General features: G+C 36.6%; 1 long non-coding RNA gene across 2 annotated transcripts; it reads left to right on the top strand.

Moving 5' to 3' along the window:
- Nucleotides 1–28,738: 28,738 nt before the first annotated feature.
- LOC148052176 (uncharacterized) lies at nt 28,739–130,289 on the top strand. 2 transcript variants are annotated; one of them, XR_015698971.1, is made up of 6 exons: nt 28,739–28,897; nt 36,293–36,470; nt 125,230–125,359; nt 126,691–126,753; nt 128,105–128,219; nt 129,314–130,289. It is a non-coding gene; the product is annotated as an uncharacterized LOC148052176 (long non-coding RNA). The 2 variants fall into 2 exon arrangements; XR_015698972.1 differs by lacking the exon at nt 126,691–126,753.
- The last annotated feature ends 13,890 nt before the right edge of the window (nt 130,290–144,179 follow it).

Below are 144,179 nucleotides of genomic sequence, written 5' to 3'. Positions count from 1 at the left end.
ACAACTCTTCTGTATTAGTTCTGTAAAAAATTAATGTGAAAAGTGAAGGTAGAATTAATAAAATTAGAGGGTACTATCCCTCACAACTTGGATAGAGAACAGAGAGAGTTTCAGCCTTCAGGAGTGCTTATATTTTTTCACTTCTTTATTTAAAAACAGTAAACTTGGGACAGTAACAGGGCTTTCATCTACTCAAATTTCTTCCTCTTATGTCCCCAGAAATTTCCCTGAAACACAAAATGGCGCTCTCTTCCACAGCTATCCTGAGGGCATATTTGGAGGTGGCTATGCTGCCTGACTGGGAGACAGTGATAGCTGGCTCAGAAATAAGATGTTATAGCCTTCCAGCCAAGAAAAGTTGCCACAGCAATGATGATGCTGTGAATAGAATTTATGGGCTATTGTGTATTTATCCACTGTCATTGCTAAGCAGTGTAAGCAAGCTAGCAAAACTCCCATCAGCCATAGCATCTGTTAAGCTTTAAAGCACAACTTCGAAATTAGACCCTGTGTTTGCAAATCCAATGCCATGCAAAAAGTGCCATCTGGTCTAGATCTATTTGAGAGTAAATCAGTTTATTTTGTGAAACTGAGGAGAGACAGACCCAAAATAACAACAAGGCATTTGCACTGAGAATTTACAGTAGTTGACATAGACACAAGAATCAACCATTTCCGTGCAACAGGATAGTGCAAAACAATGCACTTGATCACACCATGAGTCCAGAATACTCTCAGTAAGAGGGAAGAAGAGGAATCCCTGTTGGGCTTTTTTAAAGTTTTAACAAGGTATAAGAATGTTTGAAAAGGAGGTGGATTTCTATAGGGCATAATAAAATGAGGCATGGGTCCTAAAGTATCCTAAAAACACATGATTAAACTATGTACCAGAACAAACAAAGACAGAATATTGCTGGAAATAAATGGGCTCATTTTACCTTCTGTAACACCTGCAAGCTGGATCAATTGCCTTGTGGTGGGAAAATAATTGTCAGGCAGCACATAAGTAATCTCTGATCCAAAAGCACCTAGCAGTATCAAAAAGATGTCACAGTTGGTCAGTGATTAGTTCATGGTGATAGGAACAGCTTCTGGAATATTGAACGGGTAACCTTTATTTGACACTTTTTGAGGGACTTCAGATATATGCCAAGAGCCTGAAAAATAATAATTATTCTAAACTGCAGTTATGAAGGAAGGTCAGAAATTTCAACTGCTGGTCAACTATTTTTCTGGATTCTGCATGTTCAAGTGAGAAACCCTGGAGATAGTATTCAAAGATACAGACCCAAGGACTAACATTAAAGGAGTGAAGAAACAATATACAAGTTATTAGTCACAAAATATTTCAAACTTACAGAGTTTTTAACTGATAGTAGAGCAATGCCTTAGGAGGCAGCCTAGAAACCGCACTGATACAAAGTTGGCATTTTTCAAGCAAAGCCCTGAGAGATACTGAATGCAGCTGTGCTGAAAGGAGAAGTTGTGCCTGGCCATGCTCTTTGGAATGGGACAACTCGAGCCATTCTGAGGGCATGGTGGCTGTGCAGCCTCATCCAAAGTTAACAGGATGCATCTTGAAGAAGCTTCTGCTGAGTAAATCCAACTGACCACGCTGCATTTTTTGAGGCCTTTGCATTGTGATGAGAGGAAAATCACATGCTAATGGAGGCCATGTTCAACTTTCATCTTCCAGAGAGAAAGCAGAATCTACCAACTAGTCACTTCTGGATATCTGAGTAGTCATTCCAGGCACTCAATTCTATGTTTCAGGCAAACAGACAAAACCCCTGCTAACAGCATGTGGTGAGGTGGGCACTAAATTAATTCATACTTCAACAAGTAGCACAATCTGAGATCTGTGAGAAATGAGGATTTCTTTAAAGCAGGCCAGGCAGTAACCTCAGCAGAAATCATCAGGTAGATGCATGCCCCACAGCTGGGAGCAGAGCATCCTGGAATGAAACCAGGACTGTATTTACAAGTCAGATACAAGCACCCAAGAAACAGGCATTAATCAGAGGAATTTGTGTACAGTGGTTGAGAATGGGAAAAAACTCTTTTTCCTCAGCAGCTCTCCCCTTAATATCAGGAACTTTTAAGTCATGCTAAATTGTTTCTCACAAATCGGAAGTGTGATGTGGAAATGAGGGGCTCATTTTTCATTTTAGGTTGCCACATTCCTGAGTTTCCACGTTCAAACAATGAGACACTGCGCTACTGCGTGGTTTCTCCAGTATGTTGATAAAGTAAATGGGAAGGTGGTCTTATCAGCATAGAGAATCTAGCAACTGATGGAAAAGGCAAAAATAACATGAGGGGATCCAGAGCTTGAAATGTTTATCCACTGTCAAATATACAGTCAGTAAACCAAATGACAGATTAGTGGAGAAAGAAACTGTTGAGGAGGAGCAAGGAGATGAAAATCAGATGACTGAGAACCTGGAGTTTTTTTCTGAGGTGGTTCTTTTGATTTTAGTAATTTTATCTTTTTGTATTTGTGAAGCACCGCCTGTGTTTATTCATGTTAAAATACACGCTGTTGCAAGACAGGCATTCTTTATTTTTTATGAACATCGTATGCTATGGAAGAAGCCTCTGAGCAGCAGCATCAGAGACAAAGGTAGGGCCATGGCACAGTATATGTCAATACTGCATAGCAGGATCAGGAAGCCAGTGGATTCCTGGAGAATTCCCAGGCAAATATAATTTGTGCTCATACCTTGCAAGTCTGATGCTGATGACTAGTGAGCTCTTGCCACAGAGCAGAGTCCTGCTACTTACCTATAGTATAACATACATATGTTTAAATGTAACAAAGTTAACAATTTTAAAAATGTTAACACCAAAGGAATTTCTTTGAAGTGGGAATTGAAGTGGCACCCATTTTAGACTTCAAAAAGTTACTAATAAAAAGTTTATTTCTAGTACTCTGCAAGATTTATGGAGATTCTTATCTTCAGACTTGTGCGTAGTTTTATTCTAGCTTAAGGTTGTGAAGGATTTGGATCTTACTTTTTAATACAATGGGTCTTGCTTATGGCAGTTTTATAAAATTTAAATAAGATATCAATTGTGCTGTGTTAAAAATTATAATTTGGTGCATTATAAATGAAAATTTAAAGTTGCAGTGGTAATTTTTTTTTCAAATTATTTTTATAAGGCTCAGACCTAACATAATTTTAAATCAAGCAATTTAAAATCACTGATTCAAATCACTTCCCTACTGTTCTGGCTCTTTCAGGAGAAATAGGATTAAAGAGTAGGTTTTTTTATGAGAGAAATGTTTGAAAATGTTTATATGTGACTGCTTGGGGAGGAACTCATGCTTTATAGCATTAAAGAAAGAGAAAAAAAATCTTGCAGCAGCGTTGTAGCAAAGCTTTTAAAGACAGAACAGTCAGGGCATGTAAAACTGCAGTTACTATAGTAACAGGATCTTAGTCCTTTATAAATGAATGTGGAGAATTTGGGGATGTACAATCTGACATAGCAGCACTGTGAAACTAGTCGTATTCATTGCTCTTACCATAAACTTGTGTTACGGTAGAATGAAAAAAGCCCCATCTGCAGTGGAGCATGTAGAGGGGGTAAAAAGGATTATACTAGGGATTAAGCATGTGAGAATGTGGACATTGTTTTAGAGAGTGGATAACACAAACGGTCAATGCCTTGGTGTGATTTCCTCAAACAAGACTCCTAAATTAATTGATGGAATCAACAGACTCATAGGTAGGTTTCTTAGGAGATCCTGTATAGAAAGGACTCAGATACTCAAGTAATACCTAGAAAGCAAATTACAGAGACATGAAAAACACTCCTATTCTGACACTTGCACTTAGATGTATTTTAGATCCTCATTTGTCACCACTAGGTCCATTTTAAAACAAAGGATGTGTCCTTCTCTTCTGAACCATTTGTAGCCTAGGTTAGGTGAACAGGGGTTTGTTTTGTTTTGTTTTTTGAAAGAGTAGCATTTGTTATATTACTCATATTTTCTCCTGGGGGCATAAGGAGAATAAAATTGGAGGGATTTTTATGGGTTGTCAGGTGTTCTGTTTAGAAGATGTGTTTAATAAGTGTTAGAGAATAACAGTCAGTAATATGTAAACTACATAATGAAGTTAGAAGCCTGAAGCTATGATTTTATAATAAAATCTTTATGATAAATGGTTGTTAGTTACTAAGTCTGTTATAACTGGAGTCTGCTATAACCTTCTAAAGCAGGTTTGAGAACAGAAATCTGTTCTGCCCCAGATTTTCTTATGCTGCATGAGCTTGAATTTACAACGGTTCCTCTGCGTAAAAGGGAGAAAATAGTAACCCTAAAACACAAGGTGCTAAGAAAATAAGTGTATTATAGCATCTGAAGCACTTCAATAACATGCTCCCATAACATGCTTACAGTAGTTTAGATGAGCTTAGGGATACCCTAAAATAAACGTAGTTCAAGTTTTTTATGCCTTGGAAAAGTTTCCTGTTAATGGCAACATTTCCTGTTAATGGAAACATGGCTGTACATACCATAATGGCACAGCACCATGTAATCTTATGGAAGGGGGGAGAGAAAATGAAATCACTTTCCTATTCAGTGAGTTCTGTCAAGGCAGGAAGAGAGAGGAAGGAGGAGAAAAATAATACTTTTTGTTTTCTTCACATGCTCTCCATTCTTTCAAGTTACCAAGTTCTTGGGTTTAACAGGAATCTGCTGTAAAGGAGGATGAAAGATGTTCACATCAGGAAAGGCATGAATCTGTAGTTTTAAAGGGCATTATCTATTTTACAGTCAATCTGTTGAACTTAATAAAAAGGGTTTCATTCAGTGGATTTTTATTTAGAGTTTTACCCAATTAACAAGCAGTAGCATTTCAGAAAGTTATAACTTCTCCTGCTCATTTTTCTTTCTATCATAGTACTTGAAAGCACAGGGGGAGTCCCTCATTCAGATTGGCTGCTGGGAATCTTCATAAAGAGTCATTCAGGAGATGAATATTAATTACAAGCTTAAAAACAACAGCAATATTGCAGTGATATGTCTCAGATGCAGACATGAGCTGAGCTATTGTGATGACTTGCCATAGGTGAATAATTAAAGGCACACGTTAAAGGGACAAGCTAATTAAACTGTAATGTACATTATTTTGGACATCTGAGCAGTGAAGTATGGTGTATAGAGCCCATTAGCCTTCCTTTCTCAACGTCTGTTCCTGGTCTTTCTCTAGTATAGCATGCAGCCTGTCATTAGTGTTCAAGTGCTCGTTGCGAACTGTGAAATTTTGAGTGAAGTTATAAATTTGCTCGAGTAGATGGAACATTTTAGTTATGCATTTACTAGAAGAAGTTTGAAGATTCACAAATCTTTGCCATATAGTTAATATGAAAAAAGAAGGTGAAAAAGAAAAAAAGAAGAAAAAAATTCCCTTGCTACCCATTTAGATAAGATCGAGGAAGGTTTAAAGTAGTAATAAAAAACATTATGAGCTGTTGTATTCTGACAACATCGTCACTTAAACTTCAGTATGACTGGAATGAAAAGCTTAAGATAATAATGATTCTATCTGTCACCATAAAGTAGGAATGTGTTGACAATTTTATAGAATTCAGGTTGGCCACCTATCAGCTAATGAATGCAATGGGTATTTTAAACCAGCATTAAATTTATAGACATTAGTCAATTGAAGCTACTGGTACTTGCTCATTAAAAATAATGTACAGACTGTGGCCTCTAAGTATTCTGGGATGGATCTTTCCAATTCTTCCTGTTCAAACTGTTTCACTTTGTATAAAGAGAGCACATGGACAATAATTATGACTTTGCCGAGTGGCTCCATTTTCAGTTATCTGGAAATCTCAGCTTTATTATCAAAAGGAAGATACATAAAGGTGTTATAGGTCTGAGGCATGGAAGATCCAAGTAAGTATTTTTAAAATAAAATAAAATATAAGTTAAAACTCAGAATTAAAACAAACAATATTTCTGAAGGGCTTGAGGAGGATTCAGGCAATATAGTGTCTGATCCAAGAGGCAATATCTTCTGTCTTATCTTTCTGAATGCTCTAGAAATTAATCTATATCTCATGGATTTATTAAGGTTTCAAATAATAATGAATACCAGAAGTCTAAGGACTGCAACATTTAGTCATCCTGACAAAAATATAATAATGTCTCATAAGAAATATTAGAAAGCAAAGACAGGTGATGTACTAACACATATGTAAAATCACTACTAGCTGAAGTACTGTTAAAGATGACAGCATCTATAGACCAGTTCATAATGAATATATGATCACATCACAGCTGTCAAAAGTCTTTCTGGGAATCATTTATTCATTAAAAAATTGAATTTCTGTGCAGTACAAACTGTTTGACCCAACGTCAAGGAACAAATTTAGGCAAAGGAAAGTAATACATCTTGAAAATATTGAAACAGCATTACTCAAAATGTTTTGATTTTTTCTGAGAGCTGGTTGTCCAAGAGTCTTACTACAATTCCTAGAACTACAGTAGAGATACTTGTGTTCCTTCTACTCACGCACCTTCTCAGCATCTGAGAAATAAGGATTCAGCTCTGCTGTCTCCCAAATTCAGAAGAGGGACAGGAACTTAGGTATATTGCAAGTCAAGTGATATGGGGTATTTGAAGATGGTTTTCTCTTAATCTTTCCTATTTAAGGTGTTCCACTTTGCAAAAATAATGAATTATTCATTGGACAAGAAAAACAGAGAAAGTAAGAACTCTGAACTGAAGCATCAATTATTCATACAACTTTAGATCCCATGACTTTGAGTGGAGAGGTGAATAGTAGTCAAAAGTTTTTGACAAAAATCTTCTCAAGGATTATCTTTTTCATGTCTTTGTCCTAATTGCATATATTATATGTGAAAATTATCTCATTATTTGTATGTAAAAGGTGAGATCATATAGTAAAAATATACTTTGTATTGTCACTTTCTTCACTCTCTACATATGTGCTTTTTACTCTCTTTTATTCTTAATAATATTGAATCTTTCTATGCTGTCTTCTCTTGTTTCCCAGATTTCTGTAGATCATTCAGTAACTGCTTTTTTCTCCATTTATGAGCATTCCAAATTTAGCTGTATGGTTGATTTAAAACAAAGCTTTGAATCTGAACTAAATCAAGCCTTACGAAAAGTTTCTTTAAGAGAAAAGAAGAGTGAAAATCATACACAGCTGAGCATTTGATTTAGGTATTCTTTCTCACAGGCTTACTGTAGTTTCACAGCCTGCCAGAGCCCCACAGAATATATTAGCCAGGATATTATACAATATAGTCATTCTTTCCAGTAAGTCTCATTGTATAAATTTACCATTCCCTTATGCTGTGACTTAGTTATCAACCAAAACGTGGTATACATGGGAGTTTCAAATGCCTAATGGCTTTGTGATGCAATAATTTGAACATGTACCAACTTTTTGAATATGTTTTTTTATACTGGTAAAATACTATATGGCTTACAAAGTATTAATAATGTATATAAATATGTATTTGTAGTAGCACCACATCTGCAAACTGTTAATACATATTTTATGGTGCATTCACAGGACATTATGAATGATAAATAGGTGACAATAGATGCCTTCATAAAATATTTATCCTGCACTCTGCTTTTAGTTATGTTATAAGCTGCTCAAGAGCCATCAACAGAAAGTGAATAGAGTTATCAAGGTTGCAGTAAGCTATTTATAATGAAATATGCAAGCTTAAAATTAAGTACTGCAAATGATGACAAAAAGTTGACAAGCTACAATTATACAATAAACTGTAGTATGATACAGACTAGCCCCCTGAGGTGTTCCATCTTTCTTTGAAACGTGGCATATGGAGCACTTGTATCAAATTTTCAGCCTTTGGAGTACAGCAAAATGAAATTGTATCCATCATGAATCCCCTAATGAGTCTTTGAAGAAACGTATGTAATAAATTTGAAAACATAATTTCAGAAAATCAAGAACTATTTCTGTTGTTAAATGGCTGATTGATGTCCTACATGTCATTGTGATACTGACAAAACAATTCAAAATACAGAATTTTTCAAATATTAATGTATTCTCTTTATCCAAGAGCAAAGAATAAGTTTTAGGTATCAATTTTCTAACTCTATATAACCTAATTTTTTCTGCTTCTCCAAACAAGCAATACAAATTACAGTATAATTTGCTATTCTTAAATCTGTCCTCCAGTTTTCCTTACTCCAAAGTGATAGGCTTTAAAGGAATTTCAGATATAAATATTAGAACAGCAGTGTTAAGATGAAAAGAAATGGTAATATTAGTTCATATTTAATTAGGAGACAAAATTCGCTCTTATTATGCATATATATATATGTATATATAAAAAAGCCTTTTCTGAACAATGACTATTCAAATATTCCTTGATAGATAAGACTGTAGTCTAGAAAAAGTCTACCTAGACTTTAGAGGGACTTTTATGTGCAGCTATTAGACTAAAAATAGCCTTTGTTTACATCACAGTTAAAGAACAATACTTACAAAAGAATCTTACCTTGCGAGAATATTTCCTACTTTACTGCTCTGGGTTCTGTACTGTAGATTCTGTGGTCTCCTGGGAACCTGAAAGTTATTTCTAAAGGAAGAAAAAAATGAGTTTCTGTGTATGATAAGTGATGGCTTGATAACATCAGAAACTGTATTTTTGCTTAAAAATTCTAGAATGGTCACTGTAGTGGAAACTTACCTATGCTGTCCCGCTAATGAGCTATAAACTGGAGTAGGAAGGACCACTACTAAGAAAAACAGGTTGTCCACTTTTCTATGTCCATTTAACTTTTGACATGTCTACAGAAACTTCCTTTACGCCTGCAAAATAATTCAGAAATCATCAGCTGAGTCTGAGGTGTATATTCTTGTCCTGAAGAAATATTAGAAGTGTCTGAAAGACCATTTAAAAATATTCAAAAGAGGTAAGTATCCTAAATCTCTCTGAAATCTGGAGTGATCTGGGCATCTAATTTTCTTGGACTCATAAAACTTTAGTGTCACTTCACATACTGTATCTTAGATGAGTTTTTCTTATTTCCTGCTGTTGCAGAGATAGAGTCAGTGTTCCAGCACTGTTAGGATTCCCCTGTTTTTTAATCTGTATTGTTCTGTAAGGCTGGATCACTACAGATTCCTAAAATATTTACCATCTTTTCTTCTTTCTACAGATACAGTGGGAAACTGGTAAGGTTTGTAGAAGAGCTGGGCAGCCCAGATCTTCTACAACAGTCAAATCAGGAAGTCCTTGAGCTGAAAATTGTTGGAGGTTGGAGACTACTTATGTATCACATATACTTCTCCCATTCTTTTATATTCTGTATATTTTTCTTATAAGGAATCACAGAATCATAGAATCATTTACATTGGAAAAGACCTTTAAGATCATCAAGTCCAACCCTTAACCTAGCACTGCCAAGGCCACCACTAAACCATGTCCCTAAGCACCTCATCTACCTGTCTTTTAAATACCTCCAGGGATGGGGACTCAACCACTTCCCTGGGCAGCCTGTTCCAGTGCCTGACTAACCTTTCAGGGAAGAATTTTCTCCTAATATCCAATCTAAAGCTCCCCTGGCACAACTTGAGGCCACTTCCTCTTGTCCTATCGCTTGTTACTAGGGAGAAGAGACCGACCCCCACCTCGCTACAACCTCCTTTCAGGTAGTTGTAGAGAGTGATAAGGTCTCCCCTCAGCCTCCTCTTCTCCAGGCTAAACAACCCCAGTTCCCTCAGCCACTCCTCATCAGACTTGTGCTCTAGACCCTTCACCGGCTTCATTGCCCTCCTCTGGACACGCTCCAGCCCCTCAATGTCCTTGCAGTAACGGGCCCAAAAACTGAACACAGTATTCAAGGTGTGGCCTCACCAGTGCCGAGTACAGGGGGACAATCACTTCCCTGGTCCTGCTGGCCACACTGTTCCTGATACAAGCCAGGATGCCATTGGCCCTCTTGGCCACCTTGGCACACTGCTGGCTCATATTCAGCCAGCTGTCAAACAGCACCCCCAAGTCCTTTTCTGCCAGGCAGCTCTCCAGCCACTCCTCCCCAAGCCTGGAGCATTGCATGGGGTTGTTGTGACCCAAGTGCAGGGCCCGGCACTGAGCCTTGTTGAATCTCATACAATTGGCCTTGGCCCATCGATCTCCACCAGGAGATGGTGTTTGACATTAATTGGACCTTTGTTTTGGCCTTGCAGGATTATTCTTGTCTTCCTCTCTTATGTTGTCCTTGCATCTACAAATATAAGTAATTTTTAAAAAGAACATTTCTTCCTGGCTGTTTAATCCACCATCCTTATATCTCACACTGTAACACTACAGTGTTACCTAAAGTACTAAAAGAAGGAATTCACCGTGACTTTCAAATTTTCATTCTCCTGTAATGATTTAATGTTTCTGATTCAGTAGCAACGTATTTTTCCATCTAAAATTATGCAGCTGGCAAAAACTAGAATAACAATAAAATGTTAAGGATCTGGATCAGGATCTGAATTTATATCAGTTGATGTAAACCGTTGCAGCTCCATAGTCTTCAACTGACATGCATCAACAGTCCTGACAGAGAGATTCTGTTTGCTTAATGAGATGTACAACTTCACAGGAGGAAAGTCTCTTCTTCACTGAATGCCATGTTTGTTTCTAGCTTGTTGAAATGTTCATGAACTATATTCAATTAGAATTACTTAGTCTTAAAATGTACTCCTGTTGGTAACCGCCTGACATAGAAAAGGCGTCATAGAATTGCTTCCAGGTACTGTATTTCGAGGAGTATTTTAATACTCACATTCATTAGTAAAGAAAGATTTTCTTTATTACATATATTTTAAAGTGTCTTGATTTGTAGTAAACGTAGGTGAGTAGTCTGCCAGACTTGAAAGGTAAATAGTGAGCTAAATTCATATCATATTAAACTCACACAGACAGGCCCTTAGCTGGTGCAACAAAATCATATCAATTTTCAGATGGTTTTTATTGCTTATTTGTTCCAAAATGACCTTCAATAAGCACTGCTTTCTTCCCGTCTCCTCAAACAGAAAGAGGTCAGTAAAAACATGGCTGTCAAATATCTGTCAGAACAGATTTATTGTACTGCTTAAACCTGTTGAAGTAGATTTTTTTCTCCTTCTCTCCTATAATCTGACCCAGGGGTTAAACTCTCAAGTATATTATTTTATTTATTTTTTCTTTCTTCTTGACAACCTACATGAAACAAAACAGGTGTGAGTCAAATCTCTGGGGCATGGAGTGTTTGAATGAGTATGAAGCTTCTTAATGCTGGCAAAACTGGCTTTAAAATACTACCTGGCCCCATGTATTTTCATCAGTTGACTAAAAAAAATAAATCCCATATTATCTTGTAATTCAATTCTGGTATGAAACTGATGCTTCACACAGGAACCACTGAAGTCACAACACATGCCTTGAGCTGAATTTGCCATCCAGCCCAAGTGGGGTAAACTTTGGGAGGTTTTCCTGCCCTTCCCCCCCCTCCTCCCTCAAGGAGACCTGGTGCAGAATCAAGTCTGCCAGGTTAGCACTGGGAAATCTAAGATCCCTACACTTGTGTATAATTTTTTTCCTCTATAAAACTAGGATAACATAGTGAAAGGTAAAATCGCATTGCAACAACATGGTTGTGTTTACCAGTAACTGAGATCTGCCATTATTCCTTGTTAAGCTATTATAAAAATCAACAAGTTCTTATAAAATGCCAGTCTTTCTGAGATGTAAATTTAATTCCATCATCCCTTGTTCCAAGAATACATTGCATGTAGTAGCTGCTAAAGACTGTCACTTCGCAGAAACTCTTGTAAAACAGTTACTTAATTTCAGGGGGAAGGATAACATATGGTAAACACAAAAGAGGTCATTAGCGCAGCTACATGGATATTGCCTCAACTGCCGCATTGCTGACAATATGCAGAAGTTGTTTTACAACATGCTAAGCCCAGACAAAGTATTCGATAATGTGATGTTGAGAAGACTCATAATGGCAGGCAGCAAAAGAAGTCTAAGTTTATATTTGCACCTTTAATATTCCTTAGAATGATTCTGAAATGCAAGGGCTAGATGGTGAGCTACTGTCAATGAGAACAGCTTGATTTTCTTCACTGGTTTACTGCTCTTTATTACCAGCTAGTAACAATCTGGCTCATTCTATTTTCTCTGAGACCAATGTTATTTTTGCTAATGGAAGTGTTCCCAGTAAGTATGAAAAGGATAATAATGTCAGATGGTCAAATACTGGCTACCATATGATTGGATTTCTGTGAACATGATCACCTTTTCCAACAAAAAATTTTGGAAGAAGGGAAATCTGCCCGTTTGTCCAGGATGACGAGTGCCTGAAATATATCTGGAAATTTAACAGACAGATGACAGTGCACTCTGCACTGCACATGCAACACATCCAGTGTGCTGTAGTGTGCATTTTGAAAGTAAGGTAGCTTATAAAACATAGTTACAGAACATAAAAGAAAAGGGGAAAACAGCAACATAGATAGGAAAGCAAATACTGACCTTCTAAGATAACAAGGATTAGGTAGGATGCTTCATCCAGCCCCCAGAATAGGCAGAGGCTACAAGCAGAATGGGATGCTTCAGCATTGTGTTTAGGTGGGCCGGTGAGCACTTACAAGAATAATAAGCTATAGCTGTTTCAGTGCTTTTAAAATAGGCTTTGTATTTTTAAGAAATTAATCTTTTTGTGTTTCAGAGGAGCTGTTTTATATCACATGAAATCACAATTAATCTATTACAGGGCCTACCCTCTGTTGGACTTGCTGAACCAGGCTTTACATACACTAGCTATCCTGGTATGAGGTGCAGTCTAGCTGCAGGAGCTCTGCAAAGGCTAATTTATCCTACTGAGAAGCAACAGGGTTAATTAGCTCATGCATTTCTCACCGCTGAAGCAGTTACACTATTTCTGTTATCTGAACTACTTCTGTTGCTGTCCTCCTGGGTCTGTGTATGCTTCCCTGTGGTATACAGTTTAGGCATGTTGCAGGGTTGCACTTTGTAGGCAACGAATTCACCAGTGAGTGACTAACCAAATTTTCACACCAGAAGGAGGAGGTCTTGAGATCTGACATGGGGATGCACTGCAGGACCTTGTGAAAAGACAGCAATGCAATTGGCCTGGTAACTGTGACAGCCCCTCTACTAGAGGGCTCTCTTACCCCCGGGACTGCATTTTCTTTAGCTCTACGCACATGCACTGCAGTTTGCTCTCCCACCCCTCTGTCACCGGCCCTATTTCCTCATTCCTGCTCTAGCCATGTCGTGCTGGTGTTGCCTAGTAGAACAGTTAATCCTGCTTCCTATCTAAAAACTTCAGAATCACTGAACCTAATGGTATCCACTGAAGATGTAAACATCAATTGGACTTAAAATTAAATTTGTTAGTCCCATTAGTACTGTAACTCAAATATTCTTTGGCCACATTATGCATACCTACATACCTAGTATTAAATAACTTCTTAAAAATACTAACTATCCTTATAGAAGGTGCAATTAGAACAAGGATCATTAACGTGGATTTTATAGTAATTTGGTTTACTGCTTTACTCACCTTACAAAACTTAATGTAGCAGCTTAGTCTGTTTGCCTGTAGTTGTATTCTGTACATTACGAAAGATGCAAAGGAAATATTTCAAACCAACCAAACTTTCCAATTACCATCTTCCACCATAACAAAATGTGATAAATAGATGTAGAAAACACATTCACTTACATAAAGAAAATGGGTAGTACAAGAGAGCTTAAGATGTAAACTGATAATATAGCATCTGAAGACTGCTTTACTGCCTTCTGTTGTGAACTGCTTGTTTGCAAAGCCATTAATGCAATGTTCACTTGTCGATTATTCCCAGGACTTCTTTGGTACAGCATGTACGCTGACAACACCTTTTTTTAATTTTTTTTTTAAAGTTTTTCTTCTTGGGCTAAAACATTAATTAAAATAATCCTGTTTGTAGGGATTGGTGTTCACATGTTGAAGCACAAAATTAGTTTTATATAAACTATGTAGTATATTTGATACTGTTGTCAGAACAGCATTTTATGGAGTGTCCTTCATGAAGTAACTTGGCACACTATGCAGCACATGAAAATGTAGTGGATATTTTTATAGTACATAGGACTGAAGTAAGAAAGGAGGCAGATTGTAAGATAGATGGAGCTGCACAAGTAAAAGAATTGCTATGAACTGTGGCAAAAGAGGGTCAAGGGACAAATGAGGTCACATTTAGAGCAGAATTAACGGGCAAGAGAGTAGATGGATCTGAGATCTGACTTATGGTGAAAAGTATAACCAGGTGGATAAATTGAAAAATTTTGCAGTGTCCCATATGTCAGCAACATCCTTTTGCAAATATAAGAGCCATTCTGAGGCTTAAGAAACTCAGGTTAAATCCTGTGCTAGGCTAAATAGTGCAGTTCCATTGATTGCAACGGGACTATTCCAATTTAACCAGCTGATGAATCTGACTTCCAGTTTTTCCTGGTAAAGGGGATCACAGACCCTTTTATTCTACTGAAAGCACCAGCAACTAGTCTTCCTCTCTTTCTTTCTCTCTCTGTTTCTCTCTCTCTCACATACAGAAACAATGATAGAGAAGACTGTTCTGCTGAACATTTTTCTGTCATCTAATTTACTCTTAAAGATGAATTGTGGGAGACAATTGTCAGAAATCTGAAGTGTGAGAAAAAAAACCCTAGGTAGCTTCTAGCTGAGTAATGCCTGTGGCTCTTGGAAGAATTTCTATCTAGAAACAAGGATAAAGTCAGACGAGGGTCAGTCTAGTCCAGCACCTTGTGGCTGTGATGGTGGCCTATCAACCTATGCAGGAGTACAGGGTAGACTAGGGGCCTAGGCAAATATATAGCAGTATGTCCTCTGAATAGTCTTCTAGCTTTAAGTGATTTCTGAGTCAGACATGTCCAGAAACAGAGATCTTTGTTTTTAATGGGACTCATGGAATTTCTTTAGTGATTTTGCTCAATGTTTCTTTCAACCCATGTAGTCTTCTAGCATCTGCCGAATTCTTTGGAAAATAATTTGTAACCTAACTACTATATAACTTAAATACAGGTTATATGAAGAAATATCTCAACATTCTACATTGTGCAAAGAAGTTTGCTCTGATCCTAGCCCTGCAATGTTATTTGATTTCTTCCCCTCTCTCCCTTCCCTCTTTGTATTGGAAGAACCACTGAACAATCAATCTCTATTCATTGTCTGCTTTCCACTCACAATATTATAGACCTCTCTCTATTCAGCCTTCAGTTGTCTCTTTTTCAAACAGAAAAATGCTAACCTACTCAGTTGCTCCCTTTACAAAAGGTGTTCCACACATTTGATCATTCCTGTAGCCTTTCCCTGTACCTTTTCCATCTCCACAGTATGCTTTTTGAGAGGAAGCAGACCCCGATTTACGCAGTGGCATAACAACATTGTCTGTTCTAGTCTTTATTACTTTTCAATCATTTCTAACACTAAGTTTGCTTTCTAAACACTACTGAGCACCGAGCTGATGTTTTCACAGAGATATTTATTATAATGTGAAAATGTCATTCCTACATGACTGTCAGTTGAAAGACCATCATTGCATAATAATATTGGGATAGTTTTTCTCCTGGGTGCATGATCTTCACTTACTTGCATTGAATTTTATCCATGGCTTCCTCACTAAGCAACTTACTGCCCAGGGTCCTCCACAATTCTTCAGAAGCATTGGCTTGACATCCATCCTTAACGCAGTTTAACAAAATCACTGTAATAGGTGCATGCACCATCCATTTGGGACAAAAAAATCGTTTAACAGTAGCTCCGTTTATAGAAACAAATGCTACCTGCTGACTGCTCATTCTGTGGGGATTCTTTTTATTTGACTGAAAAACATGAATTTAAAATGAAATGAATGCTTACCTGGACACTATGATGCAGAAGCATGACATCCACTCCAAAGATGGTAAAGGAAATGTACAGTTTCTCTATGGACCATGACCTCTTCCCTAGTGATTCTCTAGTACAGTAGCTAGAGCAAGAGATGAGGAATTACAAAATCTGAATTTGAAGTCTGTTTTCCTTTGTTGTCCAAAGTTTGGATAAATAGTTCTCTCGTCCTCTGCTTTCCTCCTGTTTGTGGACATATAGTCATTTATCTATGGATTAGTCTGAGGTCTTTAGAAAAGCAAGCCTTTTTTTTTTTTAATTTATTTTACTACCTAAATAATGAAATAATGCATTTTTCTTATTCCGTAAATAACAGAGAGATGCTGCTGGAGGAGAAAGGCAGGTTAAATTGTTGTTTAAGATATAAGTTTTTGTTTAAGAGGTGTATTCTCAACATCATTAAGACATGAAATGATGGAATAAGCAAAATGCATGATCAGGTTCAATAACTAGATCCCTCACAAATAATACTAAGGTACCTGTAGAATAGTCTTCCTGACTAAAACTTTGAATTTTCATCCCAAGGTAAATTACAAATTGCAGTTAAAATTCTGAATTTATTTGACACCAAATTAAAAATTAAATTTGGATTTTTTTTTTAAAGGAAGACATTTATTTTGGACCTCATTAACTGTCCTGTTGCAGCATCACTGGAAATACTGACTTTTCTTTGGTGATTTTGATAGTGTCACTTCACTTTTTAGCCTGGTTTCCTAAGGAAATATGTTAATCACCAGCCTGTAAATTATTTTTGAACTTATTGGTGGCTTTAAGCCATATTTTGAAATGGATCAGTAATGTTAAATTCCCACTAATTTTGTGAAATAGCCTGCCAAATGACCTTTTTAAAGGAAAGTATGAAGTTTGAACTCATTGTATGTTACACACCACAGAATCCACGTTAAAGAAAAATTTAGGAGTGCCCAAATCTTGGAAAGAGCTTACTGTATGTTATTTTTTAATCTTAATTTTATTCCCTGTATTAATTATACAATATTTTCTTAAGAAACAGAGAATCCAGTATAATCTGTGAATTTTTCTCTCATGTTAGGATACCATATTGGTTAATGAGAGATATCTTCACAATGCTTTCCTTAGTTACAGTTTCCCATGAAGCATAAATGCTCTGAAAAATCCTTCTGTTAGTTCCAGTGCTCATGAAACTGCCTGTTTCATTGCATTTTGCAATACAAAATAGAGAAAAGATGGAATGATTAAGTCATAATGAAGCATCTCTTTGAAGTGTTTTTGTAGTTAGTCATGACAATTTCAAATAAACTGCTACTTTGTTGAAAGACATTGCAATAAAATGTCTCTTCACCAGAAAATTTTCCAACCACATTCTGCAGTAACTTTGGCAATACTGGCCTTCTCTGCCCAAACAGTGCAATCCTCAGAAAGTGCAAATACTTCCCTTGAGTGTCATCAGCGTCTGGGTTAAATATGGAGTATAGAGATAGGAAACATAAATTCCTTTTTGGCTCAGGAAGAAGGAAGACTGCACAAAATTGGAGACATAGCGGATATTGTTATTAAATACCTCTGAAACCAATTTCCCTTGGAAGCATAAAAGATTTCTATTTGATACATGTTCCAATGCAATGGCTCAGGCACTATGCTGGCTATGAGAAAAGAGGAGGAGTAAGCACGGAACCACGGAAGTCTTACAGAGAAGACAGAAGATACCATTTTGATTTTCTCATGCAGGTTTTAGTAGTTACAATGCACAGAGACTGAGACACATCAAGGTAATGTAACTAGCCGAATGACACAGGTAGAATTAGTGATCAAGTTATCTAGATCTTCAGGTATCTGGAGTATTAAAATTTTGTCTTAGATTTTATAACCAATGGTGTAACTTTCTACTGTATTTTCATATACTGTGTTGCCCATGTGTGTTGAGTTTTCTGCCTTTACTTTTTTAGTAGCTAAAAATGAGACGAGTTCAGTCTGAGCAATTTGAATGAGGTCACATGATAATTTGGTCCCAGCTTTGGGATACACAATTGATATCAAACGTCAGTGATGGGAAAATATCTTACAGATTTAAAAATCAAAACTAAACAAAACAAGCTTTAGTAAAAGTTATATAATTTCTGTTCTTTTCTAGCTCTTTTTGCTTTGTTTACCACCCAGTCCCTAAAAGCTTACAGTCCTGTTCGTTATGAAAAGGCTATGCTAATCCTCCCTAGTCACCTCTCACCATGGACAAGGCTGGGCTGCAGTATGAATGATAGAAATATTCAGCTTGCCTCAGCAGGCTTTTATTTGGCTTTCAAACTAATCAAAACTGGCATTTTATTGCCCCTACTGATTATGCCTCTGTTAAAAGCAATGCCCCCATGTCTTGTGTCTTTCACATGTTTACACCTGTCCCAACTCCTGCACCAGCACCCAGGAGGAGTGTGGCTGTCCCAGTTACTGGAACGATCAAAAGGCAGTGATGACCTGCATAGTTAAATGAATTCATTATTTCAGAACCACATATACCTGTAAATGTGTTGCAGTTTGTGACAGATGGAAAACACACATGAAAAAGAAAGAGATTAGAGAACGTGATAGAGATAAATCCCATTAAAAACAGCTTAGAGCATTTAAAAAATGAGAACCATTTACAGCAAGGTACGTTTCTAACCTCCAGCCCCCATGGGGATCTCATCGTCAACTCGGCTGCCCTTAAAAGGACTCTGACAGCTTAAGTGCATTACTGTGAAGGTGAAAGATAGCTAAGAAAATATTAGAGCATTTAGATACCATTATCAAAGATTTTCACTAAACAATATAGGCTGTCTAATTTGGATGAATAAACATTTTTTTCCATATAGGAACAGATGCCTTTCAAGGCTTTGGCAACAAAATACAACCACCACAAACAGCTCTTCTGTCTTCTCATTTCCCTTTAGTTAAGTTTAAGGTAAGAACTCCTTTCAGGAGCTCTACAGCTGGCAAAACCTGACTGAAAAAACACACCCTAAGAAACTCAGAGTTATGGTGAAGCTGAAAAGGACTTATATTTTCTGAAATCATGGATGTTCACAGGAAGGACATCTAAAGGACTTTAACTAAAACTTAGAGAGTTTTCAGTTTCCTACATCCCTTTTTTTTGACTAGAGAACCAACGATGCACACCACAGGAGTACTGATCATATCATTTCCTTTAAACAAACACTTACCGATGATTAAATATGATGCATTGACACACTTTCTTTATTTCTTCAAGAACTACAGATATTTTCACGTAGTATAGGACTGTTCTGCACTTGGAAGTCTGCAGATTCTGTGTAGATTAACATTTGAATGATTACCTGGATGCACTTGGGTGTGCTTCTTAAAGGTTCTGAACCTGGGGAGATGAGCCTGAGAAAGACCAAGAAAATGGTCATTGTTAGTACATTATTTTGAAATCAGGAGTTGTGGATTATAATAGGCTTTCTTTGTGTACGATTGTGCATAGTTAAAGAAAACATAAGTTGACATAAACAGGTGCGGTAAATACACTCTTCATGTACTATCTGGGTACAGGTGATTATGCACCCTGACAGGTTGGATGGACTATGTCGTTTCTAATTTTTGTGGGTGTTTTGTAAATGCTGTGATTTTGATTACCTGCCTATGCCTTTCTATAATCCAAGCTGAAGTGAATCATAGAAACAGTTGATGGTGGTTTAAAGTCGTAGCCTGAGTCAGAAATCTTTCTTTTTCTTTTCTAACTCATATGAGAGTTTCCTTTGCACAGACTCACTGGTCCCTTCATTCCTTGTGTCTTCTGAATTCAGTGTGCAGCAATATTCTTTCAGTTGTCTCATGGCTAGAAGATGTACGTTCTGCCTGTGTACCTGGCACGTTCATTGTTAATAGTATGGTTAACATGGATTACTGTCTTAGAATATCATACAGGCTATTTTTAAAATACATGTCAGAATTTAAAGAATTTAAAGTTCTGACCGACAACTTTGAATTATTGTTCAGTTAATTTTGAAAGAGAAGAGCTCCATCAGTTCTAATAGAACTTACATTTCTTTTGTTTCCTGATATTGTTATTACAGAGTTGCAGACCTGAATTCCTGTTTATTGCTGGATTAAGAAGTTGGCAGGCTATTAACTGTTGGATCAGAACAAGAACTAGCACCATGCTCACAAGGTGTCTCACCCCTGACCTGGAAGAATACCGCTGGGGTGAAATAATCCATCTACTCATTCAGGTTTTGGAACTTCTTTTGAAACAGCAGAAAAAGCTGCTAATTAGCACTAACAGCGATGGCGCTTTTTTTGTCCTGGAATCCTCTCCTAATGAGATTTCCTTTCAACTTGCTACAGTGCAGTGCCTGCATTAAAGTGTTCAGTGTACGCAGCAGCTTTGAACCTTAATTTTGAAAAAAATCTTCATTGAAGTGGCAGCCCCCGCTCCCAACTGCAAAAATTGAAATGTTGAAAACTAAGTGAAATATTAATGGGATTTAATGCAAATTAATTGAAACAGAGATGAAGAGCTTCAAAACCCACTTATTTGGGTGACTGTCTTACTGGTTTATTGGAGGGAGGCAGGGTTGCCCTATTCCTTTTAAAAGAAAATCTCTGGGACTTCTCTTTCATGTTTCACATATGTGCTGTTTCCTGTAATATCAATTATATAGTGGGTGCACTTGCAGAACATTTATTATCATTTGTCTTTAAAGGAAAATATCCCATAAAGCAACTTGCTGAATTTTAATTTGACGACCAATATGCTGCAGTGCAAATCCAACAGTTAAAGCTGGGGTAGAAGGAAAGAGGCAGAAAACCACAGAGTGCAGCAGGTTTGCATAAAGTCTTGCAGGACTGCACAGCATTGCGGCACAACGACTTGCTGCGTGGAAAGGACTGTGTGGCATCTGGTTATGCTGCTCTCTTGATACAGTCGATGATGCTGTGAATGAGGAAACCATGGAGGTTTTGTTTTGTCATTCAGGTTCTCTGAGGTTTGCATATTTAGAGCTTTTGACTACCTAATGGAGTTGGAAATGAAAGGAGGGCTGGAGTTTGCTAAAAACTATATGAATGTGGGAAGGTTGATATGATACTTTCCTTCTACCTTTTCCTAGTTTTTGAGGCTTAGGAGCAGACCATGTCGTATGTCAGTTTTCTTCAGCGTTAAACAAAGATTTTGTCTCATAGTACTGACATAAAAAAGCAAACCTCAGCCATGTAGTTCTTTTAATGGAATAAAATCCTTTACATGCTTACACTGATATGTTCAAGACCTAAAAGACGAGTGCTCTTATCCAACTGTTGTAATCTTCATCAGTGATAAAATAATCATAACAATGTATCATTATATTGAAGTTAGGGTTATTAACTGATGGTAGAACAGAATCTGAACTAGTGATCAGAACAAGAACGTCTTTAAAAGTTAAATTGAAAATATGCATGGATTTTAATAAATATATAAATATATGTTCAAGGACAGACAGAAAGAAAAAATGCCTCCTTTTTCAACAAGTATCCAAAACCATTGTGTAAATTGATATATGTCATTATGGAACAAGCACAGTGTTAGAATTATGAACAAATTAAGAAAACTTTTGATTAATTCTTACTTTAAGAAATGTTTTTATGGTTTTGGTGAAATCTCCACGTTTGGCCCTTTAAATCTCCTTTTCAATTGTTTAAACTACAGTTCAACCATGAAAAAAGGCACAAAAGGGCATGAATTATTGACACAGAAAGATGTGGATCACTGAGTCTCATGGATTTCCATACCTTATGTCAGCAAGTTGCTCTTGAAAATTGTTTTTTTCCCAACTGCCAACACTTCAAGCTCAGCTGAGACCCTACCAGTCATACTGGCTTCTTTCCGTTGCATACATGCTCACCACAAACAAATATTCTGCAGGCTAAAGTATGTTCTCAGATACACTTGCACAACTTTACTGCTCTCAGATTATGCCTGTAGTGACACCTGTGCAATTCCATTAGCTCTTCAGTGCTACAGGTCATTGTCACCAGGAGCAGCTTCTGAAGCTAATGGGATTTCTCTGCTGCACTGTAGAATGAAAGTTGCACAGCAACATTGTCATAGCTGGTAATTATGCATTAGCTGATAGGAACTCATTTCAGTTGTCGGAGTTTAGTTATTTTTGTGGTACTCATAGTTGAAGGAAAATATTGTTTATAAATGGCCAGATTCTGAAACACTCATTCAAACTAGGCAGTATCTTGCTTACCTTAGTGAGGTAAGGTACTGCATAATGTGAATAAGGTTTTAGAATGTGGCCCGAAGTGGATGAAAGTGATACAGAAGTCAAACACAGTGCACGTGTAATCTCACATGTATTCATTTTCAACTTCACTTTTTCCAACAGACTACATTTAAAAGAATGTAAGCACAAACTTAATTTAAGCACATAAAGTTGAGGTCCTGTTAAAGTAATTTATCTGTGTTGCTTTAGCATATGTCTTTGGGGCACTTCCAACACTGGAAAGTAAGAGATGATTAATAGAATGGTTTATTTTGTGGCAGGCATGAACATAGTTAAAGAACAACAGTGTGTTATTTGTTTTCATAACAAAGGAAACAAAAGTATCACAAGGAACAACATAGCTTCAGATTTAATACATGCAGGCTTTCTGTTTCAGCAGCCCAAGCCGGAGTGAACAGAATCATGAGAATTCTCTTCTATGCTGGTAAGGGACCCTCATAGATGCTGCTGTCAGGTTGCCCCTAAAACAATGAACCTGCTTTGGACCCTGGGTTCCATACATACCTTTCCTTCACCCTAGTAACTTTCTGCTTCCCCAGCCAGTGCTGCTGACCGTCATGCCTTCAGGCTGTCCAGTAACAGGCCTTTCTTGTTATGGGGGGATAAGTAGGAATTACGGGAGCTATATTCCCAAATAGCAATTTCTCTGAAAGTCAGGGTGAGGAGAGGATGCTTACTGCTGAGAAAATCAGGCCTTAACTGTAAAAGCTGAGTGATGAAAAGAAGGTCTGAAGCTTATTCAAGCACTGCTTCCATTATGCTATGGCTGTATTTTCTGGATGAGCTTGTGGTAGTGATGAGTAGGCAATTTAGCATTCACTGGCAGAGCCCCGAAGGCTTTGACCTTCTTCAACGCCCTGAATCTGACATGCATGCATCAGGCAATCATTTAAAAAGCCAGGAGACTAATGCAATTTCTAAAATAAAGCAAATCTCTTAAAGGAGAGAAACTGGAGCCATCACAGCTAGATATACATTGAATTGAAATGACGCTCCATGAAATCAGACAAAGAACTTTTGGGAAGTGAGTGACAGTGATGGGAATCCCTGGTTGCTGGGATGAGCAAGCTTAACTACACTAGTCAGTTAAATTGCTTTATGATTAAACAATTGCATGGGGAGCCACTCTTTTAATTAAATTATAGATCTTAGGAAATGTAGACACCATGAGATGTTTCAGTATACATGTACTCTATCTGAAAAATTGAGTTATACATTAGGTGATCTGGCTAGAAATTATGCTTCAGAAACATATGTATGTATCCTACATGCAGTAGTAAATCGAGCAGCTATCCCTTTATTAACTCCTTTACTGATCAAAAGTACACTTTGTGAAGTAAAAACAAGCTCAGACAGCAAGTGGAAAAAACTGTGAATAGAAAGATTCATTTGTACCCTGACAATTTTGGACTGAATAATCCTAGCCTGGGCTCCAGAATAGCTTTGTCTTCACAGCTTTCTAATGTGGTAGTATTTGATATGCTTTGCAGAAAGTCTTCTGGCAGAAGAAAACTTGTATCAGGGAAAATGTCACTAGTGTCTGCAATAGTTTCAGTAGTAATATAAAACATGAATGAAATCTATGCTAGAAAACACAGTATGTAAAACATAAACCAGAAGACTTTCTCACCTGATTGACAGATTGTCCCAAACTGAGGAAATAATCCTTCGAGCCCTGGACTCAGGCTCTGCAATTCTTTGCCTTTGCTGTCAGCCTTTTGGATAAATCACATCTCTTCGCTGTGCCTCTCTTTTTGCCCTGAAAAATAATTACACTGATTTATCAATGCGAAATGCCTTAAAACTATAGTTATTTTAGCCAACAGTGTTTTCATTCATTCATTGTAGTGGGATTTCGTTCAGATTCTTTGCCAGAAGGAACAAAATATTAGCATCAGAGTTAAACCAGAGTCAAAAAGAAACCAGTTCAACAAATACAGGCAGAATATTGCTGCAGGATAACCTTCTGGTACTTCCTATGTTATGTGATATATCTTATTTTCCAGCTGAGAGGGTCTTATCCAAAACCATGGAAGTATAGATAATTCTTTTCTTTTTTTCCACTGAGCACTGGATCCAAAGTCACAAGAAATAAGATGAATAGAAGGTTTCTGTTAGTGATGACTACCAGGGACTGATAGTGGGAAAAACAGACAACTCTATGGACCTTGTGTGACAATGCAAAGACAGAGGCCAACAATTTATTCATGGACACTGTTTCTTTGCATATAGTATTCTTTATAACATGCAGCCCTGAGGCTGTCTATTATACACAGATGATATCTTTTCCATTATACTTTCATTTAATAAACTTTATATGTACACACTGGCAATGGAGGGGAATTCCTTTAGGGATTCTAACCTCCTCTTCATTACCGACAGTTTTTTCCTAGGCTAGGGTCACTCCACTGGTCTGGTTCACAGCACAGTTATAGTTATTGGAAAGTGAACTGCAAAGCAGAAGTAGAAACAGAGAAGAGTTCAAAACTCTTAAAGGGCTGAGAAATGAGTATCAATGTATACCTTTGGAGGAAGGACTGACTTTGCACCTGTTTGCAACTTAAGTGGATAATTATATTTGTGTAAACTAGGTAGAAAATGGCTGTCAAAGGCTGTCAGTCCAGCTTACCACCTTTCATGCCAACCAATTAAAGAGCAAAGTAAGAGAAAGTAAAATCCAAAAGTATTAGTAGAACATTCTGAAAAAAGGAGGAAACAATTTCACCAAATAAATTAATGAAACTGTATTACAAAACTAAACAAATTGATAGTTAAGGCAATTTCATCATATTCTTTATCAACTTGTGTGCCGATTTTAAACTGAGTTAAGAAGAAAACTGAACCCCTTCAGCTCTCAATACTATCAAAATCTTGGAAAGATACAGAAAACTTCCCTGCTGTCCCCCATCATTGAGTTGTAGCATTGCTGGGAATACAGCTGAAACCTTAAACCTCCAAGGAGAAACACCTGGAATATAAATGAAGCAGTTTTCTTTGAGACTGTGTGGCCTTAGCCACATCAATAAAAATAAATAACATTTTAGTGCTTTCATATATATTATTTCTAGTTATATATATTCAGTTATATATATATATATATATATATATATATATAAATAACCTTTGCTCCTCCAGTTTTCATCGTTTGCCCTCTACTCACTGCTGCGACCTAGGGGTAACAGTTAAGATTTGTCTTTTTTTTTTTTCTTTAATGTAGAAAATAATGGCATTCATGTATGGCTGCCTGGAATGCTATTCTATAATCCTGCTTCTTTAAACAGGTATCTTTCTCTATCCCATTTTATCTGAAATAGTTTAGAACAGCTTATGGACAGCTGATTCACAAAATCAGGGAGAATTAAGTGTCTTAGCAAGCTTTAATCTTTGGAAAATATCCTCTAAAGTGCATTTGTTTGCTGATTTGCTCATTTTTGCCAGCTTCACATGTTGTTCTTGTTATCCTTGGACTGTGCCCAGCTGCCAGTCAGGTACAAGAAAGGCTTTCTCCTTGTCTGCAGATTGGCTTTGGCAACTAATACTGTCCCAACGTTTCCCCTGTGTTCTGAAGGCATGGCTAGTAAAAAGGAGAGATGTAAACGTGATCACAATGAACTTACTTTTTAAAGTCCTACGATTTATGGGAAAAAATATGGTGGCCTTGCTTTCCAGCCACCAACAAGAAAGAAAGAGAATAAGCACAATGTTCTGCTAGTGTAAGTGAGCATATAGCAAGAAACAGAGCTCATTATTTATGCTCATACAGATCATGTACATAATGTGTGATCTAACTCTACAAGCACATGTGAACACACCCCACACATCTTCATCCATAATTTTTTTTCTTGTTCAAAAAATCAAGGATTATGGCTGACATGACATCTTTAAGGGCATTATTAACTTTTTTTTGGTATCTTTTTGATTGCTGTATTGCTTTGATAGTACATCTAAGGAAAAAAATATTTTCACTGTTTGTTTTTTAATTCAAGAAGTTGAAGGGAGGAACTGAAAACTTCTGGGTTTACTCCTGGGTTTTTCAGTACTTTGAAGATACCGGATTCTCCTTTACAATACTATCAAGGTTAAAAAAAAGTTTGGAAAACATTATGATTCTCATGAATACCATGTAGGTACTCCAATGTACTGCTGCAGGAATTTCCGAAGTGGAATTAGAGGACAATCTTTAAGTTCTGCATTTAAACAGAAAGAGGTAAACTATTTAAAAAGAACTGAACAAGTTTTGAACTGAGTGATCAAAAGAGGAAAATGCACATGGCACTAACGCTGGGTCTGACACTGCTCATGCAGTGTTCATATTCATTCATCATTTTTTTCAATTGCTCTCAAAAACCCGAGGAAAGAAAAAGAAGCTCTCTGAATAATTTAAAGCAGTTCTCTCTTTTCAGTCATCAGTCCTTTTGTTCTTGTGTGTATCTATAACCTCATACCAGTCATTTTAATTTATCTGTGGTTGTGATATAACCATCTCAATGTCTAAAGCAGTGGGAGAGCAAAATGGAAAAGAAGTATTTATAACATTTTAAGGAAAAAGAAAAAAGAAGGCAAAAATCCTCTGATCTGACTAAAGATTTACAAAGAAGTGAGTGAAGCAAAGACTTCCTTTGCAAGAGCTCCATTAGTTTGCTGGTCATTACTAACTAAAGGGGGCACCTAAAGAAGAAGAAAAAGTGAATAGCTTTTTATTTAAGACTACCGTGTTTGTAAGGTTGGTTTTTTTCCCCTGCTTTGATTTATATCAGACTTCTAAAATGCCCCATTTCTGGAGACTCACCCAATATGATTAGCATCATCATTTGTATTACAATAGTACCTCAGAAGTCAGAAGTGAAATCAGCAGCCTTTTGTACTCGACATTGTATGAACAGTCCTTGCCTTAAAGAGCTTACCAACTCAAAAAGAAAATCCTAAAGACAGGAGAAAGGAAGTATTAGTCTTCTGTAATAGGAACAGTGAAAGAAAGACTAATTTAAAATGCCCAGGAAAAAAAACCTAAATGCATGGAGAAATTGAACCCCCCTCTGAGACCCAACTCTGCTTTGACCAGAAGATTCTTGTTTCTCTGAGGTCCTTTATCACCCAATTTACAACTTGCAGTAATTTCAAAAGAAACATTCTTCATTTTAGAACCAGACTGGCCTCCATCCCATAGTGATCACTTTTGTAAATTCACAACAAAAAATGTGGTGTCAAGAAAGTGAGAGATTATAGGCAGTATTAGGAGAAGAAATCATATTTTGCGACAGGTAGTCTAATAACCAAAGAAAGGCTGTGTGCACGTCTCGTGGATTCTAATTCTGAGCATAAATATAGTAAGTGCAAGTAAATCTTTTGCAGAAAATACTCTGTCCACATGGTTTGTTTCCTTAATTCCATATAAGTTATATACAGCAGTACTTCTCAGGTTCACAAAGAGCAACTGAGGCACAAAGCATCCTGCCTTTCATTTCAGCCTCTACTCCAGAAGCCAGGTACTGTGAGGAGATACGCAGAAATCTTCATGCATTGAAGTTGGGCGTACGTTGAATTATGCCAGAAAATAAAAGAAGTGACAAAAGAGTAAAAGAAAATGATCGTGAATTTAGTCAAGTTAAGCTGAGACTTCTGAACAGGCATGAAGACAATGGAAGTGGTAATAAGAAAGAAAAGAAGCTTTAATAAAAACAGAAGATTACGTCTAGGAGGCTGCTTAGGCTTCTTCCACAGGACAGTCAGGAAGTTGCATGACCTATATCTGCATTGCTTGCAAAGGATCTTGAATTTTATTTTTTGGTATCATGAAGGTATTTTTAACATTGTTTACACATCTTCGATTTTACATACTGCAGCTTCAGGTATTGGCAGGGCCAGGAGACATATTCTGCTTTTTGTAGGGTAATTATTCATGTTGAATATTACTCTTGGACAAATTGAGTGCTTATGTCTGGAGAAACAGGATCAAAGAAAGGAATGAAGGGGCCAGTTCTGCATATATATATATCTCTATATATCTTGATAGACTAACTTATTCTTTTAAGCAAATGAAAGAGGATCTATTTTACTTTTTTTGGAAGCTTACTAATGAACTAAAGAACAGATGTATCTGGGAGACAGTCATCAACCCCCTGAGTAGCAATGATTTGAAACAGTTTGTCATATGTACTTGATCCTGATTAAAATAAGACAAATTAACAAGTTTCACCTCTCTTGATGGAGAACAGATAACTGTCATTCAGTGGTTCTTCCATCATGGACTAATTCTTTCCTTTTTTTTTTTACTCTCAAATAGATAATTTCAAAATTTATTAATATTCAGCACTAGGATAAATGCAAACCCCTGCTCTGGCACTTTAATGCTCCTTCTCGGCTTCTGGAAGCCCTCAGCCCTGAGGGCACTAATGGGCCTTGATTGCCCCTAGCGGCCCCACCTGCCCCCCCACCTGCTGCCCAAGGGTGCAGCTCCATTTAAGCTCAGGTGTGAGGGTTCCTTGCTCTTACCATACTGTGCTACGCATCTGCCTGTTCTCAGTCCTGCTCCCTGGTGTTTATTGCTTGGATCAGCCTTGGTCCTGACTTGTTACCCTGCCTTTGCCTGAAGACTGCAGGGCCACGGCCGGAGCCTGCTGCTGTTGGGGACCTGCTGTACTGGCCTGGCTGGGGCTCCCTGGGCTGCACCCACCGGTGAGTTCCCCCCTGCCCTGGGGCAGCTTCCGGCCACCTGCCCTGATGGACATGGCCCTGTGGCCCAGAGTGTTTCACTGAGTAATACAGCACTTCTATTTGTTTTCTAAGAAAACCTACTCCCTTGCTTCAGCTAAAATAGAAATGAAAAACTTCAGGGTTATATATTTCTAAAATGTCTGTATAGGAAGAAAGGGAGACTCTTACATGATTTGTTGATGAGGTAACAATACAAAATGCATTCCTAGTTGACAGCTGGAGCCCACATAGGGTCATTATTTTTTAAGAGTGGACTGTTTTGTTAAGAATGGGATAAGGAGGTGTTGCAGTGAGAGGTAGAAGGGATGAGCCAGCTCAACAGTGACGGAGGTATGTCCTTAGGGAAGCGTGAGACTAACCTAAACCTTCAGCTGAAATGTGTAGTTCACAGAGTTGGGCTCTGCTTATCTATCAGACTCAAATATTTGTGGCAGGATTTGTTTGGCTGTTCAGTATTCAATTACTGGATGTTATGAAATGGGAAACTCTTTTTAAACATTTATACTATTAATTAATTGCAGCAGGGAGGCATAAATGTTTCTTTCTCACTCAGCCACCCACAAGATGGCTGATGGTCCATGTGGAGCCTGAAAGAGACTGAATAGGAAGAGACTTATTTAAGTATTTTTTTGTGAGGAATATGAAATTACATGTTTGCTAGAAACAAAAGATTATTCTCTATACATCCTCCCTAATAGTAGTAGAACCTAAGCAGAAAAAAATGTGACTTGCTAATGTTTAGTAGGAAAACTACTAGTTCTTGACCTATGCCAAGCTAGCCTAAGTTTCAGACCATTACAGAAACTATTTTGTATTAGAAAATATAGGTAGCCAACTAGATTAGTTAGGTTAAAGTAAGTGAGTGTTTCAACTGTGGTAATATGAACTGACTAAGTGAACATCATGAAAACAAGGTTGCTGTTATTTTATTCCCTAAGTAGTCTTATCTAAGGTATCTTATTTTTAGATACTGTCACAGAAGTCTCTTAGTGGATGAGAAAAGGAAATTTCTGGAGTTCAGAAGATGAGAGAACAGTCTGTAAAATGCTTAATATTTTTAAGTGTTAAATGTAGTAGGTCTGATGGCTGCCTAGCTCTGCAAAAGGCTAATTATTTCATGTGCTGATTTTGAATGACTTTTAAAAAAGACTCTTCTCAAGGAAAACTATGGAGAAACCTACTGTGCAATCATAGATGTGAGAATATCCCTGGACTTTCCAAAGCATTTCTTCACAAGCATGTGCTACTGAAAACAGAAAAAAAATCAGGACTCAATAGCTTATCTTATAACTAGTTTTTATGATTCATTGACATTTCTAGGTTTCTCACCATCATCTAAACATGGTGTCAGTAAGCATAGAATCCCTCTTGGGCTGTCTTGGTACCCTAGGGCCAATATTTCTAATATCACTCTAATTTTCCTCTAAGGTCAGTAAAAATGCTTACTGATCCTTACAATTCCATTCATGTAGAGGAGAGCTTCTTTGCAAGTGACAGATTCTCAGGGAATCCTCTGGCATTCTCTCAACTTCTGGAGAAAAAAAAAAACAAACCAAAAAAAAACCCACAGTGTTGTGATGCTTTCAATGAAAAGCATTGTAGGATTTTTTTTTAATGGAAAAAAGGTTGCTCCCACAAAGATTAATCTTCAGTATCTACCTCTTAGGGTTGTGTGTGTGCTAAAAATATTTGAAATAATTGATAAAGATGTGGTTGATAAGCTTAACCTGAAACCACCATTGTGAAGTAACATTAACGAAATTTAATAGCTGAGGGGCACAAAAGCTATTTCTTTGTTGAAGTATGATAATTCTGAGTTAGCTTTTCACTGTGAATGTGATTTTGTTAAATGCAAATCCCTGTACTTTCAGAAAAGTGTAAGCTGTTGTGTCTTTGCCACAGCATAAAAGCATCCCTAGGGCTACATACTGTAGAATAGCTTAAAGGCAGTGAATCCACAAGCTACATGACTTCCTCTTAACTTGTTCATGTGATAACATTGCAGAAGGTTTGTCTCCCTGGCCACAAAAGGAGGAAGATCACCTTTTCTTTGCTTTGTCTTTTTGAGGCTGAAAATGCTTAATGCCCTTTAAGGAGAGGGGAAAAAAAGTATCTGTTTATTTATTTTAATGCTAAAGAGTTGCTTTTTCATAACAGCAAAGTTTAAGTTGTCACTACTACAGTTAATCTCTTACTCCATCTGTGTATAATCACTTGGTATTTGGGACAACATTTACCAACTTTTCAGAATGAATCACACTTAAGCAACAACAAATCTCTTGCAAAGATAAGTTAGTGTCTGCCACTTGCCACAGCCTCAGGAATCACCAGCATTCTGTGGACCACAATGTGGTAACCATCAGTTTAGGTGTTGTTTCAGGAAAATATTTCCATGTGTGCTTTGTTCAATTCTATTCAGGAAATCATGTAAGCAATTTATTCATGACTTGTATTTTATCACAAAATCTGAATCTCTGTAGTGTTTAAAAATGGGACCAACCCTCCCCCATCCCTCTCCCCAAAATTATCTAATTGAATTTTCTTTGTATGTGCATGTATACTTTCGTATTTAAAGGTATCTCTGCTGTGAATGTTTGTGCCATTAGACTTTTCATAAATGCAAAATCTGTATCTCTGGTTAGATCACTTGGGGTCCCAGAGGTGACACAGGTGTAGCAGCCTCCACTGCCTCTATTGAAAACACATGGAGGACAGTAGCTCTTCTACTTGATGAGTCAAGCATGGCCAGCATAGCTCCGAGGAGACAGAAGCAGCAGTGAAGTTTGTTTTAAAAAGCAAACTAAGTAGCTGTGAACCTAGTGTGTTGGTCTGAGTCCTCCAGGTTCCCCATTTTGCCTTGCAACTTTTTTTTCCTACCCTCTTCAGTTCAGGTTTTCATTTCTAGATCAATTAAACAACTTCAGTTTTAGTTTTATTCATAAATCAGTAGCACAATGACTGCTAGTCTTCATCCTTCTTTGAAAGGACTAAGACAAAGAAATAATAAGTTTTCATACATTTAAAGTTTTTTGTAGTGACATATGAAGTGAACAAATGTCTTAGGTTTCTATATGTAGAAAAAAATTAGGACTAATATATAAGCTACCTTGTGTTTTTGTTATCAATTACTCGGGCATTTGGTGGTTTAATTGCAACTACCATCTTATTTCTGAGTAACTATAAAAAGCTTTTGTTCGCCTTGTAGCCTTCTCTAATCCCAGGATGATATTTTTTTTTTTTAGCTTACATAGAAATCAAATTTTAAGATATAGTTCCTCTTGGGTGGCATTTGTAATGCAGTCTGATCTCCCTTCTATCCTTCTATGCGCATGTCAATGCATATTTTATGGAGTCTTGTCTTAAAACTAGAGTCATTGCTACTGTGAAGTGGATAGCACACTCTTTTTAGCTATGGATAATTAAAGATATTCCCAAAAATTCCTTTTTTCTGCACTAGTAATTGAGGTTTTTAAATTATTTGTGTGATAGTTATAATATAAAGCCCTGATATTATTAAACCTACACACTAAGATGTTAAACAAAAAGTAGCAACTTCCATAAGAAACCTGATCTTCAGCCAGGAATGTCATTAATAGTACAAAGCAGAATTGCTGTTTACTCATGGATAGATGCATCTCTTTAACAAACTTATTGGAAAACTTAACTCTTCAGTAGCATCCAGGACTTGAATTGATTTTGAAGACATTTTTTTCTAAGGACTTTGTATTGCTTTGTAAGGTTTTGTAGTGCTGGGAAGAAATATGAGAGATGTAAAACCCATAAATCACACTTTTAGATTGAATTATGTCTGAGATTTTTTGAGTGGAAAAAGCAAATGAAAAAAGAATATGTTTTTTCTTCCATATTTCTTTCTTTCTGTAATCTAACAGCTCACATTAGCCAGGTCTCTTTGTTACAAATGCACATTTAAGAAACCCATCTGTGACAGGATGCTAGTCAGGCAATGGGAGTGCAAGGCAAATAGCTGAAATATAATGCTGGACTTGAGGAGGGCACACTTGTGTCTTATTTGGGGATCTTCTTGTCAGGATCTCATGGTGAACAGGACTGAAGGTCTTTAGGGGGTCCAGGAGAGCTGGGTAATCTTCAAGGACAGCCTCCTCCAAGCACAGGAATGGTCTATTGCAATGTGCAGAAGGTTGATCAAGTGTGGCAGGAAGGCAGCATGGGTGAACAGGGCACTCCTGACTCAGCTCAAATATGAAAAGGAAGCGCACGGGAGGAGGAAGCAGTGACAGGCTACCTGGGAGGAATATGGAGACATTGGCTGAGTGTACAGAGATGGAGTTGCAAAAGCCAAAGCTTACCTTGAGCTGAAACTAGCAAGGGATGTGAAGATCCACAAGAAAGGCTTCTTTTACATATGTTGGCAGCCAAGAAAAATTTGGGACCCTCAGCTTATTGGTGCAGGACACCTAGAGACAGGAGTCATTCACAGAGTGGCAGATTGAATAAAAAACTCTCTCAGCTTCAGTAAAAAAAAAAAATTCAGTTTTATTGTTTTCAAAATTTAATTTCATTCATTGTCAAACTGGAAAAGGAGTATTTAATTTCAAATTGTCCCAGCCCATCAGGATTTTTTAACTGACTCAAAACATTCATTCAAGTCTATTCAAGATTACACTATTGTTCTCTTGGTTGGCTTACTGCACTTGTTGCCCGCTTATTTGAACTCTTCACTGCCTCCTATAAATTGGTGACAGTGTTTTAGTGGAATTAATTCCACCTGTGAATCAGCTGGGTCACAAGCAATACTGTCCAGTGAGTCATACTAAAATTCTAAAGATACTATTGCTTCTTTTTTTTCTCAAGTCATGTTTAAGCCTGCATGCATTGAAACTGTGAATATACCTGCATAGATTCAAGTGCCCATTGCCATTAATGGTATTTCAATGTCAGCAATGGCTCCTACTAAAAATGAATTTTCCCTTTTTTTTTCCCTGCCTCTTTCCAGAAACCACAAAGTTCTGGAAAAGTGCTATTCCTCAAGAAGCTGTTGCACTGGTAAATTTATGATGATACCACCCAGTAGTGTAGCATTTTCAGTCACTTTGTTGAACTGAAAACTGACAGCTTATTAGCATCTTATCAGCAAGTATCAACTTTGAGTTGTGATGTCCTCTTGATTAACAAATACCTAATATACAAAGAAGGTTCCTTCAGCTTTCTCTTTAGGGAATCTCACAGAAGAATAAGGACTTTTGCCTTCTGTTTTCAGTGAAGTCAGGTTTTATTACATTCCTTTAGGTCGTGCAAGGAACTGCTGTGTCAAATGTTTTAAGATGGCACTGTGGAAATTAATTCAGTAGGATGACCTGAGTAAAAATTATAGTTTTCAATAGCTGCTTTCAATACTGAATAAAGAAGTAAATTAATCCTCTATGCTCTCATTTGGTAGCATAAAGTAAGGTGCATGGATTAAACTAGACTTGGGTGAGCTGCTTTGTTTAATTTGTGCCCTAGAAAAAGGCAGCTCTTTTGTTTTGATGAGCCAAGCTTTGAGGGACTGCAAACAGCAGTGGAGCTTCACCTCAGCAATGCAGCCTTGTTCTAGCAGAGTTGGTGCTCCTTATGGACTTTAGTGGAAGGGGTTTTTCCAGGTGATCTCTACCTGATATAAGTGAGGCAAAAGGACTGCATCAGGTGTGCTCTGCAGCATACAATTTTCAGTGTTCAATACTTCCTAGATGCAGCACAAGGTTGAAGATTTAGTGTGCTGCTCACTGTCCCAAAAGCATGGATGTTACAAAGCTGGACCATAGCTTGGTGCAAGTGGCCAGATCCTATGTATCCAGTTTAACACCTTTGTCTATTTGTGTAACACTGCAGAGTTGGATAAAGCCAGTGGCAAGCTTTACCTGATACAGCAGTTTCTCCGCCTTCCTACTGTAATTTAGAGCAGGCTTCAGGGAATTTTTTTGATTATGCAAAGTGTCTTTATGGTGTTTAGCTGTCTAGGCTGGAGGGGATTAAATTATGGCATAGGCTCACTTTCCTACTTGCTCAACAGGTGTAGTATGGATAGACTCATGGCTGGGATTCTGATCCTGAAATAACTTTATTATCAAGTTAGTGTGAAATTCAAAGTTAGTCTCAAATATGTATTTATAGGGCATAAAGTTAGGGAATAAAGTGATAATTTTGCATAGTGACTTCTTCAAAATAGTCTCTAAAGTAGTTAGAATGGGAGATATGCTAAATGAGTCTCATGGTTTTGCATAAGGTAGGGATAAGATCTCTTTTATCACTTTTTACCAAATTTTTTAAAGATGCATAGATTATAATTTAAATGTGTTAGTAGAAAACCTGTAAGTTGCTCTACTGTAAAAAGGTGAAATTGTATGGTTTGGTTTAAAAAAATGCTTCAACTTACCAAACAAGTTGTTGTCAAATAAAAGCACTATGGAGTTGTAGGTAGAAGCTTAGTATATGGCAAATAGTAAGGCAAAAAAAAAAAGTCCTCTTGAATTCCATCCACTTATCACTCCTCACAGCTGTTGCTGTAATTTCCTATAGTCAAGTGACATTTGAAAAATATTCTTTGTCTTCAAGACTTCTAACAAATTACGAAATTTAAGTACTGCAGAAAGAGGTATTTTCTGAGCCCTGGATCAGCAACTCCATGTCCCAGTGAGATAGTGCCAGTCTGGAATGTTTAAAAGCTGCTTAGAGAGGTATATTGAGGCAAAGACTATATGTAGCTTGCTGGGAGACTTCCTGTCTGTTCCAGTACATCTCGCGACCCCTTTGTGGGTCCACACACCTTCAAACATGAACTTCTTGCACATTTTTGGATCTTTGCTTATGAGTTCCCAGCAGTCTATGCAGGAATCAACAGTTTGACTGTAAATTAAGTATGTTGAGTCTCCTACTTCACTGCTACAGTCTTCCAATGGGACAGTATTGAGTTGAGAGGGGAGAGTAGGAAGGACTAGCTGGACATCTCCTAGAACTAGAGATGAGAGCAATATAGTCAGCCTTTCTGAGCATGACTGCAGTCTTACAACTTTCTCATTTTGTATGGTACAGAACAGTCACATGGCATGGTACAGTCAACAGATGATTGCAGATTGATTGCCAGAACTGAAGAAAATATGAATATTTAATAACTCTTTTGAGCTCTAGACAGAAATCCTGCAGCGATACTGGAGGAGCCTAAATAGAGAATTTTATCCCTGTTACCAATGTTCACAAATACTAGAAGAGATACTTGTCTTTACTGGATGCTGCTCTCTAACTCAGAACCTTCTTTTGAAGCCTGAAATGAAAAGACTTTTACATTTATTATTAAATATTTAGGTTTTGAAAAGAATACTTTTTATATTTTTTTCCAAGGGAGCTGGATGGATATCTGATAACTGCTAAAATTGAAGGTACAAAATGCAGAGATGTCTGGTCTGTCTGGAAGGCTTCAAAAGGTATGCAATTTCGCGTGAACTTCTTAATTTTCCTGATCCACGAGACAATATCACTCTGAAGAATGTCAGTGTGTGAAAACTGCTAGAGCTGCGAGGTAAGAACATTTCAAAATGTGTTGTCTTTTTATGAAATATATTTGAAGAATGCAGTTAGTGAAATAGTGCTATGTAGCTGATAAGAGATACACATGCTGGAAAGCTGTTACGTTGTCTAAATTTTGGAAGAGGAAGAGGAGCATGCACTCTAAGAAGTGGTGGTCACAATTCAGATTTGAATCAACAAACATTTGATGAATGATGAAATTTAAGTTTTTACTATCAGGATATTTTTCAAAGTCCTAATGGTGATAGGAGTGAGTACAGGAACAAACTTTGTAATATACATGTATATTTTTTTCACTTTTTATGATCTACTCATAATCACTGTATCTGAAGATGCTCAGACCCAGAAATATTGTCATCTTTTGAGATGTTCCCTCTCTGACTTCAGCCTGTTTGAATGTGAATTTGTATATCTAAGGGGTCCAACTCCAACTGAACCTTTAGGCCTTTCTCCATATAATGAAAAAAATCACAGCTCTCAAGTCCATGGAGCTTTCTTGCGAGTCCTTAACTTCACAAAGCAAATTTGTTTGCTTCCTCAGTCTTCTCACTTGAATTGGTCTTCCTGGACTGCTTTTTTTCCTCTTCCTATACTGTGTCTGTTCTCACTTGTTTCCAAATTGTCCCAGCTGCTTTCTACAAGGAAATAAACACTTTATATCATCCCCAGGAAATTAATTAAAAACACTCAAAAAGGATCTTCCATGGCTGATTTATATTATTGTAGCTATATTGATTTTTAATTGTACCATTAAGATAGACATGTATGAATTTTGTACTGCCTCATATAATCTGGGAATTACAAAACAAACCACATAAGTTGGCCATGCATTTGGCTGTTTTACATTCAGTGTTCTGTTGTGAAATTCTCTGCAAATCCTTTCAAATTTAGCATCCCTTTGCCATGTGTCTGTCTTGCCATTAGAGGAATTTTTAAAGAGTAAGGATGGGGGAAGCACTAGCAAAAGTAATCTTGATTAAGCAACTGTTTCTTAGTATAATAAACAATCAAAAGGTTCATCTTAGAAATGGAATAGTGCATGAAAGCCTGATTGGTAAGCTATTCAGTAGTAGTTAATGATTTAATAAAAAAAAAATTCCCATCACTTTGTGGTTTTGATAGAATATTAAAAACAATGCTAAATAATACAGGATGGCAAGCAGAAATCATAGAATCCTTTAGGCTGGAAAAGACCCTTAAGATCATAGAGTCCAACCCTTAACCTAGCACTGCCAAGGCCACCACTAAAACATGTCCCTAAGCACCACAGCTACCCTTCTTTTAAATACCTCCAGGGATGGAGACTCAACCACTTCCCTGGGCAGCCTGTTCCAATGCCTGACCACCCTTTCGGTGAAGAAGTTTCTCCTAATATCCAAGCTAAACCTTCCCTGGCACAACTTGAGGCCGTTTCCTCTTGTCCCATTGCTTGCTACTAGGGAGAAGAGACTGATCCCCACCTCGCTACAACCTCCTTTCAGGTAGCTGGAGAGAATGAGGTTTCCCCTCAGCCTCCTCTTCTCCAGAGTAAACAACCCCAGTTCCCTCAGCCGCTCCTCCTAAGACTTTTATGCTCTAGACCCTTCACCAGCTTTGTTACCCTTCTCTGGACACACTCCAGCACCTCAATGTACTTCTCGGAGTGAGGGGCCCAAAACTGAACACAGGATTTGAGGTGTGGCCTCACCAGTGCCGAGTACAGGGGCACGATCACTTCCCTGGTCCTGCTGGCCACGCTATTCCTGATACAAGCCAGGATGCTATTGGCCTTCTTGGCCACCTGGGCATGCTGCCAGCTTGTATTCAGCCAGCTGTTGACCACCAAGCCCAGGTCCTTTTCTGCCAGGCAGCTCTCCAGCCACTCCTCCCCAAGCCTGTAGTGTTGCATGGGGTTGTTGTGACCCAAGTGCAGGACCTAGCACTGAGCCTTCCTGAATCTCATACAGTTGGCCTCAGCCCATCGATCCAGCCTGTCCAGGTCCCTCTGTAGGGCCTTCCTACCTTCCAGCAGATCAACACTCCCACCCAACATGGTGTCATCTGCAAACTTACTGAGGGCACATTCAGTAAATACAAAGTAATGTATTCTTGTCATGAAACATACCATACAATATGCCACCCAATGATTTTTTCAAAGTTTGTTCTTTGAATATAGTAGACAAGAAACAATAAAGGACAGAAATTTTCAAGTAGCATAAAACTGTTTACGTTTTGAACCACTTAGTGATATGCTGTTATTGTACATCCTTAGTGCTTTCATAACACTGCTATTACATGTTAATGGAAGGAACATTCCCGGTATATTGACTTAAAATATATTTTCTTTATGATGTGTTCAGTGACACCAGATGATAACTTTTTTCCACTCTTGCTTAGCACATTTTGCTAAGTGATGGAAAAAACTAAAGCTGCTGTTGTTACTGCTTTCTGCATTAACAACAGAAACACATGCCCTTAGTGGAGAGTCTTCGGTTCTCTTAGGTTGTCTCTACTGTTCGTCTAATTTTTTTATTGACACTGAATATCTGTCACTCCAGCCTTTTCCTGAGGTTAGCTTCTTTTGTGGTATGGTGGGTTCTACACCTGCTGTCAATCTCTTCAGCAGGTGTTTTGCTAATGTAATTGGCTTTTAGTTTATTTAGTTTCTGGATTACATATATGTAGATGCATCTTATATCTTCACTACATACATTTTATACACTGGAGAAAGCTATGGGTCTTCAAAATGTTGCATTCTTTGTTACTAGGTAGATGCTAGCACAAAATTGCACTCTTAGTGCTACCAATTTCTTTGCTAATTATTGTTAAGAGAAGCTAGGAAGATACAAAGCTTTGGGAATTTATTATTCTTGCTTTCATTTTATTTTAATGCTGTTTGTTTGACCCACGTTATTTGGCTGGTTCAGAATGCATTTGTCATTGCATTTCTTGGAGATTCACTGGTTACTATGGTACTCTGAGGTTAATTGAGTAATCATTACTTGCCTGTATTGTCTGGTAAAAATGAATTAAAATTGATTGGAATCCAAATGAAACACACATTCTGTTTTTATCATGTGAAAGGGTGCAGTGCGGTTCTGCTAATATAGGCATCTATCAAGCGGCCATCTGGTTAGCTTATAACATTCAGCATACAGCAGTATTTCTTTTCACTGTGAAAAATAAGTCACATGTTGGAACTAACTACAATTTGTTTGAACCTCTGATCTATAGAGCTAACTTAGATATATGGCTGTTTGATCTCCATTCAAAGTCACTTAGTCCTAATTTTCCTGACCATCAGTTTTTACAAGATCTCTGAAGATTTTAGATTTTACTAGGAACAATGCAAAATCTTAATCACTGTAAAGCAGGCGGTAACATTTTTATTTTATTTTGTCCAACTTTGCTTTGGTAATGCCATTTGGTTTTCCTTTTATGATTATTTTGGGTATGTTAATTGCACTGAAAAAACCACAGTAAGAAAATAGTGAAACTTCATCAGAACAAGAAAATATTTATCATAGGAGGCTTATAGTAGTATTCTGTGAGAATATAACTACAATCTGTAAAATTATGGAGGTCTGGGCTGCTAAATGTTATCACTTCTGAACACAATCAGAAGTAATCTTTTAATTGGAATGGAACAAATAATTAGGCCATTGATCTAGCTTTGAATGAGAATTAATGCAAGTCAGCCTGGATACTTGCATAATACCAGTTCTTAGGGTAATTCTAACAAATGTGAAAATCCTTGTAATATGGAGATAGAAAAGAGGTGGAGTGTACCATCTGTCAATCACAGCCATGAAAGTAGATGCTTGGACACATAAGCCTATACACAGAAGCTTGTTGTTAGCTGCTTCTGCTCTATTTCCCCTGCCAGTTTTAATAGATGAAATTTCAAGACGGTTGGTCATATTTATATATTCTTATAGCCACTAATGTGTCTATTGTAGCTGATTAACTAGCCAACAGCCTTCTATCCATCATTGTTGCTAGCTAGAGTAATACTATTTTTGCAACTTTATATATGGCAAGAATGGAGAGAAACTGGTTTCTTCCACAAAAAGGGAGTATTCCGTATCACAAGAAGGCATTTAAGCTAGAAGACACTTTTATCTTCTAACATGCTATATTTATTGCAATACATATTAAATTATTGTGTCACCATTTCCTGGTCTTTTGTATAAACATATCTAAATAATACATGTACCTACACATATATGCAAATATAGTGCAAATATATTATTCCATGTATATAAACGTATTACTGTTTTTTTCCTTTCACTTTTAATAATGAAGAGTTACCATTTTGCTTTTAAACCACTGGACCACTGGATTAGATGGATGTCTGATGGGTGTTCAGGCTAACCTAAATTCAAGGATATTCCATTAAATAAGTTATTTTTTTTTTTCTGTTTAAAAATATTACTTATGGGAAAAATGTAAACTATAAATAGCTCTTGATTAACCAGGTGTGGTTGTATGAGAAATCATAAAAAGGTATGGAATGGCTGCTTTAACTTGGAATGATGGAAATGATACAAATTGTACTGTAGTGTGCAAGTTGATGATTTAGAGCTGGAAGACAGCTTGATTTACTCTTGCCTGTGGGCTAGGAATAGCAGTAAGCTTACTTTGACTATAAATGGAAAAAGTATGACATAAAAGTCACGCAGTAAAACATTTTGCTTGTATCCATTGGAACTTGTTTAGCTGCAGAACTCCGTCAGTTTCTTTGAATATATCTTTCCATGTATATGCCATCTCTGCCTGTGTTCTGTGCCACTACATTTCATCTGCACAGTTCTCTCATTTATCTTTTTCTTGTTCCCCTTCCTAAATCAGAGCTCTCAATCTATCCTGACAGAGTGTGCATGTACGAATTACAAGAAATGACCCACACTAGACAAGCTTATCACAGCTCTTTCTTACTGAGTCATGAGGAAGGTTCTTATTTTGATTCACCTGCTAGACCTTCTGTCTATGCATTGATTTATTTGTAGCAGGGAAAGTTAAGTTATCCAAAATGAAGTATCTGATCCTTAGATTTTAGTAAGGGAAAGGAGGAATGGATTTTCCCATTTTCTAGCTATAAGTTGGTATAAGAGCTCTCAAATACTTATCACAATTTTATGCTGTAGCAAACCTTGAGCAATTGTGTTATGTAAAACAACTTGTAAGATCCTAAGTGAGGGGAAGATCTCAAAACCGAACAGTCAGAAACAAAGCAGTTAAAGGTTGGGATAAAAGATTAAATGACTTGTTTGCAATTGTTCTTAGCTAGTGATAAAAGATGGGAAATTGAGGCATGCTTCCTAAGATGTGGCCAGGTTAGCTAATCACAGAGCAGTTCTTCTTTTTAATTACAGAAGGGTAATTGTTGATACATTGGCAAAGACATCAGTGAAAATAGCCATTGCCCTGAAGTCTGTCTTGTTTGCTATAGCCACTAGTCAGTCATTTGTTCACTAGCTTGCTGTAGTGCTACCTGAACTAGCTAAATAGTTTTGGTTTGTTCAGTTTAGCTAAAATATTTTGAAGCTGGATGTTTCGGCTGCTCTAGACACAATGTTTTTGGCAACACATTGCTGGTTGTATGTACCTCTTATGAAAAATCCATTAGGATTCAGTTTTCTTCTGGTTTATTGAGATTCCTACAGCTAATAAAGAGCTTCAGAGTGCAAAGTATGTCTCCATAACACGTGGTGCAGAGATCTCCAAACTAGCCTGAACTGTAGGTATGCTGTTGCTGAGACCTGACCTAGTAACTGTATGGTTATAGCATACATAACACTACTATGCCACACTGATGTACCGGATAATGTGAAGCTATGTCAAGTATTTAGTTAAATACAGCACCAAATTAAGCCATGTACATGTGCTCCTATTCTCTAAGGCATTAATTCATGTATAGGCTTTGTCATGGCTCCCTCCTAGACAGTGGTGGATTTCACTAAGAGCAATGAAAAGCTCGAAGAATCTTTATCTTCAGGATTTATAGAGTTGGAAACAGCTTTAGTCCAGAAGACAACACACTTAACCGAATGCGTGTTTTACACAAATGCCTCTTTACAGAGGCAGCTCTCTTGGTCCACTTTCTCTGTGTATGTGGTTCATACTTATGCAAACAGGCTAGATTGTTATTGCAAAAATTTGCTATCCAGCATGTGATCTTGGATGGCCTGGTGGATCTCAAGATTAGGCCTTCAATGCTACAAGTCCTTGATCCCCTTCATCGAGAGGATGGACATGAAAGAGGAGAAATTTTCAGACAAGTCTTTAACATTAAAACCTCCTGCTTGCTATGTCTTTGGTATATGGGACCCATAGCAGAAAGCAGCCCTGCAATACCTATCAGGAGGTTATAAAAAAAGATCGAGTCTGGCACTCTACAGTGGACTATGGTTGGATGTTCAGACACAATGGACATAATTTGAAACAGGAAAGGTTCAGGATGGATGTAAGGAAAAACCTTTTCCATGAGGAAAGTCAAGCATTTGAACAGGTTGCCAAGAGAGGTTGCACAGTCTCAATCCTTGGAGGTTTTCCAAACCCAACTGGATAAAGCCCTAAGCAAGATGGTCTGCCCCCGCTTTGTGCAAGAGTATGGACTAGCAACCTTCTGAGGTTCCTTCCAACCTGAGCTATCCGATGATCTTATGATCACAGGATGTGCATATATTCAAAATGAATGTGTATGTAGCTCAAGCTGGCATGCCTATGGTAACTTTAAGGTAGATATTGCAGGTACAAACAGCAGTGATGAGCTTTAATAGCACCAGGCAACAAGGCAGTCTTGAAAGCATCTGACTATGATGAAGCCTTTTGTTAGGCCTAAAATCTTATTCCTTCTGTGTGCTACAGTTTTATTTCCACGGCCATAAGGCAGACACTTCTCAGGTTCTGAAAACCCTGGCTTAATTTCTTGGTAGTACTTGCATGAAAAAATGTGATGTAACTTCTTCCAGCCTACAATCAGCATAGACAAATGAGTTTTAAAGAACCGCTTATTTTCCTAATGTAGTCTAGTACCCTGGGATACCACTGGTCATGGTTGCTCAATTGAAATAATTTCTGTGATTATGTATGGGTTTGAAGTTTACATCACATTGAGATTAATAGTCTTTCAGGAGAATGACAATCCATTCAGATGGATGGTACAGCACAAGTGTGATTTTTATACATTTCTGCTTTTGTTGTTTACCTAGAGACATACCTTTCAAGGCTGAAGATATTATAGGTGAGAACAATGGCACAAAAATAATATAGAAACATAAGACTTTTAAGGACTGAGCCTGTAAGTGCTTACAGCTAAGAGCAGCACTTACTTCTGGGAGTAGTCAAATTGATTTCTCTGAAATAATAGACATCAATGTGACCACTCCCAGCAGTAAGCAATACAGGCCAGATTCTCACCTACCTAAAACTGAAGACACCAGCTGAGAATTTTATCCAAACCTCAGTAATGAGTGTTAGTTTGCACTGTTTGGTCTTTAATCTACATTTTTGAAAGACCGCTTTTATTTTTTACTTTATTTGGGTAAGGCATATGTATCTATTTTTTTTTTTTTTTTTGCACCTGCATTTTTGTCCCATGGGTTTGCCAAGACAGCCTGGAACACATCATTGCAATGTCCTAAGCAGTGGGGAATTAATTTAAAAACTGCTGAAATCTTAGCAGATGCTTCTGAGCATGCAGAGATGATGTTCAAATTGCTTGTAAACTTTTCTTTTTATTCTTTTTTCCCGAAGCCCATCAAAAATCTTGCTTCTGAGAAATAGCTAAACAGTATTTCACAGCAGATTTCCAAACAAATTAACCTTTGGGTTGAGACCAGGCATGGAAATACCCACCCCTGGAGGAGAATTTTCTGAAAATTATGAGCTCAGGTAAACATTGGGTATGCTGCAATACTGAACAGTAATCTTAACCAATGCACAAAAGCAGATGTAATAGCACTGTAGATCTTTTCATCTATACCTGTCTACAAAAAGCAGAGTAATTGTTTTAAGTGAGACAACTGACATGTAGACATATTCAAGACCATGCTTCCACTGCCTTAATTTGAGGCACTTTGGCAGAAGCACAACTGCAGTTATACTTATCTCCTTAAAAAACCCCAAAGTTTTAGCAATTGCAAAATATTTCTCTAACATTCAAATACTGAGACTGTCCAAAATTGAAGAGCACTTCATAAATTTGACTTAAATGAATGAGATATCTGATATATTCCGATTTCTATTGCTATGGGAGAGGCTTGTGGTTCTGTAACTCTGACTCCAAGTATGTACTCTCCTAGCATATCTACATAGTGGCTGCTGCAAGTTCATAATATCCAAACTGAAAACTTAACAACTATAGCAGTAGTGTGCTTTTACAGATTTTATTTTTCATTTTCCTGCAAGAAAGGGTGAAAATGCAGACTGGAGATTTGCAACTGCACTTAGTATAAAAATATCAGTTTGTACTGAAGCATAAGGTTATTGATTGCAGAGCTAAAGGTTAGACCTGTAGTAATGACATGCTTGAATTAATGACACATTCAAGAATGCTGCTTCTAAATTAAGGACATTCCATATCTTTCCCACAAGAAATTGTTATAAGGACACACAGGAGACCAGTGGCAGGATTCATATTATCTTCTGATATTTCATCTTGGACTAATAGACATTTATTGTGTTAACTGCAAACCACATAGCACGTTGGTGTCATATTCCAACCAGCAGACATAACTTCAAAGAGTCCCAAGCATAAAGCATAAACAGTCATTAGCAATAATTCTGAATATTTTCCTGATATGAGGACCAATAGCAGCGTTTAATTTGGACAGCAAACTGAGATTGTTTAAAAAAAAATGAAAAAATTGAAGACTAGTATAAAAGTTGCATTATTTCTTATTTTTATAAAATTTACATTCAACTGGTAATATGTAAAATTATTGTTTCTGGGGCAAAATCCAAGCAGATGAAAACTAAAGAGAAGTTGTGAGGTCTTATAGAATTATCATAAGCTGTCTTTGGTTTGGTTTTACTTAATGGCAAGAACTCTCTTGATTTCTGTGTGCATGTGAGAGTAGTTAGTAGATACAAACATGTATTCAGTTTTAGGAGTCTGAAGCTAATTGTCTCCTACTGAAGTCAGCTTTTTGGAGTTAGCATTTAGGCACATGTTTGCGAATTGCTGTGAAGAGGGGTACTTTTAAACATGGAAGCACAAACGTTTTTCATGGACATTGACCATAAGTATCTGTGATGTTACTGTTGTGTTTATCTTGTTTCACAGTGCCTTATTAAAAGATGATAAAAATTAAGCGTGAGAGATTCTACCCTTGAATAGCATGATCAATTATTACCTACAATGGCATTGAAGTATCAGTTTTACTTTTTACCTCAAGTAACTAATTCTTCTGCTTTTGCTGTGAGCTGACAAATACTGCTGACAGTTTGAGTTGCAGCCCAAGGATACTGGGGCCAAAGGAAAGAACACAGTAAGTCCTAGTTCCCTGTGAGATGTCAACAAACCTGAGAACAACAGATTGGCAACAGATCAGCAAGAGCAGGAGAGAGCTAAGTACACTGCCAAAGGTAATATTTTTCCCTTTGCGTCAGGGCCTCCTCAAGCTCATTTCCCTGTTTGGAGGCTCTGGCTGCCTGGGCCCAGGGCTGAGGCCACGCAGGTGGTGGCAGGAGGGAGAGCTATTCCAGACAGCGTGGCGGGGCTGCCCTGCTCACCTTGCTTGGATTTGGTAGTACGGGTGCTGGCTGGTGAGGCCACTGCCCTGCCCACTCTGTTCTCTCACCCACACCGTGCCCTGACACCTTGCTGTGCCTTACAGGAAGCAAATTGCTTTTACCAACGCAGGACAGACTTGCATGTTTCAGACATGCACAGGAAACTTAAAAGCAGATATTCTTTAAAACATAAATATGTATATATATTCAAAAAACACCCTCTGCAATCTGAGGGGGGAAAAAAACACACGCAAACTTAATATAGTGATCTCTACATCATAACTAATATCAAAACTGATTATATGAAAGCCAGAGTAAAGATTTTAAAATAAGTTTTGCAAGAAATGTTTTAAATTGGAAGCTAAGAATATGGTGAACTGCTCAAAAAGCAAATGCAGAAATATCATACATGGTGAACCTGTCACTGGAAAGACATTCATGTATGCTTCGTGTACATACATATGCATTTATTGAAGGAAGAATAATACACTTGCCACGTTTGTCATATGGAAAACAATGAGCTATGGTTAATTAGAATGCAGTGTAAACTTCTAGAAGCATAGTTTTTATGTAAGAAATAAAAACGCCACATCCTTGTAAAATTTTGGTTTTTAGATTGAGTCACGATTGCTGTGGGAATTCATTACTTGCTCTACTACAGCAGAGTTGTCAAGAACTTCAGAGAATTGTGGAAATACATTTATCAGGAAAGTTTTGTGATAGATCCAGCTATGACCTATCAACTGTAATGTAATCATTGGAAGAAACTTATCCAAAATGGCATGAATCTGAAATTTCCCATAGGGGCTGAAATGTTGAATGAAGGACTTCAAACAAAGGGTTTGTTTAAACTGAACATTTTGGGGCTGGTGGCTGTTTTAAGTGAGTTTGGCTGGTTACTGAGAGGAAGCAAAGAGTACTGGAGGAAAACTGTCATAGAGGAAATAGTTACAAGAATAAGAAATATTTATCTTGCACTGAATTATGAACTTTACCAAGAAAGGTAAAAGGATGTCAGGAAGGTAGAGACTTCTAAGCATGTAGTAGCTTTGTGCTGCTAGTTTGTGTGCTGCATCTTCAACAACAACAACAACAACAAAGTGTAGACTATGGAGATGAACAAAAATGATTTGTATTTTTCTTTGTTTAGTGTTTTTTCAAGTACTTTGCACATCTCGCAACGCTATATTGATTAAATTGATCAGCAGACAACAGATAGGTGAGGGAGGAATGTAATTGAGATGTTATTTTGTAGGGAAATGTAAAACAAAGGCAGTAAATATTGTTGAATATAGCTTAGGTAAGGTTTGAGGCAAGAAGTGAAGATTTAGATTTAAGGAATAAATGCTGTTGAAGTAGCTGATGCAGTGACAGAATTTCAGAACACTTAAGATCTGTTAACTACAGAGAACTAACTGCTAGAGGAAAAAAACCCCACAGACCTCAGTGAAAAGATGTTTAGGTTTTATCCATCATGAAGGCAATCTTGCAGTGAGTTCCCTCCAAATTTGGTTTGTTCTGTATATGATCAGTGGAATAACACTCATACATCAAGTTAGTATTTGGTTTCCTAATAAAAAATGCACCCAAATTAGGCTCTTGTTGCAAAATGACAGCTGAAAGCATTGTCTTGGAGTTTTTGATTATTAGTGGACAATTTACATATTAGTTTTCTATGCCGACAAAATTCTGGCTTTGGGAGGGCTTCTGACAGATAAAATATTAAATCACTTTGAAATCATAGTGCAGAAATTTACTCTTCTAAGAAATCAAGGGTGTTGATGTGGAATAGGGCATCAGTTTAAATCCTTTTGCTAGAGAATATTGCCTTGAGAAAATCCTCTCAACAGAAATTCAGAAGCATATTTATGCATGTTTGCTGGACACACGATTTAATACGAGTTGTGCAGTCTATATATATTTCTCAGTTCATTTATGCAGCAGTTACTGTTTTCAAAGGGCTATGCTGTTGGAAAAAATTGTTTTCATTTCCCAGCTAAATTTAAATTTTTTGCAAAGCAAATCGGCTCTGTTTTGGTATTTTTGAGGGGTGTAATAGTACATAGAATTTGCATATTTTCCTAACAGTCATACTAATGTGATGATGTTCTTGCCTGGAAATCAGCACAGTAAGTGCCCATCAACAGAAGTCTTGTAGTTTTTCTCAAGAAAGAGAGAATCAGCTGATGGTCTAAATATGTGATTAAGTGCTACTACTTATGAAATGAAAATTAAAAGAAAAGGCTATACAAACTTTGTTTTGTATTCTCCATTTTGAAAGAGTGCATGTTTTTAACATATCCTGCACGTTAATTGTGTGATACCGTGAGCAGAGCATGTAAGAAAACTTGTATCCAATTTGCTCTTAGTCTCCACAATGTACACTTTCTGGAATTTTGACTTTGGTCTGTATCTTTGGGTGTTCAGTATAGCTTTTGTATTACTCTTAAGTTTTGGGACTGACTCTTTGGCATGGCAATTAGAATTCTAGTTTTTATATATTTGGTGTCCTTAGTACTTTGTAACTTCATGCAGGACTGAAATTAAACTCAATCTTCTTCCCATCAGTATTTTTGCTGGGTTCAACATTTAAGTTTTTTTTTTATCAGAAGAAATATAGAAAACCCTGTTTCTAAGCTTCCAATAAATATCTTTTTCCTCTTCAAAAGATCTTTTGTTTCTAAATTCTAGCAGGTATTTCCTAGGCCATTTCAGACAGCAGAGGTAATTTCATTACCTAATTCACTTCTAGACACTTTGTGTGACTTTACAGCAAATACAATATTTTTCCCTGGCCTGCCAACTTTGGGCAAAAGTGAATGTAATTTCTACCAACCAACTGCTCAGCACCAGCTTTTGATGATGAAATTCACATTGGTGATTTTCCTTTATTGCTTCTACTGCATTGCTTTTGGCTTGTTGACTTCCTTACCTAGAAGCATGCCAAAGAGCCCATACGCTTTATACTGCTATAGGTGTTATATCCAGGACAAGAGGTACCCTATCTGCACCCTTATCTAGCAGGTCTTCCCTAGTGTTTGGCTGAGAATCTCTCTGAATAATTCTCTCTCATGGCCTCCAGGAACCCACGTTGTTCTGGCACAGGAAACAAAGGCACCTGAAGATGGCATGTGAATACTTGCCTGATGACAATTTATCTTACAAGTCATTTTATATTTCTGTCAGTGTGTTCATGCTGCTGGAAAGCATCCTTGCTAGTGGGTCCTTATCTTACAATGAAATTGATTTGTGAAAATTAGTTTTAGAAAGTATGTTTTTCAATTCCGACAAGTTTAGGTCACTGGCAGCGCCACTATCCTCCTGAAATTATTTAGCTACTATCTTCTGTTAAAAGCCAGTAGTGAACACCACCACCCCTCTAGAAACTGATAATTGTTCTGCACACAAATTATATCTTCAAATCATTATAGATTAAAATATCAAGAATTATGCTCAGAGTTTGAACTTTACTTGCTGATTAGTACAGAACACTTTATAAACAAATTAAATGCTGGGCCAACTGCTAGACTGTGGATTGACATCCAGCAAAAATCATAGAATCACAGAATGGTTTAGGTTGGAAGGGACCTTTAAAGATCTTCTAGTCCAACCCCCCTGCCATAGGCAGGAACATCTTTCACTGGATCAGGTTGCTCAAAGCCCCATCCAGCCTGACCTTGAACACTTCCAATGATGGGGCATCCACAACTTCTCTGGGAAACCTGTTCCAGTGCCTCACTACTCATTGTAAAAAAACTTCTTCCTGATCTCCAATTTAAATCTGTCCTCTTTCAGTATAAAACCATTGTCCTGTGTCCTGTCACTACAGGCCCTGGTTAAAAAATATAATATCTATCTCAAAAACAGCCTTTATATATTGAAAGGTCATGGTAAGGTCTTCAGTCTGAACAATGTTGACTCTCAGCCCTTCTTCATAGGAGAGATGTTCCAGCCCTCTGATCAGTTTTGTGGCCCTCCTCTGGACCTGCTCTAACAGGTCTAGGTTTTTCCTAGTACTGGAGACCCCAGAACTGGATGCAGTACTCCAGGTGGAGTTTCATGAGAGACAAGATACCGGTTCACCGCCTCGCTAGGATATAACTCTGTCCAGTCATACCCGTCTGGCTTTCAGTATTTTTAAGACCAGGCAAAAGTTGACAGTATTTTTAGGAGAAATTAAGGAAGTTGTTGTCCTACTTGCGTATATGAAAAACAGGAAACCATTACAGGGGTGCTTAAAGGTGAATGGGTGCTTCCTGAAAGAGGAGCATAACATGCTTGTCCCTTATTTGGGAAAGCAAAAGTCGGAGTAAGGGTCTTGACAAACAATTTGATTTCAGATAAAAGAGCTACGTAAGCATCCTAAGTCATCTTTGGTGGGATGAAACAGGCTTTCTTGAAATTGAGCAAAAAGTACCTATGAAATGCAGTCTTTTTTTCTTATTTTTCTACATCTGCCTCTAAACCAATTAACTGTTTGGTCCTCCTTGCTTAGAGTCATGTCAATTTATTGCTTCTTTAGTGCTTATTTTGTATTGAGTGATTCTAGCCTTCTGAAACCTTGTTACTCCATTCCAGAGGGAATGGTAATCTATACATCAGGTAGAAGTCAACTTTCACAATAATCTGTATCCTAATATGGGATCTAACAAACTGAGGAAGTAATGGTGCATTTTTCCACTAGGATCTTTGGTAAGATTTAGGGTATCAGTCTGGGAGAGCCATGTCCCAGTAGCAGGTGTTAAATATTTTTTGGCATGTAACAGAATGTAAGCAAGAGCTTGAGAGCATCAAGGTAACCACAACACTATTGTATGTATGGACACAACAGTCTTAATTCCAAAAGCAACAGCAAAACTTTGCTTAGCTCAGAGTAGTCAGTAACTTTAGCTACATACCTTATTCATTCTTTTCTGGCATCTGTCATGTTATATGAAAATAATTTTGGTAAAATGTCATATGACAGTATTTCCTGCCCCCCTCCCCCCCCCTTTCTCTGGATATTCCCTTGTATTTGTTTGACTCCTGGCAGAGAGAATTCTCCTTCTGATCTCCTTCTTCAAAATAGTGGAGTGGTATCTTTCCTGGAGACAACCCAAGGGGTTTAAAATTGTGGAGCTATTAGAGAAAAACCTATGAAGATAATAATTAAACATACCTAAGTATGCTTGTAGCTTGGTTTAGAGAGCTGAAACTTATATAATTATTCTGATTTAGTCTGCCACAGGCTAAATGCTTTTCTTTTACCATGTATAGCAGCTTTTCTGATTATGGTGTTAAAAAAGCACTGACTTTTTTTGTGTAAAGCCAAGCCTTCTGTTTCTGGTCTTAATTCTTTCTCGAATTTTTGGCACATCATTTCTCTGTCACTTCTGCCTTTGAGTGTTGAAAATCTTTATTTGGTTACCTCTACAAAATTCAAGCTGTTGATAATATTCTACCTGCTAACCAAATATATGGGTATCAATTTATTATAAATACCTGTAACAGTAAATTTCTTCCAATAATCCTTCAGTTCCTTTCAAACCTGGTATACCACTTCAAAAATTCTAGACCATTCTCATGCACCTTTCTCATTTGAATAATTTTTTCCTATTAGATTCATCTCTATTTTAATAGACAGTTTATTCACAGCAATAATAAAGGGATTGGGAAATATTTTTAACATTTCAATACTTTTAGAAATAATTTATTAGATAACTCACTATGCATTTCCACACATTAGAATTCAGCTTTATGTAGCAAAGAAAATCAGTGACTTGCAATGTACTGAATGTGCTGTGTGATTGTAGTTTAGAGATTGTTTAAACCAGGAGAATACCCGTTCTGACAGTACTTCATTCTAAAAGAGGTTTTTGAGGTGATTTTGAAGGAAAAAGAAAAGAAAATTACGGGGATTGAATGAAAGTATTTTCTGCACAGTGTGTGGGACTAATACTCATCTCATGGATGCCAATAACAAATTTGCAATTAATATTCTAGTACAGTGACTATGATTTAATTGATGAATAATAACTACAAGCCTTGAGGTGAACTTTGAAGTTATAGCCTTCTGACCAGTAGGGAGAATACAACCAGCTGTGTCTAGTTAGGTGTGTTTTGGTCTTATAACTAAGAATGTGATCCTAAACCCATATATTTTAAAACATTTAAAAAAAAAATACTTTAATCATTTAGCATTTCTGTGTCTGCATATAGCAGCAATGTCCGAAGGCAACATTTGTGCTTGTTCCGTTGTGCCAGATTTTTAGAAAACATTTGTGAACCCATAATTTATTGCATAGAGTGCATAATTCATAAATCAGTGGGCAGCTGTGAAACTATCCATGGAGCCTAAATAGAGGCAGCCTACATTGTACTTGGTGGAAGGATAAATGCTGAGATTTAAATCAATTTGTGAAGTTGTTTCGGATATAAGCAGAATCCATTTGTAAACAAGAACTTAGATCTTTAAAAATTAGTTGGAGATATTTTCCTTTCCTATTTCCCTCCTAGCTTTACAAGAACTTTTCCTTTCCTGGAAGAACTAGGGATACTAAAAAGATCCAAAACAACATTATTAAGTTCCACTCCTTGCTTTCATTCATTAAGTCATGCAAAGAAAATGCAGATCACTGTACTCAGCCTGTGGAAGGTAAGAAGTTATTGTGTCCTACACAAAAATACAGGAAGAGCAGACTTTTCACCCAACGAGATTTTAATTCAGGTTGATAACAGTCAAGAAATAAGATGGAAAATCAAAAGTTGAGTCTTTCCAGGAGAAGCCCATTTGCTTCCCCTCTGCTATGGTCTAAAGAAAATTGCTGCTGACCCCAAGCTCATAGGGAAAATTATCAGACACATAACTTTTCACAACATAGAAAAGGCAACAATATTACAAGATGCTTTTAGCTTAATAGTGAATGATGACCTGAATTTCTTGAAAATAAATACTTAAAGTATTAAAATCATTAATAAAACTCTCTTGTAATCTCAAATCTAAAACATTTTAAATGTTTGGAAAGGTTTCTGTGGTGTATATTGGCTATGGGTAGTGGTTTAGATAAGCCGCACCAAATTTTTATTCTGACAGCTAACCTTTATGGCATGTTTTAATTGGATTGAGGTGCCAAGTAATTAAAATGAGTCTCCATAGCCTCTGGGCTGCCTGCTGACTGCCGTACAAAAATGGCATCGCCTGAAGCACCTGCTCCTGTTTCAAAATTAAAGAAAACACTGTTTCTGAAAGAATCCGTTAACTGAGCAGAACACAACTGACATGGAAAAAGTAAAAGGTCACTTTTAAAATGAGGTTTCCCTCTCATATTTTACCCAAAATGGGGACTGTTGGGTCTTAAGTACCGCTAGGGTAAAATTCTGGAAATAAATTGGGATTAACTGAAATAAAGTAATATTCCTAGTCTAATTTAGGACTGTTTTCACACAACTTGTACCCACATGTGAAACCAGTTTTCCCAAATCATCTAGTTCACATTCAATAATCTGGAAATCTTGTTTGGTGCTGAATTGTAAATGCTTGACAGTCAGCAACAAATACTGCATGCCTTCTGTATTCTGACTTTTGGTGGAAATGGCAGAAATTGCTTTTAAGTCTAAGTTTAGGATCCAAATCTTGTAAGTGCTTGTCTTCAGTGAACCTGAGTTGTCCTTTGTTTTATATAGCTATTTCACCTAACATTTACCCACCTGATGAGCAGCTTTTCCTTCTCAGTGTTTACTTTCCTAGCCTAAATAAGCAAAGCCCTCCGTCTCTTCTTATGAGATATCTATTCCTCTAATCTGTTCCATGTTCCAGTCTGAATTCATAATCTTCGAGTACGGTGATCAAAAAGACGTGTGATAGCTCAGATGAGGTCTCACTTGTGCTTTGAAAAAAGTATTTTTATTTATTCATCTCTGTATTCTTTGCCTGAAAGACTGAAACGTGGTAAGGATTGCACTTTTTTTTTTATGGCCCCATTATTTTGGGATTCTTTCATCTTGTGACTGGTATGTCTTTGTCTTTCTCTTCCTCAGCAGTTCCTACTCAAGTTGCTAACTTACTGCAGACATTCTCGTTATTAGTCCACAAGGCTATGACTTTGCACTTTGATTTAGTTCCATTTCTAACATTGCTTTCCTTGAAATCATCCAAATTGTCTGCGATATCGTGATCCTTCTCTTCATTAACCCCCCTCCCAAGTCTGAGTCATCAACAAATCTTATAAGTGCATATTTTTTTGTTATCTTTATCATCGAAAAAATTTAATAAATGATTATTGAGTAATTAAGTTGGGAATGTCCCTCCACTCAATCCTGTTGCCATGTCCTCTTTAGGCAATTCCTTAATGAGGTCTTCCCCGGTATATGATTTATGCTCATTTACATAGCCAAAGTACGACTTGATCTGTAACATTTCATTTGTCTTGACAGCCAGGCCGGGCATAAGTCTATCCAGCCAAACTAATGTGGTATCTATCTTTGGTAAATGATTTTCAGTTTATTTCATTATCCATTCAACTCTATGACTAATTACCTATCAATATATATATTTTTTTTTTACTCGTTATTGAGGGCCTATTGGACCTAAAGATCAATTACTTCACCCATTCTTAAAGTATTACATTTGTTGTTTTTCACCAATATGGTGAAAATTTTAAAACTGAGACTGATATTATTTGGTTTCAGGTTGAACCTAGATTATCTTTCATGTCCAATCCACCCTCTTTTCTTCACAGCAAGCTGCTGCTTTCTCTGTTCTCAATTTCTTTATGAAATGGAAGATGCTGTTTCTATTTGTTTTAGCTTTTTTTACAGGATGTGACTCATCTAGATTTTTGCAGTTCTTGCTTTATCCCTATGTTTTCTGGCCTTAAGACAGATTTTTTTGTTGTTGTTGTTAATAAGTAGTTTTCCAGCATCCCTTCAAAGCTTTTTTTAGTTTTTGTTTATACTGCCTATTTTTCATCCACTTAGGTCTCACTTTCCTATTTGCTTGGTGTTTCCAGCTCTTAAAGTATCCACTCCTAGATTACATGGTTGACAGAATATTTTTCTATAATATATCACTAGACAGAAAAATTAATGTTTTTTTGCTTACTATTTGTAGTTTTTTTTCCCATAGAGAACATCCGCTATGTTGCCATACAACTGACACTGAATCTTTTTTAAACCATTGATGAGGTTTCTTCCTCTGCTTTAGTCTATCATACAATGCCAAAGGTAAAATTTCTCATTTAATCTTATTACTAGTGCCAGGGGATTAATGTCAGGTGGCACTTGTGGTGACAGTGAAAAGATTAAAAAATAATTCCATTAAACCTGTCTACTGCATTTGATATTTGAACCGTTAATAAGAGGGATTACCTTCTTTGTAGGCCACGGTAAAAATAAGCTCAGCATAATTGTTTTATGAACCAAAGGTCTCCTTCTAATACATGAAAGATTCCATTTCATAAAGATCTCTGATTAAGACATTCATTGAGAGTTTAGTCATATTAGGTTAATAGGAAAGATCAACGTAATAGTTCCCTCACTTTCTGACAATGAACATCTTGGGTCTTCTGAAAGTATATAAACATAGTTAAAACATCCTCCCTTTTAAATTTCCATGTTTCCATATAGTTTGTATTATATTATTTCTTCAGCCCAATTTAAAAGGGAGAAGTAAAAAATATAAATGGAAACAATTAAAAGAGCCAAAATTATTTACAGGAAGGTTCCTATTAAATTTTTTTCTTCTTTAGCAATTTGCATTTCTTATTTTCCCATAGCAAGAAAAAGTAGAGGTTTAAAGATCCTCTAGCAGCTCTCAGATGTTACATGCTGGGAGTAATTTATTATCATTTCTATAGCTGGAAGACGAAGAAGAGGTACTAGATCTGTGCAATGAAGTAGGCCCTAGATTCAGCCCAATTGTTTTCCTCACATTCATGCTTCTAAAAGAGGAGTAGAAAGACTCTCTCTTCTTAAAGATGTAACCAGCACAGTGGTGGTCCTGGATATAATTTAGTTTTGGAGGCTTTGAATTCTTCACAAATGCTGTGAAATCATCTTTGTGCAAATAGACCCTTTACAAAAAAGCTAGCTGAGTCTTGGGTCATGCTGTTCTTTGGTACAAATGCTTATTTTATTGTCTGTAAATGTTTTAATGAAGTTTAAAAATGTTTTAAAATGGCTTATTATATACTGCGTCTGAGAAGCCTTTTGAAATGTCAAAGACGTTAAATAGTGGTGTAATCAAATAATAGAAAAGATATAAAATATTAGAAAAGATCATTGATTCAACTTCTATTTATGTTTTTTATTTTATTTTATTAAAAATCAGGAAAAGCTTGGGCATGGAAGGGTGTAGCAAAAGTGGCAGGTGTTACTGTTACTCTCTGTTTTAGAGATGACTAAGAAACTTCAGTGGGAGCTAACCCCTTAAATTTCAGGCATCCATGCTGCATAATGAGTGGATCAAACAGTGTGTCCAGCCTCTCAGTTAAATTTGGCCTGAATAACAGAGGGATGGAATGTGGAAATTTCAATGCCAAGATGTCAAGACCTACAATGAAAATATGGAAACTATAAAGTATTGTGTTTGACTTTCATACCAAGCAAATTTGTATGATAAAAAGTAGCATTAGTCAATACAGGAATATGAATTTTTACAAAACGGAAAAAAAAAAAAACCAAAACAACTTCTTTAGAAGGAAGCTACAACTCATAAGCGTGAGCTATTTAAAAACAACTTTTTTAAAAGAAAGGAAATAAACACATGGATAACAATGACTGCAATGAATCTGGATTTACAAAGTGCTTTTCACAAGGTCTTTACTAAATTTTCTTACAGACAATAAGCCGTCATGAAATAGGAGGGAAATCTACCTTGTAAATTAATAACTTGTTAGGAGTGAGAAAGGGAATAGTCAATGTTTTACAATAGAGGAAGAGAGAATACCAATGGGGATCTGTGCTTAGGTCTATGCTGTTTATAAATTATCCAGGTGAGTAGAGCAGAAAGAAAATTTGCTGATACGAGAAAGTCAAAACCAATGTGGCTACAAAAAGCTGTGAAGTGAACTTGACTACTGAGAAACTGAGCCAATAATATGGAAAGTGTCAGAGTTAATAAATGCCAAGTCCTATGCATGGAAAAAAAAAAAACCCAAACACTATAGTATAGTTGCACTGTCCTTGTAACTACTTGCACAATGAGTTCTAAATTGATTATTACCACTCAGAAAAGAATATTTGTTAGAAAATGTCAGTTCAGTTCCCAGTGGTAATCGAAGGCAGTTGGAATATTAGAATTAGTGGGGAAAAAAACAGAATGTAAAGCAAAAAAAATCTTTATGGTATGATGCATGCATACTTGCTATTCTGTGCTATTCTAGTTCCCCAGTTTTTAAGACAATATAGCAGAACTAGAAAAAGTACGTAACAGGAAAGGAGAACCAGAAGACCGGGATGGCCTTTCATGTAGCAACAGGCTGAACAGAGTAGACTTCAGCTTAGGAAAGTGAGGAAGAGAAAATTGATTTGAGTGACATGGCATTAGAAAAAAGAATAATAATTGTTCAGTTTTTAGAAAGAAAAGGAATTGAGGGATTTGATGTGAAACTCCTAGGGAATAGATGTAAAAGAAACAAAAAAGTACATAGTATGTACCTTCAGCATTGGAATTTGTCATCATAGGATGTTTTGGGTGCCAAAAATATAAAAGGATTCAAAGCAATTGATTAATTCAAAGAAAATTTATCAAGAAATGTCAAATGCAATGTGGATGGCACAGTCTGTGGTTTAGGAAGCCTCTAAACCACAACCTGTTGGAAACTTGTAATGTATATGTGACAATAATGTTCTGTATGTGCCCAATTTTCATATACTTTATCCTAGATTTTGCTACGTATCCCTATCAGACTTGTTTTGTTGGGTTTCCTTCAGTTGGCCCCAGACTCTAATTCACTGAGTCCTAAAGCAGAAGCTCAAGTGAGTAGAGTTCTCACTTTTCTGTATTCTTTTATGGTATCATTAGTCATAATCTGTCTATTTAAAAATGAAGATACTCTGTGCTAATATAGTAATGACCAGTGAAATAAAGGAAATACCATTTGTGGAAGCACCCACACTTCTAAAAATTCTGTGACAGAACTTTAGATCATGAATGATAAACAACTGATGAACTGCAATTCCAAGTATTTAGTAGTATATTATGTTTTGTCCTGAATAAAAGCCAACCCATAACATGTTTTATGACCCATCATCAGAAGTTTCTTGGGAGTCCTCCTTGCTGCCAAAAGGAAGACTTAAATTGCATAACAGCATTAGTCCAGGGTTAACTACTAGTCTTCCTCCTTTCTTGCTGCAATGAAAACAATATTATTTCTTCACTGCTTAGGGAGAGACTAATGAACTGGCACAGATGTTAGTTTTATATCTTTTTATACTTTTGTTGAAGAATGAGTAAAATAGAAAATGGATTTCTTCATGCAGTGTAACTCAGCAAAACTTCCAGCAAATAACTTTGTTTTGGGGTTTTTTTTTTTTAATCCATCAGATTTTAGGCAGTTTCCAGATAAGCATTTCAGCTCTGTTTTATCTCTTTTACCAGACCATCTGCTTCTCAGTTCTCAGTAGGTGTTTTTGTTTACCATGCATTCTACCCTGATTGCCTAGTCAAGAGTATGCTTCCCAATGATTTACGTGACTGAAACTTAGACTACTGTGGTAATGAGGACAAATACCACAGCCCTTTTCTTGTTGGAGGCTATTTGTTCATGCTTTTAAACAAATGTGGTTTATTTGCATATGCAGCTTCTTATGTGTCTGTTTGCTTGAAATATGCAGTACCTGAGTTTATTGGCAGGAACATTTGAGGAAATGTCAGAGGGGGGAAAAAAAAGTCAACAAAACCAAACAATAAAAGAGGGGGGAAAAAATGCAAGGGAAGGCAATGGGAGCATCTGCTTCTAGAAGAGGGCAACTGATCCACGAGAGGCTGAAAAAACTGTATAGAGCAGGAAAGCAGTATTCAGGATAGAAAAGCGAAAATATTTTGCTAGGACTCTGTTGGATAATAGCTTACATTAGTAAATGCAACTATATCAACCGGAAATACAATTCTAAAATGTTTGCCTCCTCTGTGAGAAGTATACCATATAGCTATTATGTTCAAACCCACTTTGTAATTTCAAATTTCAAAGACTCTTTGTAAAACTAACAGCTTGTGTTTTCAGAAATACGGTTAGAGGAAAAAGCATAATGAATAAATTACTGGCTAATTCTGACTAGTGGAAATTTGAGGGAATTGTATTGTGCTGTACCTTGCTGCACATTTGTGTTAATTTATAGTGCTATGTGAAACCGAGTGCAGGCCCATATTGTATGGGCTTTGTTGAAAACAACCCAAATACAAAAAAAAAAAGGAAGTGTAAAAAAAAAAAGTCAATCTCAGTTTTCCTAGTAAGTTGTAAAGCTCATCTTTGAGGAAGGATGCTGATGCTGTCTCTGGCAATCGTTTATATAAACCTATTCAGAAATTTAAACATTTCTTATTTAAACTACTCTTAAGATTAGGAAGCTGTTCCAGAATTTTATACTTCTGGTAATTAGATACTCCTTTAATTTTCAGTCTCAATATTCAATGGCTCGTTTCTTATCCTCTTGTAGTAATGCGGATGCTGGCATTTACTTTTTCTAGCTGTTCTTCCTTTATCATGTTTACCCTTCTTTCTCACTTGTTCTTATAGAAAATTATCTATTAACATAACATCAGTCTTAGTTTTGCTTGGTGCTCTACAAACTGTACTATTTTGGTAAAATTTGTGAAGTAAATAATCCAGTCCTGTGCTCATAGCAATTACTTTTCTCCTGTACGTATTCTAACTTGAAGCCATATTTTTGAGCACAGGAGACCCAAATAATATTTCTGACATCCAGATGTGATATTTGGAAAATATCTCACCTGTGACTTATACAACAGTATTGATTTTTCCTTACCTCTTCTGGAAATATTTTGTCTGATAAATTCAATATCCTTTACCAAAGCAGACTTACACTGATGATTCATAGTCATTCTGTGACAGAGTAATATCAGTGATTTGCTGTAGATGAGCATTGGCTTTATACAGAAATTTTATCAGTCCTGAAATGCATGATATTGCACGCTATATTAATGGTATTTTATTCCATTTTCTGTAACCAGATCAAGTTATTAAATTTCTCTTCATTTTTCTGATCCTCTGTATTGGTAATGCTTTATCAAAACCATTTTTATTAGTACCCTTCTCTTTGGGCTATTATTAGTATAAATATTTAACAAAATTGGGTCCAAGATGATCCCTGAATAACCTGTTTAACAACAGTCCTTCAGGCTCAGCAGCTGACTGTTCACTACAACCTGTTTCCTTATTCCATTTAATCAGAAATCTCTGTTCTGTTAGGTAAAGTATGTACTTAGCTGTATGCACTGAGCTATATGATGCCAAATTAAACTCAAGTGTGCGCTTAAGAATTTTACTAAAACTTATCATCTACTTTAAGTATGTTTCCAGTGTAAAACAATAGCATCAATGGATCTGAATTTGCTTCTAGTATTACTATTTGGTGGAATGAGAAGGTAAGGTGAATTACGACAAAAGTATGGAACTATAGGTGGCAGTGATCACGTGAGTCTGTTTCATGCTCAAACAGCCAAAACTTTGAATGATCTGCTGCTCCTCCAGATCTGAGAAGCATGCTCCACCTGCACATTTCGGTCATATCTATGGAAAATTCATTTCCGAGCTTTGTCAGCCAGGTTATTAAAAGATCATGTTTCTACAACACTAATAAAAGTTTATTTTCTAGATGTTGTGCAGTGTACTGATTAGTTTGAAAGAGCAGTTATTTTTTTCATTAGCTAGAATAGAAAGAAGTGATGTATAGAAATATTATTCACTAAGACTAGTCTTGTGAGCTTAATGTTGTTTTTTACAGCTGATCTTTTCTTTAAGTCCATTAAGCTTGATAGGTTTTACTTGCCCTCTCCATTCCTGTTTGACTGTGTTTTGCTGTATTTCATGTAAATAAAAATAGCTAATATAAGTCACTATAATTACACACGCAGCATAGTAAAGAGAGAAGACGACAGTCAGCAGGTCATAAGCCTTTCATAAGATGTGGTAACAAATGGTTATCTAATTCTAGCCAGAAGCATGTGTGTGCGTACACCAGGCAAGGTGTGTACGTGGAGTCACACTGAACCTCTATTTGATTTGCCTGTATAAAGGTTAACTGAACTTATGCTGTGCTACTGCTCACAGTAGGCTGCCAAACATTTGGAAATACGCCCCAAAAAGGTGCATTCCTTGCAAAAGGAGATGCTGTCAAGAATGTAAAAATCAAAAGAGCATCCGTATTAAGCCAGCTTCATCTAGCGCAATATCCCATATCTGACTAGCCAAAAAGCAGTTGTAAAGGAAAAAGTACAAAAAGTAAGGAAGTACCATGATGCTTCCCCTAAATATTCTGTCATCAGACTTTATCATTTTGTGGACGATTTTTCCTAATCCAGCAGTGATAAATTTATAGTCCTTTGTTTGTTAAATGGAGGCTGTAGCTTCACTTGAAACATCTTGGCAGCACGAGATACTCTGAAGTTCTCTTACACAGTTCCCTGTGACAACCTCTCTTGAAATTCAGGAACTGACATTCCAAAACAAGCTCGTCTGCAAGATATGACAAGACTAAAAATAGTTGCAAGAGAAATGCAGTGTTGGCTCTCATAATCCTGTTTGTGTGGAGCTTCTTCAAAGTCTAATGTTGATCACCACTGAGTATTTTGTTAAGGAAGACCTAGGGAATAAAAATCAAGGGAAGGCATGATGACAATCTCCTGCAGTGCAGGAAAATACAATCCTATTCATAGATTCCAGTAGTTTCATTTTGTGAAGTTGAAACTAGGTGAAGTTGGAGCCAAGGTTTTATGCATAACCTTGATTCAAGCTTTCAGATCTTCAAATTAGAAGATATAACAGCAATCTATTCCCACTATTCTTGCCAAGAGTCTGAACCAGATGAACTTTCTTTTAATGTAAATAAATGGTTTCCTTTTTAGTAACAAGGATCTACAAGGATAAAGCTCAAATTCTAAAAAAAGACTCCTGATTTTAACTTAGGAAACTAACTTTCAGATGCAGATAAAGTCTTTTGACTTTTGAAAAAGCCGACTACTTTCTTACAGTCCTCCTGGGCTTTGATGATATTTCTCTAAGACTGCCTGTATCTATATATTTTTATAATAGTTACGATAAAAAAATATTTGTTTGACAGTTTAGAGTTTTTAATCCATTCTTTTTAAAGCCAGAACAGAAAAAAAGATAATTTTTTTTATGCCCATTTCTTCAACTTTTCCAGAATCATTCTACAATTTTCCAGGCATGAGGAAGCAAAAGGAACAATGGCATCAGAAGCGTACTTCAGGCAATCTCTACAGTTCATAGTTACTGTCACTTCCTATCCTTACCCAGCCTTTCCTGAGGTCAAATTGATTCTGCTCCTGAAGAAAGAGCAATTATCACTGTCTTAATCAGGCTTTTTTAAAAAATGGGGAAACCATTCTTAATCCCTCTCAAATTGTGCCTCACTTTTCTTAGGTTGGGTAGGGTAGCAGTTTCCAGGTTTTGAGCAAATGAAGATGAAGTATTTTTTTTATGCGCTTCTAGGTTTTGGGGTGTTTTCTCCCTTGTTGGTACAAAAAAGCCTGTTGGTTTAATGCCAGTAGCCAGAATCAAAGCTACTCCTGTTTCAAGACTGTGTATGTATTCAGATGTTGATGCATCTGAGCTGTTTGCACCTGTCGGTGAATTTATCCTCACAGGGCTACCAAAAAGAACGTAAGCATGCTTCCAATTGTTTGAGATGGAAAAAAAATGATGTTTTGAGAGATTATCACAAAGTGGCGGAGGCTGGGACAGGACCAAGTTCAAGATTCAAATGCGCTGATTTCCAGTCCTCTACTGTAGAGTTAGAGGTAAGAGTATGTATTTCCCATGCTTTGGTCTATTAAGAGTGATTTGAGATCCGAGTTGTTACTGTGTATCTTTTTACTTATGTTTTCTCAGATATGAGTTTTAACACTTGGCTTGGCATAGCGTCTCTAAGTTAAGAAACTTAAAAGTGAAATAGGAAAGATTATGGTGTCTCATGAATAACAAATGAAGTGTGACAGAGAAGCACATTATCTTTTAAATTGCACTTAACTAATTTGTTAATTAGAGTCAGAAACAATGTTGCTACCTTAGCTTAAAATCCCCTAATAAATCTGGGATTTGCAGCCAAAGTTTAACATGTGACATTGGTAAATACCCCACTGAGGAAAAAAAGCTGCAGGCTTTGGCCCAGGATTTAAGGAGGACTTCCTTGTGTCCCGGCCCGACTGGAATAGTTGTTAGCAATTATACTTATGTTAACACCTAGGGTCCATCCCAGAACAGTTTACCATTGTGCTAGGTGTTGTAAGAAGAAGAAATGACCTTTCCGTGCAGTTTAGAATCTGATATATAGGTTAAACCTGACATAGGTATAATCTGAAATATTTTTTAAATAAAGGAGGAGGAAACAGCAGGGAAAGAAATAATGGGATTGTCCTCAGACGCAAAAGCAGCAAAATGATTTCTAACATCATATTAGACTGTATAAAGCATATTAATCTGTTTTATACCAGTTTCAGAGTGGGCAAAGTCAACAGAAGGGCACCTGACCTTTCTCAACTTTTTCCTACCTCATGAAATTGCATGGAGGGTCAGGTTTGCAGGCAGCATTACGTTGTTTTAATGAATTTAACCTGATGCATGCAAATAAAGGTACCTAAAGACCTCCTCATGACTCTAGCGTTCTATTTCTTTCTGTATTTATACAATACTGCAGAGTCCACTGAGAAATTTTCAATTATTTCTTTACTCTGCTTTTACTGTAACTTTGTTATTAGCCATCCTAAGCAAAGAATACTCACTCTTCTAGTGACCTCAGTCCTCAGCTAAGTCATCCCTGACTTTGCTAGGTAATTTCTAAAGGAAGTATTACGTTGTTCTCACTTTTGGATTGTTAAGTTACACGTTTCTTTCAGAGATTTCTCTCTGTCGGAGGTCAGACTGTGAATGAATAATAGAAAACCAGCAGCAGTATAGGAATGGTATTACATCTTGTCATGTGGTAATTTGGGAGAGAAATCGTGACTGCTTTTGTTTGAGATTCCTACGATTCTACTCCAATTTTGCAACTTAACGAAACAATCTTTCTGTTCTATTTTCATATAGAATAATCAGTTCCTCTGGTCCTTTCATGCTTTCTCTCCTGCTGTCCTCCTTTGCCATGGAAAAAACTTCCAGAAAGTGTCTGCAAAATCATCGTATTTACTATTTAAAATTTCTGTGTCAAGATGTCTTAAATGCTTTGACCTTTGTTAGTAAATTGGTGCACAGTGACTACAGCTTAGTACTTTAATAGCTGCCCTGCTGTTCCAGACCCTACTTGTGTAACGTTTGTATTGTTGTTTTTCAATAATGAATTCAGTGGGATTAGTTATATTGCCTGACTTTAAATCCACTATTGTTTTTCATATTTGAATATGACTGCATATAGGCATAGCCTATAGCTCAATTAATTAAAATATTGTCACATAATTGAAAGGGTATTAAATAATTAAATAGAAGATGAAAATGAAAAAAGTATTTGATACTTCCAAAATTTTGAAATATAGAAATCTTAAATGAAGTTGTGTGTGCATCATTACATTGTATACCTTTATAAGTCTACATAAAATATAGCAAGACCTGTACTGTGAAGGTACACTTGGATCTGACTTTATTTTGAACAGCATTGTGATAGGATGGATATTTACTCTTTCAGCTGATATAGGTTGGAATCAGATGCTTATTGCCTTCCCAAATTATGAGGGGAGAGCAATGTTCCTTTTAATACCAGAAAAATGTGTAAATAGTTTCCTCAGTAGTGGAGACAGCAAAATCTCCACGGACTGTCTCATACAGCAACATTTCCTTAGCAAGTTGGGGGGGGGGGGACAAAAACAAACAAACAACCCAAAGTTCAAAAATGAGTCATGGCTGTGAGAGATGGGGGACTGTTCATCTGTGAGGGTGAGCTTTCAGGACCATCTAGTAATTATTCTTGACTTAAGAGAATTTTGAAAGTTGGAAAACTTGCTTTATATTATAGATCTGTTAACTAAAAGGGTTTTTTTTCACTGCAGGTCATTCTCAGGTAAGCTAAGGCCACTTTAAGCTTAATTTATTTGCTTAAGCCAAGAAGCAAAATATGTACTGATATCTATAGGACTTTGAAGAACTCCATTTTGGAGTAGAGGGGGAGTAAAGTTAAGGCTGAGTTTCTTCAAGGAAATGATAGGGCAGTTCAAGGAGATGATAGGGTGATCATGGAACCAGGCAGTTCATCCTAGGAGTCCTAGAAACATACAATGTAGTAATGTAACAATAAAGCTGTAATGGTAGCGACCAAAGGTGCCTCTAGTTCAGCATCCTGTCTCTGGCAATAGCAGGCATTGATGTGCAGTGAAGAACATAAGAACAGGCAAGCATCAGGTGACCACTCTGCATAAATACTGTCCTAGCATCCAGTGATCTTTAGGTCAGGCACTTGCCAAATTAGGAGTGATGCTATGGCATTAAATAACCTTGTATGGATCTTTATCTCATTAGTCTGTCCATGTAAACTTTTAGGTATCTCAAAGACCCTGCTGAAAGTTGTTCCAAAACTTCACTGTCTTACATGGAGAACTTCCATTTATGTATTTTGAACTTGCCTTCTGTTGGTTTCTTTTGATGACCTCTATTTTCTTATATTGGAAGAGACAGTGAACAGCTGTTTTGTTTGGGTTTGACAGACTGCTATAGATACTTTTCTGTCCATGATTTTCCAGGACAAAGAGTCATATTCACTTGAGCTGTCTCTCTTAAGGAAGCTGTTCTGTATATGCCTTTGACTATTCATCTCATCCTTCCCTGCTTCTTTACCAGTTGTCTATCCTTCTTGAGATGCGCAGTACTTGCTTTAGTACAGATGGAACTTTGATAAACCTGTTGGCCCAGTTTGATAGTACGAAGTTTAATAATTTTTATCCTGTTTCAATCCTTCTTGGATAATATTCTCCCCTTTGAGACTACAGAACAATGCTTTTATGATCTACCTACTAAAGAATCATGTTGAAATCATAGATCATAGAATACCAGGTTGGAAGGGACCTCGAGCATCATCTGGTCCAACCTTTCTACCACAATCTAGACGAGATGGCCCAGCACCATGTCCAGCTGAGTCTTAAACATGTCCAGCGTAGCGGAGTCAACCACTTCCCTGGGGAGATTATTCCAATGATTGACTGTTCTCGTTGTGAAAAATTTACCTCTCATGTCCAATTGGAATCTCCCTGGGAGTAACTTGTGCCCATTACCCCTTGTCCTCACCATGTGACTCCTGGTAAAAAGGGAGTCTCCATCTTCTTTGGAGCTCCCCTTTAAGTACTGGTACACGGTGATGAGATCAGCTCTAAGCCTCCTTTTCTCAAGGCTGAACAAACCCAGTTCTCAGCCTATCCTCACACGGCAGGCTTCCCAGACCCTTGATCAGCTTGATGGCCCTTCTCTGGACCCCCTCCAGCCTGTCCACATCTTTTTTTGTATAATGGGGACCAGAACCGTACACAGTATTCCAGGTGTGGCCTGACAAGCACCAAGTAGAGAGGGATAATGACTTCTTTATCTCTGCTGGTGATGTCCTTTTTGATGCAACCCAGCATCCTATTGGCCTCCTTGGCTGCAGCAGCACACTGTTTGCTCATGTTGAGCTTCCTGTCCACCAGGACCCTGGGGTCCCTTTCCATGGAGCTGCTCTCCAGCCAGGTGGATCCCAGTCTGAGCTGCACTCCTGGATTATGTTTTCCCAGGTGCAAGACCTTACACTTGCCTTTGTTAAACTTTGTAAGGTTCTTGTTAGCCCACTCTTCCAGCCTATCCAGATCTTCCTGCAGGGTGGCTCTCCCTTCCAGAGTGTCTACTTCCCCACTCAATTTGGTGTCATCTGTGAACTTCATCAGGCTACACTTGATCCCGTTATCCAGATCACTTATGAAGATATTGAATAGTATTGAGCCCAATATCCATCCCTGGGGGACCCCACTTGTGACAGGTTGCCAGTTTGAAAGGAGGAGGCTGGGCAAGAAAACCTTTTTGACCCTTCTGTAGCCATTTCTTTCTCTCACACATAGGGCATGTACACACACACGAATATATACAACCTGCAATGATCACCAATATTCAGTCTCAGTGCCTGCATAAGCTAAGAAGTCTGATGTTTTGCAATTCCAATGTTCAGTAAACTGCAAGAAACTTTTTTTTTGATTAAGGAAAACCTCCAGGAAGATTAAACTTTTCCTTACAGGAGATAATTGCCACAAAAAACCCACAGATTCCAAACCTCTTCAGAATTTTTCTTTAAAACAATTTATTTTCTGTCATGGAATAAATGAATGTAAATGTATGTTTAATTGTGCTTACTGATTTAACTGAAAAGTGAAAACAAGTTCATTTGGACTGCTAGCCCCTAGAAGTAAACTAATGAAAACATGATTCTACTTCATATTAAATCATCATTACTGAAGGAAAAGCTGTGATGAGAACATTCAGTGAACAGCTATTTCAAGAGATATACAATGAGATATACAGAGAACAGTCCATTTAGGTAGGGTTTTCCAATGTACTGGAAACTGCAACCAAGATAAATGTGACTTTTCTGCATAAGGTTGATGTAAATTTATTGCCTTTCTGTTCAGGGATTAGGAAAGGTTTTCTGCCTTGAAGTTTACTGATATTTCAAAATGAGAAAAATGTTCATACCATATGAATTCTAATCTCATGTAGACAATTGAAAAGAGATACATGATTTATATCAACCAAAACCAGCTTTTTTTTCCAAAGCCAGATCCTAGGCAAAGCTGAACTTGTTTTCTGGAACAGACTGAATGAAAGATGTTACTTTTGGTTAATATGAATTAAATGGTCTTGCTTCACTTAAATTTCCTAATGACCTACTTTTGACTTGAGCAAAAAAAAAAATCTATGCTGATTTATAGTTTGTGAAGACTGGTATGTTGTTACAGCTCAAATGCAGATGCTGTCACAGTCTTCTCAATAAAAGTCAGGCTTACAAGCCTTAATTTCAAGTATTTTAATTGCCACTAGGTAAAAATTACCTATTTCTAAGGGATTTGGGGGGGTATTTATATTTATTAGTTTATTATAAGCTCTTAAGGTGATCCGATGAGCACAGTGAAGAAAGTAAAGAACACACTAAAATTAAACCTATACAGAGAACAATTATTTCTTGGTTTTGGTAAGAGCAAAATGAATTTTCAAACTAATCAAGACTATGTGATCTGGGACTAGAGAAAAGAGGGAAGGTATTTTCTTAAGCAGTATATTTAAGAAAAGGTTAGAGATGAAGTAGTAGTAGAAAGATATTCCTAAGCTGAACAAGAATGACTTTTATGGTAAACCAACAAAAATTATTATTCATTAGGAGGAAGAGAACTCCATGATATCAACATTACTTTAATCTGGTTTCATATTCAGACGTACGTTAGTGTATTATGATAAATTTTCATTAAAGTTTTATTGCTTTCCCATTATATATTTGCATAACACCTGTACTTCAATTATCATTCCTTGCTACTACTTAGATTCTTAGCTGCTTTTATTCTGAAATTACCTCTTTAGTTTAATGATAGTGGCTAAAACAATCAAGATAAAACTTTAAAGACTTAAAGTATGTGTTAGCTGCAGTTTCTGAACCCTGCAATTCAATTTAAAAATCAGATTTGGGTCATCTTTCAACTATTTGTTCAGGCAAATCATAAATATATGACTCAAATTCTAGTTATGTAAACAACTCATAAGCAGTAATGTTAAGGAAAAAAAAAATCACTTAGTCCAGTGTGACTTAATATTTTCTATGTAAGCTTCCCATTGTTTTCATTTAAGCCTGGCTTATGGAGATGAGGGCAGCTGGGGTACAACAGTACAGCTCATCTAGCAGATCTCAGAACATGGAATAGATTTTTGCCACTAACAGAACTTTGCAATGTTTAAATAAGCAGTCCAATCTGCCTGGTTGCACATACAGATCTCCACTTTGCCTAAGTATACATACATTTAAGAAACAGCACAATTTACAATGTGTTTAATAGCTTATTTGCAAGTCTTTTATGATTTTGGTAGGCCCAGAAGGAACTTCAGGGACTAGTTCGTTTTTCTTGAACTGCTGTTTCTGACATCTAGCTCGAACATTGCTGTGCTGCTTAGCTACTGATCATGCTTCAATGTTTTCCCATGTAAAAGTGCATTCTTTCTAATGAAAAATAATGTTCTGAAATTATTATAAAACTTGAAACATTCTTTCTTAGGTACTTCCAACAGTGCCTGTATCCTAGGTCTCTTGTATTTTAAGCTGAGAAACCACAAAAGGCAAAACGGGTGTTTCGGGATGCCTGCAGAAGAACGAGCAGGCCTTCAGATCTTAATTTTTTTTTTTTTTTCTTTTAAAAGACATGGATCCTGTGGAAGAGGGGTGGCATTGTGGTGCACTCTTTGGCTGTCCTCTTCACTGGGAGGGTTCTCATGACCCCTCTGAATTTTTAAAGTAACCTTTTGTTGATTCAGATGTGGATGTGTAGAGTTTTATTGCACAATTTAGCAAATGATAAGGTGGCTGCAGCTGTAAATCTTTTAAGATGACTCCCCTAGAGATTAGCGTTAATTACCTGAGGCAGGTTGGGGACAAGGGAAAGAAAAGGGTGTACAAAAGCTCACAAGATTTTTTTAAATTATTGTTGCCTAGGGTCAAACAGGAGCAGCTCAACAAAAAGATAAAGCTAAAAGGTTAAGCGAAGTAAGTATTATTTTTGGAGTAAAGGAAGGGGAAGCAGAAAATAAGGCTGCAGGCCCCGGGCTCGGCCTCTCTCTGTGACTTCGTTCGAGCACCCCAGGCTGCGGCCCTCCTGGCCCGCCTCCCTCGGGGGCCGTGGGATGGCGCCTCCCGGCCGTGCCCTCAACGTGACGCAGCGAAACTGTACAGCTGAGCTGTCAAACGGGTGCTGTGATGAAGTGGGGCAAAACCACGATTTCCTGCAGCTGCTTAAATGTCAGAAAGCGCAGCCGGCCTGCGCACCGGGCTCTGACAGCGAGTTTTGTGAGGCAGAGGGGATAAAATGAAGGACGACACCCTGAGGTGGGAGGCCAGGCCCCGGGAGCTGCCTTGTGCTGTGGCGGGCTGGGCAAGGGGTTGTACTTCCTGCTTACCTTCCCTGTTTGCAGGCCCGAGCCCCGTCTCTTTTTTTTTTTTTTTTTTTTTTTTTTTTTAAGATGCAAGGTATGTTTTGAGAATGTTACACGACAAACAACACAAAAGTGCAAGATGCTTCCCCTTCCCATACCAAGTTTAACTTGTGCATCAGAGAGGTTGTAGGGGATAATTCAGCGTTCTGTTGCTGTCAACCACCCTTTCATCCTTGTTAGAAAGCTTTCTATGGAAGACAGATGCTTGCGTTCCTCAAAATGCTAAAATTTGTGATCATCAAAAAAATCTTTGTAACCTATTAAATAGTAAACTGTGTTTAAAGTAGCTTTAATTTGTAGTAAATATTTGGAATTTAACAAAAGTTAAGGAGTGTTAAAATGCTTTACTTGTTAATATTTAACAACCTAATTTATATTTTAATTCACTAATTCTGAATCCTTGTGATATTAATTATTATTTAAATAAAACGAATGTTCAGGAAAACCTGAGGGCAGATTTTTGCAGCTTGCTCTGTAATCCTGAGGCTGCTTGGATTGAAACATGCACAATAGAGTCAAAAGCTACTTTAATGTGATCTGCAGGATTAATTCTCTCAAGAGACACCCCAGCCAGTACAAGCATTAGAGATGGTGCTCTCCTTCTATAAGCCAGTGCGTTCTCTCTCTCTAGCAACCAGGTTTAGAGAAACTTTATGACAGTGGCTTTTTGTCTATAAGTCACAGTGGTCCAGCAGGTGGGGGGCAGCTACCTCCATGCCTTGTCCTAGCAGTTTTTCCCTGGCGAAGAACAACAGTTTGCCTCCAGTGAGAGCTCCTGACCAAGCTCTGGCAGGAGATGGGGTGGAGGATGCAAAGAGCAGTGTATTGCAGCAAAAAAGCAGTTAGAAACTCCTGGGAAAAGCAAGGAGCAAAATCATGCCTAAGCCTCCAAGGTGAGGGACAAAAAAAAAAAAAGGTATTTTTGAGAGACTGTGTAGAATGTGTCATAGTTCTGGAAAGCATTGGAGAAAACAGCTTTACAAGTATAAAGTGAGCAGATCTGCTTATTGACAATTTTGTTTTAATCCACTATGCTCAGGATTGCTAAATTTTCTCTGTTGAAAATGTTATGCTGTAGTAGTGTATTCTAATGCATCTTAGCTTAAATGATGGACCGGGTCCTTTGGTGTTCTTCACCTGTTTTAATTCCGAAGAGAAGATAGGGCAATGCCATTTGCAGAGCTTTGACTGACTTGGGATCCTGTCTATCATGGTAGGGAGGACTAGTCTCTAATGCTTTGCTGCCTCTCAGCTGAGATAGTATCTGTAGCACTCCAACAGAGGAGGGGAAATGTGAAAGCTTGTGATCCACAAGGACCTTGGAAGTGTATATGTCTTGATTCCTTTTTCATTTTCAATGCTTCCTTCCTGGGCACACCCTCACCCTTGTGTGTTTTGTGTCTATCAAGTTCAGGTCTGTTTTCCATATGCCCATTTCTTTTTCCTTTGTACTGGATGTATTTGTTGTACTGATGATTCTCATGCTTAATCTTTGATAGGTTATTCTTCATGGAAGCAGAAACCTGTCCTGAATCACAATTAATTTTTTTACTATTATTCTAATAGTCTTACAGAGATCCTGAGCTTCTGACTTACTGTATTCTGCTGGAAACTCAGCTGCGATATATTGTTCTGCTCACCCTCCATAGAACACAGCAGAGAACTGTGCTGTGGTCATGCTGGCCTCTACGTCTCTCAGCTGTACTGAGCAGCTGAAAGAATTTCCTGGAGACAGTAAGGTCACAAACATCCATGGGGAACACCTTTCTGGCAAATTAGATTGTCAGGGACAGAAAAAGTTGTGTGCCACTTCATCTCTGCTAATGAAATATTTCCAAGCAAGTTTTGCTGCTTTTTTTAGTACGTGATTTTAGTCTCTTAATCTAATCCTGTGTTTTTTCATTTGTATTGAATGTGAACATAGGAACAAAGCTTGCTTGCCCTATTTCTTGCAAGTCTATTTAGAGCCAAAGAAAGTAAAGAATGTGGTTTGGGATATGAGAATAGGTGTTTTGGTCTAAAACAAAAAATCCCCCTCACGCACCCCCCCGCCCCGTAGTGTGCATTCTGTTACATAATTCAAATAGTGCCTGTGTATTTTGCTACAGTAGAACAAAAGATTCCGATGTGAAACCAGTTTTCTGGAATCTAAATGCATCTTGCTGTGATGGGGATAGGCTTATCGCAACACAAGTTACTCCAAAGGGAACGTATACTATTAGCTAGTTTTAGTGGTCGAATTAGCAGTAGACTGACTATATTTCATGTGCAGTGAACTGAGTAAAGGGTTGAAATGGGCATCACGCTTTGAAAGCTAATTTGGTTCTATAGTGAAATAATTAGAAACAGATATGTTCCACCCGCATCTGGTTTGTATGTGCTGTCATAAATACATTTTAAAAATGTCTTTTTTATTTTTTTCTTAGCCACACCAATGTCAATGGATTTAGTTCTGCTAAAGTTATTGCAGCTGTCTATATACTCTTTAGAGGTTCACTGCTGCATTTTAGATACTTTCCACTGTGCTGCTGACCTGTGTCTAGAATCCATGTGTTTTCTGCGGTGTATCAAAGTGGATAAGTCTTTGAAGGCATCATGTTTAGTATAGTTGCTCTGAAAATTTTGTCTTTGGGAAGTTTCTGATTAATTTACATTTACATATGGTGGGTCAAAAATACTACTTGCAAACTTTTTGAGTCAACACGGCAATAATGATAGTCATTTATGAATATTCAGATGTTAGTGCTGTCATGTTGTGACTCAGAGAAAAGGAGTAGATATTGCTTAGCAAATTTTAAAGTTATAACAATTGGAATTTACTTATAAAACTGCAGTTTTCTGACAGCTGTTCAAAGGAACTGAATTAATTTTTATAGCAAAAGCTCCATGTAACGCAGGTGTGTAACAAAAGCTTATAGGAAGTGGTTCCCTATTTGCTGAAGCTGATCAAGTCAGCTATGAAAATGGACTGAAACTAATCAGCTACGCTGTTTTGGGCAGTCCCAAGCATGTTATCTTCCAAGAGTGCTCAGTTGCTTTCCTCATGTAGTTTTAGTTACTAAATCACAGTTCTTTCATGCGTGGATGCTTTGTTTGGTAAAGCAAATGGGAGCTCAAACTGTAACCTTTATGCCATAGCTCAACTCTTATATTTGTCTAAAGTAGTTTTTCCTCTCCTAAAACACCAGTTACTCATCCGTGTTCAAGTCATTACCTGGCTTATCCTTTGGCTCTTTAAATTATATCGTACAGACAATGCTACCTATCATTGAGAACCTATTGATCACATTTACAGACCACCTTACCCTTGTCTCTTGAGCTACGTTATTTATTTAAAGTTCAGCTCAGATTCAGTCACCAAAATACGTGGCCTAGTTTTCAAAATAGTCTGTTTGGTCTTGGTGTTGTATCCTGGAGCCAAGTGTATGTGATAACTCTTATGTGCTGGCACACCATGTAAGCTTTTAGTAATCCCTAGTTCTTTCCCTGATGTGATAGAAAAGAGGGAAACAGTTGGGCTTAATTTAAAAGTCTGTCTATGTGTATAATGATATTGAATTCTTTTGATAATAAACTCTCACTTTGGTGCCTAAATGAGCTGCGAATTCTTTTGAAATTTTCAGTGCAGATACTGGTGTTATATTTAAAGTGTGTAACACTTCCATTGAATTTGCTTCTGATAATTTCCACACTTAGCCGGTGGTGAATAACTGACTTGTGACAAAAGACTTCACAGTGAATCCTTTGACTATTAAGGAGGATGAAAAATTAGAGTAGTAAGTTGTAGAATATTCTGGTAAAGTAAGACCATGTAATTTCACAAGTAAATGTCTGGATATAGGACAGTGTTCCTGGCAGTTTTTATCTGGCTGTGGGAGACTGAGAAAATTTGTTCAACAACACGCTGAAATGACTGGGAGGCTTCTGGTGCACTGGAAATCACAATTTGTTCATCTCAATATAATATTAAAAGCTGAAGCAATCACCGAGAAGCAGATATATGGTTCATGGGGTTTTTCATTTGTTTCTCTCAAGAAATTGAAGTACTACTCTCTCATATATGAGGTCCCTTTATATCACTTTGTTAGGTGACATTTTATCATGATTGAAACTGTGGTATGGACACTGAACAGAGATCAACATCATGCTTAATTTTTTGATTTTTTTTAAAGACTTTTTAGTTATCTAACGTGCATAATTTAGTCTATACATTTATTCTTTTCAAGTGATGTAGAGATCATCTTAGTGTGTGTTTTGAAGAGAGGCTTTGTCTTCAGAAGTACTTAGATATTTAGCATCTATTTTCCTGTTTAGTCAGTGTGGTTTAAGTTCCCTTTTATTGCCCATCCTGAAGTGACTTGCCTTGGAAAGTCTTTAGCAGAGCAATGACACCTATATCCAGTCAGTCCTGTCATCTCTGTGCTGTTTGTCCACCAAGACTCCCAGGTAGAACCATTTTTCTACAAAACAATTGGGAAGTGGTTTCTGTATTGAACACAGCTCATCTGTGTAGGAGTTGGGAAATTGTTTGTATTTGCATTTCATAGACTAATGGTACTACTTTAAAGGTTTGTGCTTTAGGAAGAAATTGCATATAAATCTAAAAAATATGAATTAGGAAATTATGAATTAGGAAAGAGTCCAACTGTATATAACCATTTGCTGTGCAGGTAGAATATTCCGTTCTAATTATAAAACATTAGCTTAATCCTGTGCAGATCAGATTTGGCAGACAATTTCCATAATACGTGACTAGAAAAAAAATCAGCAAAGCCATACAAAATCAGCTTTCTTTTAATGTAAGTGGTTTTCTGCTACTTCAGGTAAAATTCCATCAAATTCATTCTTTTTTTTGAAGCACCAGTGTGGCTAACAGTTTTTCACCAGCAGAGTTTGACAAGGTTTGGTATAAAACTTGTCCTTAATCTGTACAATGTAGGTACACAGTAATGCTAGAAGCTTTTTCCTTGGCCTAGAGTGTCCACTGGAGATAGCAGACTTTATACTAATATAAAAAGTAATTAAATATATATTACATAGCATATTTTTAATAGCAACTGTAATGGTAGAAGGCAAAACAGCCTAAATTTTTCATCCATGCCTGCTTTTCTTTTTCCCAAATGAAAAAGCAAGACCCTGTAGAGCTTTTCTTCTTGAAAAACAGTGACAGATTCTATAATACAGATAAAATGTTTACACAATATGACTTGCTTATCAAAAGCACAGGCATTTATGAAAAGTCAGAATCTTAAGATCTGTGTTGCCCCTGGGTCTAAACCTTCTCAATAATTTTCTTCAACTTTTTCACTTTTAGAAGCCCACCCGATGGCTATAAAGAGCTATTTTCTTCCCTTGATTCTTAAGAAATATTCATCATGCCTTGCATATTTCTGTTTACTGCCATACCAGCCATATTCCTCTTAGAGGAAACCCATATGTTCTGTGTTTGTTTCTCTTATGTAAATATCAGAAAAATAGTTAAAATGTTGCCTTCCATATTTTTACACTCTTGAATTAAGGTTTACGTTAGCTCAATAAATGATAAAGAGCTTAAGACAAAATTTTCCTCCATGGATTCATCCCAGGGTAATTTTATGTTGCATAGTCTGTGGTGCAGGCTTAGTACAGTGGATTTGGCTGAGATCGGGTTCCTGGGAAAACCTGTACATCAGGACATTCTTCTTCGTGGTTTGTCTATGGTTTTATTTAGCTAGTGGAATGCTTAAAGTGATAGTCCCATTGGGACTTTTCTCAGTTAATTCCTGGCAGTAGAAGTCTTAGCTTTGTCAGCTGCTTGGTTCCGGCAAGCAAATTCTGCATCATCTGGTACCATAAAAATTAATGGGAATTATGTCTCCACTGTAGAAGGTCTATTAGATTCTTCCTGTCTATGTCACATGGAAGCACTCTTCCTTTGGAAGAAATTTTATAATTTTTTTAAAATAGACTTTGAACCATATTTTCTATATGAATTACAGTTTTTTCTATAGTAATTTCTATAAAGTTCTATTGATTTACTTCCTCTTCTTCAAGATCCTTTCAAAAAAATTTGTCCCCAGTACCCGTGCTTTCCTGGCCAAAGGGAATAAAAAAGTATACTTGCGTTTGAATGAAAAAGGCTACTGCTTATTTCATTAAAAATGTTTTAATCTATAGTCTGCTTTTCCCAAATAGCTGACAAAGGCCATTCTTTACAGGCTAAAAGGGTTTTCTTAGAAAGTCTAAATGGCTCCTGTAGTCACAGATATTTCAATATGAGGATCATTTACTGAAGAAGCCAGAAATGAACCAGTCTATACGGGAGATAGAATTCCCATTCTGCCACACAGTTAATCTTAGAATCAATAACATTGGTTCTACAATAAAGAACAAATAGCTTCTTCATGCAGTATTACTGTCAAGGTTGCCATTCTGTGGAAGACTGTAGGCTTTTTAGCATTAAACTACATATGTCGGTACTCTCTATTCAGTTTTTATTTTCATTACAAGTATCCAAATTGCTTTGTCACTTCAGCCTTTTTTCAGAACAGTGGAGAGGAATAAAGAAGTGCTTTCTTTATGTTCTTTCATACTTTCTTCTTTCCTTCCCCTGACCTCAGATCTGTCCCAGGAGGAGGGAAAAAACATCCAAAACGGAAGTTAGATCTCCCCCAAAAAAGTTATGCTGAAATTCATGGCCATCAGATGAGGTCAGCTTAAAAAGGAACCTTCTAATGTGGAATGAAGAAAGTGCTTACATACCTTCACTTTTATTCTTGCTTGTTCACGTAACTGTACAAAGAAATAATATCAAAAAAATAACGGCCCAACGCATGGCAACAGTGCATTCCCAGTACCTGTTGAATTTGGAAATGGAAAAGATGAGAGGACTTATTTCCATGTGATTTTCTGTACTATTCAATGAATGGGGCTTTAGAGCACATAGAGAGCAACCTGGTGCCCTAAGTTAAATTTGCACAGAAACAACTAATGAAGACCCCGGCCTTCATCTGTGCTAACAGTAACTGAAAAAACAGCCAGAATTATATGCATGGAAGACTTACATATATTTTATATACCTTTTCTAGGGAGAAGTAGGAGCTCTTTTTTATTTTTCCTAATTTTTATAAGTTCTTTTAAAGTTGGTTGGGTTTTTTTTTTTATATTGAAGGGAATTACATGTTCAGGTCCAAAAGACTTCTGCAGCTACAGAAACTCAGTGACTTTAACTGGGCACTATGTGGGTATACTGATCTGCCAAATTATTATTGAGTCTTGCTTTCATGAGACTCAACCTCACTTGGAGGTGTGTTGTTTTTTTTTTAAAGATGGTTAATTTTGTAGTGTAATAAATAATTGATCATTATATGAATTAGGAATAATTCTGTTGAAGACTACAGGATTTTTACAGTAAAAATTATTGAAGGAATTGAGTCCCGAGAGCTTGTTGCCTGCAAGAATTGGATACTGAAGTCATTACAACACAGCTGGCTGAGGATATGAAATGATTTTCATTCTGAAATAAGTAATAGCACAAAAGGAAGCTAAAGCTAAGAGGTAACAGCCAAGAAATCACTTTAACGAATAGGGCCTGAAGGTCAGTTATGTTGTATTTTTTCTTTAATGCATCAGTATGTAACTGCTTTTCATTTAGCAGATAAATATGCAGGAGGAGAAATACTTTGGAATGTAGCTCACAGTAGACCCTTTTCGTTCTTCATATACTATATTGTTGCACCTTCCAATATTTGTCTCATTTCAGCAGTCATCAGAAAACCCTCACAGTCAAAAGTCAGAAGGTGAAATTGTTCATGACTTTTCTGTTAGTCATTAAAAGTTTCTTCTAGTAGCAAAAGTATGTTATTGTTCTTCTGGAGATGTCTTTTTCTTGCTTGCTTGCATGATAGTCAGTCGTCACAAATTGTAGCCAGAAACATTTTCACTAGCACTATACCAGCTAATGCAACAAGCCCCCTCTGTGTTCATGGAACAATTATTGGATGCTTTTTCCCCCCCTATAGCCCAGAGTTCCAGGCAGCAAGGTAAATAAAAAATCTGATTGCATAAAGGATTCATAGCATTAGTCGGATTTTTCACCAAGTGTTTTCTAGTTAGACAAAAGGTTTGCTTTCTGTTAACAAGAATGAAAAAAAATATTAAGTATTGCTTTACAATAACTATATAGAAGCACAGCAGTGAATCCTTTTGTTTAATTTCATAGTAGCTGCTTGGGCTGTTCCTTATTGCCATGTAGTTAGTAGTTGCTTGTTTTTGCAGCTTAGTTACTAACTGTACTTAATGGATTCAAAGTGGTTTTGCGATCTTACTCATCAGTGTTCTCGCTAATTAGTGATGTCAGGATTCTAACACCTAAATAGGTGGCAGATTTTGCTTGTTTACTGAATCATAAATGCACTTCTTCCAGTTATTCTCTTTACATTGTACCATTAATTTAGGTGCCTGGTTATTTTAATATACGTCTGTCCCACTTGAAATCTTAGATGCTATTTTTACAGGAGATTGAGTTACTGCAGTGTGTTACTGTTACCTCTTTTGACTTTCACTGTACGTTTCATTTATATTACTTTGTCAAGCAGAAACTGAATAATTTCACAGATATCCTCTAAAAAGTTTTAATTGGTGGAAATGTCTGTTAAAATAGTTGATTAGCGCTAGAGTGTCCCCTGATATGTGACTTTATAAGACAGCAAGACTAACAGGAGCTATTTTTGTGACAATGATATACTTGCTGTCAACTCTTCATACGTTTATCAGCAGAATGCTTTCAACAAGTGATGTAACTTATTTATTGCAACCGATTATACCTTTAAAATAATTAGCAAATAAAACTTTCACTGGTTTTCAGTGAAGACACTTATGACCTACTCCTGTGAGGCTTTGCATCTCCTGCTGACATAAAGGGATATTTTAGAAGTTATTCCCTACACAGAGATTAGCTCAGATTTCATAACTGTGCTACTGATTTCCGATTTAGGTGAAAAAAATAGTCCTGAATGTATCTGTATATCAGCCTCCTGCTCTGGCAAACAAGTATGTGCAGTCCAGGTTTTCTGACTTCTCACAGAGCCCCAGCCTTCATTTCTGTGTTATTGTGAATGAGTAATTATTGTTCATGAAACAAGAGATAGAATGTGAAATAAGATTACAGCCCCTTATGCTACTCAAGATGCTGGATTTGAAAATTGTACCCTTCTGGAAAAGAACATCAACCCCAGAATATAAGGGAAGTGCAGGAGGAAAAAAATGCATACCTTTATGCATAATTTTACGTTAAAGTTGCTTATGCTTATTTTGAATGCATTTTGATGTTTTGTACTAGCTAGTTCTTTCCTTGTCTGGTTCTATCTGACTGCTGCTGTTATGGTAAATAATGTAATCATTTACTGGCTACATCTCTGAAGAGCAGGAGCCAAACTTTTGAGTTTTGGTATTTAATTATTTTGGAACAAGTTATACTAAGTATAGACAGAAGTAGTAGAATTTACAAGAGCTTATAAGAGGAATGAAATCTTGTACAGAATGTATAATAAAACAGATATTTAAATTTTATGTAAATGATAAGTTTGATTGTAGGAACTGTCTAATAGTAATGTTTAGTGAGCAGTTTCTTGTCAAGATGGTTAAGCAAAAATTAAAAATTGTCTGCTCCACAAAAATAATTCAGTGGGCTTTTAAAAAAAGAAAAAGTGCCTTACATAATTTACACAAGTTGATCAGGTAAAAGAATTCAGGAGTTTTCTTTATAAAGAATAATTTTGTCAAAATGTCTTTCAGAAACCAACCCATTTTGTGATTATTTTAAAACTATTCACATACAAATTATTTTACTTAAATCCACCTTTAAAATTAGGCCTAAACTTTTACTTCATATTTACATTATCTGTATCACTTCTAGAAATTTTTATGTTGCAGTAAACTTAAGGATGTCGACTTCCTATCTTCCTGAAATCAAATGTGAAGTGTTAGAATTTCCTTATGGACAGAAATCCTGGGGTTTTAAACAAGGTTTTTATATCCCTATGTGCATTTTTTTTTTCACGCATGGGGTATTATGTGATGAAGTAAAATGATAAAAGTTTGTGGGAAATTTAACTTCTGAGAAGTACCATTCTAAAAGTAAGATTTAAACATGAGCATTTTGACTATTGTGTATATTTCTACATCTCTGATTGAAGTAGAGGTTAGAACTTTTATAAACCCATCTGCAGCCGTTTATGACACATTTGACTTTTTAAACTTTCATTGTAGTGTTGCTCAAACTGTTTCATTCCAACATTTCACTCTTAAAATTCACTAATTTTACAATACTTGGATATGAAAATTCAAATGCCTAGGATAACTTTTGAATGTATTAAGAAAACTCTTTATAAAATAAAATGTTGTAATGTAGTTCTGGAGATTTACACTATATTGGTTGTAATAGCATAATAAGCCTTTGGAAATAGTCTGAGTTCTGTTGCTGGAGAGAGAAGAAAAAAAAAAAAAACCGGCAAATGTGAGCAGGTTTTCAAGAAAAAGGACTTTTGATAGAAGATTCTGGTGGGTATAAAGTGATAAATGATTTCAGTCTGTCTCCTGATATATACATATCTCCAGTTCTACAGAAAAATCTTGACTCGAGGAACAAGCAGGAAAAACTCAGTATTTGAAGTATAGAGGAGAAACAGGAATAGCCGAATGTTGATTTGTAATGCACTCCTGATATGCTTGCCCTAAAGCTAAAGCAAACTTCCATTGACGCTAACAGTATTTGGTCAGTAGTAGTCTACAAGACAAAGGGTGCTGAGTACAAGACATCGTTGTTTACTGTTCTTTAAACCGGTTCACGGTGTTACGCAGACCTGGTACTTTTTACAGGGCTTTTGTTGTGCAAATAGCATAATTAAAGCCATTAACATCTTTCAGAGGTATAAGAAGCTAATTTTTCTGGCAAATTGTCACAAACGTATTTCATGACAAATGTGTTCTTTTTCTAAGCTGGATCTACAGCTTACCAGAAAGTGAGATGAATTTTCCAGGAATATATTAAAAAAAAAAAAACAAACCAACAAAAAAAGCTCTTTGTCTTCTCTCCACGAGAAGGAATTTACCCGTAATGTGGATTTTTACAAATTGGTATCCCTTCCTGCTCAGCATCCAGTGTTTTTTGACTTGTAATGCATTATAGATACAATTAGTGTCTTTTATTGCAGAAGAATGTAGGAGAATTTTTTCTTAAACTTGGTGCCATCCAGCTGAGGAACTTGTTTTGGTGACATCCAGTTGTTTTGCTCTTCTTGACTTATTCAATTTCTTCATTAAAAAATAAAAACATAATCAGATGTCTTAAAATGTAATTGACAGTACTTCAAGAACATAGACTTGTTACTTTCTGTCATAAACTTGGCTGGATCAAAAACTATCATTTGGGATTACTAGAGTATGAAACTACATGGAAATGTGAATAGCAGAATGATTTGTCTCCTGTGCCAGGCAACAATATTGTTGTTGTTTTCTGATACGTATACAGCTCCTGCAGCATTTTATTCTGTCAGGGTTTTTGAAGAGTACAACATTTTGAAAATACTTGTACCCCAACAAATGAAAAGATTTAAGTATATTTGTTTATATAAGCTCTGGAGGAAATATTTGTTCCGAAGCAGCCCTGCTGCTGCTTGTTCTCTTCTGTGAAAAGAGCTGTGATACTTTTGAGAGTTCTCCCTGGTAAACCATAATCATTTTTTAAAAGCCACAGATGTATAATTGATGTGCTTAGATAAGTACCTATGAATGTCCTCTTTGATAATAGAGTAACTGACAAAATGGTCATTGTTTTTTCAACTTGAAGGTGTCCAAGGGATTTTCAGAATTGCCTGTGACATGGGATAGAACCTGAGTTAAAAGCACTTTCCTGAAGCAAGAGTCTGCTGCCTGCTCAGATCTTTAGCAATGCTTCAAAAGTCTTTCTAATATTTTCAGATTTCCTTAACATGCCTGCAGAGAATGACAATTTTGATTTGTATTCTTCTGTTTTAATATTGCTTGCAGCTGCACCCTGAACAGTTACCTTTGTTAGGTGTTTAAACTGCAAAAAAAGCAGCCGCAGCAGCAGCCCCAAGCCACTCAGCTATGGAAGGAAGAGGAAGGTCGAGAAGCTGAACCTCAGTACATCAAGAGCACTATCTTAGAGAAACTGCACTGAGTTAAAGCAGAAGCCTCTGACGTTTTTTCTTCCTTGTTCTTGGAGGTGCTACTTTGCTACAGAGTAAAGTGCGACTAAATCTAACATCCATCGCACAGCATGTTGCATCATCTTAGTCTGTTATCTCTCAAATTGTTACCTAGAAAATCACAGGAAAAGGCAATGGTTTGGCAAGGGTACAGCTGTCAGTCAAAATCCTTTTCCAGTCCAGAAGCTGTTTTCATGAAAGATTTCCTTTTGAATTTGCTAAAGAAACCTTCAGCAAACGTTTGGGGAAGAATTTTGCTGTAACTATTTATCAGCATCTGGACACAGTAGTTGCTATCTACAAAGTCTGTTATTTTCTGTTCATAGATTGTATTCTGTCCTTCTCTTCTGCCTTCCTCCTGTACACAGGTGGTTCTTCCCCTTCCTTTGCCCACTCTTTATTACTACTTCTCTCCCTCTCTACCGAAACACTCCCTTTTCATAGCAGGCCAAAGTTTTGTGCTGCTTCTGCTTATGCCTAGTGGAGGAATTCCCAGTGTGCTGCTCTGACATGAGATATTCCATCAATGAGTCTCTGGACTTGAAATATTTAAGTGTTTACAGTACTGTCTTTCTAGGCATGCCAAAAAGTATTTCTAGTCCAAAACTGTGCATATACAACCATTCTTCATCTCGCCTAATACAAGACAGGCGCTCCAAATCAACTGCCATTTCCTCAGCAACAAGAAAATAAAATAAAATCGGTTCAACAAAGCAGCTCACTTGGAGGATCCACAGACTCCTCAGACCTCTGAATGGTCCACACTCCTGTTCTCCAGCATGATAGTGGACAGTGCGTTGATAGATCATTCTGCTTTTATTTTTTTACTAACCAGGCCAGATCCCTTTTTTCTTCAAAGAAATTTCAAGGAAAAAAAATCTGTCAAATAGAGATGATGTGCATTTCCTTCCCCTTCGTATCCACTTCTCCAGTCACAGATGCTTCCCAGTTGTGTTGTGCAGCTCTGTCCCTGTGAGTGTCTACTTAACGCTAACAAACCTGTCCACACTCATCTTTCAGAACATCTTTAGAGTTGCTCTCTGTCAAAGCTTACCTTAAAAGTACTTCAATTAAAAAGATCTTCCTTTTTCTTTCTTCCGCTATGTTCTATTACCACACTAGTTTTCATGAGCACTTACTATGGTGTCACTACTGCTTTGTGGTGCCTTTTCCATTTTATTGTTTTCTCTCTCTGTGTCTGAGTGTGTTTGTGCTGTTTTTCTCATCTTTCATGCTGAAGTGCTGTATGATGACTCTATGAGTCAAGACACATAAAAACACATTCTTTGATGTAAGGAAAACATTCTGTCCAGTGCACTCGACTGGAATTGCTGGACATGCCAATTGTCTGCTAAGTAATGTTGGTGCCAGTTTCTGTCTGCACAGTTGTATGCTCTCAATGTTGAAACAAAATATGAATAATTCTGTTATAATAAAGTTGCTGCAATTTTCAGTAAAACCTGTCAGAAAGTCGCTGAAACTTCTCAATTAACTTAGCAATGGAAATTTGGTTTTGGAAAAGAGAAGATAGTCACATTCCCTTGCTCTACTGAGGATAATGCCATGTATGTGGTGTTAAAGAAACTATCTGGTAATAAAAGTAAGTAGTATGAAAAAATAGATTTCAATTACTTCACTTTCTGCAGATTGAGAAAGTCCATATCACTACTTGTAGAAATTCTGCTTGATGAAGGTGAGGCTGCATAGTTGATAGTTACTAGTTGTAATCGGTTTATCTTCCAGATTTGAAATCTTTCTTTGTAGGTGAGGTTCTGTCCACGGTAGTATTGTAAATGGTTTCCGTTGTTCAATTAGTAGGTCACCTCTTTTTCTTTTGAAAATAAAGGTAAATGTTTTCTCCCAACATCGAAAGGTCAGAGCTGGCTTTAAACATGCTGTCCAGGTTTGATTGGCTTGCCTGTGGGCCCAATTTCTCAATATTCTTTTCCATCGATAATAATAGTTCCTAGCTATAAAGCACTAGGGTTTTTGTTGTGTGTTTTTTTTTTTTGTTAGGATTGCTAATAATAATAAAATTTAATATTAAAGCTTTTTTTATTAAAAAGTATATCTTTACATCAGAAGTACTACTTCTGGTAAGTACATTCTTTCTGTAGAATTTGTCCTGCACTGTTTGGTGGTAACTGAAGTGACCCACTGTGGCTATATAGATTATCTAACGTGCCCTAATTTAAGTTGCTTCTGACCTGTCAACATCACACATCCACAGCCTCCTGCTGTTTACTCTGTTCTGCTGCTTCTAACCCCAGCATCTGTTGCTCTCTCTGTTTAACCCTTAGCCTCCTTGCCTCCAAAATGTGACTGAGCTTGAAACCCAAAGTGAATTCAGGCATTTGCTTTTTAAAGTATTTATTAAAGGAAGAAAAAACACTGCAAATAATTTTGGGTTTATACTGGATATTAAATTAAACTATAATGTCTCATGTGTTGGAAGAATGATAGTTACTATTTCATAAAGCCCAAAATGCTTACGTAAAATGGGAAGATTTTTACCTTGAACTCTTAAAGCTTATCCTGTCCTCCTCTTCCCTCAAAAAACCCCTAAGCTCCCTCCAGTATTGTATGTTTCTAATTCTGAGGGGTTGGAGTTGAGGAAAATTCCATCAAAACCAGTAGGAATCAGTTTATTTTTTTCAAACAGGCAGTGACTGTGGCTCCTCGTGGCTTAAATGAATGTTTTCTTACTGCTGTTTTTAAATAGTTTTGCTGGGCAAGACCTCAGAGCTGGTTTGTGCAGTATGATATGAACTAGACAGGCAGTGTGTAGGCAACTAAGGAGGAATCTATTTTTGGTATTAAGTTGTCAAGAGAAAAATATATTCATGTGGGCTACTGGATTGTGTTCAGTGACATAGCTGTCTGGTTTGTTCGGCAGTCTAACTTATCTGCAGGAGAACAGGTATCACCTTAATCAAATGTCTGCAGGATTCTGTCTTCTATAAAGGGGAAGCCTGCAGAGTTTCCTCCTTCATCAGATTTAAAGCCCAGGGAAAAAGAAAACCCAAAAGAGAAAAACCCAAGAAAGCTCTTCAGCTGTATGTTTTCTTGCAGAAAAAAACTGCAGCTCTGCCAGAGAAGAAATGATTTTCACTTCAGCAGACTACAATATTCAAGAGCGGAGAAAGAGAAGACATCAAAGTTGCATGTAGCTGGCTGTTTCACTTGCTACTTTCTCAGTATTTCTTGCTCAAATTATTAAAGAATGCTGCTGGTTTACACAGAAGATCTGTAAAAGAAGCAGGTATTGAGGGCTTCATGTTGTCAAATGTGCTCTTCAGGTTACTAATTGGAGAAAAATATTGTTTTAGCTAACCACGTTAATTAGTTTCTTATCCTGTAGGAATGCTGAGGTTTTTTTCCCCATTCCTTGCTACCTTCCTCTGAGAACCTGATTTAACATTGCAAAAATCAAAGTAAATGTCAGTTAGTCTCCTTATCTCTTAGGTTTTTTTATACCAACATAAAACAAATACTTTAATCTACTGGAAAGTGTGGGGAGGGGGGTGTGTTCTCTCTTCTTTAACTCTTCAGAGCATTTGGGGAAAGGTGTCTGCTGCTCTGGAAGTAGTTTCCATCAGAAGGATCAGGAGGTCACCTGTGCAGCTGGAGGGATGCCCAAGGCTGGTGAATGCAGCATGGGTTACCCTTTTCCTTTCCTTCTTTCTCCTAATAAACATAGATTTAGACACTGCTGGATCTAAGCCTTAGTGAGAGAGCATGTGGAAGAAAGACTGTCCACTAAACAAGAATGGAGATGGGAGGAAAAAAGGTAGAGTCCATCTTTCCCATTCAGGGAAAAGGATTTCTGGGTCTCAAATGAAGAAGAGAAGGTAGAGTTGCTTGCTGAAGTGAAAACGGGACGTGCAGCTTCAGCGAGAGAGTAGTAATAGTGAGGGAAACATGCCTTGCAGGCAGTTTTTAGTATGTAGATCACAAACCACCTGTGTTTTGAATAACTGATTCACCAAAATGAATCACGGTCCCCCTTCCATTCCTGACTCTTCTGCACTGGTAATATTTCTTTTGTCATCCTTTATTTTTCTTGTCTAACTGTAGGAACAATAGGGGGAAAAAAAAAGACCCTTCTATCTCCAAAATTTGGAGATCCCTCTACTTTGAATGAAAAGGGCAGTTGACAGTGTTGTAGGGAATTAATTGCACCAAGAAAATCCTGCTACAGATTTTAACTGAGTAATACCAGGAACGGTAACATTCACAGGTTCGGAGTTCCTCTCTCACACTAATCTGCAGTGCCATATGGCCTCCTGGTGTAGCTTATCTAACTGGCTTAAAAGCTTTGCATTTTTGAGACACTTGGTCCCTTTATTCCATTCACCATTAATATGAGAAAAAAAATTCTAGGTATTACGAATTGTGTTGATTTAAGCTGGCAACCTGAGTAGTAAGGCTCTCTTTGGTATCTTGATAATAAACATGAAATTCAGTCCTAGATAATGCTGAAGTTATTTTGTTTGCTGTGACTTCTATAGAAAATGAGGACATTCAGAGAATATTAAAAAAAACCCAACACTTAGTTTTCTGGATTAGCTCCAATCTGAATTATGCTTAATTACAGGGCAGTCTTCATTTATAGGCATACATGGAATATATATATCCAATACAAAATATATCCTTGTTTTCCCTTTAATGATGGAGCTGAGACGTAAAATAAATAATGCCTTATTTTAGTCAGAGAGCCTAGCTAACAAATACAGCTAAAATATAGCTAAATACAGAAAAAATATGGGCTCTGTGGGGAAAAATTTAATAGAAGAAAAAAAATAATATCAAACTTCTGAGATCGCCTGGTTGAAAATGGAGGCAAGGTTATTAGTTAGATTAACATATTTAATATAAGGAATACTTTTGAAATTGAAGCCTAATATGTATTATTGATACCACACAACCAGTATTAAATACTAATATTAAGTACAATACTTTAATATTAAACATAAAATCAGTTCTGAATTAATTTTATTTCTACTTGTCACTTATATAACTATTAAAGAGGTGTGGAAATAACTTGGACAGTTGATAACCTGACATAGACAAAGTTAGTAAAATTTTCATGCAGTATTAATAGAGGCAAAAATTGTAATAGGATTCTGCTTTTTCGTGTGCGGTATCTTTTGCTCTGTAAAATGACATGACTGTTCAAAATTCTGAACTGTGGCTCTCAGGAGGAATGCTGCTGTCACTTGAGGAAAAATGTATATGGAAAAGTGACAGATGTCAGATGGTAATAATTATGGCATCTTAAATATTTATAAATTCGTAAGTTACTCTAAAAATGTATTTCTTCATCTGAAAGATTCTGCGATGTTAGAAATTATATTCGTCTTTTTTTTATTGCCCAAGGCTGTCTGTTATAAATTATAGTTTTGAATTTGGAAAACTTGTGTTTTCACTATCTTGAGTCAATTAGAGGATTACAAAACCATAATAAGTTAAAAAACTATTTGAGGTACAGGAACGTGTATCAAATAGCTCATCTAAAAAGGTGTGTTTGTAGTTTTTGTATTTTAGTTTTACTTTTTTTTTTTTTACAATAACTGTGCTTTTCAAGTTTAATTTTGTCATTTGTAATTTTTCAGTGGACAACAGCTACAGTTATTTCATTATTTGTTTGGTTCTTTGATTTTATGCCTTATATTCAACTGCACTTCAACGCTTTGAGTGTATGAGAAAGCAGCAGCCCTGGTAAAATATTCAGAAAGCTAACAACAGACGTCTGAAACTAAGGCCATGCAAGTGTGGAATAACGGAGGAAATAGTTTGCCTTGTGTTCTTGTGTTTAGATCCAATCTTGCCTGTGGTAAAGCGGAAGAAAATCTGGTATTCAAAAGACAATGTAGCCTTCAGTGAAAGACCTTAAGGATGCTGAGTGCTCCTACTTATATTTCTTAAGGTACAATGAGTACTAAATAATTCAGTGTTTCAACAGCATCTCCAGTGTCACATGCCTCTACAAAGTGCTGAATGTGGTAACTTTTGAAGGCAAGTCAGTCAGTGTCAGTGAGATGCCACAGTATGTCAGCGGGCTTGAAGATGAATGCCCTTACATTGGTTAGGATGAACATACTAAGTTATTTTGAGTTTTAGCATTTTTGGATGTGAAATTCCAAGTGCAAGATGAAGATTTAAAGGGCCTTTTTACATTAATTTAAATAGTATGGAATGGCTTGTGTTGAATGTTATTTATTAGGCTAAATCCTCTGTTAGCATGAATCGGTACATATCTGTTTAAATTTGGTAAAAACTTGCACAAAGAAGTCTTTGGGGAAGCCACTGGTGATAGAAAAATTGGTTCAAACTCAGTGGTTATATTGTCTTTTCACAAGTAAATCTCAAAATCCTGAATCAAAACACTAGAGGTTTTTTACTGTCTCCTTCAACTTTGATTTTGACTCATTAATTTTAGGTAGCTGAAATAACCATATATGGTCTAGCGTACTCTGTCAGTCACAGGAATAAATTAAAGACAAATCTTGGCAATAGTCTTAAAATAGAAGACCAAGCTAATTTTATTACCTGTGTTTAAAAGTTTTAAAGTTGTTTAAAATTAGGAAGAGAGGACGTAATGGAAAATGAAAATATATAAGTAGTTTGTGAAGAGCACACAGTTACAGGGTTCCTACATAAAATGGTGCATGCCCTTTTTTTATTTTCAGCTCTTATTGGAATAAACTTTTTCATCTGTCAGTGCGTTTGACAGGTTGGTTTGCACTTGGTCCTTCAAGAACCTGAGGGATAACTATTCAGGCAAATCTGTGCATTTACAGTGTTACTTCAAATGCAGAATCTGTTTCATAATCTAAAGGTGGTAGATAACGTTTTTAGCTGTTGTTCACTTACAACAAACTTTTCCTGACTGGTATTTAAATATAACATAAAGAGTAAATTATTTGTGTGACCTCTTTAGATGGTCTGCATGCAGATGTGGTGTCCATAAAGCATGTGCAGTAAATGACTACTGGTTTTATTTTTGTCATGTGGGCAAAGATGAATGAGCTTGGAACAGACTTTCCTCACTGGAAACTGATTTTTTCTACTTATCACATAGAATTACAAATGTTCTCGTAGCTAATACAAGAACAAGGAAATGAATATTGAATGGTGAGGTTGTTTAGCCTGGAGAAAAGGAGGCTGAGGGGAGACCTCACTCTCTACAGCTACCTGAAAGGAGGTTGTAGTGAGGTGGGGGTCAGTCTCTTCTCCCAAGCAACAAGTGATAGGACGAGAGGAAGTGGCCTCAAGTTGCACCAGGGGAGGTTTAGGTTTGATATTAGGATAAACTTCTTCCCTGAAAGGTTAGTCAGGCACTGGAACAGGCTGCCCAGGGAAGTGGTTGAGTCCCCATCCCTAGAGGTATTTAAAAGACGGGTAGATGTGGTGCTTAGGGACATAGTTTAGTGGTGGCCTTGGCAGTGCTAGGTTAAGGGTTGGACTTGATGATCTTAAAGGTTGTTTCCAACCTAAATGATCTTATGATTCTGTAATATTATGTGTGTTTTTCTTAAACATTGTATTAGTGGGTCATTACAGAGATTTTATCAAGATAAGGGAATTTATCAAAGTTTTTGTTTTAAATATTGTAATTGGGCTATGATTTGCTAGGCTTTTATCCAGGCATCCATATTTTTCCCCGGAAGATATCAAAACTTGTCGAACTAGGTGCTTTGTGAACAATGTGAGATGGCCCCAATCCAGGTATAAAATAAAATCCTGCAAGATAGGCCCAGGAAAAACAGTTGCATTGATTTGCTGAAGGTAAAGGTCATGGCCAGAATTAGAACACAGTGTGTTACAGGAACACCTGAAATGAGATTTCCCTGCCTGCCAGCTCACTGTGCATTATTGGATGATGGTGCTCTTTAGCAACAGTTTTATCTTACTAGCTATCCCTGAAGGGGAGAAACAACATGGAGAATTGTATTTATGAATAAGGCGGTTATTCTAAGGCACTGTCATAAATTATCATTTTGATCTTATTTAATGTTTTACATTGTTACCTTCTTTTCCAACTGTATTTTTGTATTCAGTTTTTGGAGAAAAAAAAAAAAAGGATTGGGGGGGAAGACAAGCAAGTGTGGGTAGCATAATTAGTATTGCAAAGAACAAATCTAGTCAATGGTAAGATAAAAATGTAAATCTAAAACAATGTTTTACAGATAATCAGTTTTGTGATATACTTCATGTCACAGCCTTAGGCTTCATAAGCAAAAAACATTCTTTTAATTCTTTTTTTTTCCCTCTAGCTACCAGACTAATTTTCCACTGAATTGAAGTTGTTCATCTTTGCCCAGATGATAGAAACCAGCACTAATATCTGCATGTTAACGTTTAGGCTGGAGTTCTTGGGGGACAACATTCTCCCAGGCTTCATAAATCTGGATTGCAAACGCGCTTTTTTTTTTTTTTTTAAAATGCTTCACTTCACAAAATGATGTTGATGTTTATTTTTTCAGCTTGAAGTTTCTTGGCCTAATTTCTGGTACAACTCTTCTTGAATATCTTTCATGTGTGATACTTACAACTCAGAAGCCTATCTTTTAACACTTCCATATTTTTTGTGTGCTTTGTGAACATTTGTCTGCAGTACAAGGTTGTAGCAAGGTGTCTACTCTTGTAGGAGACTTTTTTTTTAAATAAACAAATCAAATCCACCTCCCACCCCCCCACCCCCCCCAACTTAGAAGTCAGCACTTCGGAAAAGCTAATAAACTTGGGTAGAGTTTTTAATACCATTGTTAAAAAATGCTTTTTTCCCTCCAAATATTTCAAAAGCTTTTCCTAAACTATACATTTGTTGAGAATATATAAATATAAAAATTCAAATTTAAGTAAATTTAATAGTATATCATTTATAAAATGATGAGCAAGAAATTTAAATTCTCACCCTGATTACCTTAGAAGTTCTGTAGAACTTTTAGTTTCTGTTGTTTGAGTCATGGACAAATTTTGCTTGCAGTGGAGTCTTTCTCTAATGAAATGTTTCAAACCTACTCCTGTTTATGCAGAGTAAAGAACTGTGTTATGTCACGCTCCCTTCTTGCCTTCATCTTCCAGGGTAGGACTGAAACTAGAGCTATGTACAGTAATAAGTCAGACTGTTATGATGATGATAGTAATTCAGAAGTTATTAAATAAGATGTTTATACTTGCTACTTCATGCTTATGATTCCAAACAAGGAAGTATCCTGGTCTACCTGCAAATCTTATATGTATGTGTTGTGCAATTTAATTCTTGTACTGAAGAAAATTTTCCTGTTTCATGTGGAAATCTTTAGCTGTTTTTTGTAAATGAATATTTTGGATACATCTGCTGATGATACTCTTACTACATCCACCCTGAAGTAGCTTCTGTTTGCAGAGGAAGTTTTGGTTTTAAAGAAAGATTTCCCCCCCGCCCCCCTTAATTCCTGCCACCCCCCACCCCCTCCACCTCCTGCAAAGAAGCAACAGTATGAGTTAGGAGTTGCTTTTCTTCTATCAAAGCCTTTTTTGTAACCCTTGAATGAATTCAGTAATAAAGTCTGAGTACCAGGAGAGGCCTACTGTAGAATGAATTTAAATTCTATTTTATGTAGATATCGGTGTTGGTTATTTATGCATACATTCTGGTTCTTGTTTAAGATGCAATCTTGTATATGTTCGTGTACTGCACTCAGTTACAGTTTCCCTCCTTAAATGTTACTGATAATTTGTTAGTAAAAAAGGCTTAACAGTGGCACACTAAAGGATATAAATGCCTGTCATGTCAACAACAGAGCAGTCCTTAGTCCAGACATAGTCATTCCCTCTGCCCTCAGTTGCTAAGATCTCATTTGCCACCTGTTCATGGAGGTGTTAAATTTATTCCTCCTTAAACACATAGAAAAATGAGAATGTGACAGGTTTATGGGGCGGGGAATGAATAGGTCAGAAAGGCTCAAGAGCCGAAGGAGTACAAATACAGGCAATCAGAGAAGCAGATCTGAATTTGCTTTGAGGAGGTGAAGAAGAGTATGTCAATAAAAAGAAAACAGGCTATGACTGGAAATGTTTAGTATGAAAAATATGCTGTCATAAGAGTGGAGAGCTCAAAGAATGAGGGCACCTCTTGAGTCTTTTCCTGAGATATTGATAATATTTCGAGGTGATGTAAAGGGATGTGACTACAATTTTTGTTTGCTGCTTAATTAAGGAAGTACATTTTGCTATCAGTAAGTAGAAGCTTAATAATGAACTGTTAACTCTATGTCTTTTTAGTAGAATACAGCAGATTCCTTGCAACAATTAGAAGTGTTTTTTTAATAGCACACACATTTTAAAAGCTTATGTGCAAAACCCCTGGTTTTGTGTTTGTGTGGCACATACTGCAGTGGGGTTACAATTTTGTTGGAATTTTGCATTAGAATTACAGCTGTGATGGTGGAATCCTTCCAGCCCAGTCCAGACATGTGGAAAATCTACCTCCTTAAACATAAAGAAAATCTAATCCCATAGTATATTTTCTGGTTTGGTAAAAATTCACGACTATATTCTAAAGTTACCTCTCTGTCTTATTCCTGCCCCTCTCCCCCACATCCAAGAAGCAAAAAAAGATAGAAAAAGACAAGTAAAAAAAAAAAAAGGAAAAAGAATGGGCAACCATGCCACTGAGATTAAGTATCAGTCCCTCTTGTCTGGAATAATAATAAAATGCCTCTAGCATTATTTCAGTCCAGTAACAGCCTAAAGTTAATTTCAAATTATTCTGTTTTATGGTAAAGCAAATTAGACCTAACCCCAGAGAATTCTAATCCCTCAGACTACAAATGCAAAATACATACTCAGAGAAATGTCCCAACCCCCAACCTCCAGTTGTTGGTCCTATAACATCAGATTTTTTCTTCTGGACTTTTGTAGCTGAGAAGACTAGTTCATTTTGATGTTGATGTGATACATAATGCCTGCATCTGCTTTGTAATTGATTTCTAAGGCTTGGCTTTGTGGAAGAACAAAGCTTGAGAATTTCAATGATATTGCTTCTGTTATTGGATTTAAAAGTTTTGCCACAACCACAAGTAGGAATATGCAGTCTTCCATAAATCACGGTGATAGCTATTCATTTCTTTAATACGTTGGTAGCATATTGGGATGGTAGCATTGCAGCACAAATAGTTTAATCTAAAATGCAGTAGCTGTTCATCATTTACATTATGGCAAAAGAGCCATTGCTTTCCTTAAGAGCTACATGGTTTTAACTCATTGTGGTCTACTGGGAGCACATAGAAAAAAATGAATACTGAAACAGAAACGTTCTTAAGTTGAACTTCCATCACTGCACTGCCTTGCTATCATGCCTTCATTGGCAGTCATAAAAGCAGGTTTCCTTACCTCCCCGCACTGTCTGATTCTTGAAGCTTACAAGCTGGAATGCTGTCTTGTCACCTAGAGGACATTTGAAGGCCGGATGGTATGGACCATTGGCCTCCAGGGTTACACAAGACCTGTACCAAGTAGGTACAGGTAAAGGTACCTTGTTCTGGCTAGAGTACTTTTTCAGTCTTTGACCCTTGGGTGCTCTCAAGTGTGGGAAGGATGGTACTGAATCATCTGGCATCTCTTTACATTCATATGCTTCTTGTGTTCACAGAGAGGATGGGTACAAAAAGCCCATGCTATAAATCTGCTACAAGTCTGCATCACAACAGTCAAAAGAGCTCTCTGCTCTTCTTGCGTAGACCATGATTACAATGCAATGATCCTGCCAGCCTTTTCACCTTGTGTGATAAAGATCAGTAGCTCAGTTTTCGGTATTGATTGGTAGAAAAGGATACTTACTGAGTGAAGGAAACCACATTGCCAAAACATGTAGATGCCATACTTTTGGTAGTTTGGCTGTGAAACTGTATGCACGGCATTCCAGAAGGCCTGCAGTGCAATGGATTATACGAACTATTTGGAGTTTCCAATAGATGCTGAAGTGGGTATGCCCCCTTGATAGCCCTGACTGCTGGCCATGACATGCCTCTGAATGTTTTAAAGATTTCTGACTTGCTCTCTGATGTATGTATTCACAGGTTTCAGTAATGCTGATGTTAAAAATGACAGTCACTATCTGTACAAAGTCTGTACTAATCTATAGGAGCTCAATGTGTTCAGGCTTCATAGAGAAATGACCATCTTTTTCTGAAGTGATTTTGATAGCAATTCAAAATAATTGTGTGTATTCTCAAGAGTTAGTGCTTGTCATGAAAGCTTTTATTATCCAGTAGTTGACAAGCTGATCAACAGATAGTTGGTCATCCAGTATCTCAATGCACTTGGTGCACATACAGAATCATTGAACATTGCAAGCTCGAACTTGTCAGAATTTGGCCATATTCTGATAGAATTGGAGTTTGTGGCCTGGCCTGAGGCCAGTGGCAAGCTTCAGTAAAAGTGGGATGATCCTAAAGAGGAAATTGGTGCCCAAAAGAATGGCTTATGGGGCGTGACTCTTTCCCCTGTCTGGAGCTTTTTGGAGTCTCCTGGCTTCTCTTTTGTTCTTTTTTAGCTCTTGGGATTTTGAGCCTGTCAACATGCTACCACTGAAGGGCTACAGTAGTTGGAATTGCCTGTTATAAAGGGAAGAGGTTTGAATTTAGGAGGTCTTGACTGGTCACAGTGCCACAAATGTTAAAAAGACTTTGCTAGATTGCCAATGGCTGGTGTGTGCTCTGGATGCAGCTGGTATGTTCTGGGTATTCCCCAAGTTTGAGAAGGATGTGTTGTAGTCTAGATCACTGTCAGGTGTGACAAAACTTACTAATAAAGACAGAACCATAGCTTCTCTTGTTCTTGACTAGAGAATGTAAATTAAATGCGATTCAACCTGTTAATATTTATTAAGTGTGAATAATTATATCTGTCTCTAACAGCGAATGTTGGAGACAACAGGATTCCAGATTTGGCTGGCATTCTTGCTGAAGTCAGGTGTTTAAAGATACTTGAATGAATTATCTGTCACCTAACAGGATTGCTCTGTTGCTTTATTACTGTCTGTCTCAAATGCAATCTGGAGTAGCAGCTAAAGAAGAAATAAAGGAGAGAACATAAGCTAGATATTTATTGGTATAAATCAGCATAGATTTTTGACTCCAACAAACTTGCATAGATTTTTTTATAAACTGAGTATATTAATGAATACCAAGGGATACATGGGTCTATTGTAGGCTTCCTCCTCCATAATAATTGTTTCACTCCTTTTAATTATTAAGAAGTTATAATAGTGATTAATACTAGGTTCCAATTGACTAAAGTGGCATTGATGCCTCTGGGATGTGGACTGTGTCTCTGCTAACCACTTGCCAGAGAACTGTTTTCCAAAATCTGGTAGGTGGCAACCTAAATCTGACTCTTTTGCAGAATGGCAGGTTTCAGTCTGCCCTCTGTACTTCCTACTTGTGTGGCTGGATGATAGGCCTCAGTATATTTTGATCTCATGCCTCCATGTAAGGGGTATGCCTTGGCTCACGATACTTTCTAATTATTTTTCCTATGATGCTAGCCTTTGTTTCTTAGTAGAATGAAGTAGAGACTTTTTCTTTATCCGAATTTAAGAACAGCATTGATTTCAAATCCAGTGATCTGTCTTTGGCAATAAGGTATGTTCCTAGCTGTAGTTTATCTTACCAGTGGTCTTTGAGCCACTAGCAACTTGTTTTATGTATTATGTCACACTCTGACAGCCATCTTGATTACAAATATTATGGAAAGCGTAATTCATTATAAAAGATAAAATCTGTCAAAGCAATTCTTTACACCCTGAATCTCAAATATGTTTTCAGCTTTTGACAGAGTCCACGCATATCATGTCTTTGCAGCATGAGAAAGATCTTGATCACAGGAACACTTGTTTCTGAGCACAGGCTTCCCTCACTTATCTCTCTCCACCCATGCTTTGGTGTGCTTTGATCATGAGTTCAGTCTGTACTTGTGTCTGTAACGTACACGAGTTGCATCTGTGTATGAACTAAAAGGATATGGGAAAAGAACTTGCATGAGACTTGTATTTATCACTTAAGACCAATTTTTGCTGAAGGGAAAATCTTAATGGCTCCCAATGACAAATGTTACTGTAATACAGGAAGCAACAGAATGATCAACTATAGAATTTATATCTATTAATAAAACATGTAGCTCTGAATACTTTAACATATGCTGTTTTATTAGGGTGACAATGTGAGTGTATACATACAGTTATCAGGAATCTGTTTAGAAAAAAATATAACTAATCAAAGATTTGGTAATACTCCATGACTATTTTCTTCTTTAGTAAGAGTTTTCTATGATTTTTTTAATGCGCGTTTTCTTTTTTCTACTTTCGTTCTTTTTGTAAGTTTGTTGGTATGCACAGTCAAGTTTAAACATTTTTCCTAATTTCTAGATCTTAGAGTGAATATTCTTTTGGCACCTCACGACATCTTACATTCAGTAAAATTATTTTATAGTGTATGAAAACAGCTCCCTTAAGTAAGTTGGTGGAAAGGCAGATGAAACACAAGTCATCCAATCCAGCTTAGCAATTACTAGGGTAATGGCCATCTTGATGTAAAGTCGCAGAATACTGAATCATTTAATAAAATTAATTTTGTAATTTTGTAATTAAAATTAATGTTTTAATATTTTTATAACAACTTGAATATAATTCTATTAGATAAAACTATATAAAAATGCTATTAAAATATTAAACTTATTTCATATCAGCTTCCTTTAGCGATATCTCAGTAAAAATTATTGCTGCTGCCTGTATGCATCTGTAAGTGTAGTTCCTTTCCTTTTGATCTGATTGTGTTTTTCTTTTGATACTTTGTAATGTTAAATGTTGGCCAGAATTTTAATGTAAGAAAAGGTGGTATTTCTTGAAGTGCAATAGGCACAGCTCGCAATGTTGTTCCTTAATGCCATCTTCTCTGGACAACTTCCAGTAAGAGGAGTTTCCCTGGGTATTTTCTATAGAAAGGAAATGTATTGCTTGTCTTTCAGAAACAGTACTAGAAAAAATTTCCAGTGTTCCTCAAATAATGTCAAAAGCATTTATCAAAAAAAGATGATTGTTTTCCTGTTTTAAGTTTGCTTCTGCATAGGTCAAACTACCTCCGACTGTTATCTTAGCAAAAGTATTGAATCAATATATGTCTACACTTTCAGCTAATATCAACGGCGTGTTTGTTTTCTTTCACCACAAACTGCTTTGAGAACTCGGTTAATGTGACATGTTGAACAAAACTTAAAATCCCATTATAACAGTAGACAGTTTCTTACATGAAAGTTGTGCACATTTTTTTTTTATCTGGAAAGGCTCATATACCTGCTTATTGAACTGCATACTGAGCTCTGTAGACTCTGTCACATGATGTAATCAGATGATAAAGTATGTCTGCTTATATGTTTGACGTATAGTTGTACTTCTGGTAACGTAAGGGAAGGCAGATCCTTCCAGCTGTCGCGTGCGTAGCCATCCTGGGGAGCGAACATTGGACTTCTTTGTGGAAACCAGCTTTTGATTTTGCGACTAGTGTGTGTGTGCACTCTTACACTGACAAGCATTAATCTGTCACACCATGGGGATGCCTTAATGGTGGTTAGACACTTAAAGAACATCTCTCCTGTGATGGAGGAGGGACCACAGATCCCAGGGCAGATCCTGAGACACAAGTTGTTCTCATAGGGAGAATCCATCTTGCAGGCTGTGTGCTTGTTTATGGTTTAAATCAAACTTGCCTCAACCCACTGAAAGGCTTGAAGTTCTGTTAACACAAGTGATTTGACTAGGAGTTAAGAAAAATCTAAATTGTCAGCAGCTATGTAAAGTTATTGTTTTGTTGCCACAGTCATCTTCAACGTTATGTGAAGGAAGAAGATAAACTTCTACGTGGATCAGTGTGGTTCTTGTGCTCAAATCTTATATTTTAAGAGGTGTCCATCCAATTTAACCAGTTTCTTATTTTGGATACACTTCTCTGGTAGCATCAATACAGTGGGCCTCCTCCTAGGGGTATGCGTTTCTGATAGTTCTGAATAGTTCTCGAGAAAAGGGGAGAATGAGGTTTACTTATGTGCATACATATATGGATGTTTCTGTTTTTCATAAAGGTTAATTTTTATATAAACTTACCCAGCTTTAAGGAAAAGGCACTGGAAAAGATGACCAAATTGATATTCCTGAGCATCCTCTATCAATAAATTTGATGTCATTTTCACCTATGTATGTCATCTTAGAATATGTGTTAATTGAAGCAGGAATTTAGATCCCAGTTTTAAGTGACACCAAATGATTTCAACACAGCAGCTGGATGTAGGAAAGCCATTGTTTGGAGAATTGCCAGCTCTGACAAAGCAACAGCGTGTTGCTACTTTGCCCGTGAAATTGGCAGAATTACAAGGTACAGGCTTGATAACCAGAACTTTGCTACAGTCAGCTTATTTCCTTTTGTGTCCATGATTACTGGCAAAATGCAGGCTTCAGTTAGACCTGTAAATGTGTTATGACATGACCAAATAAGCTGAAAGAGGTTCTGGCTCATCAGATAAGAATCGAAGTGTTAGAACATTCTTATGCGTATCTTTGTACTTGTTATCTGTGAACTATTATCTTTCTGTATAACCAAAGTACAAGGGTGTAAAACCTTATATTTTTTACAACTGGACTAGGCACCAGATAGTTGTCAGCAGCTAATACATAAAATGTGTTGGGTTCAGAGGAGCCTGATGTTGTGGTTGTCATTTTTTAATTACTTGGCTCAATCTCTTTAGTCTGGCCAAATAAAGGCTTTTCTTCAACTGAGAGTCTGTTGAACAATTTCTGTTTTCATTGTTGATGCTCAGTTACAAGTTTTCTTGTACGTTTGTCCCTATGATTTTTTTGCAGTATATATGAGGAGATGGCATGGTCTGTAACAGAAAGTTTTATGCCACGTCTTTATAAAGACTCACATTTTTAATGTGAAGAATAGCTCTGGATAAAAATCTGTTGTTGATTTATTCCCTTGTCTTGTTTTTGGCTCCTATCTCTGACTAGAGCAATAGCTTTGTTCAGTACTATTTTGTTCTCTATTTTAAAACTACAGACAAGTGGTGCTGGTGTTCTCTAATTTTTCTTTTGCTTTATATTTTGAGTTGATTATGACCAACATAAAATGTGTTCTGACTCAATTAAGCTTTCAATTCAAAATCAATTTTTTTTTTTTTTTTTTTAAACCAGTGAAGTCTTAATAACAGAATTTCAGACTTGGTAGGGAGTTTAATTTTTTTTTTTTTCCCAGTAGTTTATTCACCAGTTGGAGTCTTTTCTGTAAAGAATTTTGATTGAAATACTGCCTAATTTCTTAGCTGGAATTCAGCAAGTGAAATATGTATCAGGGAAGAGCAAGAACAACAAAGAAGATTGATTTTTAGGAAAACACTTGGTAAGAAAGGTGATCAAAGGACATGTATTGGAATTGTGATTCTTCCAAAAACCTGAGGTAATATATAATTCTTAGTAATATAGGCAGGAATGAGAGGAAAAACTGTGCTTTCCAAATTTGCTGAAAATATTTAACCAGATTCTCTCATTTATTTTGTTCCATAGGTGTCATCTGCAAACTTCAGGAGCATGCCATCTCATAGTTATAAGTCTTTCTCCGGCTTATGTTGTAAGGGATAAAGATATTAAATGGGAAAGATCCGAGTACAGAGCTCTGTGGTGCTGCACTTGTTATCAGCATCCAGGTAGAGTATGAGCCACTAATCAGTACCCTCTGAACCTAATCATCCAACCAGCTTTTTACCCATTTGGCTGTCCACTCAGGTAGACCATAACATCCTAAATTAAACACAGGAATACTGTGAGAGAGAGTGTTGAAAGCCTTGCTAAACTTGGGATAAATGATGTTCACTGCTCTCTCGATCTACACAAATTCAGTCATTTCATTATAAAAGGCAATCAGATTGGTGAGGCATGACTTACCCTTTACAAATCCATTCCAGTCATTCCCAGTTACCATACCAGTTGTGTGCCCAGAAATGTGTTCCTAGGGACTGAAATCAGGCTGACTTGCCTATAATTCTTGGGGTTGATCTTTCCTAAGTTTTTCCCAAATCTCAAGTATTTCAGTCTTCAGTAACTGAAAGTGAAATATATTGACAAATATACTTATTGGTGTTTTGGTTTTAAAAAAGGAAAAGTAAAAAGAATTTTTGATGCAGTTTTTTCACCATGTTTATCAGAAAATGATTTTGTTCTTAAATATGCTGTCCAGGGTGATATATGACAATCTTGGGTGATTTCATCAACCTGTGGAGGGAATATTCTCTCCATCACTTTTACTTATGGGATATGCAACCACCTGCTTTTATTTGGCCAGACATTCATTATAAGCACCACATAATGCTTTTGCATTTATTCATTCTACTGTGCTTTGCCTTCATTCATTAGTCTGGCAAAGGACTTTAAAGTGATATCATGATCTCAAAGGAAGATGTTTGACTCTGTAATAGCTGTTCCTCAAGCACCTGGATTTGGTAAAATTTGCAGAAACAAATACTTTTAATGAGAAAAGTGGATTGATTATTTATTCCATTGCTGATCTACATGGTTTCTTGACTTGTATTGCTATAGTGATAGCCGACAAATGGAATTCTCACTGACAGTATTACTAGTCCATGCTTGAACCAAGGTCTTTAAAAGGTGATCCTGAGAAGATTTATTTTATTTCTCAGTTGTTTTAATGAGTTTATGCAAATTGGAATCAAAATAAATAGTTTTTACATATCAATGTGTTCGTGAGAGGGCACAGAAAGTTTCCTCTTGGTATTTAAAATGCAATCAGTTTCTCATTGCTGAGTGAAGTCCACAATCTCTGTATCAAGGGGATGGCAAGTGGACCAATACATATTCTTAGTTGCATTCATTTGTGGTGCATTCGTCAGGCTGTGTATCAGTTTCTGAGGAGCTAAAGGATGTCTTAGCATTTTGTATTTCAAATATCTAATTTTCTGTATCCATGCTTTGTGTCCATGGTTTTGAGAGATGACGATGGAAAAAGTGACAAACTCTAAAAATAAATAAATATCTTTAGTATCTCATCTTGGAGGTTGCTTTGGTTCTACTGATGAAGTGTGCTCTAAACAAGAGCACAGGTTCTCTTGTCTTAGCTGTATTATATTGCTGTCCTTAACAGGAGTAAACCTTAGGTTGTAAAATGCGCACTGGGAGATCAACTCAGTACAGTATTCTGCGTAAACTCTGATGGTATTCTGAGTAGTTATTTCTCACTATCACAAACCATACTTTGTGATAGTATGAATCTTTCTAGTATCTGTTTCAGACGAGGAACAAGCTTACACGCTGCATTTCAAATGGCAAATAACTTTATTTCAACTATTTTTAGGCTTAAGTGAGCCTTAAGACCTGCTTATTGTAAATTTCTTCCTGAGCTTTCACTGCCATATGGTGCTGTAATGGTTTTTGACCTGAAGTGACCTTACCAGGAATCGTACCAAATATGTCAGTGATTATGAATAAGAAATTCAGGAAGATAATGCTAGAGCTAAGTTGCTTCTGATTTTTATTGGCTTGAACTTCTGCTTAAGGATAATTTAAGTCACTTGTGCATAATTAATTGAAACTGTTTTTTTCTGATACCTCTCAAAGAATAAATCTCTGAGATAGCAGAGTAAGGAAAATGATTACTATTTGGGTGGCTGGTATGGGACACAAGAAATGTTCCAGGCTGCGATATCAAGGTAAAACAGTGTGTCATAGTAATGGTTTTGTAGGGATTGTGTGTCAGAACTCTGGGTTCCGTTTCCAAAACTGTCACAGGCATGAATGATCAAATTGCAGTTAAGTTATATTGATATAAACTAGGATGAATCCTTTAACACAACCCAAAATATGTATAGTATTCAGCTAGAATGCTACTTAGGGTGGAGAATTCAATTCTTTATCCAAATACGAGAACAATATGAAGGACAAGGGAGAAACTTAAGAAAACAATTGCTGTAGGTCACAATCTGATCTCAGTTATTTTGGTGTAAAACTGGAATAAGTCCTCTTTGTATAAATGGAATTACTGAAATTTTATATTGCTGTGAGTTGAATTTTACCCTGTCTCTCAATCATTCTTGCTAAAGATTGGAAAGTATTAAATAGAATAAGTAGGTCACACAAGTGGGATGATATTGCCCCTTATCTTTAAACAATATTCTAATTTGACTCTAGCGCAACGAAAAGAAATGAATACTGTGTGTGCTCCCGTGTGAGCTGTCAGAAAGATAAAACTGAATATTCTCTAAATCAGCTTTTCCATGGACAACTGCTTCATCATTATTAGTATGTATATCCTTATTAATATCTAGGCCACGCAGTTATGAGACCCTAGGCTGCAGCTTTTCATAATTTACAACTACTCCCATAATTTTCAGCAGGATTGTATGCATGACCTATCACAGAATGAACACTTGATATATTTCTCTGAGTCTTCTCAAAGTGTTCTTTTGAAATAAGGGCTAAGAATAAATGTATCCATCTGTTTAGAAAGTTGCATTTATGCACAGTGTGGTGATCCTTGCCAACTGTTTTACTTAGCCTAGCTGTATGTGAAAGGACTGGTCACTGTAAGGTGTCTGGGAATTTGGAATTCAGACAGTTTGGCAGATGAGGACAGACACATAAACCTCCTAAAGCAATATCTAAGAGTTAGGATCAGATTATAAATAAATGCTTCTAAATTCTGTAATTGCCCAGTTTATAAATGTATTCCATTTTCAGCATTTGACCAAGTCTGGAAAACTTTAAAGCTGTTTACAGACTACTCACAAAAGCCTCTTCATCTAGTTGAAAAATTTAGCTCAGGACCAGATGTTCACTCATAAATAGGAAGTAGTATAAATGAGAGTGGAATAGAGATGAATGTAGACAGGTTTGCAGGGTAAGGCTGGGGAAACCAATATAGAGGTGACTATTGTAAGCACTGGTTACTTATGCAAAGAATAACATAATACAGTGTAGACTGTGCTAGTCTGAGTGATTGACTGCAGTGACAGCAGCTATTAAATGGAGGGTTCAGCCCATTGTTCAATGCCAGATGGATTTTGAGATATAAATTTCTGGTATGGGATTGGCCTTATGAGTTTTGGAGTTTTCAATATGTTAAAAATGCCAAATCATTTCTTTTATTCCACAAATTTCTAGGATCCTATATCCAGAGTAATAAGAAATGCTATTCCTTGGTCTTAATAATTACTTTATTAACAACTCTGTCAAAGAAAGCGTGTGTGTGGCGGGGGTGGGTAGTAAATGAAAATCAGCCAAGCAGTAAACACTGCTTATTAAAGAACACTTTCTCTGTAGGCATCTCTGGAGAGATCTTGATGAATATGGTATTTTAAGAGTCTTCTGTGGTGAAAGATACTCTTCCATAAGTAAAATAAAACCAAATTATGGTGTTCCTCAACCCAGCAGCACATCCCAGTGCTGTGTAACTAGACTTGTTTATTGATAAAGCAGTGTAACTTATCTAAGAAATGGTGAAATGTGTTTTCATTTTCTTGGCAAACATGAAATGTATGTTAATAGATAAAAGCAGGTGATCCTCACCAGGTCTTTTGAAACAAAAGAAGCTCTTCAGTTTCTTCAAGTGAATCAAGACACTAGTCTTGAGACAAGCATGTTGGTTAATCTTAAAGAATTTGAAACTGAAATTAAATCTTATAGTTCTTTGTTTATCAGGATTAGTCACTGTGTGCTTTCTAGGCATGCATAGTCTAAACAATCTAAATCATGATGGAAATATTTTTTAAAATCTTTGAATTGTAAAAGGATAAAAAAATCATGTTTCATATAGATTATTGCAAACTCTTATCTTCCTCAAATTTCTTGGTACAGCCTGCTTGAAGCTCTTTTTGTGGCTTTTCTGGTTAGGTGCCGTCATCCTATGTTAAACAGCTTGTCCTAAAGCACAGCTATTCTTAAGTAAACATATTGTGCTTCATGTGATGAGTCAAATACACTCATGAGACAGAATGTTCTGTTATTGAGTCACAGCTGAAGAAAATATGCAGATGGTTAATACAAAAATCTTAATTGTTAGAATACTGCAAAACATGAAATAAAGACGATGTAACATTGGTTTGAGAAATAATTCTGATTTCAGCACAGCCTCAACTGTAAATGCTTTTCAAATTATAGGATGGTACATTCATTTGTAGCAAGCACGTTTCATTTAAGACATAAAACTCACTGTTTTATTTTGAAAGTGACTAGGATGTGTCAGTTCTATTCTTTTAAGGCATTTTGTTCTTTATTTTGAATGATTTGTCTTCACTGTGTGGATATGTATCTGTAATTGTACTATAAATCTTGAGTCTCAGTATCCCATCCACATGCACTTTTCCAGTGATTTCTCTCTCCTGGTTGGTTTGGTTTTAGTATTTATTTTACTATGTTTTGTTACAAAAGTGCCTCCATCATTTTTTTTCCTCTTTTTCTGTGGTGTCTACATTTTGTTAGTATGCAGGTGGTGTTTGCACTGTTCCCACAACTCAAGAATTAGACTCTTGTTGTGTGGATAGACGAGGATATACAGCTTGTGAACCAAATAAAATTATATTAGTTTAAGACAGAGCTACAGTAAGATGGACTTTCTTACAGGTGTCTTTCACAACTTAGCAGTTTTCTCAGGAGCACGAGCTGCAGTGTGTCAGAGCTGGGCCTAGGACTCTTGGTACATTGGCAGCTGAAGTCAGGAAGGTTGTGAAGAGGGCCATGGAGAAACAGTTACAGGAAGGACACTACCTATATCGTTCCTAGGGAGCTCTTCCACCTTTCATAGCATCCTGGGCAATTTCAAAAACATTGCTCTCTATTGAAAAGTCATAATTTATCTCCCTGTGTTAACATTTGAGTAGTGGGGCTGACAAAGATTGTTTTTAAAGATACATAATTAAAATCATGATGGTATGTTGTAACTTAGGATATTCAGACATTACAGCCTTTGAGTTTTCAATTGATTTACAAACTCTTATTTTGTGTGGCATTTTTTTCTCCTGCATGGCTTGCCTGTTGAAGTAATTTCTTTTTTCCTAATCATTAAGTGTATTGTATTTTCATAAAGAACAAGCATAGAATGTGTCAGAAAGAAAACAAAGAGGAAAATTATGCTATAGAAATATCTACCAAGTAAACTAAGCTCAAATATATGTTGAATCAGCAGTAATATCAAACACAATAACAAAATAGTTATCAGACATGGAACTAATATAGTTACTGGTTTTGCACCTTAATTGTATGTGTTAACAAAAAGCAACCTGCCTAGTTATATATGTTTTTCCATAAAACATATATTTGCTTAGGAGTCTGCAAGGTAAATCCATGTTCATTACTGGTTACTATTAAACTACATCAGCATTGGTAGGTGCTTTCCTAACACTAAAGAGCCAGTTCTTGCATGAGGAGGCTATTCCATATATACATACCCACTACTTGCTTGCCACCTTGAAAAATATATCTGAAAGATGCTTTCTGAGTATGCTGAGGGATGAAAGTGTTCACAAAATGTGTGTGATTCCGAAGTCAGTATGTATAGAGGTATCAGAAGACAAACCTGGACAAGATCAAGGAGAAAATAGCCTCTATATCAAGATAACTGAAGGAGGAAAAACGTGGGTGCAGAGAAAGTGGGTTTATCCTCACAATTTTACTCCCTTCTAGGGAAATGCAGTTAGCGTGGAAGAGTATGTATGAAGTGAATGTGCTGGGTGAACAGAGTGAATTTATACTGTTGGTGTGAACTGATTGCCATGATATTTTTTTTGAAAGGTTGATGCCTTCAGACTGAAACTGAAAACTGACTATATTCAATTATCCTCTTGAGGTAGATGAGGGCTGAATCTCAATCTAATTGCTTGCTTCAACCAGGAGCCATTTCTTATTCTGAGTAGCCCCTCTGTTTTCAGAGAAGTTATTGATGTTCTGATACAGTAGAAAGATTTATTTTATTTTCCATGAACTTTGCATCACAGTGAAAGATTTGACAGGAACAGACCTATAGAAATTAGTGTAAAATGTAGGTATTTATTTTGTGAATGGTTTGCCTGGTGACATCTGTGAGCCTTGGAACTGTTACTTTCACTCAAATTTTCCACTTTATAGTTAGTTCATTTGATGGTAGATGCAGTGAGCTTAAAGCCTTCATATATAGTTATTGTTTTTGGAGTTATGAAGTTTACTCCTACTACATTTTCAAGGCATGCCTTACAGTGTAATATTCTGTAGCTTTTACAGAGGCTAACAAAAGTGAGTTCTCACAAAACCAATAGTCACCTACTGCCTCAATTCCGCATTTGTTTGAGAATACAAATTTGTGGGTTTTATTTAAAGGAAATGGGACATGAATTTCACACCTGATTTTTTTTAATTTAAAAGTTTTTACCAGATCTGTACAGCAAAATTAACCTAGCTACATCGCTTTGCAAATCAGCAACGTAAATGTTTTGCAGTGAAACAACAGTTACGTTTTGCTATTGAAAAGGTGGAGTTGTAATTTGCAGGATCATTTACACTAGTAAGTGCTATCACTGCTCTCTTTGCATTGCCCAAATGAGGCTGTAGTGTACCACAGGCATTCACTGGTGTGTTTTGGAAGTTCCCAGTGATGACAGCACAGGATTCCTTTGGGCCCCTATGAACCTTTTAACCTGAGTTTCTCTTTTGTTGGCATTGACTAAATCTTAACTGCCACTCAACAGCTTTTTAAATTACCATTAGACAGTGTTTAAATGCCTGTAACTCACAGGGCTTAAAAACCACAGTAATTGAAGAATCAGTTGGGAACGAAGAAATATGACTTGACCAAGCAAACATGAAAGACTTTCACAGAAAACACAATACCAACATAAATAGAGGTAGCTTAACTGAAGTTATTTCCATACCAGCAAACTGTGCTCCCCTCTTTTATTCTAATGATTTCCCTGTTTTGCAAAACTCCAGAACTTAAACATGAAGGTACGTGTAACCAGCAAGTAAGTGTGACTGTTACTAATTGTATTTTTGTTCAAGGAACATAAAATTATGTTTCTTGTGAAAAACCTTAAGGTCTTCTTTCTTGTACTTACCCATCTAGCCAGGGCACATGCAGTGCATGTAAGAACAGAAAAATGCTGGCATGAGGTATATTTATTTGCCATTTCTGCATCTCACTGAACTTCCTGGCAGTGGTATAGATTAGTGTTTTCAGGATCTGTAGATGTATGTGTGCCTACCTAAATAACTTGCAGCCAATTAAAATTTGACTTGGACTCAAGACCAAGTATTAAGTCTGATACTGACACTAGCTTTTAAAGCAGATATAAAAAAGTTAGGGAGTCATGCATGGAGATGGTTTTCCAAGTTGGTGCAAGAAGAACATATTCTTTTGAAAGAAAAAAAAAAAAAGATATAGAAAAGCCAGTAAAGTTAAAATCAAATAATGTGCAGAGGTGACTGCTTTCAATAATATTCTAGGCTGCATTAAGGTTTTAACTTCCAGCAGAAAAACTACTGGAAGAACTTTAAAAAACAAACAAACAAAGAAACCACCAAGCTCGGGGCTAGAGGCCTGAAATGACCAACGGGTTTTGATGTGTTGTGAGCAGCTGAGAGACAGTTTGCTATGGTACTAAGGAAGCAATAAGCTTGGAATCTTATTAGAAGAATTGTGGTGGTGGTTTGCTTCAAAGACATGAAAAATGTAGTTGTGTTCAAAGTGGGAAACAAGTTTTAGGAAGGCAACACAATAATATTACTGTTTTAATATCAACTTTCAAATTTATTAGAAATATTTAATGCATCTCAATATTCTCCTGTAAGTAAGTAGATCTGTATTTTGAGCCCATGCAGATCTTTGCTAAGTCGGTGCAGCTGTTTTGTAGATCCCATTGTTCATTTCATGGAACCTTGCGTAGTATTGAAATAATACCATCCAGGGCTGCTACTCTGTCAGGACCTCCTTTAGTGGAGGAGTTGCTGACTCAATATGCTCGTTCTCAGACAGTTTCATTACTGGAGAAAGCCTTTCTGAAAATGTCTTAAGAATAAAGTTTACAGGGGATTATTAATAAAATCAATTTAGTTTTAATCGAGGTACTTTCCTGTTTTGGAGATTTCTCTCTCTTTTATTAATATAAATCCCATTTAAACCTTAGTCTAAAGCTGATAGAAGTCAAAGGGAATTTTATTAGTCCAGAGTTTTAGTTGATTCCTATTAACACCAAGATTTTTCACAAGTAGTTTCTCCCCTTCAGAGGGAACTCTGGCCCAGTCCAAGAATTGTAAATGAGCTCTGGTATCTACTAGACTTCGTGTGTTTGAGTTCTGTACTTCCTGTAAGTGATTGTCATCCTGTGTAAAGTAGATCCATAGGATAAGCGTTAAGTCTTTCTGGAATTAACGGTAAGCTTGTTCAGGTTGCAACTTCAGCAGTAGATCACTAAATATTTGCATGAAAAATACTTAAAGGTTTATTTAATCAAAAGTATTAAACTTTTATGCAGGATTTAATATTGTAAGATGGTGTAAGAAATGCTTAGCTGTGCATTTTGAATGTTTCTGTAATCCTGGACTGTCTGTAATTGCTGTGAGCATATTGAATCGTAATAGGAAAGTGTGGCAATGGAAATATGATAAGAGTATTGTGATCTTAGTCAGCTTTTCTCCTGAGATGAAAGATCTCTAGGAGGAGGAGAAGTAGATTTTCGAGAGACTGAATAAGTGAAAACTTTTCAATTTCTTCCTTGCATAAAATTACTAGAATGTTTCTTAATACATGAAAAAAAGAAAGGCAAAGTTCAAGGGAATGATTCACACAGTGTTGGTAACAAACATTTGTGCTTCTTTAATCTTTTCAGCAAATGCACGAATCCATGCTTACCCTGATTTCAGACTATTTCCAGAGTACACACATTTGTCTCTAGCCAATTTTTCTGATTCTGTCAATCCCTTTTATAATGTTGACTGTTGCATAAAGGTACCTTAATTTAATCAAAATAATTGAAAGCTACATTTTTTTAAAACACTTAAATTCTCAGAGAGAAAAAAAAAAACAACCACACCAACCAAAAATCATTGTTCTGAACTGCCTGCTGCCTATTTCACTGTCTTAAGCAGATTCAGGAGAATGTAGATAATAAGTGTATCCTTAGTTGTATTCATATTTTTTAAACTTAAGTTGGAAAATTGGGGGGTTTTTCATAGGATTTGTAAACATACTAGAAAATAGTTTTATAAACAATTAATGGTGTTTCTATACTGATATATTTGAGGCCAGTCCCTTATTTCATCCCTTCTTCCTCTTCTGCTCCTAGTTTTCTCTCTTCCTGCATTTATGTAACACACAACGAACAGTGAAGAATTCTACTTCAGACCATTTTAAGAAGTAGAGTTTTCCTTGTATGTTTTTTATAATGCTGAATGGCTTCTTAAAACTGTTATTTGACTGATATTGGCCACCTGTAGGCAGGCAGCCAATCTGATTATATGTCCTAGCTGAAAGTAAAATGGATTCCATTTGGAAACATGATAAACCACCACTCTTTTAAACTTGCCGCAAGGTAAAATTTGTTATTGTTGCCTTGGTTAATTTAATACTATTGTTTACATTATCACCACTCTTTAAATTCATCCAATTCATTAAACAAAAACACTTCCTACTGAATTTACATGAGAATGTAAATAAATCTTCGTTCTCCTGCATAATAATCTGATTCTGAAGTGAATAATTATTTGTCCTTTGCCCTTATCGTTTAGCACAGCTAAGAAACTGGGTTATTGATGAGGAAAGATAAGATAATGTAATTGCCCTTAAAACACAAATGAAATCCTTTAGGACATATTCAGTAAGTGAGATTACTTAATGAATGATTTGGGGGAATGAAAGTTGATGCTTTTTGCATTAAATTCATCATGTAACAACACTTTTTGTGTGGTGGATCGTATTATCAACAAAAACTGCTAGACGGACTGAATTTAACAATTCTATTAGTAGTAGTATATATTCTGAATGGCCTAGGGTCAGTTCTTTATAATGAGCAGCGGTGATTAGAATGTATTTTGCATAATTTTGTAATAGTCTTTAATAGTTCTGCTTTATGTTCTTTTACAGTCAAAAAATTAAACTCATTTGGCTGAACAAATGTCCAGTTTGTTTTTATAGACTTACAAAGACTTATGGAGAGATTTATGCAATGGGTGTCGAAGTGTTAATTGCTAATAAACCTTGAACAATAGGAGATACTTAGCTCTGAATAATATTTTTTTAATAATAAAATGATGCTGAGGGAAGCAAATACTTTAGGTTCAGGGCATTTATGTAAGGAATACAAAGTTAACTTAGATTTCGAGAATATGTCTTGGCTATTGCGGCAGCAGAGTACTCTGTAGAAGAGAGTTAGCTTACTAGTTAGTCTAAGAGTCTGTTTTATATTGGTCATATAAAAACTACCTTATACTATTAAACTGTCATCCCTTCACAACCTCCTCAGAAATCAAATGCAACCAGCAATTATATAAAGACTAACAGACCAATTACATGCTCAATAAGATTGTAGCATCCTTGTCTTAGCCGTATCTATAGAGAGCAAAGGAGGGTAAATAATTTACCAAAAAGAGTATCTTCTCTTGATGTCACAAGGCGTGTATGTATAACTTGTTTTGCAGAGGCCTACATTTGAGAGAATCAAAATAAATTGACTAGTAAGAACCAAGCATCTCTCATTGATCCATAAGATCTGAAGTAAGTCCCTTAAGCCAGATAAGTCAGTGGGATGAGTTGGAAAGAGGAAATAATAGAGATATTTCATCCCCAGTGAGAAATGTAAGGGCTTGTTTTTCTTTGTTTTTCTCCTCTCTGAACTCTTATTTCATACTTTTCTGTTTATAATGATTCTTTTAGTTTTGTACGTTCATGGCAGAGGGGTTGATTCATCCTACGTGAAACTATCATTAGCAGATAAAGTTTTATTTTACTATCGAGCACCTGTAATTCCCACTGATTTATGCTCTGTTGTCTGTCTGCTGACTGTCGTGTTCTACTGCTGATTTGTGTACACAAGGTATAGCTTGATAACTTGTAATTTGCAGGAGTTTGTGATGTTGTTTTTAGACTTTTTCTTTATAACCTGCAATTTGTTGAAATTATGAAACTGCACTTTTTTTCTACTGTTTTAAACATGCATTGTAATTTCCCCCAAATGGTAAAACTTATTAAAAAAAAAAAAAAGTTGATTTTATATAATGTTTTGCAGAAGATTAAGCTTCCCCCATGCACAGATTTCGGGTACATATTGTTTTTTCAAGGCAGAAAAATTAAATGAGAACTTTATATGAAAGTAAACTGACATATCAAACCCGTGGAGTTACTGCTGATTTGATACTAATAAAAAAATCAAGTGTCTTTTTTGAGATTTGTAAGTTTTGGATTTTTCTTTAAAGGGGGACTGGAAAATCTCTAAGCAACTATTCTGGCTTGACAGAGAATCTCAGAAGAGTAGATTTGCTGCAAATTAAAGACAAACAAAACCTCCATTTACCTTGCAAAATGTTCTAGCTCATTATATTTTGGGATTCAGCCTAATGTTTTTATGAATTAAAATTATGAACTCATATTAAAGTAAAGGGAAATAAAAAGGTTAATTGTAATGTGTATTCCTGTTTCTTCTTTTATAACCAATTTATTACAAGGCTACTTCTGTGTCAAAAGTGAATCTTGAATTTCTAGATATTAGCCTTTGAAAAACTGCAATGATTGATAAGTCATATTGTTCATTACAAAAATGAAGAGTTTTTAATTTGAAAAATTGCAAAGAGACTTCTAGTAGTTATGAAATGAATCTTAATGCTCTTATTGTGGGAATCAGCAGCATCGCTTTTGATGTATATCATTAATAACAAAAAGCCTCATTCCAGTTATTAAAATACTCTCACATATTCTGTACTGATCATTTTTGAGTTTTTACAGTTTGTTGCTTGCATTACTCCCCAGTGACATTATATGTGTAGGTTGTTCTCCAAGTATGTACAACTGAATAATAATATTAAAATCTAATAACTTCCTTTGAGTGCACTGTAGAATTAAAAAGGAAAACAGTTTTAAACCTTTAATATAATGAAAAATTATATTGGGGCTTTAATATTGTTTTGCTTATGCTTCAGTTATTGCTTTCATTAAAGTTTTAATTTCCAGAGATATTGCTTTGATAAAATTAAGTAAACATCTTTGGTTAGTATCTGTGTACACACTGAAAATTATGTGCCTTTTCCCCCTCATTTATTGCCATCTACTTTCCATTATAATTACTTTCCCTAATACATACATATAATGCAGCAAGACTGAATTGAAATAATTCATCTATATAATTGATGAAAAATGTGGGAGGACGAAGATTATAATCTTCAAAATCAAGCAGTACAGTAAAAGAACAGCAGGTTAGATCTTTATTTTTTTCATAGTAATGCTCTGTTTGTTCCACTTATGTAATAAGTACAAGTATTAAAATACATTTGATGGGGACAATACTTACCTGTTAGAGTTTTTACTATACTTTTAAAGAATTCTGTAATTTACTAATTACAATTATTTTGTAAGATATCTGTGAATTATTAGCCTAAGTGATGCAGATGGGATCACTAAAACCAGAAGAGGTTGGATCAAAACCTGAGTTTGATGAAGTCAGTGGGGTGTTACATCAATGGTGTTACATCCAGTGATGTTACACCCCACTGACTACCAGAAACACAGAGTAATTGAAAGGCAAAGGCTGCCTCCCTAATTTTTTTTTTTTTTAAATAGTATCCTCAGCCACAGGAGTTAACCATGGATTATCAGTTTGCATCCAGATTATATAATTTCAATTATCTCTAAACCAGCTAGTTAAAGTAGTGTTACCTGCATATTTGTATGTGTGTAGATAGCTAGACAGATAAAAAAATTACTTTCTATCCACGAGTAGTAATTTCTGCATCTTTAACTTTCCACTGCTGTTGTTGGTCTCCTGTAATTTTTCAATTTCAATGGAGACCACTGTGGCCTGGATGACATCCAACTCACTAGAAAAGTAAGCCAAATTCTTTTTGTGTCTGACGGTTTGATAAGCTGCTGAAGTCTTTACTTTCTGCATGTATACAGGTAAATACAGCTGCAGCTACCTCATGGTTTGCAAAGGTTTGCAGAGAAATTGCTATTTTGATGCTTCAGTTCACATCATCTTTGTGTATAGGAAATTTTGCTGATTCCCTGTAAAAATTCTGACAAGCTCCTGTGGTAGTTGTGTGAAAATCTGTGGTTGATTGACATGGTCAGCCCAAACGATCACTTGTTTATTTTTATCTGATTTCAAATCCACTTATTTCAATGAGGCACATGACTGAGAATTAGTATATTTGGATGCATTTACTCCTTTGCCATTAATTTTCTGTGTGGTTGTGGGCTAGTAATGCATTTTACAGAGTCGCAATTTTCTGGTTAGTAATATGGTATACTTTCCTTAGCTAATGTTTTTTTTACAAAAATAACATTTAAATTAAGTTTTTTATAAGCCTTCATCATCTATGAAACATGCACTAAATTTTTGTATGGCATATTGTGCTTATCTCTGTTGACAAAATCAAAAACTTTAGGAGTGCTTTCTATGTGCAAATGGAGATTGGCTGAGCAAGGGTCAGTGACTTGGTTATGGGTTGAGGCCAGGTCCTGTCCTGATCTGATTCTTGGCTTACTTTCTCCAAGGGTTATGCAACTATAGCAATCTTGCACATCTGTGGAAGAAGAGCCGTTCCTGAGTTGGTGCAAAGGCTGGACCCATTGGTGCATTCTGTGCAAGGAATACCATGGGCAGGAAAATATAAATAGTAAATTAACTTATTGAATTGAAGAAATACGTTATGATTTACTTCCATTGGGATTATCTGACGTACAGTTGTATGTACTCGAAAATGATTGTGGTTTTTTAAAGGAGAAATGTTTTAACTGTCTCATATTGTGGGTGTTTAAATGCTGAATAGTGCTTTCCAAAAGCAAGTGTGATTCATATGTGATCAGCTTAACTATGGGAAACTAGTGACCAATATATGTGGCATGAGTGAGGTGGAAAGAGTTCAGATACTCCCAAATAACAGTTTTAGTCCCCAGTAAAAGACTTCTTTATATTGCATGGTGTTATTTGTAAAGAGTAAAGCAATGGACATTACTTATGAAGATATAATGATGGAGCACATGAGGAAAAAAAGTAGTTTACTCTGTTTTGGTCAATCATTATATGCATGATTGATTTAGTCAGTCATTGTTTGCTATAAACCTTCTGTTTATTATGATAATATTTCTTCTGAGAAATGACAAAACAGCATTCCTGCAAGCACCCGTATGACCTGATCTTCAGGGCATGTTGAGTTGCAGGTATCCTCAATGTTGTGCTATTTCTATGCTTATCTTATATGAATGTAATTACAGCATTGGCCTAATACCACATTTTAATAGTATAAGCTGGCTAGTGCTTAGAGCAAAATGTGTGCATACCATAAAGACATCTTAAGATCCTTTCATTCCTTAATGAAGATTAAGGCAGTATCAGATATGTGGAAGTGCAGCTGAAGGAGTGAAAGAGACAAGGAACTTAGTATTTGTAAAGGAATGAGTTGATAAGATTTAATCTGGTAAGCTCTTTGCAAAGTGGATGTGATTTAATTTTTTACCAATTGTGTTCACAGTGAAGAACTAAAATAATTATGGTGCAATAAAGCTTAACATTTACCCTAGTTTCATTTTTTAAAACTTCATTTTAAATTTCATGATCACACCTGTTCTTTTTTGCAGAAAGAAAGGCTGGCTTTCTCTGGCATGGGCTTTAATCAGCTAAAGAATTCAGTGTAATTCTCAGAAGTAAAGAAACTGAAAAATTGAATTGATCGTTACTTTTTGGTGGCTTAAGACTACGTTTTCATTGCAGTCACAAAAGTGAGGGGTAAATTATCTTGTATGGAAATCCATGCTGCATGACTCGTGATACTGGTAGCCAAGTTAAACTGAAACATCCTGATTTAAACTGGTTATCATATACTAAGCGCATAGTCAGAGATTTTGTGAGAACAGTGCCATGGGAAGTCCATTATCAACAGAGGTGAATATGCCCATGACACTGAAAATTACAATTCTCTCTGTTATGCTGGTTTTGACCCTTGATGCTACTTCTCGCTTGCATGACAACAGACGTGCCCTGAGAAAGTTTAGTGCAGCATTTGAGGGTCTGTCTGCTTTGATACTGCGTAGCAGCTGGAGGTGCTTAGTGGTGACATAAAGGGTAGAAGCTGATATTCTTCTGAGCATGTTTAATCTAAAACAAAACACTGTCTTTCTGATTACTTTCTACATTAGCAACATCCACTTGATCCTGTAGTTATGGTTACTGTGTTTTATTAAATGTAGGAACTAATTTGGTTCAGAAAAATATTCACACCAGTTTATATCCTGTTGAAAGAACCAGTGTATGATAAATCACCCTGGATTAATCACTTCTCCACTTAGCAAAAAGAAAAAAAGAAACTCAGTACAAGCTGTATGAAAAAGGACTCTCAAATACAAGACGTTAAGGGGGATGTTATTCAAGAGAAATTAGGTGTTTAAGTGGTATGCCTTTGACTGAGATGGCTAGAAATTGCTTCATATATTGGCTGGTTTATAGAGAAGACAAACTCAGATTTCCAAAGGATTCCAAGAGATTAGGAATCCATCTTCCATTTGCAGCTCTTTTATACTTCTTTTGAAAACTAGGTCAAAGTGCTTGCTGTTTTTACTATCATTTAAAGGGGATTTACTTCAATATTCATCCTAGCTAGCTTTGGAGAAATTTCATTCTCCTCACTGCAGCAGTTATTCAGATTTATGGCTTCTCAAATCTTTGGCTGTTGTCTTTATATCACTGATTGTAAAAAGATTGAGGATGGTGATATGCAATGATTCTATCAAAAATGTAGAGCTCTACAAAAGGGCAGGCTTAGTCTAATTGTGGGGTTTCTTGAGACATTGGTATGGTGAATAGTTTGCTGGTGAACAACGGATGGAACACTTAGCACTCTCCTGTTAATGCATAGCCATTATTCTAGCGACTGGTCCAAGTTACTTGGCCAAGATTATGAACAAAGGTATTCTTATACTTTTCTCATCTAGATTTGCTGTTCTTCCTATAGAAGTCCAGCAGAGCTGCTGGAGGAAAAAAAATATTGATTTCCCTTATTATGCCTGAGATCATAGGGTGGGTGGGTATTACCTAAACCAGAATCAAATGGTAGTGTCAAATGTTGCAGGGAAAGCTCTGATTATTGTCCCAAATGGAGCTCAAAAGTACAAGATGTTTAATGAAGTCCTTGTATCGTTTCCTGTTCAATTTGAAAGAATTTTGGTGTATTCAGGCCTAAGCATTTGAATATGTGGACGTTTAAATAATATTTGATACTTAACGACTTCACACATTTTTGAGAATTAGCTATTTGGTAAATGGGCCTTGGGTATCTTTGGAAAATCTCTACATTTGAACACTGAAGGTCTGTGGATGGATTCTTTAGCATCTAGGATGATGTTAAAATGTTAGTTCTTGCAGTTCCATTGTTAAATCTGTTTGAAATATGAGTAGAGGTACTATTCGTAACCAGGCCAACTATTTTGAAGGTTTTATACTGTAAAGTAGGGTCACGTCTTATTCCTCTGCATTTTATGACTTTTTATGACATTTTATGGCTGATAAATACAATTTTCCATTTTCTACAACAAGTAATCATTATGGTTTTAATTTTGCGTCAACCAGTTGAGCTTTACATGATGGGGTTTTTTTGTTACAACTGGCTATGGTATAGAACAGTTTGTTTCAATTATATTAGCAACATTCTGACTATTTTTCACCCATGTGGGTAATTGCAAATACTTTCACTACATATAAAATATAGTTGACTTTGTCTAGTAGCTGTTAGATATAAAAAAGCGTTGATAGAATTCTTAATTTCTTGATGTTTAAAAATTTTGCAAAAAGAAGGGAACAGTTCAGTGTAAAAGTACAAAATTTCACCTGCTTGCTCAACTACTTTGCGTACCTGTTGCATTTGTTAATTTAATGGAAATGGTAGTTGTATGGTGCCTGTAATCTAATCTGATTGATTTGAATCTAATTGATTCTGCAGTAAAAAAGCAGTTAGCTGAGGGAAGTGATCTTCTTATCAATATAAATGAATGTCTAAAGGGAGGGTGTGAAGAAGATGGACCCAGGCTCTTTTCAGTGGTGTCCAGTAACAGTTTTTGCCCCCCTAATACAGCAAAGACATGGATAAACTGGCATGAGTTCAGTAGAGGGCCACCAAAATGGTCAGGGGCAGAAGCAGAGGCCCTGTGATGAGAAGATGAGGGAACAGGGCTTGTTCAGGCTGGAGAAGAGATGATTTTCTCCTAATGGCAGCCCCCTGGTACCTACAGGAGTACCAGCAATGCAGCCTAACAGGGTTTAGTTTACTCTGTTGCAAACAAATTTTCAGATGTCTCGGTATGCTTACAAGAGTTAAATTTAGTGCTCTCTAGTAGTCTTTTATTTTGAAGCCACAGCTGAGAAGCCAACTGGTTTTGGCAGAGCCAACCATTACCTTCTATTTGAGCCTTATTTTTAAAAAATGCTTGAATGTCTGTTCTGTTAAAGAGGGGAATGAAAGTAATCAGCACTGAGTTTCAAACACAATCCTTTGTGTAGTCTATTTAAGCACCACTTATTCCCTGATGTCTTGTTTGTTTACAAAGTAGCTTGGATGAAAATGGCGTTCCAAAAGCAATGGTTTATTGTGAATACAAGGGTAAAATTGTGCTTCTCTCTTGGAACTAAGGATGGTTTCAATATGCAGGTTTGACACATGCTCTTGGAGACTATTTTTTATGGTGAATGATCCCCACATGTCACAGATTTTAGCCTTATGGACTAGCTGCACACAGAGACCTTGTCAGGCAGATGAACACAAGGCCAACAGATGGACTGGAAAAGGATATTCTGAGTTACGCTGTATCTTTTGACTATTGCATTAGTCAGTCATCTTCACAGATTAAATTTTTTATTTGAAAGGCACTTCAAGAACTAATTAATTGTAATATTTTTAGAGTAATTTTAAAATACTGTAAGATTTGTATGTAATTGCTCCACTACGCTATTTTTTAAAACTGCGTAATTTTCTATTTCTGTGATCTATGTCGCAGCAGAATTCTGTAGTTAGTAAACTTGCATAATTAGCTGAACACTTCAAAATTTTGGTAGATGAAATTTGGTTTCATTACCTTCTGTTTTGTATAGGGCAAATGGACTTTTGCCTAGAGTAAGGGAATAAGTTTAAAGGCATAGAAGATTAAAATTTTATAAGAGTTTCTGCCCACCAGGGTTGATGAATCAGACTGACTTCAAAGAGAAATGAGGTTTTTGTGTCATCTGCTGTTTTCAGTTTTTCTTATGTTTAAAGGGGTGGGAGCTTTCATGTATCTCTCTTGTATGCTGCATCTGATCCAAAGCTGATCAAAGTCTTTTCGCTAATTTCAGTAGGTCTTTAGTAGACGTTAATATCAGTTTTACTAATTGCTAGAAGAGAAAGACAGGATTTTCAGCCACCTAAAAAGTGCATAGCTTCCATCAAGGTCTTAGGGAAATCAACACTGAAATATGTAGCTATGTATCAGTTCCATTAATAGTCAGTGGAGTGAATTACTTCCAAAGGAATATATTTACAATATGACTAAATGAATTGTGTGCTTTTTTTAACCTGTGTCGCCCAAGGCCACGTTGTATCTCAATAGTTAACCGTACAACTGAAGAGTGTCTTCAGTAAATGCACAAACTTCCTGGAGAAAAATCAAGTTTTTAAACTTTTAACAATGTATAAACTCTTTTTCTTGCACAAAGTATGCCATTTTGTTTCTTTGCTGACTGTCTGAGTCCACACATGACATGATTTTTAGGTTAGCTTATGACAAATGACTGCATGAACCACAGAAAGTAGAGAGGGCAAGATATAAAGCTCAGGTATATAAAAGCTTGTCATCATGGTAGAAATGAAGTCTTGCAGTTGAAAAGCCAACTATGACTCCCTCCAGCACAAGTGACCCCTCCAGCCTGTCTATACTTGTTGTAAGATTAGTCTTTATTTTGCTCAGGGGACAGACACGATGTGTGTGTTCCAACAGCTGCTCCTGTAAGCGGCACAAGGCATTACAAGAGGAGGAAAGAGGAAAGGCTTTTCTTTGTAGCAAACTGATTAAAAGCTTAAGCTAGAAAAGATCAGTTATTAAAAAATAATTTGGTGAACATTGGTATTAAAGGAAAAATAATATATCAATATACTTTTGTAAATAACATGTTTTAACCACTTTGAAATACGTGTGGCTATTACTTTCTGCTGCAGACTGAATTTACTACATAACCCATTAATGTCCTTTAACTGTAACTGATTATTCAGGACCTCTGTGGCCTCTGTCCAAAGTGATAATAAGTATGCTATCTGTGATAGTAATTTGTGTGATGTATACATATGTGACCAGAGAACTTGGAAGGGTAATAGAAAGTGTTGCTTTTGCATAGATTCAAAAATATGTATTTGACGGCAGGGTGACTTTCTGTCGCTGTCAAGTTGAAATGAAGTCAAGCCTGATGTCTGAATGACTCTCTGCTCTGTTAACACTTCCCTGAGGTACTGCAACCTGTTCTGGGTTGAAATTTGGATTAGTTCACAGATGGCTCTAATAGTTGCATGTTAATAATTCCTGGACCTAGGTCTGAACAGGAAGGTTCAGATAGAATAGAGATTGTGATTTGAAATAGGTAGATGGAAGTGCTCTCGAAAGACACCTACAGAATATTTTTCATGGATTGAATTACTTATGTCTGTTTCTCTGGATGCTAAATTTGTTCTCTCATAAGAGGTGAGTGTATTTCCTTTCACTTAAAAATATCAAGCTGTCACAGCATTTTAAGAGTTGTGTGTAAATACACTATACATCATGTACAGGTGAAAAATCAAAGTAGAATACAAAAGAAAGTTGTAGTCAGCAGGGACATGGAAGTGAAAAATATTATAATGTATTTAGGGAAATAAATTTTTGTTTGGGTTTTGTTTTTCTTTTTAAAAAAACAGGACTGTTGCAATTAGTCACACAGTCAGTGTGAAAGCCTGTGGAGTAATAAGGCCAAGTAACCTGACTTTTCTTTTTCTGTTAGATCACTAAAATTCGTCATGTGCGTGAAAAAATGAATCAGAAATGATCAAAACAATGCTGATGTAACCATACTGTTCATAAAATCAGGCTACTTTCATTACTGTTCACATCAGAACAAGACTGTGGATGGAGAAGTTTGGGCATTTTTAACAGTTTGAAATATGTGTTTTGGATTCTTTTGCTTGATTGCAAATCAGAAAGTTCATTCTAATACACTACCTGCACTGGAAATCTGATTCTTTCAAGTAGTTGCAGACCAGGTACTGTTAGCCCAGTTTTACTGTTTTTATACAACTACATTAAGCAAGCATATATTACTATTTCACTTCCTACCCTAAATCAAACAGACTTATGATCCATCTAGTTATAAGAGAAAACATGCAATGTTTCACAAATAGGTCTTCATGCTACACCATTTTAGCCTTAACCATAACAATGTGTCCAAAACCTGTATCAAAAATAAATAAAGGCAGTGATTGTTGTAGCCCTCTGCAGTCCTGTGGTCCATGCAGGATCACCAAAAAAAGAATTTTTCTCCTCCTTGAATTCTTAACCTTTTCAAAATAAGGCATATCCATAAAATTAAACTTAAGCAGGCAAATGACATATACTAAGCTTTCCAAAGGCTGCTTTGCTCTCAAGTGATTGTGATCACCTTCTGTGAATTGTACTCAAAAATGAGCTTTAATCTCTTCTTGTTTGTTTCCCATCTTCCTGGGGCTACAATGGAATAGGAATCATGTGCATAAGCTTAAAGTCATGACTGTCCTGTATCTGCTACAGTGCAGTGGGATGGTACCCTCCTTCTGAAGCACAACACTCAATCTCTGGAGCAGAGATATTTGCATTGTTGTGTGCTGCTTCTCTGCTTCTCCAGCCTCTTATCTTTCCAGACAGCCATAGCCTCATATTTGATCAACCTGATAATTTCTATGTTGATAACTTCCGTATCTTGTGGATTCATCCACCTGCAAGTATTTCCACAGTACAACACCCCATTTTTCCTTCTTTTTGAGGATACTGCTACTATTGAGTTATATTCTAACCAGATTAAAGCCAAACTGGTTAGACTCTACATGTTTTCCACATCTGGAAGTATTTCCCTTTTCTGGTGTAACATCAGTGCAGTGGGCTGTTGGTGAAAGTTACTACAGCCCTTTTTTTCTCTTATATTTAGCAGATCTAGTTCCTGAAGATAACCATAATAGAAATTACTCTTTTAGGCAAATCTTTCATTGTTTACCCCCAATCCAGTGCCTACACCTACCTTCTTGGAGAACTGCAATTCATTTGAAAGTGGTAACATTTTTGTTGGCACTCTCTTAAGGGGCTTCTAAGTGAACACATCATCTGTGGCATCACTGAACAGGTCTAAGAAGATCCGTATCTTCTTTCCACACAGGCTTCTGTGTTCTGCCACTACCTAACACTGCATGTCTTTGTCAGAAGAATTTGAAACTCAGCAGAATTCCTGTGTACTTACTACTAACTGACTGGTTCCAAGAGCAGTCTGAAGCAATGGGAGCTCCTGTTTCCATCTGCTACACTGCCATACATAAGCACATGCATAGCCCACCTCTATGGCCCTTTAGATTTTTTTGGTTGTTTTTCTGCTTCATTTATGGATGGTCAGTGTAATTCTTGTGATTATTCCTTGTGCTAGGATTAGTGGACAAAAGCCTTGGTTTAATCCTGGCATATAAAAACAAACAAACCAAAAAAACCTTATCTATCCAGCTTATAGAACTGAAGTACATGGGACTGACTGTTGAGCACTGTCTCTTGGTGGTCTAGTTTCACCCCTATAGAAGCTATTAGAAAAGTGCCTGTGGATGCCTGTGAGCTTCAGGTCTGGCCCTGCCAGTAAAACTTCCCTTTTTCACAGGAAATTATTGTTTAACATGACCTATACCATTTCAGTTGTTGATTTTCTAGCAGCAGCAATTGCAACAGATATTTTTATCATATGAGTTGACAAAATTTGGATTAGGCTGGAAACATTTACAGCCAACATTATTGACACTAATAAAAAATGCAGCTGCTCAGTACCTGAAAATCCTGGATTATGGTATTTAGTGCCTAGCTTTTATTGTCTGGCTCTGGAAACAGAATGTTATGGGATCACAATCCCATGAAACTATCAAGTTATAGAAAGAATCAGGGTTAGTCCTAGAGTCTTCAAAGTCATTTGTCTAGTTTATGAACTCCTGCTTTTCCCATTACTGAGTTGCCCACTTGTGGCTGGAAGTCTGAATGTTACAGAGTAGCTGAGGACTTTAGCTGGAAGTAGTTAGTGCGGGTGCCACCTGTAACATCCCAGAGGATGCTATGTGTGTCTGTCTGTCCCGTCCCCTCCCTGGCCCAAAGCTGAACCCAGGAGCCTTTCCAAAAATTACTACAGTTATGGTGATGATTTTTATACTTTTTAGTGAGACTGAAATTGTGTGTCTGATCTTGAAAAAGTGACAGACTTATCCCTTCACTAAGATGAAAAAAATGAAAACATTTTTCTAGTGAAAAACTCAGCTTTCTTCTCAGGCAAAATAGGAATGTTTTGCCTGCAGTGTTTTGTTGCATGTTGAGCAAACAGCATTTGATTATATTGTCTAACCAGACAGCAACAAAACATTTCTACACATTTCCTGGCCTCAAGAAGAAAAATAATCTGTCTTTAAAATCTTCTTTTAGCCTAATGCTGCTTCTCTCGTGCTCAGAATTCCTAATCTTCATCATTGTAATTAGAGAGAAAATTGTTTTGGTGAGAATGAGACAGGCACAGAAGACTCAGTGTCTGCACATACAGTACCTGCTACGCGATCCGCTGAGTGTTGCATGATCACTTGGTGGAACAGTAAGATTAAAGGAAAGTGGATCCTCAATGACATTTTAGAAGTACTGTGTGAGTGAGGTGGGGGTCAGCCTCTTCTCCCAAGTACCAAGCGATAGGACTAGAGGAAATGGCCTCAAGTTGCGCCAGGACAGGTTTAGCTTGGGCATTAGGAAAACCTTCTTCACCGAAAGGGTAATCAGGCACTGGAACAGGCTGCCCAGGGAAGTGGTTGAGTCTCCATCCCTGGAGGTATTTAAAAGACGGGTAGATGGGGTGCTTAGGGACACGGTTTAGTGGTGGACTTGGCAGTGCTGGGTTAATGGTTGGACTTGATGATCTTAAAGGTCTTTTCCAACCTTAATGGTTCTATGATTTTTCACATTTTCACCCCAAGCTTAGTTCTACTAAGCCCATTTGTGGTCCCTTAGTATCTGACAATATTGATCTCCTGTTTCAAAAATGAATTAAGAGGTAAACAACTACAAGGAATGCTTTTATGTCTTCTGCTTATTGGAAAACAATTCACTGAATAGAAATTAGACTTCTGTTACAGTCGTGCCACAGGACTGTGTACCACAGCCAACGTGGCAATCTGCAGTTGTGCTTACTGTTTCCCAGCGCTCCCATACTTGGCCTTAGTCTGATATTCCCCCTATGCTAATTAGCTAGAGGGATTTTTTTCAAGAGGTCAGCTAACATCTTCTTCCATGCTTCCTTTCCTGAGCATTACCTGTACATGCATGTAAGTCTTCTATGGTTTCTTAATGTTGCTTAGATAATTTCATCACATACCAGAGCAAGAATGAGTATATTTCCTTAAGAAAGATAATAGCAATAATGATAACTTACTTTTGTCACAATCCATGATAAAGTTCAACAATTGTTTTTCCAATGTTTTGTTCACGAACAATATACTTTTTAATGATGTGAAGAAGACTTAGGGATAATTTAAAACTTTTGGAGCTGTGACAGTGCTGGCACCCACTCAGTGTATAGCTGAGATTCCCTAGGCACTATTTGTTTCAAATTCAGTAAATGCCAATGTCTTTGCAATCCACAATCAAAGTCAGTCTTGCCTAGCTCCTTCTGTCTTATTAGACTGAAATATTATAAGAATACTTAGGGTAACAAATAATTTAGAAACAGCATTTTCTGGGTTTCACATTGAATAGGCATCTTTAGTTACCTATATCAAAACAGCTGATAGTAACTTTTAGAACAGACTCAAACTAAGGTCTTTTTTATTCACTTTTCTCTAATAATATATGAACTGCATTATGATGTATCAACCACATGACATTCTTACTTGATCTTCACAAAGTTTTATCGTTGTCATAATTAGTTTTAAAATCTGTCTTTCTAGTTCTAAACGGATATTTTAAGTGCCAAAACTACTTCAACTGAAACTATCAGGATCACTTCTTCACATCTGTGACCTTGTCCTCTTGAGATTTTTCTTAATCATTTTCCTCTTCCATCAGGCAGTCAAATGCGTAAGTATCTGGTTTTGTATATTTCATCAATACATCGTTCTCCCAAGTGATTGCTGGCTTTCAGAATAGATGGAAATACTAAAAGCTGAATACTCAGAGAGACAGACAGTGTTTAGTCTTTGCAACAGCCTTTCCTCAAACACTTTAGTGGTTCTGTTGAGAACACTTTTCATTTGCTCTTTGTGTGAACTGAATCTTGGGAATTTTACCACATTTAATATTAATTGATGTTAGAGCATTTTGTTAGCAGTACTGTAGTTACAGATGAGTTTTAATTTCTGAGTTTGGTGCCAGCTGTGTTCTGGAAAATTTACCTTGTAAATGGAATTTCTTTCTGTTCATTTTCAGGGTAGAAGTAGAATATTTTTTTTTTTTATGTTTCTTTTTATTTATTGTTGTGTCCTTGAGAAGAAAAGCTGTGTGTACAATAGACATGACCTTGTCTTTGTACTCTGATAATAGGAAACCTTATTTAAAACTGGTCATGATCTTTGTTCTCTGGAGATTAGAATCTTTCAGATGCATGAAGTTCATTTTGGAGTAATTAAGTTAATAAGGATTTTTCTGAGCATATGGTGGAATTGTCTTTTTTGAGTTGTGCTCCCGACTGTGAACTCTTCCTGGCTGCAGATTTACAGCAGGGAGAGGAATGGTATCACTATTGCTTATGGTATAGCACCTGACTCCGTTGTAACTGAGTGGTGCAGACAGGTAGATGAGGGGTCCCTGCATAAGAGAGGGTGTGATTTAATGGGCAAGGAGAGGGAGAAGAAACAAAACAGTGAAGAGACTTGCTTGAGAGTTACACTGCAGATTGATAACAAAAATGGGAACTCATCTTACCCCTCGTGACTCTAACTCACTCTTTACCTAGAAAATGCCATTGGCTGTCAAGTTCAGAGCACAAGCCTCCTCCTAGGGGTGTGGGCCACCTTTGATATGGCACAGTTCTGCAGCCTTGAGGATCCTCGGCAGGGACCTGCCCCTTCTTTGCCAGGGGCTGCTTTTAAGCTCTGATTCTTGCTCTTGGTCTCTACCTGAGCTATGCTGCAGGTATGCCTGTGCCCAGTCTTGTACCTCCCTGATTCTGATGCTAATTCTGACCCAGACCTGCCCCATCACTACAGATGTGCCTGAGAGTCAGAGTTGGCAGAACCTGGTAACTATCATGGGACCTGCCCTGTATGCCTTGCTTGGGTCCTGTGGGACTGCACCTTTGTTGCTGAGGGCACAGCCCTGCCTGCCTTGCTGTGACTTTGGGCTCCCACCTCACTTTGCCTTATAAAACAGCCTGCCCTTGCTGCTCCTTGAAATTGTCTTCCTTTTTCTAGATGGTTGTATATAAGGTGCAAAAACAGCAAAACAAAAATATCCTGCTGGAGGCAACTTCAAATGTATGTACTGCAAAGTATATTTTTCTTTCTCTGTTTGGATGTTAGCTTATGTTGCGATGCAGAGAAATTTTAAATTTCAGTCATCTTCGTTTATCATCTTCTTGCATTCTTTTACTGGTCCTGCTTTTTCTTTAAGGTAGATGCTGTCTCTGTGTCTGTCTCTTCACTGCCAGCCTCATCGCTGTTTCATGCGGGACAGCATTTGATCAGAATGAAAAAACAGAATGAGATTTTAAAGGGAAATTAAAGGTTTATCCCTTAATAGATCACTTTCTGGTATTGCTATTTTAACAGCATTGTGCAATGTAATTGACGATCAAGAGACTGTTAAACAAGATCAGATTTTGGTTAGACTGTATTTGCATGCCTATGGTTTACGATCCCTATGTTACAGAGTGGAAGCAGTCATAGAGTTGGAAGTGAAGAGGGAGCGCATAATTTTGTAGTATCAGATAAGCATAGTATCCTTATATTTAGTTGCTCGACTAAGTCCTTTTAAAATCTTGTTTGAATTTCGGATTTTGTGCTAGTAAGAAAAGCAGTATCTAATTTGGAAAACAAAAGGTGGTTGAAGAGAGCTTCCTCTGCAAAGAAACTGGGGCACTCTGATCTGCATGCACTAGTTTTTCTACATGAGAAATGTATAAAGGATTTTTCACTTTCTGAACTGTCAGCTAGATCCACACTGAAACATTTTGGCAGTCGCTTCCTGTATCGTTCGTCATATGTCTCCTTGATGATTTCTCACTCTATGGAGGAAGGGGTGAGTGAGGAGGAACTAACAAATGTTAATTTAAAAAAAAAAAAAAAATTCTCAGGGTATGTCATTTAGAAATGTCATGCACACCTTGCAAAGAGTATGTTATCTTTTAAGTAAGGATCCTGCAAGGCAGTGTGGGTGGCAGTGGAGATACTGCCACTGCTACATAAGTGAACTTGCAAGGCAGAATCTGTATTGATTGTAATCATTCTCATTAAAAAATAAAAATAAAAAAAAGCTTTTCAGACTGAGCGTGATTATCAGAAATGCCAGTTTGTTGATGCTTCTGAGCAGATTGCTCTGGAGCATAAATACACAGTGGAAAGCTGCCAGGAAAGGACATCACTAAAGTGGTTAAGTTGGCAAAGCTGTTCTTATGCCACCTACTCCCCTATGAAACCCTGACAGGGAAACCAGAGTGTATTTGCAGAGAGGTTTCTGTTAGCATAGACTTTTACGTTATGCTCTAAATAGTGTTAGTCAATGATGCAGTTTCTGAAAGACCAGCTAGGATTGAATGATTTGTGGAGTTTCGTACAGGATCTCATCTTTATTTCCATTTAATTAAAGAATCATTTCCATTTTTTACAGACTAATGCAGTTATCAAGCGATTCTCACGGAATGGGTCAGAACCACTTAAAACTTCTGGCTTCTGCTTTGTGTGCTGCTGTCAGGCATGAGAAGAGCCCTGAATCCTTCTGCAAGGTGATAAATTGTTATTTAGGGTGTATATAAAATAATCCTCAAGTATGGTAGATTTAATCCATGGTGGTTAGAATGAGTTGAAAAAAAAATTTTTTTCAAAAATAACTGTCTTAAAATACAAAGGGCTGAGCACTTAATTATCTTACTAGACATGCAGGAATAGACTTGAGTTGACTTCCATGGACTTCATACAGAAAGCTCAGGTTCCATTTGTTTACAGCTAGTGCTAGATTTGCGTACCTGAATACAGGTTTCTTTTTTATAAAAACATTTTAAAGCAATGAGGCCTTGAATATTGCTTTTCTTTTGTAAAGTAAGCAAACACTTAGTGAAGGAAATTAGAGTTTCTTTGACAAGCTTGTAAAACTATACTATAGTATAGTAAGCCATAATTCTCTGACCCTTTTTCTGATAAGATTTTATCAGAATATTTTTCACAGTTGGTAGAGGAGAACTGTGAGGTCACTTTTAACGGTGTTCCTTTTTTAACATTCCTGTGACCTACACAGATTTCTCCACCTAATCTCTATTTCCTGATTTTTTGGTCAAGTATTGTGCAGTCTTTAAAAACTTGAGTTTTCTTTAAAAGTACTGTCCCTTATAATTCAAGTTAAATGAGCTTCTCTGCAGAACCCCTAGGACTGAAACGTTGTATCCCTATGGAACAGTGTAATATTATAAATATAAGGGTGTCTTCCCCCCGCCCCCCCCCCCCCGCAGTGATCGTATACTCTGCAATTTGAGGTACCCTCTGCTTTTCACTTTTTCTCACTGCATTGTATCTTTATATATGATACCTTAATACATTAATGAGTGAAAGACTGAGGAATACATCCCAAAATAAGAAACTGTTGGCCTGCTGCCTCAGCCTCTAAATAGGTTGTCCAGAAGGTACAAATAGTATCACAAAAGCATATCTCGGCAGGTATGAACTCTGTTACTCTTCCATTCACTGCAGTTATGATTTTCATCAGCTGAAGACTTTTTCTGAAATGTTCAGGATAAGCTAGATTCCTTCTAAAGAGATAAAAAAGAATCTAATAGACACAAAACTAATTCATTAGCTGAGATTATTTTTGTTTATATTTCTGCAGAGAATTTTCAACTGGTATGAAGCTGACACAGCAGAGAGCTAGTTCAAGATGCATCAAAGTTTTTCATAGGTGTGTATGCTGGAAAACAAAAATAAATGCAGCAGCGCAATTGAAAGGCTTCTCTGTCTCCAAAATATCTTCGAACAGTGCTTAAAGATCTTTTCAAAATGAAGAATATCTAGATTTTATAGTAATGCTTTCAATCTGCTCATCTTAAGCTGATTTCCAGAGATATGTAAAACTTATATTTTTCCCTACATGATATCAGAACTGCAGAGGTCAAATTAACTTTTCATGCTCTATGGAGAGCCAGAGAGAGAAGTAGAAAAAGAAACTTCTGAGTTCCAATCTTATGCTTTCTGAAAACATGCATCCTATTAGATAAAAGCAGAGCAATGTGTTTTCTGCACTGGCTGAGCTTGTGCTATTTTATAGTTGTTTTAAAAGTCTTTGTAATGCCTTTTAAGGGGACTCTCCAGCTTCTCTGGGTCTGTATTGCAGTATCTTCCCAGCATATCTCTTCTTGTATTGTACTAATATTCAGCCCCACTGAACTCCAAGGAGGCTGTACAACAGGGGAAACCCCCACATTTTTAATGGAATCGAATTAGTTCTGTAAAATGGTGGTGACTTACCAATCTACCTATCTATGTTTTGAAGTAACGTCGGGTTTACTGAAACAATGTCATTGTCCTAGCAATGCCTATATTTTGTTTCCTCTGTTTGACAGTGGCCTTGGAGCCATTTATTGGAAGCGTTGTTATTACTGTAATGAACAAGATAATATTGTACTTAGACTGAAATACTGGAAAGTCAGAGTTGGATAATAAGTTGCAAAAACCAGTATGAAAGTCTTATATTACAAAGTGAGGAACGAGTAGCTTCAGTCCTGCTTTTGTCTAACTGGTGGTTAGACAAAAGCATAAATCTGAGCTGCAGTCTTACTATATGTCACTGGTTTAACAAATACCTCCCTTTGTCACGCATCCTGTCAAGATAATAAAGATTTAAGCTCCAAGAATGTTCTCTCTGTGTATGAGAAACAAATTTAACAGGACTGCGATTTCCATTCTTTCAAGACATTCTGCCTAGCAGTTCAGTATGGATCTTTAGGGATTATATTATTTCAAGTGTAGTTTTACTCAGCACCTCTGAGACCAACTGCTGTGAAATCAAGTACCTGTTCGAAGAAATCTGTCTCCTAATCACATTTTTCTTGCCTCTGTTAACTTTACAGTTCTTGCATTGAAGAAAAATCTTCATCCACTGTGAAGCCATATTGTGCAGCTGGCATAGGCTTGCCCTGCCTGTTGAGTTGTGTTATTTTAGCAATGCCATAGTATCTCCGAAGGCCCATTAAAATATATTACCTGTTAGGGTGCATTCTTCAGGAAGGCTACAAATATGAAGGGGGAGAGGGCTTTGAAGTCTACACCAGATTGTGAGAAGAGTCATTTAGGAGGCATCAGGAACTGTGCTACCTTCAGGTGAACGTATGTGTGGCAGAAAGTGAAGGATAACAGAAAGCTTACATTAACTTCTACTGTGTGCTTTAGTGAATATATATCTGAAATGAAAACACAAGATAATTCAGATATTTGCTCTCCAGCAGCAGATTATGTGTGTAAAAACAATGAAACCAGCTTGAAATTACTTCACAAGTGATCAATTCTCAACTGCTGTATGGAGATTATGTCCTAATTGTGAAGTAGTACTCTTGATGCTTCCTTGGAATCATTTCTTAAGAAGGAAGCCACCCAATAAGGTATATACAGGTTATACTGTACACATCTACTGTTAATTCCAATCTGTATATTGTATAATACTCAATTTTCTTTTCAAGACTATAATTTAGAATCATAGAATCATTTAGGCTGGAAAAGACCTTTAAGATCATCAAGTCCAACCCTTAACCTAGCACTGCCAAGTCCACCACTAAACCATGTCCCTAAGCAACACAGCTACACGTCATTTGAAATACTTCCAGTGATGGGGACTCAACCACTTCCCTGGGCAGCCTGTTCCAGTGCCTGACTACCCTTTCGGTGAAGAAGTTTTTCCTAATATCCAATCTAAACCTCCCCTGGCACAACTTGAGGCCATTTCCTCTAGTCCTATCGCTTGTTACTTGGGAGAAGAGACCGACCCCCACCTCGCTACAACCTCCTTTCAGGTAGTTGTAGAGAGTGATAAGGTCTCCCCTCAGCCTCCTCTTCTCCAGAGTAAACAACCCCAGTTCCCTCAGCCGCTCCTCGTAAGACTTGTTCTCTAGACCCTTCACCAGCTTCGTTGCCCTTCTTTGGACGTGCTTTTTGTAGTTCCAGAGTGTATAGTCAGTCTCTTCTTTCTTTTTTTTTTTTTTTTCCTAAGTATGAGAACATATATGAAAGGGAAATGAAGGCAACATCAGCAAATGAGTTTGCTGCACAGTCCTTCTGAAGCATGTTTCATATTCTTGTCCTGAGAAGTATTTCAGTGTTATCAAGAGAAGGTTTAATTACGGAAAAAGAACAGATGTTCTCCAAGAAATATCTACTGTGATCTAAAGATGAGAATTTTAAATTGGTATTTGGCATTTTTGCTGGTCTTATGAGACTGCTGATTGCATTATTAGCAAAATTGTTTGAAACATTCTGACATTATCATTTTGGGTGCTTTTTGTTAGAATAGCGGATGCCAATGGTCACAAGAATTGAAGGGGGAATTAATCTTCTAATAGACACTTTGATTTGCTCTAAAAGTACTTGTAAGTTTTCTAAAATAATTCTTCTACCATCAAAGAAAAGTAATTTTATTCACGTTTTGCAAACTGCGCCGATTTCATTGACTTTTCTGGTGCAAACCTAGGAACCGTTTGAACTGGATTTTGAGGGATTCTAAACTTTCCAGTGTTCAGCAGAATGTCTCAAAACTAATTAATGCTTCAGTGGTTTTCTCTCTCTTCTTAAATGGATGACAAATAAAAGTAGTGCTCTCACAGAAAAACTAATATCTTAATGTTTCTGTCCTCTCAGGCAGAATTGAAGTGTTTTGTAGCATGTGTTTTAGAGTTTACTCCCCCCTCTTTTTTTTTTTTTTTTCCAGGCACTATAAAATTGAACTTAAGCCTCTAGAGCAGACCAAAATTGGTAGTGTCCTTTATCTACCAGTATTGGGTATGGTAGAACTAGGTCTATGACACTGTTTCACCTGGTATTTTTAGGCATTTAGAAATAAGGATGAGACCTGTTAAAATACGTTAGAAAACCTCCAACTCTGCCCACAATAAATAAAAAACATGTCTAGATGTTTATGAAACTTTTACTATCCCATGTTCATTTGCAGGCATATTTCAAAATCCGTGCCTGGCTCCTAACTTGTATTGTGGTAGTACTGCAGTTATTTAAGCACTGTATAGACTTTTCTAATACTCGGGTTTCTGAATAAAATTTTGTGTTTAAGAATGTACACTGCATGTTAATACAATAATAAGCCCTGAAAATGCAAGCAGCTTATTATACCACTGTAAAGCTTGATTAGCCCTCTTCTTCATGGAGGACTGATACTGAAGTTTGTTCGAGTATTGCTGTCACTATGCTACTAGGGAACTGTAGTGAGCAGGGAGTTGTTTTGTTGTATTTGTGGAGATACTGATTTCTACGCCCGTGGGAAATTAGGTATTGCTGGTCGAGCTCTCCAGACCGTGGGAAGCAAGGTCGCGGAGCAGCCGCTTGCACATATGGTGTCTGCAGGGTTGTGAGTAGCTCCTGTTGCTTCCCTGGAGAGGATACGGGAATGGCAGAGCAGCGTAGTGATGGGTCTTTGCCTGCTGAAGGTGTTCGTACAGTGTTTGTTGCTATTCCAAGGAACGGACTGTAATGCATCAATAAAGCACGTAACATCTTGCAAAAGCCTGTTGGGTTTGTAATAGGTATAGTCACATGTTTCAACCTCAGATATGTTCAGATAGTTTTCACTTAACAGATAAAATAAGTAACCAATTCTTTTTACGCTTATTTGCACCAGACCCAAACACTAACAACTAACTCATCCTTAACTTACAGCTGACTGTTATCCTTAGCTTTTCTCTGAAAAAGCATAGAATTATGCTTTTTACATTGCAATGGTAAGCAGAATTGGAACTTCTAATTCTGGTGAACTCAAATGACAGCTTTTCATGTGATCACTTCAATATTAGATGTTTTCCAAGACTTAAAAAAAAAGACACTGAAAACATTATTCTGACAAGGCTTTCAACATGGTTCTGATTCTCAGGAACACCTAAACAAGAAATTCAACATGAAAACTGCAGGAGAAAGTGATTTCAACTGACAAAATTCATGTTCAGGGTTGTCTTTGGGTTTTTAACAGAAATAGCACCATTTCAAACGTAACAGATTTCTGTGGTGTATCTTGGGTAATTGTGTGACTGTCCATAAGCAGCAGATTAATAGGGACTACTATAGTAACATAAACTTTCACAAGAGTAACTTCTTTAAACTTAGAAAGTAGCTGTGGGAGGAAATCTCATCATCAATGTTAAGGTCCTGGCCTTGCTCTCTTTTAAGCCAGCCTGTTGCTTTTTTTAAACAGAAATGCAGTAACTTCTCCACTAGGTAACTGTTATTCCTGCTTGGCCTTTAGCCTTTTAAAGATCATTTTTGATTTCTGAAAAGGTATGATTCTAGTAAAAGTCTGAATATTGCCCAGAGTTTGTTTTGTCTGGTTGGGTTTTTTTGTTTGGTTGGGTTTTTTTATTTTTGTGCTTCACTTTTGCAGCAGTGTTAATTAGAAATGAATCAACTGTGGCATGCAGGCAGTCGATACCCAATTTAATTATATTATCTTTAAAGAACAGAAGTAGGTAGATGGCATGCAGGATTCTGTGAGAAGCAACGTGAGGGACAAACAATCAGAACACTCAGTATTATTTTAAAGTGATCTTCATAAGTTAGTGTTTAGTAGAACCTTGGGGGGGGGGGGGCCGCGCACCTGTTGTTTTTGGTTTTTCCCTCAGTGCTAATCACTTTCGATGCATTTTCATTCGTAATTACTTTTTTCATAGTAAAGTTGGTCCAGTGCCTAGGGTATAACCCACATGAAAGTCAATTTAATTTCCTGTCCTGCCATATGTTTCTCGTAGGGGGTTTACATTGCTTCAGATTCTTAAAGATAAGATGACCTCAGATTCAGCAGGGATGATCCTTTTTATTTCTTCCAAGACTGGGAACTATAATTGTATGCATGTTCTGGCTGAAGACTCATACATTAATATTAATATGATAACACTGAATATTTAACATTCTGGAGTGTTTACTATCATTTTCAGGCATTTAACAAAGATGAGTTTGAAGGCCTGAAGTTTAGGACTGTAATGTGTTTCTATGTGGTCAGTGTTTTCATAGGGCGATTCAGACCAGAGAACCTTAGGAACTGGCAGGCAACTAGTATGAATACCAGCTCTCACATTCCTGGTTTTTACTATCCCAACCAAAAAATGTTTGGATAACTTTCATGTTAGCACTCAATAAGGGAGTTGTTCAGCATTTGTATTGAAGGGAACTTTGTTGTAAGAAAATGTCTTTTTCCTTTATAATTCTTACAAAACCAGAATATTTTGATGTACAATAATGAGGCCTTTTAGGGTTGTGAAGGTTTTCTTTTAGTTGGTAACTGATACTTCAAGGGGAACTTAATTACTGATGAACCAGTAGCCAAATATATTGTGTGAACTTGAACACGGGTGGCAATTAATTGGCACCACTTAAGGTTCGTGTGCCTTATGGCTGCCCAGCTGCTCCATACGGGGTCAGGTTAGAAAACAGAACTTTGTCTTCCAAGCACATCTGCCCAAGCAAGCTGCTGAGTTAAACAAAAAGGGAACGTGTTTTAATGAAAACATTTAAAGATAGATTAAGTCCTACTGTTGCAACCCAAGCTATCAGGTGTTCCCTTTGTGGTGCTGTTTTACATTCATATTTATTTGTGATTCAGGTTTGCACATGCTCTGTTACCTTTACCTGTAGGTAAAGCAATGGGCTTTTTTTTTTTTAAGTAGCTTGTACTTTCATGTCTCAGTTGTAACAGCTATGGGTTAAAAAAAAAACAAAAAAACAAAAAAACAAAAATCCCCAAAACCCCACAACTCCATAAACACAAAAACCCACCGAAAAACAGGATAATGCTCAGATTTCATAAAGGAACAATGTGGTATTACAGATATGGTAAGTGTTTGACACCTAGACAACTGCTTTTACAGTCAGAACACTGTTTCCAGAATGGACTATTTGAATGGTTTTAATTTGGGATAAGGGACTTATTTTCACTAATTAAATTGTGCCATTATTTTGGTGGCAGAAAGGAAGGCAGGCAAGACCTCCTTGCACTCCCCAAACTGCATTTAAATTTTGCAGATACATTGAAGGGGTAAAAAAGAAAAAAAAAAAGATTTTTTTTTTTATTGAACAAGCACTGAATTTCTGTTGATAACTGTCAGCATATTAGCCATCAGTAGAATAAGCACCTTCTGATATTCCTCAGTTTTGTTTGTTTTTTTTTTTTTAGTGTTAAAGATGAACATAGTTATACAGGGCCTTTTTGGTAACAATTTTATAATGTTAGTGCATTATCAAGGAAATATTTTTGCTTTTCATTACATAACTTCTTACTGTACTACTTCATAATATTAATCCAGTTTAGCTGTGTATTTTATTTGTCAGGATTTTCATTCTCTCCTGCTTTTTAGGTAAAGCTGGTATATCTGTGAAAAACGCCGGTAGTTCCAAAAAGTGCATGTATTTAAATTCACCTCACAAGTTTTACTCCAGAAGAATAAAGCAGAAGGCTTTTAGGAGACTTAAATGAATTTACCCAAATGTTTTTCCTGCCTCCAAAGGGATTGTCAGAAAGATTTAAATCAGCAAGAATACTTACAATACTTACAATTTGTGCTTTATTCCACTGTTGTTGTTCAGCAAGACATTTGGCTCTTTGTCTGCTATTCTTCAAATAATTGCAAGTAGCATCCCAGAAAAAGAAGCATTAAGTATATAAACTGGAAATATGGTCATGTTAAAGACCTAATTTAAATTGTCAGTTTTAAACAGACTTGATCAGGATTAATTTGGGATCCCTGCTCATGTTCTGATACGTTCTGTATTGAATCCTTCAGTTCCTTGTACCATGTATTTCTGTATGGTGATTTTTCAGTGCTTGGTTTTTAATGTTCTTGACTGTAGTAAGAAAATGCTGCTGTTGCCCAGGTTAGCAGAGCTCGCTTGGACTCAGAAAATTTTAGTTTTAGACTTCAGCCTGGGTGTGGCTTCATTCCTAAGTGCTGAGCTATTGGCTTTCCAGAAACAATTCCATAAGCACTGTGTGTGTGCGCATTACGCATATGCGCGTTTTGTGAGACATTATGTTTCTGTGTGTGTGTTTGGTTTTGTAACAATGTAGAAGGAAAGAAGTTCCAGAACTTCAGCTGTTTTTTGTTTTACTTGATGAAACCTATACTTCTCTTTAGATAGGATTTTTTTTCTGGTTTAGTTTCTTTTTGTGGTATTTTGTGTTTGTGCAGATTATGGGATTTCTTATTATTATTTCTGATTCACGTTTTGTCTTTCAGAAAAATTTTCTGCTGGTTTTTGACTTCTAATGTATATTGAAGTGCTTTAGTATTTTACAGATTCTTTCTTCCACTGCTATTTTAATGTTCTGCAAGTGACAAAGTAGATGCAGAATAAATATTTAAATTAATAAACTTGATGTTCATTCCTTTCTGCACTTTAAAGTCTAAAATAGCTACATACCTACAACAATAATTTGTAAATAACCTGAGAGTATTTACCGAAGTTCTTCTTTTCTTTGAGAATACTCCCCTTCACCCTGAAGTGTTTTGTTACTAATAAAACCCTAACCAGAACCTCATCTCTGAACTGATTTGGAAAACCTTCATGATGATAAGCCAAATAAACCGAAACTACTTTGGGAAGACTTCTGAGATTGCTAAGGTTGAAGAAAATTAAAGATATATGAGGGCCTGTATAAAGTAGTAATTTAAACAGGTACATTAAAAGTAGCTTCTTAGAACAGGCCACCAACCAAGACAAAAGTTGTTAACTTGGTAATGGAAGATTATTATTAATTTGCTTAGGCTTTTAAGTTCAACTATTTCATTAGCAATTAAAGGAACAGAAGCTGTTTTTCAGCATCTATAAGCTTGTGTTGATTAGTTGGAGTGTTTTCTCACTGAAGAGGGGGAGCAGACATTTAGTTTTAAGATACACAGGTCCCTTGCAGCTTTTGATGTAATAATTAGTGTGTTTAATACTTCCTATTTATGAACTCTTTATCATTTTGTTAGTCATCATTAGAATGTTACATTCAGTTTTTAATTATGTTGTGTAGTTTGATTTATCCAAGCTGCATTCTTCCTGCCATATCATAGAAGAAATACAATATATTAGCATATTTTTAATTTGTTTCTCTTTCATGTGCTGCTACTGAGCATATTTGTAACTTCCGAAGAGAGAAAGGTAGGTGATAAAAGTTTTCTCTTTGATTTTTAAACTTGTTGCAGTGCTTGTCACCTGGCAAAAACTGATTTGCCTTCTTTTCAAGTTTGGCCAAATCTCATTTAAGTAGAAATTGAAATGTAAAGGATTCCTTTAAAGAAAATAGTATGAAAGTTTCAGATCAGGTAATGCTTGATGTACCAGGCATGATTTCAGAAAAGCCTTACCTTTGAGTTTTATTAATCAAATCCAACACAATCCACTTTCAGACCCAGTCCAGGCACAGTGGTCATCTTAAAAGATCTGTGTTTTTCAAAGCTTCCAAGCACCGATTCCCACTCCACTGCAAACCTGGGAGTGCATTTGGTCCTCTGTTTCCTTCACCTGTTTTGTTTTTCTTACTATCCTATATGCTTAGCCTGACTGCATTTCTCCCACATAGAAAGAGCAAGGAAATTCTTCTCTTTGTTTCAGCTACATAAGGCTTTGTATAGAGAGCTTGGGTAATGCAGTTTGTATTGTATCAAAAAAGGCTGTAGAACCCCACTCCTCCACCCCTGATAATATATAAATGCACATCTACATCTACATAGAAACCATTCTTATGCGGAAGTATTTTTAGAAAATTCCATTTTTTTTTAATGTATTCAGGAGATGTCTTCTCAAACTTTTCTGAAGTTTTATTAATATTACCAGGCTACTTCATACAGTTTAATAAATACGTTGCCCGTGGTGATTACATTTATGGAATTGTTTTGTACATTAAGAAGAATAATGTGATTTGAAATATTTCACATACACTGTATGAATTGATTTTGCATGAAAAAAAAATTACAATTCAGTTGTCTTGAATAAAGCAAGGCGTGAGTAATGGTACTTACAAGTTTGACGTTTATATCCATCAAATAAAAAACCTGAAGTTTAAAGTGTAGATGGTAAAAATTTCTTGGTTTTGTTACTTGTATGCAAGACTTAGTATCTCACATGATTTTACGTTTTAACAAACCTTTATGTTATTTGAAGATAGGAAAGTTAAATGCTTCAGTTCAGTTGCTTTATCTAAGTGAAATGAGTTGCAGCCCCATAAAGCAGAATCATAAACACTATCAGAATCAAAGTCAACTTCTGATGTGCCCTTGATCAAAGCTTGATCCAAGTTTCAAGTGAAAATAGAGAAATTCATCACTATGGAGAAAACAGTCTAAATGAAAACATTTTCCAATTTGCTTTATAGCAGTCAGATTAAATTATTAACTTAAAATTAAAATAATATTACATCGTAATAGTCCAAAACCCCCTGATTTTTTAGTGTTAGTGATCTTTTGTAGACAAGCTAAAACTGTTCTTATTTGTGGACCTAGTACCAAAAGAGGATTGATTGAGAAGGTGGTGGAATAGAAAGCTTAGAAACATAATAAGATATTGTTTATGCCCTTTATTGTTACAGAAACTCTGAAGCTGCATATTTTGTTTCTTATTCTTTTCAATAGGCATTTAGTAGCAGTAATTATGTTGATGATTTGCTTGTGCAGAAATTAATCAGCAGGGCTTTCTTTTAAAGGACGACATTTTATGTCACAGTTCTAAATAACAAATCGTTTATTTGATAACAAAGCTAACAGTCTAAAAATTGGTGGGGTTGTCAGGTCTGACTTTCAATATTGATAATCAATTTCTTTTGCTATTATTATTAGATACAGTATTACTTTGGAAGGTAGCCTCTTGCTTATAATGATGGGCATTCTTAGGGGGGAAAAAAGAACTTGTTTTGTGGGCTATTATAGGAAATATACTTTTTTATACTTACCATATTTGGTCAAAAGAAGTGTAGAAAAAAAATAGGAATCAAATATTTTTCTTCTATAATTACTTGATAATTAGTTAAGTTGTTAACAAATTGGATCGTTCCACTGACTGAAATTGCACTATACTCTTTTTTTCCTGTATCACAAATGGTTAAATGTAAACATATGAATTAATTCATTACTCATGTGGTTCAAATTTATATGTTTGTGTTTATCCTTGGAAAGTCTAAGCCCAAATTCATATTTGTAGAATGTAGACTTTTGTTTTTTCCAGAGGTTTTATTAGTTTGTATATCAGTTTTCATCTCAGTGTGGTTTGGGAGTGATGAGTGACGTCTGGGTTAGCCGGAAGTTTGAATCCCTGATGTCTTACCAGATTTTCTCATCTTTATCCTGATAGTAATGATGAAAAAAAAGATAGCAGACTTCTCTGCTTAAGTCAGCAACCATAATTTTATTTGTAATCTGCTGCAATGTCTTTGCACAATAATAATTAAGTAATAATGATCATGTTTTCAATGGTAATTAAGCAACTATGTTTTCTAGAAATGCTTATACAGCTATAATTCATTAAGTGGAGTTAGTTTCTAATATTTCAAATGATGAATATTTGATAATTTTACATTATATTAAAGGATGTAAATATTGAAAGAAATTTCACAGCTTGAAATTTAATGTGTGAGCAGAACAAATTAGAATGCACATTGCATATGACTTAATTTTTAACGACATCATTGATAAAAGTCTGTGTACCTTAAAATTTAAAATTACTGTATTTTTCAACTGTAAGGAAATAGCTACTCTGAAGTGAAGCCTATGGGAATTTCGTCATTCACTTACTATGGCAAAGATCAGAAGGTTAGTGCATAAGGTAGTTGAGCTGTGTATCACCTGTTGACAAAAGCTGACTTTTTGGACAATGACTCTGCTTGGCATAATAGTGCAAGAGTTTCCCTTTCATTCTAAAGTTCAGACTATACTTAATTTGCTATTTATTTATCTAAATAGCACTAGAAACACTTCAGAGGAAAGAGAAATGTAGTGTCAGATAGAGTTGACAGGAGAATAGGATAGCAAAGGCTGTGAATACATTGCACAGGGAGCCCTGAAGTACCAAAACATCTAGATACCAAGAACATGGGCAGACTTGCTTTTCTTCTTAAGAAGAGTCAGAATGAAATAATGCTTCAGGTTTTTCTTTGTGATATCTAGATTAATTATAAAACTAACTAGAGTTCTGATAATGCTTTTCCTTATTTAACAACTGATCACTGTAATTTTGAAGAAAATTAGGGAGCCTATCTACTCCACTGAGCAAAACAGTAGTTTGAACCGTAGTTGTTTCAGAAACACTGGCTCTGCCTGTTACAATGGCAGGCGAATAAAAACAAAAAACCTTGCCATTCACGCAAAACATTCTGTATTTCTTAAAGCCGTTTGAAACTCATATCCATTACTGGGACTCTAAAGTAACAGGCAGTATTTAAAACAAAACAAAACAAATCCATAAAACCCCAAACAAAAACACAAATACAACAACAACTGTCAAATGTCAGACTTCAGATGATGAATATTAAATGCTGGCTGCCGTGGGAAAAACACCCCACAGAACACAATTATTTGATGCATTTTCATTCTTTGTATGGCTTCCTAAATGCTGGAGTAATACTGTATGTTTGAAGGGAACATACAGAGAGCAAATTTTTTTAAATTCCCTGGTGTCATTTGCAAGAACAATTACTGTAAAATGTGTTTTTCTCTTTTCATAGTGTCAGAATTTGGATCAAAACTTTCATTTTAAAAGTTCTGTTAAGTTTGATACTGCACGTTATTGACACCTACAAGAAGTTTAGCCTACCTAAACTGGATTTCAAGGACAGAAGATACTCTCCATGTTATTAATTCTTTGACTGTGATTACAGCTTCTTCAACACAAAATAAAAGTATGAAATGGTGAAGCATTCCCCAGCCATAGTTAACTTCCTGTTTCAGTTATCCATTCCTTCAAGGACCATTACTCCAAAATTAATTTTGTGTTGAAGGCATGGTCTGTGAATTTAGGCACAGCCTTAGGCAAAAGTCTTTCTTGTGGCCATGGTGACTGTCTCTGATCTATGGTAGTTCTAATATAATATTTCTCCATCTACTAACCATTACTTTAGTCACTGCCTGAGGACTCAAGTCATTTTCAGCCAAAACTTGCTAACCTCCTTTGAAAAAGGCAACAAATGGGTAATACCCTCAAATTCAATTTGAGATATAAGGCTTTGATCTGTTTGTAAAAGAATGTTCTGTTTCTCCGAAATCCCTTGTGAAGGCTAAATAGACTTGCAGACCAAGCTAAAATACCTTCCTGTATCTATACATCTGTTTGATCAGCAGGGACACATGTATTGTGAATCAGCTAGAATTGTTTACCCAACAGCTCGGCATTCACAGTTTTTCCTTTATAACATAAGGAAAGTTCAGAAAGCCATAACAGATCATCACTTCTTAAAGTAAATAATAAAAACTGCTGAGGGTTCACAAAAGACGAGGGAAGGTTCTTTCCCTCCACAAATCTCTTACCTGATTTGGAATAATGCTGTCTAGTGTATAGACAAATTCAACTGTAGTTGTATTTGATGTAACAACGTCTCCCACAGGCACTAATTGAAAATTGCAGTGTACAGCACAGAATTACTATGTTTTACTAGTACACTGCACTTAAGCAGCTACTAGACTCACTGTTCTGTAGGACTGATTGATGTAAAATGGCTAAGAAAGGTCATTTGAACAGAAAGTTGTCTAGAATACAGCTATTGGAAGTATTCTGGTTACAAGAGTAAAATCATGTGATGGATGAATGAAGGACGAATACTGTGTAAGATGCATCATTTGAAGTCAATAAGGAAGGCTGTGTGTTGCTTAGCAAGATATATTTTTGCTTGGGTTTCATTACAAGTTCTTGAAATCAAAATGTGCTGAGTCTTGTAAAGTAAGGTGATTCCTGGGAAATTTTTGAAATTACTGACTGCTTTTCTGAGTCACTGATTTTTTTCAACTTTTCATTATAATAGCAATGAACAAAAGCAGAGAGTAAAGCAAACAAAAGAGAAGTTGTGTAACAAAGGAGAAGGTTGTAAACAAGTTGAATATACTCATATCTGTATTACAAAAAGAATCTTTTATAGCGATCGGGAAAATTAGGGTTCTTAAATGGTTAAATGTTTATTATCTGTAAAATAAATTGCGAAACCTTGATAAGCTTTGATGAATATGTACAAAGCACACAAGAAAGGATTTACCTATAGAAAGAAAATCATAATTCCAACCACAAGCTGCTCTCTGAACTGTGCTAATACAAAGCGATTTCCAGCTGTTTCCTTTCACTAGACACTCGCTGTTGCTTTTTATCTTGTTCTTGGGAGTGGTAATTTAAAGAAAGTAGTAGAGATGAAGTCCTCCTCATTTCTTGTCCGTGTTCTCTCATAGGAGGTAATTTAAGCACTTTTGGGGATGCAAGAAAACAGTTCATGTCATCTATATTTAAGCATCTAACTTGTATCTAAATCAGGATTGTAGTCTCACAGGCTACTTCAGATAGGCAACGAAGGGATAGAGGAGTGCTCTGAATTACCCTCTGGAGGACATGAGGCTAAACTAACTTGCCCTGGAGGAGTTGCTTTTTCACTGTGGTGATAGAGGGCCACAGGAGGCTAAGCTACTAGTTTAGCTGCCAGAGCTTGGAAAGTCTAAATACTGCTCTTGGCGCTGATTATCCCAGTAAGCTCAAATTGAAGGTGAAAATAGTTTATGGTAACAGCAGAGGAAACACAATTTAGTTTGTAATCTTGTTATAAAACCAAGAGATTTATGTAGCATTAGAGATGTCCCTGTGTTAAAAATCTGGGTGTTTACTCACTGGTGTTCCTGTTTCTCCCCAAAAGACACTTTTTTTTTTTCCTCATTTTAGAACTTCTCTTCTTTTTAAATTATTATTTTTGATCAAATTTTCTTGTAAGCCAATTAATACCATCTAAGACTATCTTGTAAGAGGAGTGTGGGTAATAAGTAATCATCGAGAATTTTATTCCTGGTAATTTTCATAAGGAATAAGTAGTAGTAAGTAATGCTCTGCTTAGAACAAGGCTAACACAAGGAAACTGAATTGTTTAGGGGTTTTTACATCTGTAGAATATATCAGAGATACTCAGCATGCTGAATTTTTGTTTAAATATAGAACAGAAAGGTCTTATACAAGAGCAAGATCTGAAAACTGGTATGAATGGAAAGTGAGAAATCCAAGTATCTTGTAAAAAATTTTATCCTACGGTTAATGAAAACAACTCATAGGATGTTAACTCACAAGCAATAGAGAATGTTGTTAAACAGTTTCTAAATTATATCAACAAAACCATGACATCCAGCAGGCTTTCATAAAGATTAATTTTATTGGCAACAAAATTGGAGTGAAAAACAAAGAAATGGCTGTTGTATGGGAAGACCTTCCTTTTCTTGTAAAAAAATAACTTATGCTGATGGTTCCTTTATATACCTCCTACTTAATAACACAAATGTTTTCAGCTA

Source organism: Nipponia nippon, unplaced genomic scaffold (genome assembly GCF_047370975.1).
Source record: "Nipponia nippon isolate SJK-2023a ecotype South Korea unplaced genomic scaffold, ASM4737097v1 scaffold_5, whole genome shotgun sequence".
Classification (NCBI taxonomy): domain Eukaryota; kingdom Metazoa; phylum Chordata; class Aves; order Pelecaniformes; family Threskiornithidae; genus Nipponia; species Nipponia nippon.
The sequence above is the reverse complement of the archived record's forward strand: the minus strand, read 5'-3'. Positions and strand labels throughout refer to the sequence as shown.